Genomic DNA, 144179 nt, shown 5'->3' with positions numbered 1-144179 from the left:
ATTAACTGATACTAGTAGCATCTGTTTATTTAGCAGACACCCACAAAGTCTGTAGGTTCCTTTTCTGGCCTCCGCAAGCAGCAGTTCCCTGTGGAATGTTCTCCATATATGTCAGTCATGTACCCCCCTCCCACAATACATACATCTGACATTAATACACTGCTCGTATGTGGATGGCTCTTTAGTCTTGGCCCATAAAAGCTAATGGGATCTAGAACCGAGAAGTAGGAGCTTATACCCCTGAGAGAAGTATTTTGTTGCATAGACAAATCCTCAGAGTGCTAGAAGTATACCGGACATTTGTAAATGAAATCAATGTTCTTAAACTATTCCAAAATAAATTCAGTTTGAGACAAATTGGACACAAAAATGTTTTTTTTAATTAGAAATTTAACAGACATCTGTACATTCCAAAACATAACCCATTCATACATTCTGGCGATGAGCCCTGCATCAATATAAATTAGAAGCTTACGGCTTGAAGCAGGGGTGGTGGATTGTAAAAGGCCTGCAGGACCCATTTCACTACATCACAGGGCACATTGAGGGGCATATGTTAATGTAACACTTGTGGTCAGATGTCTAGAAGATAGAAAATCCAGATTAAAGTGTCAGGACTTGCATTAGGGCTAGAGTGCAAGCCCTGCAGAGGGGGCCGGCGTTCGGATCATCGTTTGGATGCCGAGCGGCTTTACCCAGACGAAGGAGAGGCAACATGATGCCCTATTCACATCTACCTAAATAGCCAGACAGGTTGGAAGTTACTGCAGATTAGGGAGGATGAATATTGGTTCAGATCACAGAAAAGCCATTAACTCCGTGAAGTATGAGAAACTGCCTCATGTCTCAACGATGTTCCCAGTGAACAGCCTGGCTGTATTGAGAATAGTGCTGAGCCCACATGGTGCCAGGCCCACTGTAAATGCTTTATGGCTGTGCAGATTCCCCCAAGGAAAGCCACCTTTAAAGCTTTATATAGAGTCCAATAAACTACTTTGGCCAGGCGGCCAGAACACTGAATCAATTTGATACTGCAATGAATGGTGATGCTGGCATCTGTTGGGTTAAACGGTGAGGCATTTGGCAAAGCTCATCAGGAGCTGTGATTGTGGTCAATGCACCTCACAAGCCCCTCGGGGTGGGTTACAGGAAAAGGGGGTGGTTTCAATGGACCACAGTTCTAAGTACTGCAGTGGGTACTCCTATTTACTGCACTGGGGACTGGCATGGGAGCAGGACAAGAGGTGTAGGTGACATGACTGAAGACGAGAGGGGTTAAGGAGAGAGGAGATGGGGAGGGGGATAGGGAAGAATGACAGGGCATCTTCCAATAAAGGGTAAAAACAAAAACTGTAAAAATATATATAAATTTAGAGTCTCATAGAGACAGAAAGGTCCCATTTCCCCTCTCCTATCAAAGACATGAACGCCCGAGGGAAGGGGAGAGCACTGGTAGGGAGGACAGACAGCCACAATCTTTAAAGCTCATCTTTCTGAGGTGTGTCGTCATCCTCCTCCTCTTCTTCTTCTTCCTTCTCTTCCTCCTTTTCATTGTCATCTTCATCATCGTCATCATCAGCTTCATCTTCCTGTGGCTCTTCCTCTTTCCTGTTCTTGTCATCCTCCTCCTGCTTCTTGCGATCTTCCTCGTCCTGCTGTTCCTTCATCTTCTTCTCTGCGTCCTGCCGGTTAGGAAGGGGGAATGCGTGAATGGAGTGACCAGACACTGTACAGGTTACGTAGCCTCACAACTTGCTGAATAACCAAAATCGAGGTTTCCGAAGCTATGCCCAAGACACTGCTCTATAATAACCTGACATTACACTGCACCCCCCCCCCCCCCCCCCCACCAACCACAAGACATTACAGACCTCCCTCACCTTTAGGACAGTATCCAATTGGGATCAGATGAAGGTCAACCTCAAGGCTGATTTGTGACATCACCAGCCCTGCCCTATGAATTAACTAAGCCACAGCATCTAAGAAGCCTACCCAGCTGCCAGTCATTGCTTAGAGAAAATACTCCCCCTTAATATGGAAGCCTACTGTAGGTGTGTGAGATCATGGAGTACATTTCACCAAGTATAAGCCCCTGCTGTTATTTCATGTATGACCTGTCTGACACTAATCTAAATCAATGGCTGCATATTGTGTAGAGGCTTCACTTGCCTTCTGAACTCAGCAGTGGCAATACATCCTAGCAACGTGGCATACTTTAAACTATGCCTTCTACTTACAGTGGGGGCACCTATCAATTCACTAGGAAACCAGGCCTAATAGCCTTAGTGGCGTCACTTGTTCGTAATAACTTGCTGTATACTTGTTCAGCCCACAAGACTGCTACCTACACTGTAGAGGCTGCCAGCAAGGGTTGGAAGGCATATCTGACTCCATAGTCCTCAAAATACTAATACAGGTATTCAGCCATCTGATCAAGTGACCAAACCACCCCCTGTAAGCTGCAAGCTGGGTACAATCAGTGTCTTGCTCAGCCCCTACCCTGGTCAGTACTGTATAAGCGTGATCCTACCTTCCTGGCACCCCATGTTTTATTCGCCTCCTCTTCTGCATATTTCTCATCGTCTGTAATTAAGAACTCATCGAAGATGGTTCCAGATTTCACCTGGAGGAATGGAAAGAACGTTTATTAAGGCCCTGTGTAAAGGCAGCCCCAAGCCAGGAGGACAAGTGGTCGCTAGCCCTGCACTTACCTGCCACAGGTCTAAACCTATCACACCAAAGTCATCATACGAGTACAGGTTGGGATCTGGGGTGTATTCTGGGTTATCGATCTCTGGGTGAACCCACCTTCCTTTGAAGTTAGGGTTATCGATCTGACGAGGTTTCCATTCTCCCTGTTGGAACAAAGGAACAAGATCAATATAAAGCAGGGTTGAAATTTAAAAAAAAAAAAAAAAACATTTGGTTTAAACAGTTTTGTTTAAACCAGTATTGCATTAATATTTTAATGAACAAATGGAATCCTGCATATTATATTAATACTGTGAAACACTGGAATCTCAGGGGGATTCCCTTATAATATGCTTTTTTTTTTTTTTAAGAAGCCTCAGCACCATGCCTGTAGTCACAATATAAAGAAAAAAAAACAAACAAACATTGTTTAAACAAGCCAACACTGATAAAGCTTATGAGCAATACAGAATACCAGCCCATCAGTCTTCATAGCCAGATGGACCCTGAGCATCTGGTCCCAGCACTATGTACAAGAAAGTACATCTGTTCTCTGGCACTGGTCCATGGATGGCCTGTTTGACTACAGAGTGGTAGCAATACTGTCACCAGCATGTACTGGGCACAATGACAGGAGAATGAACCATGTTTCTCCTGAACCTCTTCAGTAAGATCCCTTGTAACAAAGTGTAAAAATGGAAAGTCCAGGGACTATATGAATCTACATACTACCCTGGACCCATGTGCAAAACACATTTACAATCCTATCCATTCTGCACAACGGTTGCTCATAGATGCAAATAACTTAATTTAAGAAACTTAAGATATCCTACACAATTAATGAGATTCAAATCATTGCTAGCCCACACCATCCATCTGAAGTAACCAATACTGCTTGGGAACACATTGCTGTATTAAGACACCACTGTTAGACTCCATTTTGGCGGAGATTTTTATGTAAGGCTAATCAGTGTACAGGAGACACCAATTGTCCTAAACACAGCTTCTCTCCCCCCACATCTCACCTTGTACTCTGGGTTCTGGATGACTGGTGGCTCCCATTCTCCGTCCATCTCCTCATCCCAGTCTTCTGGCTTCACAGCATCTGGGTCAGGGATGTGCTCAGGTTTTTCCCAGTCCTGCAAGGAAGACGTCATATTAATATCTGCACTCCCAGGCAACCACTGACAGCCAGCAGGAGGCCACTGCTTCACAGTAAAGTTACAGGTCTTCAAGTATCAATTCAAGGGGAACCATTGGCCTATGAAATGGAGTTTGTGAGCTGAAGCAATTTTTATAATGCAGCCTATCGATGCACTAGGACCTAGAGACAGGTAAACTAAGCCTTCAGGATAGCTTCAACTCTGGGAAACTGGTACAGATTAGTGGGCACCTATAGGACCTGCTCTAAACACAATAGGTTTCATCATTGTAAAAGATTCTATACCTTCACTTCACAATACCAAACCTGTACATACATGTTGTATACAGTCACGTGACATTGTTCTGTTCCCACTTTAAACAGATGCATAAACCTCCCAACAATTATGTAATTTTCAGTTATGAACTGACCAGTGGCATTACCATATGATCCACCAGGGGGTGCCAAACTAAGCATGATCTATACAGTGGCTTTGGCCATTCTATAGCGTAGAAGCACCAGTCACAGTCGAAAGGGTGTGCGCGATGCACCGGGCAGGTGAATTAACTCTCCTTTGGAGAATCAAATCGTAATACATGCAGGTGGCATCTGGACCCGCTTCACCACAATAATGGGCGAAGCAGGTCCAGACAATTACTGATAGTTACCTGCATGATCATACATGCAGCCAGGCTCCACCTCTCACTTATATTCAGGTGTTATTTACGGAATCGGTATGAATTACCGCTGGAACCCTGGCCGGCGGTTCAAATCCTGACAGCACCTGGCCGACAGAGGAAGAAATACTGATCGTCCCTAGGTAAGTATTCACTAACCTAATCTACCCCCTAACCCTCCTTTAGGGTGCCTTACCCTAACCCCCCCCTTCCCCGCTGCCTAAACTTAAGTCCCCCAGGGGGGTTCCTAACCCTCCCTCCGCCTAGCCCAACCCTAAGTCCCCCCGGGGAGCCCCAACCCTAACCCTCCCCCCAGCGGCTGTCCGCTGCGGCACCCGGCATCCGCTCGATCGGGACCGGTCAAATGATAGGCGTCTAGATTTAGACGCCTGTCATTCGTCCCTAGTCAGGATAACAATGTCTGGAAGCCAGCGGTCGGCATTCCGTCCGCTGGCTTCCTAAACGTATACCGTTATTTACCAACATTTACACAGTATAGTCCTTTGGTGGTGGTTCTTACCATGTGCTGTAACCAAGCAGGGGGAACTATGACACTTCCTTACGCCAATCTCCTTACTACCGAGATTGGCAGAAGCCTCCATCTATAAGTGCCTGGCCTGTGCTAAGTACAGCAAACGGTAGATTGTGAAGACGTATTGTTACTGAGCAGGAAAGTCAGTTAAGATTTTTAGAAATGGAAAATCCCTTAAAGCATCTGCCAGCACAGCTAAAGCTGCTGCCCTCCACAGAGAGGACCCAGCTGACCGCAGAGGGTGCTCACCTCTGGTTTAGTGTCTTCTGGGTCATCTATCATGGCACGCTCATCCCAGTCGTCAGGTTTCTTGGCCTCGGGGTCTTTGATCTTCTTAGCGGGAAGGAAATCCCAGTCGTCCTCCAAGCTACCAGACTCTACCTTGCTGTTGTCAATCTTCACCTCATAGGTGTTATCGGGGCGCACAATCAGGGTGTACAGATGTGTGAACACATCGTCCTAAGGCAGGAGAGAAAGGTGCAGTGTAACCAGTTCAGTCGTTACCACGGGAAGTTGCACTATTATTCTTTTAGACAATTATATGGCATTCCAAGTCTCCTGAACACATTTTATTAAAGACCATAAGTGATGGAAGTGCTGACCAGATCTCCAGAGATCATAAATGGATGGATCTCACCGCTGGCTCCAAAGTTCTACATTTATTCCCTCCTTTACCCACAACCACCACGAATTTAGGGACAGGTCACTGATTACTGTTGAAGCATCAAACACCATGTGGTGCATGGACAGTTAATAGACAATATCTGCACAGGGCAGAACTATAACAAGCTACAAAGCCGCCATAATGCCCAAACACTACATAAGCCGTAGAATGTACAGGACCCCCCCCCCCCCCCCCCTTACAGTTGCCATGTTCCCCACTCACCTTGCAACGGATGTCCTTGTTGATCTGCAGGTTTTTGCCCTTGTAGTTGAAGATCACATGCACCTTCTTTGTCGGGGGACCACAGATATCAGGGCCTGGAGGAGATATAACAAATCCTTCAATGCCAATGGTACTAGATAAGGGGCTTGCAGCGTTATGGGTAGTTTAGTTGGCTGTCCCTCAAACATTCTAGTGCTCTACATACAAAGCCACACAACTAGGTTCTGGCACCCTTAATTTGTGCCACCATCTGGCTGATTCAGATGACCATCTGAAATACATACCAAACATGATGTTGTACTCGGAGTCGCCGTGCATGTCTGTCTGGTCCAGCTTGCTGGGGAAGAGCTTCACATATCCACCGCCACAGTCAATGTTCTGCTCGTGTTTCACAGCGAACTGGATTACTAGTGTTTTGTCCTTGTTGGAGAAACTGTTAAACTTGGCAGATTGGGCATAGAAGTGAGCGTCCTGGCTGGTCTGCAGACCTGAACGGGGAACAGAATAAGTTTATTAGGACCAGACACTGGCACTGTACTATACAGAGAGTGGCCAGTGTCACAGCCCAGATAGCCACATAGTGATAAGCCACTATGCAATCAATTTGTGTATGCCAAGGCTTAAACACCGCTATAATCTAGTATACACATGAACTGGCTGAAATCGGCCAGTTTGGATGAAGGGAAAACCTGCCTATGCCATGAGTTCCCTGTAAAAGTACAAGGACAAAAAAACTGGACAGACAAATCTATATACTGTTATTTATCCAGCAGACCATAGTATTCATTCTAGCACCCTGCACCTGACAACCCATGCAGTTCCTCTTTCCTGCCCGGGGTGTCGCTCTGCTCTGGTGCTTCTAGCACACTCGGGTCTATCTCGGCTGTTTGATGCATCAGCTGAGTGTGCTAGAAGCAAAGATTGGTTCATTGTGCCAATCAATGAATAGGGGGCAGCAGTAGTCTAATATAATATTACCGAGCTTATGATCATCTTTTCAGCTGACCTGCATGTTAAAATGATTGAGCACTTTGGATTGATGCAAAGTTGCACAAGGGCGCACACAATACAGCGCTGTATCCTTACAGCTCCCTGCAGTTGCTCTTCAGTCATTTACAGCAGCTTACAGTCACTGCCAGGGGATAAAACACAAAAACTCACCTTTGTCTTTTTCCGCATCTCCGTAAAACTTCCCGGCGCTGAGCATTAACTCCCCGTAGTCGGATTTGTGCTTTGACGACACCCAGCGCGGTTTCCAGCCATCTGAAAGGAACACAGCACATTAACTTTGCTCATTAAACATGCCCCATAGTCATGACGCACAGCGGATCAATTTACCAGGTAAAGCAATTCTACCGAGTGCTGGTAACCTAACACTGCCTTCAATGGAATAAATTATAGCAGGAGCTGAGCTGTCAGACAAGCGGAGAAAGCATAGTACAGGCAGATTAAAAGAACCCATAAAGGCAACTTGGGCTGTGGTATTAATCGGGAGAAAAACTCTGCATACCCCTGTGCAGATAGCCATGAATGCAAAATAAACATTCAGAGAAAAAGATTGCAAACACAGCACATGGCAGCTGCATGCACTTACACACTAGATATATATAATTACTGTTCTCTCCATGCTAGAAAGGCAATGCTCTGCTGCATCCCATGTGAGGGAGGAGGAAGTACAGCCGAACACTAAGCCCTCCCACTCCTGCTTCCAGAAGATTCAATGGTGATCCATACATCCGCATGATGGCCAGAGAAGGGAAGGGGGATGAGACAGGAAGAGATAACGAGAGGACTTGTGCATGCGGGGGGCGGAGTGTGGGTAGGGTTGATGGGTGACAATTTAGGTTTCACAATGACAGATGTCTTCAGGTTTCAGTGTCAAATTGTAGGAGCATGCAAATCATGATGCTATCACCAGCGGGGGATCCCTGCACTGCAATACAGCTTCCTGCTTCTAAACTGCAGACTGTAATTGGGAATAATGTAAACTAACATTCCATGTCTGCATCATACTACAATCTGCTGATGTACCTGAACAGAGAAAGGTCAGGGAGCATTTTAAAGAGCCGCAATACACAGGGGCTACCATACACAGTGCATGGCACATTAAGGTGGAAAATGACAGCTCATGACTAGACCTATAAAGGTTTCTCCCTTCAATGTGATTTGAAAGCTGCAAATGTAACTACACCCTCCTTGGGTTACCAGGTACAAGGGGGGGTCACAGAAGCCCATGCAGTGTGCGCAGAGAAACTGATGTTATACTGAGATGGGATGGCAGCAAGGAGGTCTGTGGGCTCTTCCATAAAGAAGCAAATGATGACAGGGAAGTACACACATTACTATTAGTTACCATGAATGCTGTATTATGGATTTAAAGCAAATAACTCAGCAATGCAACCTGTAACAAATTGGGGACCAAGATATAAAGGTGCCCAATACTGGGGAGGCAGGAATAATTTAACCTAAATAAAAGATCCAGGTACGACATAAATAAATAGCAAATATATATTAGGGAGCCCCATCCCCTACATAGGACACAGCTGCACAACTCAGGCTCCCTGCAACCTGCAATAACCCAATTCCCAGTGTGATAGATAAGTATACAGCAGGAGGAGGATATACGTGGAGGGTAAATGAGTCCTGAGGAGGGACAACACCTCACTAATTACCCACTACCAGCTCCTCCACTCTTCAGGGACATCTCCAAGTACCTGCACGCAGGCATTACATCTGCTAGGGAACTACAAGTCCCAGCATCACTATGGCATATCTGACACTGCATGCTGGGCCTTGTAGTGCATCACAGAATGCATAAGCCTGCATCATGGAATTACCACCCTTCCCTCTACTGTACCCACCCACCCCTCTCAGTGGGAGACCCCGGGCGTGCACACCCGCCGCCCCACACGGGCTGTAACACCCGCTCACCTCCGTCACTGAAGTCCTCCTGGAAGTAGACCTCGGGGTCGGCGGCGCACAGGGCAGCCAGCATAGGCAGGACGAGGAGGGCGAGTCGGGCCATGATGGTACCCTTAAGATCACTGTCACCGGCAGCGTCTAAGAATCACTGAGCGAACGGGTACAGCCGAGCGCCGCTCTTATATGCCCTCGCCGCGCCCTCCTCCCAGGCGCTCTCCCATTCGTTGCACCCGCATCCGGTATCCGCTTCTCATTGGGCGCGGTGTCCTGCCACTCAAGGCACACAGATGGCTGCTGCTGATTGGCCGTGGGCGCAGCCAATGACAGATCACCACGCAGGGGCCACCTACTAGTCGTCAGGTGGTTGGCTACAGGCGTGAAGGGAGGGGGGAGAAGGTGCAGGGGAAAAAAAAAAAGGAGATAGAGTGTCACGTGACCTTTTCTGGCTGTGGGAGTGGCTGGAGCAGCCTTGAGATTAGCATAAATGAATGGGCAACTTGCATATGAAACATCTAATTACAGAAAAACTACTGTGAGGGAATGTGAGGTTCTCTGGGTGGTGCCCAGCCTCCAGTGACATCACTGTGCCCCCAGCCTGCGCATTCCCTCATTATACTGTATATAATCCTAATATACATGATGGCTACCCTTCTTACCAGCTGTGTGCATTCATACACTTGCTGTACAGGTTCTACAACACACACATAGGAGAAGTTTCCCCAAGGACACACTATGAATACAATGTATTATTACTGAATTAGGGTCTGTGTGTGCAGCTGCAGGCATCAATGTTATTGCAAAATCACCAATTGTCATCAGTCATCTATATCCATTGATAAGAGTTGCACTGAACGGCAAACTGTCCGTGCACAGCCCACAAGAGGACACCAACCTTATATTATAGTGTCCCTAATGCATTATTATATGATGGGGGTGATAGATCCTCTCTGAGGTTATCTGTATTAGCTTAAAGGAGAACTACAGCATCACAATACCCCTTTCAGGCATATCGAAAATCATTCAGCCAAATTCCCGGGTAGCTGCGTATGTATGAAAGGTACCTACCCGGGAACACGTTCCCGGGTAGCCGACCCTTCAATCGACGCAACTTGCCAGTGCATATGGATTGATGCGTCCGTCTTTCAGTGACACGGGCATTACCAGGATGCAACCACGTGGAAGCACAGAACTGATCCATCCCATGGGAGTGTCGTGGGCATCTAAGCGGACGCAGAATGGATGTCCGTTTCAAAATCACGCCACTTGTGTGCAGACAGAAATACATCCTAACTTGTTGCCCTATAACATTGCATAGTTGCCTACCATCCCGACTTTCCAGGAATGGTTAAATTTTCAGTGATTTGGTCCTGGATTGTTTTTGGGAATCTCCTTATTTTTATATATTGACACATTTACGCAACTTTACCATGTGCACAGTGATTTCTTTGTTGAGCAGGATCCCCAACAGCACACAGTAGTGATATGAGGAGGGGAATAGAGGCAGCAGGAAGCCCCAGACAGAGTTATATAGTAGAAGGAGCAGGCTCCCCAACAGCACACAGTAGTGATATGAGGAGGGGAATAGAGGCAGCAGGAAGCCATTGACAGAGTTATATAGTAGAAGGAGCAGGATCCCCAGCAGCACACAGTAGTGATATGAGGAGGGGAATAGAGGCAGCAGGAAGCCCCAGACAGAGTTATATAGTAGAAGGAGCAGGATCCCCAACAGCACACAGTAGTGTTATGAGGGAAATAGAGGCAGCAGGAAGCCATTGACAGAGTTATATAGTAGAAGGAGCAGGATCCCCAGCAGCACACAGTAATGATATGAGGAGGGGAATAGAGGCAGCAGGAAGCCATTGACAGAGTTATATAGTAGAAGGAGCAGGATCCCCAGCAGCACAGAGTAGTGATATGAGGAGGGGAATAGAGGCAGCAGGAAGCTATTGACAGAGTTATATAGTAGAAGGAGCAGGGTCCCCAACAGTACAGAGTAGTGATATGAGGAGGGGAATAGAGGCAGTATGAAGTCACAGACTGAGAGTTATATAGTAGAAGGAGCAGGATCCCCAGCAGCACAGAGTAGTGATATGAGGAGGGGAATAGAGGCAGCAGGAAGCCATTGACAGAGTTATATAGTATGGGGAGCAGGATCTCCAACAGCACAGAGTAGTGATATGAGGAATAGAGGCAGAAGGAAGCCATTGACAGGGTTATATAGTAGTAGGAGCAGGATCCCCAACAGCACACAGTAGTGTGGGCCCCATTTACAAATGAAAAAAAAAACTTTAGCGCTCGCTAAAGGGGTTATTCCAGGTTTCTGTATTTAGTAAACAGCGGTAGTCTTTTAGATGGCGAGAGCGATGCAGACCCCATTGCCGGCAATGGAGACCCGTCGGTGCCTTTCCGGCTTCAGCGACGCCTTCCAGGCACTGCCGGGTCTCCGTGTCATGCACATGTGCATAACACTGGAGGCACGTCGCTGGCAGCGGAGGACCTTGCTGAGGACTTTGACTTTGCGGGACCTCGCTGGAGTGGTAAATATTACTAAATAGCCAGTGGAATTTTCATTTGTATCACAGTGATACTAAACGAAAATTCCCGCTGGTATTTCGTATCGTTTGTAAATGGGGCCCTGTGTTTGAAAAATGACAGTTAGGAGCTGACTAGTTGGTGCTATTTATCTACAATTTTATCTCCAAGCTTTATTAAATCTCCCCCTAAGAGTTATATAGTAGAAGGAACAGGATCCCCAACAGCATACAGTAGTGATATGCGGCAGCAGGAAGTCACAGACTAAGGCCCCCATTTACAATCCACCAGTCTCCGCAAAATTACTAATCGCATATGTACTAACATATGCGATTAGTATCGCAAAGGATAGCTCTTGTGATATGAGCTGCCCTTTTTGAAGCAGCCGACGCCGCGTGAGGGGGTCTCCGTGTGTCTCCGCCCCCTCCGACCCCCGGAGCTTCTTGCTGGTGACCTTTGCAGGAAGTGCCGGGCTCCTTCGCCCTACACCCGAAAGAAGAATAGGAGGAGAAGGAGGCGGAGGACTCAGGAGGAACACAGGCCAGCACGCAGGAGGCTGAGGTAAGTGGAGGGGCCTGCAGGGAGAGGTGCGGGGCAGCGAGGCGGCGACGAGCGGATGCGATAAGAAGCCCATAGGCTTCTATAGGGTAACCGTAGCGCCATAAAAACCTGGCGTTACTCTCCGCACCGAAAATAAGGCGGCCGGGGATTAGTACATATGAAAATGCGGTAAAAATACAGAAAATGGGGTTTTCACCGCATTTGTCCTTTAGTACATCCCGGCCTGAGTGTTATACAGCAGAAGGAGCAGGATCCCCCAACAGCACAGTTATGATGTGAGGAGTAGAATGGCGGCAACAGGCCACAGACTGAGGGGTACATTTACTAAAGTGCGTTTTTTTAGAAGTGGAGATGTTGCCCATAACAACCAATCAGATTCTACTTAACATTTATCTAGCACCATCTAGAAGATAATAGCTAAAATCTGATTGGTTGCTACGGGCAACATCTCCACTTCTAAAAACCTGAACTTTAGTAAATATATCCCTGAGAGTTATATAGCAGAAGTGTAAAATGTACCTCTTACATAACACTACACACAACATGTCTCATTGGGATGATTAATTTTAAGACAACTTCCTGTGTGCACAGTAACCAATGAAACTGCTATATAAGCAACTTGAATATTTACCTAGGTGCCAAAGTGAAAATATATAATTATATCTGGCATCTGGTGGACTGTCGCCAGTACATGTAAATACGGAAGCTGCCATATTTATGATGTAGTAATTGTCAGACGCACCTTAGACAGCATTGAAATTAAAATGAATGGAAAGAAATTCCATCTTTAAAGAAATATTTCAATATGCTTAAAAAGTCCAGCGACACTTGGTCGTAAATAAATATCTCTTTTCTCCTCATTGAGAGATATTCTCAGAAATTGTTTTGTTGTGGTTAAACAAAAAAAATACAGATTTTGTCTTGAATTGTTTTCACTCACTACAATATATAATTAACATCAAATTTAACACCATTTTTTTTTTATTATTATCCGCAGTGCGATGGAGGGAGAAGTAATATAAATCAACATTTGATTAAAATAATAACTTTGAAAATAAGGTGTAATTCATACTTGTCTACTCTCTCAAGACTGCCGGGAGCCTCCCAAAAATCAGGTGCTGCTGGCACCCCGCAAAGGTCCCCCGCAATGGACGTCGGCCCCCTGCGATCCCCCGCGCCGGCACTTGAAAGTGGGTGGTTCGGGGGGGGAATGACGCGTTTCATGCAGAAATTGCATCATCGTAGCCCCGTCTCCTGTTTTTCAATGCCGGTAATATCGACGCGATTGTGCCGGCACGCCCACGCTCCGCCCACTTAAGCCACCCCCACCCTCCCTGCCAGGATCTCGGTAAGTATGGTGTAATTAACAACAGCATTTTAATTTATCTTAGGTTTGCTTCCTGCTGACTTTCAATATACATTACAATGGGCGGGATGCATGATGCATCGCACTCGCGATGCATTCCGCTGGTCATCGCATGCATGCCGACGTTGGTAACGCCGGTATGCATGACGATTACCGCAAAGTACTGCTCTTTTGGTAAGAGCGGCCCTTTGCGATGGAGGGACTTCCAAGTCTATGACCCAGAAGCCCCTCCAGCATCCCTCTACGCATTGGATCCCTCTCTCAGCTCACTACCGATAGAAGCCCATAGGTTTCTATGGGTAACGCCATCAGAAAGATGGCGTTACCCACCACAACCAAGCTCCGGAGTGCATAGCACCCCGGGGCTTTGTGCATATGAGAAATGTAGTCAAACCCGCATTTTTCTCATTGATGCATCCTGCCCTTTATGTCTAAGGTGGAGATGTATCAAGCCGTGGAGAGAGATAAAGCAGAAACAATCAGCTTCTAAGTTAGCTGACATTTATCTAGCCAGTGGCGTCATAAGGGGGGTGCGAGTCACACCCGGATGTCACCCGCCGAGGGGTGACACCAAGATGCTGGCTCCCCCTCAGTGACAGGACCCGAGTGCTGCACTGTACCATTAAGTGCAGCACTCTGCTCCTGTCATAGAGAGGGAGCCGGCACTCCGCACCTCTGGCACCCCCCACCACCACAGTGATGATAACCACGGGCCGGGGTTCAGACCGGGGAGGTCACGCCCCGTTTGCGAGGCCATGCCCCCTAATCGCGATGCCACGCCACCTTTTCGGCGGTGCATAGCTGTACCGCGCACATGGCATTCCTCCCCGCACTAGGTGTCAACGCTGGGAGGGACGCCACTGTATCTGGCACAGTCTATGGAATGATAGAAGAAGATGATTGGTTGGGCAACTACTCCGCTTTATCTTTCTCCAAGGCTTGATAAATCTCCCCTTTGTGGAACTCAGATTTGGTAATTGTCGTGACACTGTTTTACATTTTACATTCCAATGGTGACGAGCTGTAAGTGCAGAGAAGTCAGGGGCAGATGATTGGGTGGTTTGTCTAAAAGGTATTTGAATGTTTAAGGTCCAAAGTGAACATTTTGCTTTGACTCCAGGGACACACGCCACCAGGTTCCGGTAGCATGGTACAATGGTGGCTACAGTAGCTGCATTGCAAAACAAAACTGCAGATTGTGTTGTAGAATTTCTAATTTGTTGAGGTGACTTTACAGGGAAGAGAGACGGAATGCATTTTATATGCAAGTAGTTAATTAAACCCCCGAGTCTGTTGGCCTGCCTCCGGACAATCAGGGGTTAAGGTTTTTAGGGGGAGATTTAATAAAGCTTGGAGAGAGATAAAATTGGAGATAAATAGCACCAACCAATCAGCTCCTGTCATTTTTCAAACAGAGCCTGTAACGTGACAGTTAGGAGCTGACTGGTTGGTGCTATTTATCTCCAATTTTATCTCTCTCCAAGCTTTATTAAATCTCCCCCTTATTTATTTATTTATTTCCAGTTATTTGTATAGCGCATACATATTCCGCAGCGCTTTGCAGAGAGAATATTTCCCCATTCACATCAGTCCCTGCCAGTGGCGTAAATTCATCCCAGATGCCTGGAGGCAAGGTATCATTTGGTGATCCCCCATCACAGCTGCAGACACTGTAATGTAGCAATTCACAATGCAGACAGGCTATAGATAGACGAAGGCAGCAGCTGATGGTCTGACATTGAGCTCTCCACTAGTGTATGGTGGCTTCTCAGGTACCGGGAAAAGGTGCCATGTATTGGGTGGCCATGACGGTACACTCCCTGTACATAGTTACAGCACTAAGTGGGGTGAATATGTTGTGGACCCCTTCAGTGCTGGCGTCCAGCGGCAGGCGCCTCCATTGTCTCTCATAGTGCTGCCCCTGGTCCCTGCCCCAGTGGAGCTTACACTCTATATTCCCTACCACATGCACACACACACACATGCACAGACTAGGGTTAATTTTTTTGAGAGCCAATTAACCTACCAGTATATTTTTGGAGTTTGGAAAGAAACCAGAGTACCCGGAGGAAACCCACGCAAGCACGGGGAGAATATACAAACTCCACACAGTTAGGGCCATGGTGGGAATTGAACCCATGACCTTATTGCTGTGAGGCAGCAACGCTAACCATTAGACTGACATGGGGAATCACTATAGATATCCCCGAATAGGCCTGCTGAAGGTATTTGGGGTACTTAAATGTTCTCCATAGGTTCTAATTAGCGCCTTTGCATAAGTGGTGAAGAATAGCATTTAGCATTTTTTTTGTGTGAAATTAACTAGTCCCAGCAAATTTGGGGTACCTGAAAATGGTGGGGGTAGCATATTTAAAAGTTGCAAAACTAAAGTTTACAAAATCGTGAAAAATCCACCTGCCGCAAGCACCTGCAATCAAAACAAACAGTTGGGTTATACTTGGCGACCCCCTTGGTGTCTATTTCGCTAGTTTTTAACTTTGTCCCCCAACTTTGTTTTTTTTTCACCCCCAAAATGAAAGAACTGTTTTGGGGTGTTCTAACTGTTCTTGAGTTTTTTATTTTTTTATTTTGACGCAGTTTACCTTTGGGGGACTGTCTTAAGGATGCAGGTGGTTCCCGCAACGTTGCACCCCAAAACCTCAATTATGCACTTTTTTCCGCCTGCTATTCATAAGCGAAACTTTTTCGCCTATTACATTACGTTGAGGCGGAGAGTCTTTGAAATTGAATACGGCGATACTTTTCCTCCTGGCGAAATGACGTCAACGGCAAAACTTTTTCGTCGATCTCGGCTTTTCGCTCCTAATTGAATACGGGCCTTAGTGAGATAATGTGGGATGGGGTTAGGTGGGTTTTCAGCCTGTTGATTTTTGTTGGGGGAGGGGTTTCAGGGCCATTTTGTAGAATTATTGCAGCATCCATTTTAGTGTGTTCTGGCTGTGAAATCGGTTCCTGACCGCCCTCCCTTGGGTTTTTTGGTTTTGTTGGTATCGGCTTTGTTGTGGCGGGAAAGAACAGTTGCAGTCGCCATCTGTCTTTTGCAGCATGAGGTGCTCTCCCTTCCAATACATGGCTTAGGCTGATTCTACCCTACTGAGGTTAGCGGCAACCGCCTAACCAGGTGGGCCTCACGTCGTGTCATTGGGGTGGGAGGTGGATACCTTGAGGGTGGTAATGGGCTGGCTGCTTGCCTCCCATTTGGAAGATCTGAGTGTGCAGATGGTGATATTGCTTAGTGGGGCCGCTCTTTCTGCGCCACCATACTGTGTCTATCCTACCTTTACTTAGTTAAAACCTAAATCATAGGCAAATGCAGGGGGGATTTCGGGTTGCCTGGAAACCCCCTCCTGAGCCCACACCATGACCACAATAGAAATAGTAATATAATAGAATTTTACCAGTGCTGCACGTTCTTCTCAGTATCACAAATGAAATAATTAGCACCACTTTTAACATGTGTCAGTCAGTAATAAATAAACCTATGCACCAACTAGGAGATCTGGAAAACATGCACTGTTATGGACCATCTATAGGCTTAATTATTAATACTGCTTAATAATACACTATCCAGTGTATATGAGACCAATTTGTACATATACAGTCAGGTGCATAAATATTAGGACATTGACAGAATTTTCATATTTTGGCCTCTATTCACCACCACATAGGCTTTGAAATTAAACAAACAAGATGTGCTTTAACTGCAGACTTTCAGATTTAATTTGAGGGTAATTACATCCAAATCAGGTGAACGGTGTAGGAATTACAACGATTTCTATATGTGCCTCCCACTTTTTAAGGGGACAAAAGTAATGGGACTATCAACTCAAAAGCTATTTCATGGACAGGTGTGGGCTATTCCCTCGTTATTTCATTATCAATTAAGCAGGTAAAATGTCTGGGGTTGATTCTAGGTGTGACATTTGCATTTGGAATCAGTTGCTGTCGACTCTCAATATGAGATCCAAAGAGCTGTCACTATCAGTGAAGCAAGCCATCATTAGGCTGAAAAATCAAAACAAACCCATCAGAGAGATAGCAAAAACATTAGGTGTGACCAAATCAACTGTTTGGAACATTCTTAAAAAGAAAGAACGCACCGGAGAGCTCAGCAACACCAAAAGACCCGGAAGACCACGGAAAACAACTGTGGTGGATGACAGAAGTATTATTTCCCTGGTGAAGAAAAACCCCTTCACAACAGTTGGCCAAATCAAGAACACTCTCCAGGAGGTAGGTGTATATGTGTCAAAGTCAACAATCAAGAGAAGATTTCACAAGAGTGAATATAGAGGGTTCACCACAATATGTAAATCATTGGTGAGCCTCAAAAACAGGAAGACCAGATTACAGTTTGCCAAACAACATCTAAAAAAGCCATTACAGTTCTGGAACCACATCCTATGGACAGATGAAACAAAGATCAACTTGTACCAGAGTGATGGGAAGAGAAGAGTATGGAGAAGGAAAGGAACTGCTCATGATCCAAAACATACCACCTCATCAGTGAAGCATGGCGGTGGTAGTGTCATGGCGTGGGCATGTATGGCTGCCAATGGAACTGGTTCCCTTGTATTTATTGATGATGTGACTGCTGACAAAAGCAGCAGAATGAATTTTGAAGTGTTTCAGGCAATATTATATGCTCATATTCAGTCAAATGCTTCAGAACTCATTGGACGGCACTTCACAGTGCAGATGGACAATGACCCGAAGCATCTGCAAAAGCAACCAAAGAGTTTTTTAAGGCTAAAAAGTGGAATGTTATGCAATGGCCAAGTCAATCCCCTGACCTGAATCTGATTGAACATGCATTTCACTTGATGAAGACAAAACTGAAGGGAAAATGCCCCAAGAACAAGCAGGAACTGAAGACATTTGCAGTAGAGGCCTGGCAGAGCATCACCAGGGATGAAACCCAGCGTCTGGTGATGTCTATGCGTTCCAGACTTCAGGCTGTAATTGCCTGCAAAGGATCTGCAACAAAGTATTAAAATGTGAATGTTAGATTTAGGATTTAGGATTGATTGCTTTTGAGTTGCTAGTCCCATTACTTTTGGCCCCTTAAAAAGTGGGAGGCACATATAGAAATCGTTGTAATTCCTACACCGTTCACCTGATTTGGATGTAATTCCCCTCAAATTAAATCTGAAAGTCTGCAGTTAAAGCACATCTTGTTTGTTTCATTTCAAAGCCATTGTGGTGGTGAATAGAGGCCAAAACATGAAAATTCTGTCAATGTCCCAATATTTATGCACCTGAGTGTATGTCCAAGGCAGTGCTAAGTTCTTCTGCTGCTCCCCCAGACTCCTGTACTTGCTCCCATGCTCTGGAATGGAGCCCACATCTGATATAAAATCATTCAGCTCAGGCAGGATGGCCCTACTGCTGCATTTTATGGCTAATTACTGTGATCGCTGGTCCTGTATATGCTGGAATTATGACACACAATATACTTTGTATGATGCAAGGCTGGATAAGTGCTAATTATGCCCTCTTCATGGACTGGCCACACTCACTGTAAAATCAAGCATTTGGAAACCACCCTCAAGAAATCCTGCGTTTGCCACTGTAAATAGTAGGTTAAATAGTTAAATAGTTTATAAATTCAATAAAGCTGACCTTTCTTTCCCCTTAAGTAGTCTCTGTGTGTTTATTTCATTATGGGTAACGTTTAAGATGTTTTAGGGGTCTATTTGCTAAGCAGTGTTAGGAGACAGAGTGAAAAGTGATAAGAAAGTGATAAGGTACCAGTTAATCAGCTCCCAACTGTCATTTTTCAAACAGCCTGTGAGTTGACAGTTGGGAGCTGATTGGCTGGCACCTTATCACTTTTCACTCTGTCTCTTAACACTGCTTAGTAAATAGACCACTTACTCATGTTGGTAGGAGGGAGCACATATCAGACGATGGGGACTTTAAGTAGTGCGATGTGCTTTCTGGCCTCGTGTACAAGTGTGGAGCAGGTCAAGTTTACAATACATTTTGGATGCCAGTTTGAATGCAAATTTAACAATAGTTGGGACTTGAGCCAAAGGTGCTGATTCTAAGTTAAGAGCAAGAGCAGGGCTATTTTTCAGCAGGAACAAGCAGGATCTCAGTTCCTGAACCTCTCATTAACTGTCTTGGGCCAAAATTAATTTTCCTCAATATAAGTATTATTTTAAAGTCCCTTTTGAGTGCCTTCTTTTCTAAATACTATATATATCTATATCTCATACATGCCTACTCTCCCGGTAATGGAGAAATCAGATGTGACCACACAAAGCATGTATTGCTGCATTCATTGTACAGTAAGTGGCTGCTGGACAATATTTAGCGGTCACTATCCTGTTTTGTGTCACAGACACTTATCCCTGTCACCTGCTCTCCAGGGCTATTTCCTGTCATCAATGATTTACGTCTCACTTGTGCCATATAAAATGTATTTGCAGTAAAGAGCAGCCGTGTATAGTATCTAGCACCAGGGATTAATATTATTTATTAAATTCTCTTGCCAGGACAGTGGCTCCAATAAGAGGCCACCCCAGCGAACAGAACAAAAGGAAAGTGGTAGCTTAGGCCATAACCCATACTTGCCTACACTCCCGGAATTCGCGGGAAGCTCACGATTTTTCAGGTAATCCCCCGCACCCCCGGAAGATTAGGCAGATCTCCCGCATCCCGCCCACTTTCTAGTGAAGTGGACAGGATGGGGAGATTTTGCCTGGAATTTTTGGGTTCGTAGGGAAGGGTGGGGCTAAATGGTGAAAATCACTTAATTTAGCCCCGCCCCTCCTTACGAACCACAGCCCCCTGAAGAGGAGAGCAGCAGGTCCTCTCTTGCTGCTCCCGGAAAGCTGCCCAGGAATGTCTGCAAGCATGATATATATATATATATATATTTTATATATATATATATATATATATATATACACACACACATATATAATGTGTGTGTGTGTATACACGCTGCTCCTCTATTTTACAAGCTGCCTGTTGGACACAGTTTTACCAAGGGTTGTATATATTGTCCTGGCGCTAGTCAAAATAAATGATATTACTATGGGGTATTTTACCACATAAACAATTATTAAATGACATGCAAATGATGGGCACAGGAAAACAACTAAAACAAATAATCATTGCATATGTCAATTAACAATTGCATGATTGCCTTGTTTTACTTGAGTATTGTTTTAGAGGTTTTGCTATGCAAAATTCAGCAATTGGAAACCCCCCTCACCCTCTAGAAATCCAGGGTTTGGCCCTGCGATGTCTCCTCTTACTGTATGTCCCAGCTGCTATCACCTCCTGACCAATGAGCCTCTTACCATGTTTCCAAAATGTCCTCCTTTTCGCCTCTGCATACGCCCTAAAGTCATTTCCTAGCACTTCAAAGCATACTTACTGACTTTGGGGCCTATTCATTAAACATTAAAATTCTCTGGAGATAATTAGCTTTAGAACGCTCATGTAGTTCTAGCTAATTATAGGTGGAATTCATCATTCCACCTCTCCATAAGTATCTATTCCGAAAAGCTGTCATTTTTGCGATGACAGCTTTTCGGGAAATAGATACTTTTCTCTGCCTACACTACCTTATCGCAGCTGTAATCGGTGCTGCGCATGCGCTGTTACATCTGTAAAACCAGCGCATGCGCAGCACTGCCTACAGATGCGTTAAGTTTCGTACCCCCCCGATCCCCCCCCCCCCCCGACTTACCTGTCCGCGCAACAGCCTCCGGCTCCGTCCTGCTGGTCTGTCATGTGGTTTCCCAGCAGACCACATGACAGATTAGAAAAAAAAAATAATTTGTTTTCTTTTTCTAAACTTTCTTGTGCTCTGCTGGGGAGCACACATGTCCGACCAGCCTCCGGAGCCTGAGGACGGAGCAGAGCGGCGGAGGGACTCGTCGGGGGACCTGCACACACGGATACAGGTAAGTGGATTCTGCTATTCGCCACCTCACAGTGGTGAATAGTAACTGCATCAAATTCCGAAAATTAATAATTTTCGGAATTTGATGAATACCACAATTTCCACATCCCCATACTAATGTTTGGGGAGTGTGGAAATTAACGCAGGGGAACTTAGCAACGAGATATCTGTGATATCTCCAGTGTTAAGTCTGTTCATGAATACCAAAATAACGTTATTTAAGGAAAATGTCCTTAAAAACGTTGTTTTAGTGTTGATGAATAGGCCCCTTTGTTTCATCCCTTCCGGGAGCAGCCTGGAGAGCTGCTGCAGGCCGTTTCTGGGCGGGGCCAGACTGGTGACATAATTAGGCCCCGTTCCTTTCTCGGAAAAGTCCTTGATTCACGCCGTTTGGCCAGCCCCCTCCTCGCGGACCCGCAAATTCCACATTAAAATCTCCCCATCCTGCTTACTTCACTAGGAACTTGGTAGGATGCGGGAGATCTGTATACACTTACAGGGGTGCGGGGGGCTACCCGAAAAATCTGGAGCCTCCTGCAACTTCCAGGAGTGTAGGCAAGTATGCTTCAAAGATGTGACTCCATGATGTGATGCTTTCAGCTGTTGGCGGTGAGTGGCGTCTGTTCTATAAAATTATAGGTAGAAGCTGATGACTTGCTATAGGCATATCTCCACTTGTCCATTCTTTAGAGGCTTTGATACATCTCCCCCTAAGTGCCCATACAAAGGCTGAAGGGACCACAGGAATCGGTATGATTTACCGCCGGACCCCTGTCCGACGGTTGGAATCCCGACACCAGGAGGCCGGCAGAGGAGGAAATCCTGATCGTCGAAGTTAAGTATTAGCTAACCTATTTCTAACCCCCTAACCCTAACCTTCCCCCCCAGTGCCTAACCCTAAACCCCCCTCTAAGTGCCTAAACCTAACCCCCCCTTCCCCGCTGCTTAAACCTAAGTCCCCAGGGGGGTGCCTAACCATAAGTCCCCCCCGGGGGTGCCTAACCATAACCCTCCCTCCCCCTAGCCTAACCCTAAGTCCCCCACAGGAGCCTGAAACCTAATCCACCCCCTCCCCCGTGGCTGTCTGCGCTCGGCACCCAGCATCACTTTGATCGGGATGCTGGGCGCGGGTCTCCTGGCATCGGTAAAATGACAGGAGTCTAGATTTAGACGCCTGTCATTTAACCCTTGCCGGGATAAAGCAGTCGGGAAGCCGGCTGGCGGGATTACGGCATGCGCATGGCATCTGTTCAAACCTCTGCTTATCTGCTACTCCCCCCTCCCCCGAGGGTCACTGCGGCCCACTGGTGGGACAGCGGGACAATCCCAGAAAAACGGGTCTGTTCCACTGAATGCGGGACAGTTGGGAGGTATGCCTCACGTGAACCTTTGAACCAGGTCCTTTTTTTTTACCGGATTAACCACCAGGCAACACCTGATACATCCGAGTCAGCTCTAAATAAGGGTGGTTTAATATGGAATAGCTGGCTTTCAGAATCACTAACCTATATCACATACATTGTCCTGGCAATATCCTAAACATATCGAATGGATGCCAGGGTGCCTCCTGCCAAGAACTGTCTGAGCAGCAGAATTAATTACATAAAGACAGGCGGCACAAACAGGATTAACTAATTAATCCTTCGTGATCTCATTCATAAGATAAAACACTGACAAGAAAATGATTTCTAATGGCTGTGATGTACTTCGGAGTTATAATAATGGATTGTTAGCTGAGAGTCCGCTGGGTGATTATTAGCGGAATCACTTATGTAAACAGGTATTACCTGGGGCTTTGTGTATTGGTAGCAACAAGGGGAAGCATCACTAGCTTATTTTATTCCTCTAATTACATGCCGTAGTAGCTTTAAAAGAAAACAAACTTCTTTGAAGATAGCAGCGTGAAAACATCCACAAAATGGATGTGAGGGAGCCTGGGAGGTGATTTTTACACTTAGGGGTATAGGGGTATATCTACTTTAACATTTATCTAGCACCTTCTAGAAGATAATAGCTAGAATCTGATTGGTTGCTATGGGCAACAACTCCACTTCTAAAAACCCGCACTTTAGTAAAGGGATGAGCGGGTTCGGATTTACTCGGTTTTACTCGGATCTCAGCATGGCATTTTATTGGCTATCGGCTATCACGTGTTTTGGATAGCCAATAAAATAAATCCGAACTAATCCGAATTTGTGGTAAAGTGGCGATAAGAACCGAGTAAATCCGAACCCGCTCACCCTATACCAGGGCCCTGTTTATCAATATTATTTTTACTAAAATAAATGTGAAAAAGGGTGTTTTAACACCCTTTCACATTATTTTAGTATCACAGAAAAACGGGACTGTCCCACTGATATATGATACAGGCTTGTAATGTATTCAAATATCGCATTGAGATATTGGTCGAATTTATCACAGCCAATCCGCATCTAAGATGCGTATTATGATAAATATGCCACAGAATGTTTTACTGCAAATTTCAAGTATGGTAGAGTCAGAAAATGCTGCTTATTAATCATGGTGTAAGATTCTTACTAATAAAAAATACATGTAAACAGTATGTAGATCCTATTCCTCATTGGCTGACCCAGCCAACATGTGGGATACTTATACTAGAGTAATAGTTTCCATTTTTTTCTAGGATTTCCAATGTATGTTATGTGTATGGTGGAAACAGATTAATGGGTCTATTTACTAAGCAGTGTTAGGAGACAGAGTGAAAAGTCATAAGAAAGTGATAAGGTGCCAGCCAATAAGCTCTCAACTGTCATTTTTCAAACACAGCCTGTGAGATGACAGTTGGGAGCTGATTGGCTGGCACCTTATCACTTTCTTATCACTTTTCACTCTCTCTCCTAACACTGCTTAGTAACTAGACCACTAATTCTTTATCTCAATGGCGGATTGCTGAAGCACCTTCCGCAATCGTCACATTATAATGCTGTGAGAGACCCTTTTATGCCAGAACAAATTCATATTCTCTTCCAATCTCTATTATAACTACACTCAAAATATACGCATACAGGTTGAGTCTCCCATATCCAAATATTCCGAAATACAGAATATTCCGAAATACAGATTTTTTTTGGCATGACTGAGATAATGAAATCTTTGTTTTTTGATGGTTCAATGTACACAAACTTTGTCTAAGGCACACATGATTAAAAATATTGTATAAAATTACCCTCAGGCTGTGTGAATAAGGTGTACATGAAACATAAATGAATTTCATTTCTGTACACAAACTTTGTTTGAAACACAAAATTATTGAATATATTGTATAAAATTACCTGCAGGCTGTGTGTATAAGGTGTGTATAACACATACATGCATTGTGTGTGTTTATTTGGGTCCTGTTCCCAAGATATTTCATTATGGTATGCAATTATTCCAAAATACGGAATATTCCGTTATCCAAAATACCCCTGGTCCCAAGCATTTTGGATATGGGAGACTCAACCTGTACTAGTAAATCTATTCATATTTAACAAACTACCCACGCCAGCTACAATCCTGATGTCCAGATCCTGCCCTTCTATAGGCACATGTGGAATATCGCTGTCTGTAAAATTGCTGAACTGTACAAAGCTGGGGGGGGAGGGGTTGGGGTGTTTTGGGGCAACTGGCAATAGGGTATAGTAGTGGCCACGTTTTGGGCATATTACTACTAGTAAGCAATAAGCATATGAATGGGCACCTAACTACTAATTACAGTCTGTGCATATGAGCATGGTATATTAGTACTACTGGCCAAATTGATAGACACATTTCTACTATTGCCTGTGCATACTGCTGGGTATATTAGTACATCTGTCATTATCACTGCTTCTACAGTATACTATTGGGATATTAATACTACTGTCCTGTACAAGGTTGGGGCTACAGTTCGCTTTGCTGGACCCCATATAGGCGACTCTGTAGTGTGTTGGACGCTATTAAGGCCACTCTATATATAAATGTGTCGGCCACTTTTGTAGATGCTGTATAGCGGGATGCATTGGCAGGGCAGATCACCTTCCAGGTGCCTTCAGCTTCTTTGGGGACAGTTTAGGGCCATCATAATATTCCAGGGTTATTCCGCGGTAACATACGTTCTCCTTATGTAGCTGCGGCAGGATATCCTGATTCAGCAAGAACACAGTTGCTAATGCGCTCGCAAATAGCCGATTGTTACAGTGACTACGCAGACCCATCGCAGAGAGATTGACAGGAAATGCCGTTTGTGGGTGGTAACTGGGGGGGTGGTCGGCCGAACGCAGGCGTGCCAGTGCGTTTGAATGCCGTTGCATGGGCGTGCATAAATTAGTCACTGCGATGCCCTACGCAGCCTGAGGCCTGATAGCGTGCATGGAGGTTAGCAATTTTTGAGTAAGGTCAGAGCTTGTGCAAGTGTGCGTGAGGCTGCGATGGTACTCGATTGTACCAATGGTTTTGCAGTCTTGCTAAACATTACGGATGTGTGTAAGGTAAAGTGGGCGTCTTTATGTAGTGCAGCAGCGATGAAATAGGAAACTATCGCAGTTGAACTGCGTGCATAATCGCTATTGAAGAACTATTGTGTTCCATAGTGAATCAGGCCCTTAGGACAGGACGTTCACCCTGGAATTGTATTGTTGGGGCTTCCGTACAGCTGCTTTAGTTCACTTCTAGGTTCAGAAATGTGTGGGTGAATTTCTTGTAATATCATAAGCGTCAATTCTGACACTAGACAAACTGCACAATCCTTATTTAATTGCAGCCACTTCCCCTGGAGAACCTATTAATCAATTTCAGGCCCCTGCAAGAAATAGTCTCATATCGGCAGCATTACATAAGCACCGCAGCAAAAGGAGACACTTGCGTAAATAGTAACCTGCTACTTACTAAGAGAAGCCGGAAACGTCGCTTACTAGAGTCATGACAACCTCGGGATAAAGCAAATATGAAATAAGCACAAAAGTCTGTGCATATTGATTCATTAATTCCAAATGGTTTTCTGACAGTTCCAACTAATCAATATTTTGCCATCTCGCTTGTGCAGCGAAATGTTTATTCTAAGTAAAGTGGCTGTGTCATAGCTATCATGTCAGTATTGTTGATATGAGCTGAATTTTGTCCATCGTTGTTGTTTTGCCTGCATTCAGAAAGCCATGTGGTGTGGACATTTAGGGCCTAATTCACACAGGGGCGCTTCTCTGGCGGGCCATGGCAGGCTACTTCCTTCCTTATGCTAATGTGAGAATCAGCCCATATATGCAGAAGGGTATGCACTCGGGATGCCGACCGTCAGCATCCAGACTGTCTAATCCCAGCAAGGGTCTAATGACAGGTGTCGAAATCCCGACGCCTGTCATTTTTCCTACGCCGAGAGCCCGGCGCTCGCCATCCCGATCGAAGGTAAGCTGGGCACCGAGCGCGGACAGCCGCGCGGGGGATGGAGGGTTAGGTTAGGGGCTCCCGGGGGGGGGGGGGACTTAGGGTTAGGCACCCCCCCAGGAGGGTTAGGGTTAGGCTAGGGGAAGGGAGGGTTAGGGTTAGGCACCCCCGGGGGGGAGGTTAGGATTAGGCACCCCCCCGGGAGACATAGGGTTAGGCTGCAGGGAAGGGGGGGTTAGGTTTAGGCACATAGAGGGAGGTTAGGGTTAGGCACTTGGGGGGGAGGTTAGGGTTAGGCACCGCTAAGGGAGGGTTAGAGGGGTTAGAAAGGTTAGCGATACTTACCTGAATTTACGATCGGGATTGTCACCCTTGCCGGGTGATAAATCATACCGATCCCATGCAGAAGGCCCGTACGTCTGCGTGTGGAAGCCTATTCTGCCCGCTGTTTGTATGTCCGCTGCCAAAGCCGTCATCAATTGTATTGGGATGGCTTTGCCGGGTGCACAATATCTGTCTGACCCAGGACAATGGGGTCTATTCATAAAGCAGTGGAAAGTCCTATTTAGCTGAAAACAGGACTTTTCACTGCTTTCGGCGAGGGGGTTACCGTGGAGAAGGTTCCTCCTTCCCCAGTGGCACCCCTGTTCCGTGGATGAATCGCATCACCATACTTTTGTATGGTGAGTGCAATTCATAAAGGAACGGAAACCTCAACTTTCCGTTCCTCTCCTGCGGTACAACTTTGCCATCTAAGGATGTCGTAAACTGTACCGCAAGCCGAACAGTGCAGGGAAGTAGCGTGCTCTCCTGCTGTCTGCCCGGCACCCGGCCATCCGCCCCCTTTTCCCATCATCGGTTGCAGCAGGTCAGACCTGACCCGCTGCTCTCGGACGCCGTCATATGCGCAGTGAGGAGCAGGCATATCGGGCTTCTGATAGGTCTGTATTCTCACTGCGCCCAGGGATCGCAGAGAGGCCGGACAGCACCCGAAAACAGGTAAGTACATGGATGGCTAACAAACATCACTATATATCTCATCGATGTGATACGATATATAGTGATGTTTATCTTGAGCCACTTCATGTTCTTTATGAATAGACCCCAATATCTGTCCGCACACTACGATCAAGCTCGGAGGCCGGCTTACAAGGTCATCGACGCTCTTATGAGACGGATCATGACTGTGCGTTCATATGGTCACCACCCAGTTACCATTTCACTGAAAGAGCAGGCCATCGATGGGCGGAGCAATCAGTACCCACGTGCAGAGTGCGTGTGCCTGGTCCGGTGTATGCGCAGTTAGCAGATGTCCGGGAGACCCGTTTGTATTTCCCCTTGTATCTGACTCAGAATCAGAACCTTATGACTTCTAGGAGTGGACAATAAATAAGCGGACCTCCAGCTGTTGCTGAATTACACATCCCAGCATGCCGTGCGACAGTTTTAGCATGGCCAAATAGCAAAAATGTGGCAGGGCATGCTGGGATGTGTAGTTCTACAACAGCTGGGGGGGCGCTTTTGGCCCACCCCCTAAGTCTTAGACAATGAGATGAGAATCACAGGAAAAGGGAGACATGATCTTAGGTAGTGGCCTTTATATATAAAGCAACAGCATGACTGACACACAAATGACACGGCGAGGCTACGTCATACAGACGCCATTCAGCGCCAGCTCTTCATCTGTAAATATTACCTGTTTTATTCACTTCTATACACATAACACCAACATACTACACAGCGTAATCAGCCAATGGCCGGTTCAAGGGTCACATGGGCCTGGGGCTGGAAAGGTTCAAGGCATACTTGCCAACATTGGAGAGTTCCTCCACGGGAGAAGCCCGGGGAGGAGAAGCAGGTGGGAGGTGTTGGAGAGGGGGCCGGATTGATTGAGTCATTAAGCCCCGCCCTTTGTGGAGAGTTACCACAGACGGCACATATTTTAATAAGGGGCGGGGCTAAAATAACGCGATTTTCACTATATACGGTGCAGTGTGTGCCATTGACACACCCACTTTACCTACTTTGTATGCATCCTTTCCTGGAGCAGCCTGCTTCGGGGGGGTGGGGCCGGATGGGTGACATTATTAGGCCCAAATGATTATGACGCAAATCGTGCCGTTTAGCCCCGCCCCCTCCTTGTGGTCCTGCAAATTCCCCATTAAATCTCTGGATCCTGCCCGCTTCACTAGGAAGTGGGCAGGATGTGTGAGATCTGCCTACACTTCCGGGGGTGCGGGGAGCTACCCGATAAATCGGGAGCCTCCCGCGACTTCCGGGAGTGTAGGCAAGTATGGGTTATGGCCTAAGCTACCACTTTCCTTTTGTTCTGTTCGCTGGGGTGGCCTCTTATTGGAGCCACTGTCCTGGCAAGAGAATTTAATAAATAATATTAATCCCTGGTGCTAGATACTATACACGGCTGCTCTTTACTGCAAATACATTTTATACGGCACAAGTGAGACGTAAATCATTGATGACAGGAAATAGCCCTGGAGAGCAGGTGACAGGGATAAGTGTCTGTGACACAAAACAGGATAGTGACCGCTAAATATTGTCCAGCAGCCACTTACTGTACAATGAATGCAGCAATACATGCTTTGTGTGGTCACATCTGATTTCTCCATTACCAAAGACCTCTAACAAGGACTTTCACTGGTTCCTGTGTATGTGGTAACCAATTACTGAAATGTTCCCTTTTTTTCCAGGTTGCTATATTTCCCTTTGTGCAGGGATATGGCTGTGTCTTTATCCTAATAACGTAGTCTGGATAATATGATGTGAAAAATTCCCACATGCTGTATGTTATTGCTAGTGATTAACACATGACTTTTTTTGTCTGCCTCATCTGGTACCTTTTGTTGGTGGAATATATAACCCGTGGAAGTTATTTCTCAAAATGTCTGCACCAACCCTGCAATATGCTCAATGTGGGCCTGATTCAGAGACGGACGCTATTTGCGCTCGCTCGTTCAGAAAAAGGGGCCGGCTATTTAAATTGAGCGCTCGCTCTTTGCGGTCTGTTGACGCCTCTATGTCTGAGCGAGTGAACGTTACATGCGCTCGCTATTTTGTATAGACGCCCCCTGGCCGCTCGCATCCTACGTCATCTCCGCTATTTATTAGATTAATCGAGTACATCGAAAGGCGCCTGAACTGCTCGCAGTGCTTGTGGTAGGATTTTCCTACCGCAATCCTGCGAACAGTTCAGGCTAAGAAACAACCAAGTGACGTGGTCGATGATGCTGCTTTGTTAATTATGCACACCCTTAAAACGCCCGTTTTGACCGTTTGGCACGCCTGCGTTCGGATCACCACTCCCCGTTTTCAAGCATCTTCCCCTGTTACCACCCACAAACGCCTCATCCTGTCACTCAAATTAGCAGGCACTCGCTATTTTGCGAGCGCTCGATTTCCGACCGCACTGACTGGTTGGCGCATGCGCATTACGACCCATACGCATGCGCAGATGTGCGAACATCGCTTGGAGCGAACGAGCGGCCGCTTACGAGCGGCTCTGAATCAGGCCCTGTGCTCTCTAGGTTTCGGTTGTTATTAATTATCTCTGTGTGGTTTTCTATTTTCTGTAATACCAAATCCTTGAACAATGTACCATTTTCTGATGTCTGTAAAGCGACTTTGAGTCCTGCGGGAGAAAAGCGCTATATAAATAAAATTGTTATTATTTTTTTGGTATCCTCTGTGTAGATGAATAGAAATTTTCCCCATTATCCTGCATGGCCAACAGTTTCTAAGCAGCGGGCATGGACAGGAGCCATTGCATCCAGGTAGAAGGGTCAGAGGCACTTTGCTTCTGATACCCCTTTTACACCAAAGCTAAAACCCGGGTTATTGCAGGGTTAACCCATGTTGCTGCTAGGTGTAAAAGGGGTAAGGGCATACTTGCCTATCTATTCTTTCCCGGGGAGAAGCAGGTGGGTTGTGACGGGGCGGGGCCTGATAATTCAACCAATTAAGCCCCACCCCTTCACAGTAAATTACTGCAATTGGAGCAAATTTACACAGGGGGCGTGGCTAAATGATGCAATTAATGAAGAATAGCATCATTAAGCCCCGCCCCCTACATGGGGACTCACGATCGCCGCGGAACTTCTCCCCACTTCACTAGGAAGTGGGCAGAATGTGGGAGAAATACCTACCCTTCCAGGGGTGTGGGGGGCTACCCAAAAATATGTATGAGTTAGCACTGGGTCAGCCGGGGCGTGAGGTCCAATCGGCGTCAGCGGAGGGAACATAGCAAAAGGGTCTTAGTTTTTGTTATAATAAAACCAAAAGGTGTCAGGTTGTGTGACTGCTTCCACCGCCCTAAAGGCTACAGATGTTTCTACTGTATACTTCTACACAGTATTTACCATTCCAGGCAGAGGCAACACTGTTCTGTCCTTAGCTGCTGCTTGGCAATGACTATACAGTATACATAATTTGCATTCCAACAAGGTAATTTCCTTGTTCCGTGATCTGGCAATCACTGTGCACACATGATGCTATATGCACACAACATACAGCTTAGCTACCTGCCCCGGGCTTATTCCTGGAGCATCTGTGTTCCTCTTCCTGTAAATGAAATAACTTTTCTAATTTATAATTTGCTATATCTATATAAATATATATATATTATATATATATACTGTATATTTATATTTACACACACATGCATACATATATATATATATACATACAGTATAACATACTGTACATACACACAGGGGCTGGCTGGCAACTTTTAGCCTGCGGGGCAAATGCATGCAGGCGGCCCTGGCAGAGGGGTAGCGTGTAGCCAGGGTGCCATAAGAACATGCGTGCTATGGCGCCCCCCCCTCAAGTGTTCCAGGGAGGAGGCGGGTCCATATGGGATTAATGTAAAGTAAAAATAAAGATTAGGAACAGCCCCGTCGTGGTGCCCATATGCAGTGCCCCCCTGTGCCCCAGGAGAGGATCTCCTTATGTAGGCCTCCAGTAGTGTCCCCAGTAGTGGTCCCCCCTGTGCAGTGCCCCTTGTGCCCCCAGTAGTAAGCCCCTTATATAGTGCCACCATTAGTGGTACCCCCTATGCAGTGCTCCTTATATAGTGCCCCCAGTAGCAGTCCACACCCCATGCAGTGCCCCCAATAGTGGCCCCAGTTGTAGTCTCCTCCCTATGCAGTACCCCCAGTATTTCCCTTTTTATAGAGCCCCCAGTAGTGGTCCCTCGATGCAGTGCACCCAGTGGTAGTCCCCTCCCCCCTATGTAGTGCCCCTAGTAGTAGTCCCCTCCCCCCTATGCAGTGCCCCTAGTAGTCTCCTCCCCTTGTAGTGCCCCTAGTAGTAGTAGCTCCCCCTTGTAGTGCCCCCAGTTGTAGACCCCCCCTTGAAGTGCCCCCAGTTATAATCCCCAGTAGTGGTCCCCCCTTGTAGTGCCCCCCACTGTAGTGCCCGCAGTAGTGGTCTCCCTCTTGTAGTGCCCCCAGTTGTAGTCCCTCCCTCTTGTAGTGCTCCCAGTCCAGTAGTGGTTCCCCTTTGTAGTGCCACCAGTAGTCCCCCCCCTTGTAGTGCCCCCAGTAGTAGTCCCCCCCCTGGTTCCCCCCTTGTAGTGCCCCCAGTAGTAGTAGTCCTCCCCTTGTATTGCCCCCATTAGTAGTAGTCCCCCCCTTGTAATGCCCCCATTAGTAGTAGTCCCCCCCCTTGCAGTGCTTCCAGTAGTGGTCTCCCCCTTGTAGTGCCAGCCTCCCCCCCAGTAGACACACGTAGTAAAAAAAAAAAAAAAAGCACTTACCTGAATCCCCGCTCCCGCCGTCGCCATCCGCTCCTCCATCTGTCTTCCCGGGCATTATGGGAGAGTAGTCATATGATGTCATGACGCCTCTCCCATTGCCCACTGCGGGAGCCGGAAGATGGAGCGGCTCCCGCAGTGGGTGCAGCAGCAGCTAATGAGAGTCTGACAGACTCTCATTGGCTGCTGATGAAAACAAACACACAGCTGCCGGAGCCGGCGGCTGTGTGTTTGTCACTTGTGTAGCGCTGACCGAACTCCGTCCGGTCAGCGCTACACACGCGGTGCAGTCTGTGTCACAGTGACACAGACTGCCCGCGGCCCGCATGACGCTGCGGCCCGGGGGGGCACATGGCACGCCAGCCCGCCACTGCATACACACAATATTGTGTAAATGCTTTAAGCAGGTGTGGAAAAATGCTGCAAAATAAGAATGTTTTAAAAAATAGAAGTGCTAATAGTTTATTTTTATCAATTAAAAAAAATGCAAAGTGAATGTACAGAAGATAAATCTAAATTAGATCGATATTTGGTGTGACCACCCTTTGCCTTCAACACAGCATCAATTCTTCTAGGTACACTTGCACACAGTTTTTGAAGGAATTAGGCAGGGAGGTTGTCTCAAACATCTTCTAGAACTAACTACAGATCTTCTGTGGATGTAGGCTTGCTCAAATCCTTCTGTCTCTCAGTGGCGTCCCTCCCCGTGGTGACACCCGGTGCGGGGAGGGATGCCTTGAGCGCGGCGGAGCGCCGCCAAAAAGGGGTGTGGCCTCAGTGGAGGAGGTGTGGCCTCAGGTAAAGGGGGCGTGGCTTCACGACCCGAACCCGCCGGTACTTCGTTATCAATGGGGGGTGCCGGAGGTGCGGGCAGTTCAGGCTAAATCTCGGTGACAGGAGCAGAGTGCTGCACGTGATGTTACAGTGCAGCACCTGCCTCCAGTCACTGAGGATGAGCCTGCACCTTGGTGTCACCCCTCGGGGGATGACACCCGGGTGCGGCCCGCACCCCCAGCACCCCACTTGTGACGCCACTACTGTCTCTTCTTGTAATCCCAGACAGACTCGGTGATGCGAACGATTCTAAAAAGAAATTGGTAAATGGTTTCCAGGCTCTGATTTTCAATGAATGTTGATTTGAATATAGGACTGAATACACATAATATTATTTATTAACATTTATACCTCTTTCATACATCTTTTCCATTAGAGTGCCCGGTTGCATCCCGGAATTATGTTCACACGCCCATCTCGGGCGTGACCCAGCTGAGATCACATACAGACAGGCGGCCCAACCCAGCACTAATGCCGGGTCGATGATGCCATTGGCATCACTCCTGGAGCCGATGCTTGGAGATGAGTTCACCTTCAAGCGCCGGCTCTTCCTATGCAGGGAATAGGACCCGGGTCGCACCCGGATTACACGTTCACACTGCTTCACGAGCAGGGTTGAACATGCGTTCAACCCTTCTCGTGACCAGGGTTGAAATGCTGAGTCACTCTACATGGCTTATTGCAACCCTGCAAGTTCACATACAATAAACCAGGTTATTGCTGCTAGTGGAAAAGTTGTATCAGACTAGGAGCTAAAACCCAGGTTATTACCGAGTTAACCCGGTTTGCTGCTAGATGTGAAAGGCCTGGGTTATATTACCGGGTCGAATGACCTGGCAATTCAACCCGGGTAGCTTGCAGGGTTTAACGCGGGAATGACCCGTGTAACCCTGCAGTATAAACGAGTAAGCTGGGTCATCCGACCTGGGTCCCGCTTACAACATGTAGAGTTCCGGATTTTTCGGCGCTTGGAGATGTTGTTATCTCCAGTCACCGGCAGACCATTTTCACTGCACCCGGGTGCAATGTGAACGGAGCCGACCCGGGAATAACCCGGGCTGGCACCACGGTATGAAGGGGGTATATCTCGGGTTCTGACCTTTATTGGAAACTTGGGCTCGATTCAGACCCGCTCGCTAGCTACATTCGCACGCAGCCAAAGTATGCAAATCCCGCGATCGCACGGCAAGGCATTAGCACACCCACTATGTTTTGGCGTGCAATCGCGGTGTGTATTTAGACGCCCACCAGCCTGTCTTAAGACACTCACTTTCCCATGTCATCTCCTGGAAGTGTATGCAACAATCGGTAACATTGAGTACCATCGGAAGCAAACGCAACACTTGTGGTTGACCATACCCTACCGAAAGCACTGCGAGTGCTTCCGTGTGTAATTCAGCCATGTGACGTGTACTATGATGCTGCAGCTTTCATTATCTATTTATTTATTAACAATTTCTTATATAGCGCAGCATATTCCGATGCGCTTTACAATTGGAAACATTGATAGAACAAAACAGGGTAATAACAGACAGACATAGAGATAAGAGGGCCCTGCTCGCAAGCTTACAATCTATAGGGAGATAGGCATTGATACACAAGGATAGGTGCTATATGTTGCAATTTGGTCCGGCCAGAATGCAGAGTTTCTTGGTGGGCTGCATGATCCAGTCACACAGGAATGTTGGCCAAATGTCAGGAGTATGTGAAAGAAAGACAATATGTGTGGTTATGTGTGCACTGTGAGAGGGGATGTAATAAGACATGGAAGCTATGAAGGTTTTGTGGTCAGTTCTGGAATCTGATAAGCTTGTCTGGAGAGGTGAGTTTTCAGGGAACGCTTGAAGGATTGAAGACTAGAGGTAAGTCTTATTGTGCGTGGTAAGGCATTCCACAGAGTGGGTGTATCTTAATTATGCACACCTCTGAAACAGCGATAAGACGCTCAGACACGCCTGCGTTCGCACCACAACACCTCCATTTTCGTCGACCATCCCGTCACCTCCCATAAATGGCTCGTCCTGTCACTCATTCTAGCGAGCTGGCTATGCGCAGCTGATGTTGCTAATTGGTTGACCTGCTGAGTTCTGCATAAGTCATTCTCAGTAAGAGAATTACAGACCAGACTTATCACTGAGGACAATCTAACCTTTCACAACAGACTAATGTAATCTTCAGTGTTCGTTTTTTTGTATTCTCAGGGTTTTGTAAAGAAAGACTGTATTGTCATTTATCAGATGTGTGGTCTATTTATTAAGTAGTGTTAGGAGACAAAGTGAAATGAGATAAGGTACCAGCCAATCAGCTCCTAACTGCCATCTCACAGGCTGTGTTTGAAAAATGACAGTTGGGAGCTGATTGGCTGGTACCTTATCTCCTTTCACTTTGTCTCTTAACACTGCTTAGTAAATAGACCCTACAGTAAGTTAAGTAAATGGAACCTCAACCTATAAAGAAGTGCATGTTATTTACATCCTGCATGTTCCGCATTTGCATAAACGCGCTCTTACTGTGCTCAGCCTATGACAGAAAGCCCCATCCCTCTCCAGGCGCAGGTGAACATGAGTGGCAGAACTGCACAAGACTACATAGGCACTTATACGTGCGTTCCCTTTCTGAGCATGTGCATAGCAAAATCACACTACGCAATCTGGTGTAGAACACACTCAGGGCTTTATTTAAGAAGTGGCGGTTTTTAAAGCTGCTCTTTTTGCGGAGTCAGCTTTTCGCAATTGTGATACTTTTCCCCTGCAGCTGAAGTGTCCATAAGGACTTCCTCTAACTGCGCATACATCATTGTCACCACGCCCCAGCCGACTCTGCTGCTGTCTGTAACCACAGACCACTGTCGCCTCTTCCCCCACGTCACTCTCTGTCTGCCCTGCCGCCGATGTCTATCCCAGGATCCTATCCGCCGGTGTCTCCCCCCCTTGCATTCTCTTACCTAACTTGTCTCCTCGCAGCAGCACCGTGGATCCTGGACATAGCCTGGGCCAGTGGAGCAACTGGGGTGAGCCAGAGGCAGTGTGGGGGACAATGGGCTGCGGTGCCGCCAGAGCTCTGCAGATGCAGCAGCCTGTGAAGATTATTGGAGAACATGATAAATGGCCCTGACAATTTATACAAAAGTATGTGAAAGTTTTAATATTTACCTGCCTTTGTATAAATGAAGTGATGATGAATAGATCCCTCAGTGTAAAAGTGCACCGTGCTGTGCAATGAATGTTAGTGGTTCTTTAAATCTCCATCTCCAAACCCCCGTGAAGCGGTGGCTTGCTTAGTAAATTAGGCTCTCTGCGTCAGTCAGCTCCTCTGCCTTTTAGGTTCATTTGCAACATGATGCACCAATGTCATCATTGTCCTATCTTAGCGGTCAAGTGTGCAAATCACACCCATGTGCCTAATTTGCAAATATAATCCCTTTCCTATGTACACTTTGCCAGATAGTGTGACAGAGACAACATGCCTGAGGTGTGTGGGAGTTTGCAGGGTTCTGGCTGGAGAGGATCTATGCCAGGTTTTTCTTTGGCCCAGGGTTGAGAAGCAGCTGATTGCAGACACCTGTCAGCTGTGGGCCTGATTCATCATGGATCGCAACTGCAACCGCAAATCGGTCGACGGTGCGTACGCCGCATACATCACAGTGCGCGTGCGTGAGTTAGCCCTGTGATCGCCTATGCAGATACAAAGCCATCGCAGAGTGAGTGACGTCAGCGTTTGGCGGGTGGTGACAGAGGAGTGGTCGGAGAAACGCAGACGCGTCTGTCCATTTGAACGCCGTTACTTGGGCGTGCATAAATTAGCCACTGTGACGGCATATGCAGCTTGTGTACTCACTGCTTGCAACGAGGTTAGCAATTTCTGAGTAAGGTCAGACCTGTTGTAGTTGTGCGTGAAGGGCCGATATTACTCGATGGTACCGATGTATATGCAGGATTGCAAGGTATTACGGATGTGCGAAAGCAGTAGTGAGCGTCTCTATGCTGGCTTTGGGTATCGCTATATTAGCTTTGCGATTGCAGTCATTAGCATATTTTCGCAGCAGACCTGCATGCATAATCGCAGCTGCGATCGCAATAGCGATCCTTAGTGAATCAGGTCCTGTGTCAGGTACAGTGAACAGTGCTCCTGATGGTGGACAAGCTGCCCAGGTGATAGGCCAGGGGGTGGCTACTGTTAGGGGTCCTGGACCTTAGGGTCTGCTGAAGAACTTGTATTTGCTGTATGTGAAGAGTCTGTGAACACTGGGCCTAATTCAGACCCGCTCGCGAGCGCTGAGCGCTCGCAAGCGGGTCGATGTTGGCCAAGTGCGCATACGCACGACGGAGGCGGCTCCGTCGTGCACATGCGCGAGACCCGAATAACGACGGCCAAGCCATCATTATGGGTCTCGCACCAAAGGGGGCGTGCTGTCGATGGTGAGTGACAGCACGCCCCCTTTGGTGGGCGTTCCCATGGGGCCAGCCGTACTGACATCACAAGTGATGTCAGTGGGAGTGCTTTTTGCCCCCCTCCGCCGCGGCTGACGCTGTGTGTGTACGGGCAATCTACAGACCGCCCGTACACACTTGCCGATGGACAGATATGTCTGCAGACATATCTGTCCATCGGCTGTGCAGCACAGCCAATGCGATATGTCTGTGAACGACGGCGTTCACAGACATATCGTCTGTACACACTGGCTGTCGGGGGCACGATATATTGGCCCATCAATTGATTGCCCAATATATCGGCCAGTGTGTACCCACCATAACACAACTGCAGAACTTCTACAGTCAGGAGGCTGGGCGTATTTAGGGGTGAACTGTAGACGATGCCCAAGCTGTGCTGCAGAAATGGCATTGGAATGGTGGCAGTGACTCCCTAAACTTCCCTAAATTCACCCCTAAAGTGCCCATTTAAGTTGACAGCCCCATAGGGGTAATTATCGAAATAAGTGATTTTTGGGCTACCATAAGTGTGGCTGGTGTGCTCACTGCATCGCGGACATGGCCCCTAATTGAATTGACCCCTATGTCTTCTGTGAAAGAAGTAACGTCATCGATTTGTACTAAGTAGTGAGCGGAGCATTTTGTGCTGCTAACGTCAAACTGCTGGCGCTGACTAGGTGGCGGTGCCGTAACGACCGTAGATGGAAGACTGCATGTGTCCGCCTAGCTAAAGATGGAGACAATACACTCAATGAGAGAGCATCCATGAACAAGACTGTACATAGGAGATGGGTTATATTAGCTAAATGGGCCCCGTGGATGCATCTTGCACATTTAAATAATAAAAAACAAACAAAACATAAAATACAGTATTTTATTACAATAATGACCAGGTTTAGTTGGTAGGCAGGTGAAAAGCATGGTAGGCAACAAGTATGGCGTAATGACGATCGGTGGTCTATCTGGCACTGTTACCCAACAGAAGCCTCTTTCCTCAATAACCACTTTAACTGCTGCCATTGTGTAACCACAAGCATGGGGTCTGCCAGAGACAGATGCTGGGGCCGACCAGGAAACTGCTGGGGGTGATAGCAGGCATGTCATTCTCATTAACACAGTAACCACTGTCTCACTTACATGAAAGAGGAACTAAATGCAAGAAACCCTACACCCAGCCCAGGCATGGACACATACACTGTGACACAACGTGGAAACTGCCACAAGAGACAGGGACTTTCTCACCAGGCACCCAGAGGGGTATAATGGATAGGACAGAGTTATCTCCTCGCTAAATTCCATGGGGCAATGCAATGCACCCCCTACTGCAATGCAAGTCACTAGTCACAGATTACTGTATACAGGACGTAGAACTCGTTATGCACTAAGACTAGGGATGTCAGAGACCAAGATAAGAATATCTACCACATCAACTGTCAATACAATCTACACCACTCATTACCTATACATTTTATATATACAGTTTTATTGTCACGCCTGTGAAAAGTCCAGTTTGAGTGCTAAAAGGGATCACTCTTCGGTCATGTCTGCTCGCCAGCTCGGGTAGGGGGGGCTGCAAGTACAAATGTCAGTGCCAGCGGCTGTGTGCGCCCAAATGGAGCAACAACTGAATTGTGCTGCCCCCTGTATAGTGTTGCCTTCTTGTTTAGTGTTGCCTTCTTGTATAGTGATGTCCCCTGTATAGTATTGCCTCCTTGTATAGTGCTGTCTCCTGTATAGTGTTTCCTCCTTGTATAGTGCTGTCCCCTGTATAGTGTTGTTCACCTAATAGACCTGTCCTCTGTATAATGCTGTCTCCTGTATAGTATTGTTCACCTAATAGACCTGTCCCCTGTATAGTGTTGCCTCCTTGTATAGTGCTGTCTCCTGTATAGTGTTGCCTCCTTGTATAGTGTTGTTCACCTAATAGACCTGTTCTCTGTATAGCGTTGCCTCCCTGTATAATGCTGTCCCCTGTATCGTGCTGTGCACCTAATAGACCTGTTCTCTGTATGGAATCGGTATTCGGTATGTAATGCCGACAGCGGCAGCCCAATACCCTGACAGCTAAAGGTAAGTACCCTAACCTCTCTCCCCCCCCCCCTAACCCTCCCTTAGTGGCGCCTAACCCTAACATCCCCCACTAGTGCCTAACCCTATCATCCCCCCATTAGCGCATAACCCCCCTCCTAGTGGTACCTAACGCTAACCCCCCCTTTCCCAACCTCCCGGGGGGGGGGGGTGCCTAACCCTAAGTTCTCCCAGGGGTCCCTAAAGCGAACCCTCCCCCACCGCAGCTACACGCTAAGACACCCGGCTTACCTTCGTTCAGTAAGCCGGGTGTCAGGATTTAGTAGTGGGGCTAATGATAGGCATCAGGATTTCAACGCCTATCTTTAGTCCCATGTCGGGATGTGGGTGTCGGGATATCCCATCCGCCGGTATCCTGACCACATCCCCTCTGTATAGTATTACCTCCCTGTATAGTGCTGTCCCCTGTATTGTGCTGTCCACCTAATAGACCGTTACCTGTCCGTGCATGCCCGAATGGAGCCGTAATTGAATTGCTCCGTCGGGCTCCATCTAATGGCCGCCGGCACGAAACACACTTGAATTCCCCCCCATAGAAGTGAGGAGCAGCGTTAGCCTGAACATTGTTGTTGTCAAGAAAAGTCTCGTTTGAGCGCTCAAACAGTTCACTTTTCGCTGCTGTGTGATGGGCTGCGGTGGGTCCAAACAGGCTGCTGCCACCGCTAAGCTGCAACAGTCTCCTCTGCCTGCTGTGCGGGGGGGTGGGGGGGGGAGCGATCACACGGATTGCTAACCCACCTCCACATGGTTCTTCCCCTGGCTGCTCCGATAATATTTTCCCCATATTTTTTTTTATAGGGCGCGTGGTCACGCCTCCACAATTAGGCCATGCCCCTACAGTACCTGGGCCAGGCCGGCTCTCTACGACCCTGCTGGTACTTTGTTTCATTCAGCTCCACCAGAAAAAAAGCACTGTATTGAGAAATACTGTGCCACGGAGACTGCACACCGGCCCCCCTCATCTATCCACCCCTGTGTTTATCTGTCTCTTTCTATAGATCAATAAAGTGAAGAGACAGGCGCCTCCTCGGTGTAGTATTTTTTCAAAAATGAAGTATCCGATTGGTGATAATCTTAGTGTAATATAGGACCTTGTACCAAATTGTGAAATAAATTCTGCTTATCTGCGATTCTTTAAGGTTGTCGGAATTCCCTCTTGCTTTGATGTCATCTCAAACAAACAAAAATGGCAGCTGCTCAATCAATCTAGCAGTACTAATCAGGTGCATGAAAGGGAGGGGTCATACTAAGTAGCAAAAGGAGGGGGATTTAACCCCCTATTGTACCTCAGCACACTGAATAATACCTGCAACAATATATGAAGACTATATGGTCATAGAAATTCAGAGATATTAGTTGCATGCATTTGCAAATACATGGGAGGCTGCTGGGCCACGTCACGGCTTCTCTGTTACCAGCAGTCCCTAACACTAAGGGGTTCACGTCCGGGGCGCAGGACCCCCCCAGGGCATCACACGAAAATGGAAAAAGAGTGACAGTGCAGTGTAAAGTATAGTTGTGTGTGAGTAATCATTAAGTGTGGAATGAGAGGTTAAAATATATGTGAAAAAATACATGAATAATAAACAAACATAAAAGGTGATGTGAAAAGCAACTATGTGTATTAAGTGGTGATGCCCTGAGGAGGCCCAGCCAGACCAGTCCCGGGGGCCCTACGCCCAAACGCTCACCCGTACTGTCACTCTTTTTCCATTTTCGTGTGATGCCCTGGGGGGGTCCTGGGCTGGACGTTTTTTGGGGTGCACTGCGCCCCGGACGTGAACCCCTTAGTGTTAGGGACTGCTGGTAGCAGAGAAGCCGTGACGTGGCCCAGCAGCCTCCCATGTATTTGCAAATGCATGCAACTAATATCTCTGAATTTCTATGACCATATAGTCTTCATATATTGTTGCAGGTATTATTCAGTGTGCTGAGGTACAATAGGGGGTTAAATCCCTCTCCTTTTGCTACTTTGATGTCATCTCCTCAGGCTTTACATAGAGGCTGACAGTGCACTGACAATCGGGAGATAATCGCCTCTGAGCATTCCATTAGGGAAGCATTAAACAGTCCAAAGATCAGATGGAGGCACCTGCGGGACTTGAGTAAATGTAAATTATATTTTTTCTTCCATAAACTAGAATGATGACTCTGTAATGGGCAGCATCCCTTTACCACTAAAATCCAGGTATGGTTCATTAACAAAATAATTATATATAATTTCACTTATTTGAGTCCTGTGAGTGCCTCCGGCCTGTCTATGGCCTTTGTAAACAAGAAAAATATTTAAGCTCTGTGCTGCCACCTGTTGGCACAGACACAAATAAAGTGAGCGCTAGGGAATGTCCCATTGTCATTGCATGTACTGTACTTCTAAATAAAAGGCTACATTCTGTATTTGAGCATTTGCATGAGTGCAATTTATAGGGGAACAACAAGAGCATGTTAATGGATCCGGCTAATGACACCGAGATGCAGAATATGGACCTGGCTTAGAGTTACAGGTAAGTTCATTTTGCGAACATATCTTCTGTTTGCTCGCACAGTACAAGCTCCCTAGCCGAGCATGTGAACCTTTGAGAAACTACGGGCAATTTGGGGTCGGACAGATCTTAGCCGCACTGGCACTTGCAGCTGAGCTGATGTAACAGGGTTACAAGTGGGTGTTCGCACATAGACTGAATCATGAACATGTAGGCGGAAATGCGGATCTCCTGCACCAGGTATAGAGTTGGCGCTAGTTTATAGTGATGTCGGCCCACTCCCTGCTTAGTCCACGTCAGTCTGGCTTTCGTCCTCTCCACTCTACAGAAACTGCCCTCACTAAAGTCAGTAAAGACCTTCTTGCTGCCAAATCCAATGGCCACTAATCTCTGCTCGTTCTACTTGACTTCTTGAACCACCCTCTTCTCCTACAAATCCTTCACTCGCTTCAAGGACCTCTCCTGATGGCCCCAACTTTCTGACCGCTGTGTCTGTTCTCAGGACCAGCACCCAAGCAGTTGGTGTCTGCAAAGGTTCTATGTTTTATCCTCTACTATTCTCCATCAGGCAACTCCATTCATTCCTATAAGAGTGGAGTGTCGGGAAGAGTTATGCGATGTGTGACATTTTTTTTTTTGCCAAGTGCTAGGATGAGTACCTGGACCGAAGAGGACCTTTCCCATATGAATTTGTTGGTAATAAATGGGTAAAAGGGGTTAGGGGTAGTTTTTCTTTGTAATAAAAAAAAAAATCTTGGTTAAAAAGAAAACCTTTATCAATTTAGACTCCGAGCCCTGTTGTTTTTGACATTTTTTTGGGGTCACAAACTTTTATTGAAAATTATACCAATAGAAATACAATTGTCCATACAAATAGGACCAGTGAGAACAGAAGCAACAACACAGCCATTAAGACAAACAAATAATATAATAAAAAAGATGATTGTATGTAAATAACAAAATCAGGCATACATAAAACATTGGAAACATATGCATGTATATAGATATACACTAACACAAATAAAAAAAAAAAATAATAAAAAAAATAAAAAGAAATGGACAGAAACACGAGCAAGGAAAAATGGGTAGAGAGGGGAAAACAAAGAGGCTGGAAGTGAGGTGGGTGTGGGTAACAAAATGTATATATAAGAGAGAGAAAGAGAAAAAAAGGGGTTGATGAAGCCAGCCACTATGCTAGACTAGGGAGAGGAATACTTTGAAAGAGATACCAAGCCGTCCAAATATCATGAAACCTGACCACTGTGCTATTCTGAAGACTAGTTATATATTCCATTTTGGAAATATACCAAATCCTGTTAACTCCTGAGGAGAGGGCGGAGAAGGCTGCTTCCAGGCCTTATAAATTTGGCATTTAGCTGCACAAGAAATATGTAGGATAAATTTGTTGACCTGTTTAGATGACTGGCAGATTGGGACACACAAGAGCAGCGGGGCCGGAGAGAGGGGAGGGTGTGAGAGCACAATTGAGGATATGAGCTATATAACCATATCCCAAAAGGGTGCAATCATTGTGCAGGCCCACCAAACATGGAAAAAGGTGCCATTCTGGCCGCAATGACGCCAGCACAACTGGGAGTCACTGAGAAACATTCGGTGTAAGCGGCCTGGGACCAGAAACCAGCGGGAGTACGCCTTATATGAAGTCTCTTTGATGGAAACACTAATGGAACTTGAATTTTTTTTTTTTTTTTACCGATGCACTACAGGTGCCAGCAGGCTATTGCTACTAAAGCTGGTTATACCCGGAGCAAGTGCACATTTATTTTTGCAGGCCCGGATCCCTGTGGAAACCAATCCTGTTGCCAACTGGCCTAGGGCTGGTGGAATCATGACACAAGGACACCCCCCACACACTGCAGGTCTCCTCTCTATGGTTCCACTAGCTCTGGCTGGTCAAGCCTAGCGCCGGTAATGGAAAAAGCATTGGGTGGGGGGGGGGGGGGGGTGCATGATCTTTGTCCTCCAGATCTTTCCAGGCCAGCCTAGACAGCAGGCTCTGCACATTTTTAACCTTTAATTTATAGAATTATTTCCAGCAGATTCACTGGAATACCTGTGGCTCCCCGTTACCTCCCCCAAGCGCTCTCTGACTGTCAATCACACTGCGAGTACAGTCTCTGCGAGTGACTACGGTAACGTACCTTGATACAGGCAAAGCGCAACTTAGACGCATGCGCAGCTTGCCGATTATCGCTCAACCACGTAAACATCGGTATAGCGTACAACTTTGAATCAAGCCCTTTGTTCGCATAGTATCGCAGTGCAGATTTAGATGAACGGTAGTAGAAACGTAAGGGGGCGTTCATGGAGAGTGGCTGGGAGGTATCGGGAGGGGCTAAAAAGACGGACAGAGATGTTGCCTCTTGTGGGAGGTTCGCTGATTGCGGTCGCGGACAAAGACGCTGAACCACTCACATAGGAGGCCATACTCAGGTGGGGATGCTCACTGCCATAGGGCTGTTGTGGCCGATGGTGGCGTCTAAAAACCCACCAACCGGCATTTCAGCCCTGCTCACTAAATGATGGTGATGGTGATTTTTGTACTTACTGTAAAATCCTTTTCTCCGGTTCCATGGGGGACACTGGAGCACTGGGGTGTAGATAGTGATATGAGGTGTGTGGCATTTACAAACTAAAACAGTCTAGAACCTGGTGCCTCTCGCTCTCAAAGCCACAGAAGACAGAGCAAAACTCTGGGCCTGATTCAGACCCGCTCACGAGCGCTGAGCGCTCGCAAGCGGGTCGATGTTGGCCCAGTGCGCATGCGCACGAGGGAGCCGGCTCCGGCGTGCGCATGCGCGAGACCCGGATAGCGACGCCCAAGCCGTCGCTCCGGGTCTCGCTACAAAGGGGGCGTGCTGTCGATGGTGAGTGACAGCACTCCCCCTTTGGTGGGCGTGCCGGGGGCGTGGCTGCCCAGACAGAGGCGTTCCCATGGGAAGCCCGATGGTTGCGATGGTCTTGAATTAATAATCTTAGGAAAGATTGCGGAGTCTCCCAAATGGGAATGTGTAGATAGGCATCCTTAATGTCCATGACCACCAAGCATTCCCCCAGCTCCATGCTCAAAATAAATCGACCTCAAAGACTCGATTTTGAATCTCTGTACCATGAAATGGATATTCAGAGATTTCAAGTTGAGAAAGGGCTGGAATGATCCATCTGGCTTCTGAACTATGAAGCCTGCTTCCCCTTGGTCCACTGGAACAGGGATCATGACCCTGGACTGCAGACCTGTAGTTAAAAACCTATGAGGAGGAAGACCCAAAAAGGTCCATCTTACAGCCCATTGAGACAATGTCCAGAACCCAAATGTTCCAGTACTCAAGCATGGATATCCTTAAAACCTGGACTGTAATGGCAGAGTTAGGGAAACCCTGCACTAGGGTTTATTTTTTGTCAAAATCTAATTAGTATGCGTTTGGATTGTGGGAGAAAATGCACTCAAACATGGATAAAACATGCAAACTCCACACAGATAGCCAATGTTTTATAATAGAGAGGAGGTTGACAGAGCCAGAGATAAAATAGTCCTGAATGAAGGGCAGCTTGTTTCAGACTGATCTAGATTTCCAGAGGGCACAGGATATAGGGAAGTGCAGGTGCAGAGATGTGATGGGAATGGAGTTTGGCTGGGAAGATGGAGATGTGAGAGACAGCAAGTAGTGTGTCTGTTGAGGGGGGAGAGGTATAGGAACTGGGGAAGGATTCATAGTAAAAGGGCTAAGGAGTATGGTGATGGAGAGGGTGAGGAGGAGCATCGGCGTGACCAATCAAGGGAGTGGGCAGTCAGTGGGGGTTGATGGGAGAGTAAAATGTTAAGTGCACGGGGGTGGGAGCGAGAACATGTCGGCATGGCAGGAGCTTCAGATCTCTTCCTGTATGAGATTGAATAGCAATATATAATACAGCAGCGGGCCAGCAGCAATACAATGCAGAGCAATCTAGCAATTAATTACAAAAATATCAGTATAGTTAAATAAGTAGTAGCAAAAAGAAAGGTAGAGGACAAAATGACCACCATAAGATGTACGAAAAGGTGATGAAATGCAGAGGTCAAAAGCTATACCAATGATGGCATGCACCTAACACATGATGGAGCGATACATACAGATAGTAATAATAAATAATAAAAGCTATAGATAATAATGGTAAAGAAATATATATATATATATATATATATATATATAAACAAAGGGGTACAAATCAATATGTAAATAATGGAAATTAGGTTGGGTGGTGTCAGGGCTATGGTGTCAAAAGTATATTCAGATATTTTTGGAACATCAACCTTACTCTCTATTACCCATTTGAAACTGAAAAGAATATAGTTTGCTTCCATAGCATGTCCATTTTTATCAGAGCAGGCTACAGCCACCTGTGTGCCTCACATGCCCCCAGATGGTCCCTAACATGCCCCCTTCCACAGCAGCTAGTTACCCACATGACCAACAGTGACATGGCTTTCTGCCCCCGACTCTACAACAAATTATTACCCACACACCCCCAGCTTCTCCCTGACATGCCTGTGTGCCCCGCAGCTTCTCCCCTCAGTCTCTCATATTGTGCAGCCAAAAGCACCACCATGCAGCAGCGCCTGTGTGTGTCACATGACCGGGGTCAGGTGTAGCATGAGCGGTCACATGACCTGGGTGTAACTTTAGCAGTCACGTGTCCTGTGAGTGAGCGTGACGTCAGAGGGCGCAGTGACGGAAGCAGGGAATTGGCCGCTCTGGCAACATCCCTGTGTGTCGGGTAAAGTTCCGGTTGTCGGTAGCAAAAGCAGGGAAGCAGCAGCCGGGGACGTAATAGTCAGGTAACTGCGTGCGTGTAAGAGGAGGTGTCTGCCATGGTGTATCCTCTCTGTATCCGGGCCAGCCATTTCCCCTTACCCTGTACTGTACAGCTAACTGTTCCCCTGCTATGGAACTACAAGTCTAAGCATGACCTACCCACTTGCAGAGAACCAGATCTTCCAACTTAAAATAAAAAACATCCTTTTTGCTGTAAGGGCACGTTGGGACTTGTAGTCCTCCAGCACCATCAACACCCCACATTGCATCCAAGTCTGATTATCCCAGCGCCATTCAGGATTTGGTCATAATAACTGGACCAGCGCGACTCTGTCGGGCACTTGTGTAGCCAGATTGGGCATAGGATGTAACAATCCGCCCATCTATGGTCAGGTTACAGTAATGCAGATGCTTTGCTGGATTATTTCGTTTTATAGCTGTAATATATAAGCTCAGCTGGTAAAGTGCTGCAGTTAGAATTTGTGCCATATATATTATGATTACTGCCAGGGCTGACCCCAGCCATTCTTGCGCCCTAGGAAGACATCTAATATTGGTTTATGTTCTAAATCATCATAAATGGTAACTTGCGTCCCATCGTTACTTTTATAATTACCTGATAAACCTAAGGGGGGGGGAATTCTCTGTGACGCCCAGCGCCTCCTGTGTTGCCGCCTCTTCCATCCTTCGCTCCCTCCCCCTGAGCTTAAATATGTACTATAGCGCTGGGAGGGGGGTGAGCATTTCCTGCACCCTCCGGAAACAGTAGCGCTCCGGGCGATGGACCGGCTTGCCCGTGCCTGGAGCCGCTACTGCATACATTCCAGTACATGAATTGTTTCTATAACACAATTTTTTTTCTCTGGTGTCCAAGTCTTCAATACTTTGCTGGCAGAAAATATACACCAGAAAAAATGTCACTACAGTAAACCGTTCCTTCTGTTATTTTTGAAAACTCATCTTAATGCACGAGACTCAGAGTGGGTGATTCAATTGTTTTTTGGCTGGCTTTGTTTTTTTTTGTTTGGGGGGGGCGCAGTTCTATTCGATTGCTACGTTTTGGTGCGATAGCTGCCTGCATTTCTGCTCTCCCCCTCAGGAGCAGAAATGTGCAATAAACATGTGGTTAGGGCGTCCAAACTACAGGGGGTAAATTTACTAAGATTCGAGTTTGGTCAAGATTGAATTCTGGGCTGAGCTTTGGGCATTTTTATTCAACTCGCAAATTTACTAGAGATAAACTCGGGTGAGTTTGGGAGAGATTTCTCTCTCTTCACTGTAAAACTTGGATGAGATTGCAAACTCGAATAAACTCACCATCGGCCATGAAAAAGATACATCTCGGGAATTTACTAAAAAAACGAGATTACAATATCGGGTGTAATTGTTGCAAACTCGCAGCTAATTAGAAGTTTCAAATAAACCACCTCCTGAGCTGCGAGTTTGGCAGGAACATACACAGATCAGTGAGATTTGTGTATGTTTCTGCATTGAATCACTATTGTAATGGTTAATGTTAAAAAAAATTATGTAGGGTCCCCCCCCCCCAAAAAGAAAAGATATAACCAGCCCCAGACTGCTCAGCCAGTCCTGGTTCCTTAAATTACGGGGGAAAACCATGTAGGATTCCCCCCTAATTTAGGAACCAGCACCTGGCTGCAGGGCCAGTCCTGGTCTTAAATATAAGGGGAAAAAAGCGCAGGGGTCCCCCAATAGTTAAAACCAGCACCGGACCTAAACTGACTGGGGTGTAATGCCACAGCCAGGGGACCTTATTACCAGGTCTCCCCGGCCAAAGCATTAACACCCCAAGCCAGGTATCTCAGGGGAGATGGGGACCCCCTCTCCTGAAACCCCAGGCTTCGGCTGAAGTACGGGTGCCGGCCACCTGCTGGCACCTGTAGTTCCACTCGGAGAAATCTCGATCTGCTTTACCATCGGAAAACTCTCAGCTAAACTCACTTCTTAGTAAATTTGTGAGTTTCAGGAGCCTCAAATCACCCGAGTTTCAGCAATGCTAATCGGGTTTAAAAAAAAACTTGATTAGACTCGAATCTTAGTAAATGTACCCCCAGGACTTTAGACTGGTCTAGCCATTTTACATGGCTAAACCCAGTCTAATAGGATGCGATGACCACGACCATTAATGGACGCCTACAACAATTGAATTGCAACACTGTCGCTACCCATAGAACAATTGAATCGCCCCCAAAGAGTCACTGTAAGAAGAAGCACACTGTGACTGGTCGGTGAGTCACTGTGCTCTTCCTATATATATATATTATAAAATATTGATACTTGCCTATCAAAATTCTTTCTTGAGATATATAATTTTAAGACCTATTACTTTCCGTGCATCCAGAAGATGTGATGCAATTTACTAAGAATCACCAAGTCACTATGCTATAGTGGTTTCACTAGTTCCTAGCAGGGTTGCATAATATTGGATTAAAAAAAAAAAACTTATTAATTTGATTTAAGTCAGATTTTTTTTTGGATAGGATTTTTTATTAAAATTTTTTTAAGTAAACGGTTTAAATTTTTATACGTTTATTTAAAAAAAAAAATCTTAATTAAAAAATCCTATATAAATCAAATAAATCCATTTTTTTATTTTATTTTTTTTTAAATCCAATTTTATGCAACCCTGGTTCCTAGTGATTTGTCTCTCTGTAAAGCAAGCCATAGACTGCACGACGGGCCGAGTGACGGCATGATTATCGGTGGACATCCATAAACTACAGGAGTCTTCATTCAACAGCGTGACGATGGCTGAATCATAGTTGGGAGGATTGGACAGGTTTGATATCCAAACGATCCAGATTGTTTTTCAGCCGTTTTCAGGATGTGAACAATGAACGATAATCATTCAGAACAGTTGTTCAGTGTATGACGAGCTTTAGATACTAAATTAATGTGAAAAGGTAAAAACTAAATAGACCATTGTTTTGCTTTACAGACGGATTTTCAATAACCTCCAGCAATCATGCCGAGGACCATGGTCTACAAGAGGAAATACTCTGCTTTGTCCAACCAAGAGGTTTTACTCCTACTGCAAAACCCGATGGATGAAATGATCTCTACGCTGCCGGCCCTCAGTCCCAAACATGGTGATATCTACCTGTACTCCTACAAAGGGAGGCCGGATGCCAGAAAACAGTGGAGAGCAGACAAGATTCGATGGGCGCACATGGGGGTCCACTCTCTCCCTAAAAAAGATCCCAAAATCGTTAAGACCTATCATCAGAAAATACTCAGCGGGAAGCGTGAAAAGTTCTTCCGCTATGGATATGAAAGCACGGACAAAAGGGTTTGCCTGGTAGTCGTGCATTACTTGGGTGCAGACAGCGAAAGAGAGGGAGCACGTGATACCTTGGAAAGTTTTCCGCAGTGTAGCGATGATCGCACCCTACCAACATCGCTGGAAAATGTCGATGTACGGCTTGTAAATGACCCAGGAGCCAGCTGTAAAGAGGAGCCTGAAGAGATGTCCGATTTCCTGGTCAACGTGCAACTCCCTGAGAGTGTCGGTCAAATTGCACATAAGCTGAGTATTGAAAAGGCCAAAAAGAAACTTATTCGTGACGATGTTTATGGGGTATATGAATTGCGCTTTGCCCTCGACAACTTCATACGCAATTTTACTCTCCTGCCGGAATTAATCATTGTCGTTGCGCTTCCGAAAATTGTAGATCTATATAATGAGGTCTGCAGCCTCAACCACCATCAGCTGCTTTCCTATGACACCACATTCACACTGGGAGATTACTACGTGTCCCCTATTGTTTTCAAATGTCCGTGGTTCAAAGGGCAGCCATCCATTCCGCTCGCCGCCATGATTTACGACAACACGTCTGTCGAGGTCCACAAAACCTTTTTCAACGTTATGAATGACCTCACCGATCACTTTAACAGCTCCGACATTCGACTTGTGACCAACCGTGAGAGGGCGGTCTCGGATGCCCTTGACAGTGTGGTCCCGAACGTTACACATGTCCTCCCTTGGGATCACATTTTGAAGGATGTGGAAAGTTGGGTGTCAAGTCATAAATCTAGGGCTGATAAAATGGATTATGTTACCCATGTCCGTCACCTTTTGGAAACCGAAACTGAAAACCTTTTCCACAAGCTTTACGAAGGCTACAGACAAGAATGGAGCGAGCCTTTTGTCTTGTATTTTGAAGAGAATATTATATCCGACATCATTCATAAGAGTGGCCGATGGTTACTAACCGAACTGAGGATCTATACGTCAGGCAGCGGCGTGGTCACAAATGTTTCCGAAAGCATGAATGCTGTACTGAAGAAGTTAACGGCATGGAATGAAGTCAATCTGGAACAGATGGTCCTTGCGCTGTATTTCTTGCAGACGTTTTACCTGAAGGAAATCCTTAGAGGGCGCTGTGGTACAGGAAACTACCACTTGAGGAAACCTTATGGACATCTGGCAATGGACAGTGCAGATATTGCTTTCACGGATGACTACTTCTACCTGCCTCCAGATGACATCATTGCTTTTCTAGAGAACAAATCCTGGAATCAAAAACAAAATGTAGATGGTTGAACAAGAGACAGCAGTTTGCAGAGCACAGGTGGCCTTGGTAGTAATGTTCTAGTTAGGTGATATAAGGCCACGTCCATGTGTAGATTTGCCTAGCATGTGCTTGCTGCAGGCAAACTGCATTCGATTGGGCCCGATGTGGACCACACAATCAGATGGAACGCTAGGATGACTCCAGGGCCAAAAGATTTCTTATCTCCCTCCGGCAAAGTGCAGGTCCTTAGGAGAAGGGTCCTACTGAAGTACTACCCAGTGGTGGGGCTGTTTAAAAGGATGGGTTGTCTGAAAGTAAGCAATCCGCTTAAAGTGGGGGCTGTTATCTGCTGGCTTCGTGAGCAGCCATTCGATATTCATGAGAATGTAACCAGTGCCTCCGGGACTGGCTGCCCTTTATATAAGCAATAGGTCCACTACAAGACAAGGAAGAGGAGGAAAATGTGATATTACTGCAGTGAATGCAGCACTGACAAACCAACATTTATTAATACAGCCTTATGTTTAATGGGGCACGACAATTGGTATAAAAAAAATATAGATTTTTCTTTTTTTAATCTAAACTTGTTTTTGTATGTAAATATATAAAGGTAGCGTCCTGTATTCATACAAAAATAAAAAAATATATATATTATTTATTTATTTTGAAAGCACAGCAGCCAGGTCTCACTTTATGGTATCTCATTTCCTGAGTATCCAGAATAATAGTTCCCAATGTTCTTATTCTCCTTTATTTATATTACACCTTACAATGTACATAGACAGAAACAGTATGAACAAAACAAGAACAAAGTCACTTACAGTACAGAACACTACAGGACATGGTCTATAGACATTGCTGTAACAGCAGCACTAAGGAGCTCATTCAGACCCGCTCGCTACATGCTATCGCTCGCTCCCAGCGTATGCAAATGTAACGCACGCCCAGCAAGGCAGGGCATTAGCACGCCCACTGCGTCTTGGCGTGCGATCACTTTGTGTATGCAGACGCCCACCAGCTATTCATAAGACGCCCACTTGCGCACGTCATCTCCTGGAAGTACATGAAAACATTGGCACATCGAGCACCATCGGATGCGATCGCAGCGCTTGAGGTTGACTATACCCTGCCGCAAGCACTGCGATCACTTCAGTGTGAAATACAACCAGGTGACGTGTACTGTGACGCTGCCTGTTAATTATGCACGCCTCTGAAACGGCATTGAAACACTCAGGAACGCCTGCGTTCATACCTCCACTCCCCCGTTTCTAGTGGCCTGCCCCTGTTACCACCCACAGACGGCCTCTCCTGTCACTCATTCAACTGGGCTGTCTGTGCTGGGTGAGCATCTTTCGTAGTGCTTCGCGCACATACGCATACGCAGATTGCAAATATCAGCCAGCTACGAGTGATCGCATCCTAGCGAACCAGCTCCTAAGACCCAAGGGAAAGGTGTCGCTGTAGACAGTGGGGAGATGATGGTGTAAGTGAGGGAAGAGGGCCCTGCTCGTGAGAGCTTACAGATTGAGGGGAAAAAGGTGGATCTGTCTCTATTGAGCTGTTAGCAGCCTTTAGATAAAGCCATGTAACATGCTTCTCCACATCGGGGCAATGAACCAATAATTGGTTTTGTCGATATACATGAGCACGTTGGCTTAAAACTAAGATTGGCCAAACTAGCAGAAGGGTGAGACGTGAGCAAAAGCATAGTATCACTGATACATGGAGCATCTCTGTAGTAACAAGGCGAGGGAGCTATACACATTCAGGGGTCCAGAGAATAAGGTTTCAGTGCATCATAATCTGCAGCCGCACGGAGGAGACTTAGCATTAGGAAGGGTATTATGCAGTCTTGGCTGCCATGTAATACTTAAGCATCTTAGGAAGAGAAAGTACAATTGTAATGCATAAAGTTATAGGTATATGTGATTACAGTATAAGCCATGCGCATATTGTAGAAGCCTCAGTTTATGAATTTTAAATGATCAATAACTATGCAATTGTGGATCCCTTTCCGGACTGACTTCTCCCTACCCACTCCCACCTCAGCGCCTCACTGCTACAGGGAGCAAATACTGTGCACCTTGAGACCCGGTTAGTACTGTCTCGTGGTCAGTAAAGGATCCAGGCCGCAGCGTTAGTATGTATTCCTGATTTGTACTCTCCATTCTTCATACCTATGCTGGGAACACACTATGAGATATATCGTTCCTACAGCCGATGAAAGATATATCAATAAGTGTGTCGGCTCGTGTGTGCAAACAATACGTATATCTGTGAACGAAGTCATTCACAGATATATTGTGCACATCTGCCAGTGCGCGCGGATGACCCACCGACCCGTTACACTGGCCGCAGGAACAGTCTACACTGACATCACAACTGGGCAGGCAAATTTTAATGCCCGCCCAGTTGTGATGCCTGGCCAGACGTATAGAGCGGTCGATTGGTAAGTGTGTAAGCTTACCAAATTTGGCCGCTCGGTGTGTGTGCCGGCCGCTAGGTCGCTCAGGTGTGTACCCAGCATTAGTGTAAAGATGGAAATGGTCTGATAATGCATAGACATTCCATAACTTATAATGTGTGGAAGAGACTCCTCATCTACTTATCAACCAAGAAGAGATACAAAAAGGAAAGATGGAGAATAGAAGAAGATGCACCTCACAAAATGTCAGCAAGACCCTCATTAAGTAGCAAATGAATAAAACAGAGGGGCTTACACAGCCTCCAGTATTACATCTACCAATTTGCTGACTACAGCAAGTTCTGGTACATAAAATGACGTGTCCTTTCTTGGGTACCAGTCACCTCTTATGTATCTTATGGGTGATATTTGGGGTTGTGTATAACACAAAAGGTGGGAACACTCTTTAAATGCCAGACCCTCCCCTTTGTGACGTTGACAAACCTAGCACTGACTGAGGGTACTGCACCCTGTCCTATGTCATAAGTCCTCCTGACCTCCTCCACTGCTCTACCTTTAATCTGCAAGCAAAGATCCTGATAAACTCCAGCCGAGGACCTACCCACCCCACACACACACTCTCACCTATCAATGTCTGCAATGCTACAGGACGAGAGTGCACACATCATAATAAACAGAACAATCACCAATACACCACTTCTATTCTACCAAATGAGGAAAGTGTATAATGTAAAGCCTCAGCTCATGTCTGTGTGGAATACACAGTCTCAATAAATAGTCCCTGCATGGCCAGGGTGACCACTCCAGCTGTGCTTAATGGGAAATAGAAACATGTTATTACTACACCTGAAAGTGAAACTAAAGTATAAATAGTATCACTTGTCTGTGCAGACACAGCTGCTGAAATGTAATACATAATTGAATATAATTAATAATTACATCTAGTGCAGTGTTAATAGACAAAAAATAATAATAGAGGTATCAGGCATACATTGTAAAGATTTGATTGGTTGGAATGAAAATCTGGTAAGGTATGAAAGCAAATGACAATCAGCAATTTGCTCCCAAACGCCGGAAAATGGACAAAAACTGTTGTTTGAACAAATAGTTTAGATCAAACATTTAACAAACTTGTCTGACGACCATTTTCATCTGTTTTCTGGCATTTAGGAGCAAATTGCTGATCATCAGTTACTCCCATACGTTACCAGATTTTCATTCCAACCAATCAACTAGTTGGCTGGTTGGACAAAATCTTGACATGTGTATGCAGCTTTAGCCTCAAAACCCTGTGTTTACATATAATAATATAGGTAAGCTGGAAATGTATCACACATGATGATAACATTATTTGCGTTACATTGTTGTATATCCTGTGCAATACTATAGCTGCATACACACACAACGATTTAGTTAATGAACGATTTTAGTAAACGTTTTTCTCCCTTGAAAAAATGAACTAAAATCGTTTACTAAAGTTGTTCATTTACTATGCTCATTTAAATGTAATGAACGATTTTTTAGAACTACAAACGATTTTTGCATATTCCCTTACTGAAAATCGTTGAGTTGACAAGTCTGACTAAACTACAAACATGAACGCGCATGAACGAAAATCGTTCATCGTTTGACTCAGAAAGTGAACGATTTTTACAAACTATTATCGTTAAACGATATCGTTTCACGATAATCGATCAAAAAATCGACGTGTGTGTATGCAGCTTTACACTTTCCTTACCATGTCATTATTTTCCATACCATGCTATCACTTTCCTTACCATATTATTGAGTCCCAGAGATTGCTCCGTTGTACAGTACTTATATACATGACAATCAGCGCAGACCTTCCTCAGCGTTATCAGCTCTTGAATTATAATTGCTACTGATAACTTCATAAAAGCTTCTAGAAGGTCACTGTTTAACAGACACATTATACATTGTTAAAAAAAAAAATCATATTGTTTTATGGGGCAAGGAGGAGGAAAATCACCCTAACTCAGGCCAAACAAGTGGGGTGTCATGCTATCTGCAATTTTATCACTAAACGGAACATCACATTTATTTTGTTTCAGAGATGTACAAAAAATGTACTATGGGGCATATTCAATTAGGTGCGAAAAGTCCCGTACTTTTTGCATGACGCACTTTTCGCCGACTTCGCGTGTTTTAGCCTCGGAAACTTTTCGTGCGCGCCCCCGCTATTCGCTGTATTCAATTCAAAGGATGCAAAAACGTGTCATGGCGAAACTCAAACAGGCGAAAAGTGCTGCCAGTTTTGGGGAAATAAACCTGATACTCCCCAAAAGATGCACTAACATTGGGAATGTGTATATATGTCCCCAATTAGCCCCCCTGGAGCTATTTGGGGTACTTAAGTGCTTTCAATTGCCTCTATATAGCGTATTTGGATAAGTGGTGAAGAATAGCATTTAGCAGGTTTTTTTGGAGAAAATAACTAGTTCCAGCAAATCTGGGGCACATGAAAATGGGTATAAACCGCAAAAGTGAAGTGTTAAAAAGCGTTAAAAACACACCTACAGCAAGCACCTGCAATAAAAAAACACCCCCCCATACTTGCAGACCCCCCCTCAAGTCTATTTCGCTAGTTTTTAAGTTTGTACCCCAACTATGAACTTTTTTCGACTCCTGTTTTGATGCAGTTATCCTTTGGAAGTCTGTCCAAAGGGTGCAGAGTGGTTTCCGCACCTTTGCACCCCAAAACCGCCATTATGCACTTTTGTCTGCCAGGTATTCATAGGTGAAACTTTTTCGCCTATTACATTGAATTGACGCGAAAAGTCTTTGCAATTGATTACGGCGGAATTACGTCATCCGTGTTACTTTTTCGCAGATTACGGCTTTTTTACGCCGATGATTGAAAATGGAGGCATTTACAGCCCTGAGTCAGTGCATTTTAGTGCCTATTCCTAAAATGTGTATGTACACCTAGGCGCCAGCAGGGGGAGCTGTGAGTTCATACAGTGGAAAGTATGGAGATAATATGCAACTTACTGGAGGAGCAAGATGTCCGACGTTACGTTCACGTATCACCAAGAAATGCAGAGTTCATGAGTACTAAGATGGCCGACGTAATTGCGTGCAATGCATTCGTCTTGGTCACGATGTGAGCCCGACACGTGCGTGACGTCAGTGGCTCCGTACGGCGAAGTTGAAGGACGGTGGGCTCTTGTACGCATGCTCAGAGAGCAGCCCGGAGCGTGGCGGAGTGCGACGCATGCGCAGAGAGTAGACAAGAAGCATGTGGTGGCCGGCCGGCGCATGCGCAGACTGGAGAGCAGAGCAGCAGACCCGGCAACATGGCGGATAATAACACGCTGTCAGAGTCTCTGCTCCAGAGGCTGCAGCAGGATGGGGAGTGCGGGGGCCTTGATAGCCTGGAGCTGGCTGGTGCGCTGGGTGTGGACCACCAGCAGGTGGTGGGGGCAGTGAAGAGCCTGCAGTCCCTGGGAGAGGTGAGACAATCAGAGTGGCAGTGGCTGATGCAATAGCACAGTACCTATAGGAATCCTGTGGGTCTCTTGTAATTGTGGGACTACATGTCCCAGCGTGTCCCTCCAGCCATCAGGCAAGCAGAGCATGGGCTGTCCTTCCCAAATTAGATTATTTGCTCCTTAATGTATTTATTGTTAGTAAGTTACCAAGTTGTATACTGTGAGCTGCCCTGTGTACATGTCACTGATACAGGCGCAGGGAAAAGCAATTGGTCATTGGGATTTCCTTCTCTCCAAGGAAAAACTGTGCAGTCTCTAGAAATGGACAATAGGGGTACTCATTATTTGTTCGCCACTGAAAAAACCATGGTGTCCGCCCACTTGCCATTTGGTTATATTTGAGGGTGGCTTCTCCTGAATAGAGTGCAGCCGGGGTGTTGTGACGACTCCTCCGATTTTAAAAAAGTAGGTCTGTATACACGTAGCATAATATCACTAATACTGGGCCAGACTGTATCTGTTTATCTTTTGGTGGTAAAGGAGGGGGAGGGGAATGGGTGTGACCACCTGTCATTCCGGGCATAAGGTTGTTTTGAGGAAGCTCCCTGATTTCTGAGGATAATAGAATCCCCAGAATGACAAGTATCTATATTTAACTTTTAGTTTAGAGGTGCTGTTAAGTTACTGTATCCCGCTGTGCAAAAAATATAGAAACTATACTAACAAGTAACTTGACATAAGTACAATACAGTAAATCAAGGGTGGGGAACCTTTTTTCTGCAGAGGGCCATTTTGATATAATATTCGTGGGCCGGTGCAGGCCACGCCCCCTACATGTGATGTCACACAGGGTGGGGCCACAATTGCCGGTGATTACAGCAATCCCCGGAGAATCCTGAGTATGCTTCGGGGTGCTGTAAGGACAGCGGTGTGAGCATCTGAAACATCCTAAGAACGCCCCAGGTGGCACTGCTGCATAGATTATGGCTGTAGGGTGCCATTGTAGGCACACTGCTAGGCAGATAAGACTAGCAGAAAAAAGCTCAGAGGGCCAGACCAAAAGGTTCTGGGGGCCTTATACGGCCCCCGGGCCTGAGGTTCCCCATCCCTGCAGTAAATCAACATATCTAGGAACAAAACCCAGCATAATTTGAGAGACTAGGTAGGACGAGGAGACAGTGATCATAGCGAAACTCACTATCTTGTAGTGCTGGTAAGTTTGCTGAAGTGGCGGCAGTTTCACACTCGATGAGCCTGTACACAGGGTTAGGACAAGCATACGGTATCAGAGTTGCTAAATGGACTCGGAGACAAAAGACAAGGAGTATGGATGGCATGGCTAGTGCTAAGGAGTGAACAAGAGGAAAGAGGGCTCTGCCCATGAGAGCTCACGTACTAAGGGAAAACGTGATTTGGGCAGATGAGCAGGTCAATGGTGGAGATTGAGGAGGGCTGGTAGGTTTTCATGTGTTTTGAGTGCGCATTTGGTCCACGGTACTGCATCACAAATACATTTAAGGTGATAATAGATGTGGGGCCACAGAGGGCACTCGCAGGATTTATAGTATTGCCTGACAGGGCTCAGCAGCAACATTTTGGAGTTCTCTTGAAAAAAGAAGCCTGATACTCTGAAACTTTATATAATGTGTGTGTGTGTGTGTTCTGTACGTCCCAGAGCTTTCTTAAACTTAACATGTCCAAGACTGAGCTGATCGTCTTCCCACCCTCTCGCATAAACTCACCTCCCATAATTTCATTATCTATTGATGGCACTACTATCTGCCCTATCCCCAAAGTGTGCTGTCTTGGAGTTATCCTTGACTCCTGCCTCACATCCAGTATGCCTCGCAGTCCTGCCATCTTCATCTTAGAAATATTTCCAGGATCAGACCCATTCTCACCACGGAGGCAACTAAGACCCTCATCCAGTCACTGGTCATCTCCAGATTGAACTACCGTAACCTCCTCCTACCTGGCCTCCCTGACTCCCACCTCTCTCTACTCCAATCTGTCTTCAGTGCTACTGCTTGAATCATCTTCCTCTCCAAACGCACTACATATGCATTCCCTCTCCTACAAGGCCTACACTGGCTCCTCTTCAGAACCTAATTCAAACATCTCACACTCACAAAGCCCTCATCAAATCTACCATTTACATCTTTGACCTCAACTCCCATCACACTCCTGCCCGCCCATGTCGCTTCTCTTGTCCACTGATTACTTACTCCCACACTCATCTGCAAGAATTTGCCTGTGCTGCACCTTACCTCTGGAATTCTCTCCACCTCCTCTAATCTTCAAATGGGCTCTTAAGACCGAGATTCTTCATAACTTTCCAGCTCTCATCCTAACCCACTACTTCTTGCTCCTTCCTTACTATCTACTCCATCTGTGTCACCACTGTCTGTCTGTCCCTCCCATTTAGAATGTAAGCTCTCATGACAAGGGCCCTCTTCCCTCATATGCTGCTCGTCCCTTACTTATCATTTACTACAAACTCCCCACAATGCCACCTAACACTTGGTTGCTGACGCCCTACTGTCATGCAGCAATCTTTATAAACCATGTCCTTGTCCTGCATTGTTTTGTACTATCAACTTTTTTTTTCTTGTTTGCTCATTTATATATGTACTTTGTAAGGCACTGCACAACCCTTTTGGCACCATATAAATGAAGGATGATAATTTATTGCACAGTTAAGACGTTTGTGCAGTGCGCGCTCACCTTGAAGACCTCAAATATATCCTAGAGCGCAGCATTAGATGGTGCTCCTCACCTGCTGTGGTCTTTGTCTTTCCAGATCATCGAGGCAGAGCAGCGATCCAGCAAGAGATGGGAACTGAGCCCAGAAGGGCAGGAGATTGCCCAGGAGGGGAGCCAAGAAGCCAGGGTATTTTACAGCTTGCCCAAGGAGGGCCTGGCACAGGTCGAGCTCATGGTGAGTCCATCTTCCCTGCTATGTCACTCTGGCATATTCTGTTTTGGTTATTTTTTAAATTGATGCTTTGCCCATACACTTTGGAAGCCATGATTTTATGGGCTGAGCCAACTGCAGCTATACCTTATTAATTAGGAACTAGTGCTGGAGATATCACCAGTAAGCTCATTTCCTTTCCTTTAGTTGGCTGATTCAGGCAGTAAAACATCTCCCTCCAGCACATATCAGACTGGTTTTACAATGGGACCAGGATTGGTCACCTACCATTTGTCTTACTGGTCTCCAGACTTGACATCTTTGTACGAGGGTGAGTCAAAAATTATCCACACTGGCTGTAGAATTTACTTTAACCAACTTTCCGAAAAGACAAACACATTATTTTTCGATCTCTCCCTGCTTTTCAATACCCTTTGTCCATCTGTCAACAAGCTTTCGTATTCTCTCATTAAAAAATGTTTTAGGCTGAGCTGCGAGTCACAAATGCACCGCTGTCTTCACCTCTTCACCAGGCGTGAAGCTCCGTCCTCCTAGGGCTTCTTTCAGGGGACCAAACAGGTGATAGTCCGATGGAGCAAGATCATTTCACGTGCACGCTCGATGTTCTCCTCAGACGTGGACATGTATCCGGCTCCTTCTTCATGGCTGACACTCGTGCAACCTTCCTTCTTTGAACTTCTCTATCTATTAAGCACACACATTCGCGACAAAACACTGTCTCCATACTGTGCACAAAGCGTTGATAAATATCGGCACCAGTCACACCCTCAGACCACTTAAAACGAATCACTGCACATTGCTTTACTTTCATGCAAAGTGGGGCAGCCATTTTTTCTTGCACTGCAGTCACAAATGAACTGACTTAACACTTTCAAACCTGCGCAGCAGTGACTGGGAGACAGCGACCTAGTAGGAAAACGTTGATAAGACAGAGCAGCTAACAGAATTTTTAGTATAACTGGATTGCGGATCATATTTGATTCACCCTCTTATGTGTTAAATACCCTGTCTCACTGGCCTGTTTGTCATTCGGCTATTACGTGTGTTTTATTAAGAATTTTTCGTCTGCTCAGAGATGTGCTTATTGCAAGTTGCTGTAACCAATTGAAATCCTATTTACCTAATGTGTTTTTTGTGAATCGGTTCTAAAAATATTCTTCATGTACGTCCAAAGTAATACATTTATTTCCTAAATCAAAAAATGGCTCTGGCAATATTATTTGCACGTGCTGTGTCCTACTCTTCGTGAAATACAATTGATAAAGGATTATTGTGTATGGAGAATTGTGTTGCTAATTGTTAGTTGTGCTCTGTTTATATTTTAGTTACTGTATTGTAATGTTCTGTGTACCCTCTATTGTCCTACTGTTGGCGTATGTACGGTGCTGTGGACCACTTGTGGCGCTCTATAAATAAAATGTAAATTTAATATCCCATATCGGGCTATTGTGCTGGTCCTGTTTTAATAAGATATTTAAACTTTTTAGTGTGTATCCGGTATAAGATTATATGTCCAATCTGGCTGGTTGGTACGAAAACCTGGTAATGTACAGGAGCAAATTATGATCGACCACCTGTTCCCGAAGTGGACAAAACCGGTCATTTGGACAAATTGGTTGACTATTTTTGTCTGTTTTCCATTGATTAGGAAGAAATGGTCGATTGTCATTTGCTCCCAATACATTACCAGATTATCGTTCCAACCAGCCAGATTGGATAGGTAATCTTATACCAGAAACGCACTATAAAATATATTGCACAATGTCGTTCCAACGTGGATCGGAACGATATATCATGCGGATCGTATAGTGTTTACGCTCCTATTGGGCATGCAGGGTGGTGGTTCATTGCATCGTTCCATCTGCTGTGCTGCACGGCAGACGGGACGATGCAATAATGATGCCATGCTGTTAAATGCAACGTGGAATGATATATTGCGCGGTTGTGCACCAGCTCATATAGTGTCTACGGCACGTGTAATATATTGTTCCATCGCGTCGTGCCGTCGCTGGGTACACACATCAGGTAGTGTGTACCCAGCCTAAAGTTGGCCATACACTAGACCGACTTACATCCAACCAGCCAACTAGTTGATTGGTTGGAATGAAAATCTGGTAAGGTATGAGAGCAAATGACAATCAGCAATTTGCTCCCAAACGCCGGAAAATGGACAAAAACTGTTGTTTGTTAAATGTTTGACCTAAACAATTTATTCAAACTTGTCTGAACGACCATTTTCATCTGTTTTCTGGCATTTAGGAGCAAATTGCTGATCATCAGTTACTCCCATACCTTACCAGATTTTCATTCCAACCAATCAACTAGTTGGATGGTTGGATGAAAGTTGGTCTAGTGTGTGGCCAGCTTTAGTGTGTGCCTAGCATTACTCTTACCTAGGAATATTCCAATTGAGATTAAATAATGTTTCTAATACGATGTAATAGACCAGTGGTTCTCCTCTAGATCTCTGTAATCATGCACAGGTGAGTTAATTTGTTTTTCTAATCCCACCTTGATTTGAGGAACACTGTAATAGACTGATTTTGGGCATTTTTACATTATCGAATGAATGTTACTCTTGCAGTATTGGTTTATTTGCTGCTTGTGTATATTGAACCATGATATGCGCAGCTCTAAGGGTCCCTTTACCAACAAGTGTTATCATATGCAACGAGTGAGCATCTGTTTGAAAAATGACAGTTGGGAGCTGATTGGCTGGACAACCATTTATCTTACACAACGAGTTTTAAAACTCGTTGCGTATGACAAAACTCATTGATATATGGGCCCCTTAGTATCCTTGACTCTTTTTTTTTTTTTTTTGGTGATATATATTTCTTTTGTTATACTGACAGAAAGTACCTGTAGCGAAGATCGGTTTCAGTAAAGCCATGTCTAATCGATGGATCCGGCTGGATAAAACGGCAGAAGGGGGTCCGCGGGTTTTCCGAGCAGTAAGTGGTAACTCCCTAACTATGTCTCGCGCATACATGTATTGATAACGTTCATATATGTTACCCAGTGTTCCTGGCTTCTGGTCATCACTTAACGATCTGTGTACATTCAGAAACATCTTGTGTAGCTATATCACCCCCTAACCCCCCCCCCCCCCAATTCCATCCCTTACAACTTTGCATTCCTTTTCTTCTCCATTCTTTCTCCTGTTTTGGTCACTATATCACCAGCTGCTATACGGTTTGGTCCTTGGGACCGTCCTATTGTTACTTTAGCTTGTTAAAGTCACTTTTCTCTGTCTAGTTCATACTTTCACTAAATGGCCCTATTGTAAAGTTAATGTGGTGCAATAAACAGCAAAGGTGTGACTCCCATCTACACTCAGCGGCAGGGGATGGCCGCGTAGCTGTGTGACGTCCTGGTGATAATGTACAGTGTTTGCTGATTGGCCAGCTGCTGTGATTAGTCCATTGTGCATGATGGAAACACCGCACAGAGAAGTGCATTAATCTCTACACCCCGAGCGTAGAGACTGTTACAGGCGCTGGAAGTGGGCTTACTCAGGGTTTGTGCTTCCTTCCATGGGACACGGCAGAAAGACCACCCTTACCTCACCCAGGTGCCGCCGATCTGGTGGCTTGGAGCAGAGCTGGTGAAAGGAGTAAATGTCGCTGCACATGTGTCAGTGTGTTTTGGTTCTGTTACCTTTTTAACTTTCATATACACTTTCCCTGCGCAGGTAGATTCAGTGCAGGACGCCGTTAAGGAAAAGCTACAGCTGGCCCTGCAGGGAAAGGGCGACGCTTTAAACGACAAGGACAAGAACGAGCTGAAAAAGCGAAAGCTTCTAAATGAAGTGTAAGTGCTTATTATGTATAAACTGATTGCTGACGTCCTCCATTCCAATCCGTGAGTTCTGGTCACTTCAATGTTCATTAGGAAACTTGTACATCATGATAATTCATTTATTATAGAAATTATTTTATTATGGATATGAGACGTTGGGGTATATTTACTAAGGTGCGGGTTTTTAGAAGTGGTTTTGTTGCCCATAGCAACCAATTAGATTCTAGCTATTATCTTCTAGAAAGTGCTAGGTAAATGTTAAGTAGAATCTGATTGGTTGCTATGGGCAACAAAACCACTTCTAAAAACCTGCACCTTAGTAAATATACCCCGTTGTCTTGTATTTCTGTGGCCTGTATAAGAGCACTAGAGCGGTGTTGTTTTATATGGTTAGAGAACTCCTCCCTGACATTTCCCATAGGGATAGAGGGCATTTTACCGGAGATTACTCCTAGTACGCACCGGGGGATAACCTAATATATCATCCATGGTGCCCCTGCGCTATGCACAGTACAGCAAGGAAAGGGTTGGATGTTACAGCCCTTTAAGAATAAATTGCCAGCTCCTTGTTCACCTCTCTGCTCTGCTTTGCATGGTGTTAAGCTGTGTTGACATACAGTAGCTATAAGACTTTTTTACTCTCAATTTTTTTTTTTTTTAGTTTTCTTCCATAGCTATTTCCTTACATCATGGAATAGAAAACAAATTTGTTTGGAAATTCTTACATCTAATCAACATAAAATAATCAACTGAACTCATGTTTTTCTTTAATGCTAAGTAAGAAAAAAAAAAAAAAAAAAAAATCTGACTGATTACCTAATTATTCACCCCCATCCTGCTTTCCCACTACTTGGCGAAGTCTCCTGCTGGTTTAGACGTCTGGACACTGCAGTTACCCCCTATTTTGCGATATTGCGCAAGCACCAGGAAACGTGGAATAATTTCTACAGCGTCATACTCCCACCACTGCGCTTAACTGTAGGGTCAGATTTATTGGGACAGTGCGTAGTGTATGGTTTGCGTCAAACATAGTTCCCAGCATTGAGGCCAGAAAGTCTCTTGGTCAGCCAGGGAATACGGGTTTTGTCGCAATAGGGCCTCATTGTGGTCACACAAACAACTGCACTTTTGCTGTTTGCTTGGACAATCTGTTCTAGATAAATGTACAGTTGTGCCATAAAATCTTAATTTCTATATGATTGCCGGTACAGGAAAACCCTTTCTGAGTTGTGTTTTTTTTTTTTTTTTAAAGCTGGGAGGCCACTTGGATTTGGCCGCCAAGATGTGACGTCCGTCCCTGCAGCGAGTGTACTGGTGGTTGGTGGACCTTCCGTACACACAGCCAGATGCGCCGATTTATCTGCCATCGGCTGTGAACAATGTCGTTCGGCTATATCAAGGGTCCTCACCCGCCGACGCGCGCACAATATATCGGCCGTTCGATTGAACGTCCGACATATATCGTCCATTGTGTAGCCAGCATTACGTACGTCTGCAAGCATCTACCTTACATCAGTCATAGTTTAAAAATGAACACCTACGTTGAAGTAGTTGAATATTCACCGATCAGCCATAACAATAAAGCCAATGACAGGTGTAGAGAATTTAAATTAATTCTCTCATTACAATGGGCACCTGTCATGGGGTGGCATATATTAGGCAGCAGTACCTATGAAAAGTGGTCCAAGTAAGGACAACGGGTGAATTTGCGTCATTGACTCATTGATGTGTGTGGGGAGTGGAGGTTAGCCTGTCTGAGCCTGTCCCACAGATGATCTACTGTATCACAAATTGCTTAGGGATATCCTAAGCACTGGTGATGTACACAAAAATATGGTTTGGAGGTAGGTTATTCCAAAATATATTATGAAAGTATATATATACATAGATATAGAGAGAGAGAGAGGTGCACCCTTGAGTTATATTGAACATGTTCAATGAAGGAGAAAGAAAAGTACTCTTTATTTTTATGGGGCACTCAACCTACCTATTCAGGATAAAACTTAGCTTTTAATAGTATGCCACTAAAAGAATAGTGATATAAATATTTCTACTTCAGGGTCCACAGGGTTGACCTTGGGGTATAGCTGGATCTGGATCCACGGGCACCACGCAGTTAAAGCTTTCACTGCTCCCAGGATGCACTTGGGTCTGTCCTCCTCTATACCCCGCCCCTGAGCCACAAGCACCTCTGTTTTAGTTGGTGCCCGGCAGGAGTCAGGTCACCCTGTCGCAGTGGGGCTGCGGGAGCAGCCCCTAAGCTTTATTTTAAAGAGAGAATTTTTTATTGTTTTCTTCTTTTTTTACACTATTAGAGCGGCAGCATCAGACTGTCCTTTAGGATGTCCAGGCTGCCGCTCCTTCTCCCCGCTGGCGCCGCGACGCCAGTACAGATCTGGGGATCGCGACGGGACCCCAGAGTCTGTACTAGCCGGGCTCTGGGGACTCCCTGTGACTACTGCCGGACGCGACTGGGATCAGGTAAGCTGCGGGTCGCCGCGTGCGGCGGCCCGCGGATACTTCAATGCAGTCAGGAGCCTCCGGTCTCTGGGGACAGACCGGAGGCGCTAGCAGCGGCGGCGGGCTCCCCATCTAAGTAGAGGAATACCCCGCGTGTCCGCTAGACCACCAGGGTAACAGGCTAGAAGCGGGACTGGCAACCCGGGGGTTAATTGCTAGCCAGGGGAGGCAGCCTTCCCTGTCTAGCGGCTCCCCCCCTCAGCTCAGCGCGCCTTTCAACTAGCAGTCTGGCGTCGCTGAGCTGCTCTTATCTCTCGGCCACTCCTCCTCTGAGGTCTCCGGCGGCCATCTTCTCTGGCAGGCATCGCAGACTCCCAGGCGGTATCAAGTGGACCGGTCCCCCTGTGTACCTCTCCCCTGCTAAAGGACAGTGTAAACAGCGCTATAGCCCTCCCAGACACTGGATCTGGGCGGTTGATTGTAGTGGAAGGTGCAGTGAGTACTAACTTTTCTGCATTGTATGTGACTATTGCTAGTGCTGACTGTCTGACGTATTCTTCATTACTGTCAGCTTATACCTATCCCTTCCCTTCTCCTACGGCCCGGCAGGTGTGTGGGGGAAGGGCGTTTTCTGATACCCTCACTTATATAAATCACGTATTTGTGGGGTCAGTCACATACTGTTGTGTGCTACACAGTACCATATCTGGGCTGTTGTCGCATACTGGTGAGTGCGAGGGTGTTAAGACCGTAATTCCTCTGGTGATACGTATTTCTCGTGTATTTACTGTATCATGTCTGATGAGGAGACTGAGCGCTCTGTGGCTCCTGTGCTATTTTCCTGCAGACGCTGTGCTGCTGGAGTTGATGGGGAGGACTTATCTCAGGATGGTCTATGGGCGGTGCCAGCTGGTTCCGGGCCCCTCCAACCCCCTTGTGTCACAGGACCCTCCTTGGGCGATGTTTTCACAGGAGCTGGCGTTTATTGCGACCGGTTATTGGTCCCTTCTAGGGCGTTACCCCAGCCCACCATCCCCCATTCCCCGGGTATTCTGCAAATATTGCAGTTTCCCCCGGGGCCCAGACTGTGGGTCCTTATTCGGGACTGCCTGTGTATGTGCAGTCTCCTCCAGTGACGCGACAGTCTGTGGTGCCTTTGCAGAGTTTTGCTCCGACGGCTCCTCCACCTTGGGTGGATGTTCTCTCCTGCTCTGTACAGAGTCTGGCGGCCTCATCTTCGGCGTTTCAGTCGATGTTGCAACGTGATGTGCCACCAAGGGCGCCCAAACGTCCTGTTGTGAGTTCACTAGCTGAGCAGTTGTCGGACTCGGAAGTGTCCTCAGATGATGGAGAAATCCATGAGGACTCTGACTCTGATGCCATGGGGCAGGAGGTGGAAGCTAAGTCCTCCATTAATGTTCCAGCCTTAGTTAGGGCGGTGCGGGCCATCCTACATGTAGAGGATGATGCGCCGGCTCCTAGGTCGAAGTTTCCTAATTTTAAAAAAGCCAAGGTAACTTTGAATGTGTTTCCCCTGTCTGATCAATTAACTGATCATATGGCGGCGTCCTGGCAATTACCCAGTAAGAGGTTCCATGCACAGAAGAGGTTGGCGTCCAATTATCCTTTTCCTGAAGCTCATTGCAGGAAATGGGAGACTCCGCCAGCGGTGGATTCCCACGTCACCCGCTAGATCAAAAGCGCGACGCTACCATTGCCATCTATCTCCTCTTTGAAGGATCCCACGGACAGGAAGGTGGAGACTTGTTTAAAGTCCGTTTACTCTCTTTCCGGGGCGGTGGCTCGCCCGTCCATGGCTATCTCCTGGGTGGCTAAAGCCATTGAGGCCTGGGCCAATGCCTTGGAGGATACCTTTGCTGACGATGCTCTGGATATCCAGAGAGCGTTAGTGGGACAGATGCGGGATGCAGTTTCCTATATCGGGGAAGCGTCTTTGGATGCCAGCCTGCTCACTTCTAGGGTGTCGGCTGCAGCGGTGTCTGCTCGGCGATCCCTGTGGCTGAGGTCCTGGAGGGCTGATGCAGACTCTAAAAAGGGTCTGGAGGCCTTGCCTTTTAATGGAGAGTTACTATTTGGTCCGGATTTGGACAAAATAGTGGATACTTTGGCTAAGTCTAAGTCGGCTTTCCTCCCTTCGGCCTCTGCGCTGGCTAAAGTGAGGATCTCTGTCTTTCGGTACTTTCGGGTTCAGGGTAAGGCCAAGGGTCAGTCCTTCCCGAGACATTCGGCGTCCAAGGCTGCACCCAAGCCCAAGAAGCAGGCATGGAGTGCTCGGCGCCCTTCTTCCAAGCAGGAGGATAAACCTGCTGCCTGATGGGACGGGCCTCTCTCTGGGGGACCCCAGAGTGGGAGACCGACTTCTCCAATTCGCCCAGTGTTGGCACAATACCACCACGGATGCCTGGGTTCGAGAAGTAGTCTCTCAGGGGTACGCCCTGTCTTTTCGGTTCAGGCCGCCCCGCCAGTTTTTCTGTACGAGTCCTTCTCTGGACAAGACCAAAGCTGTCCAGATTCAGGTAGCTATAGAATCCTTGCTACAAGCAGGGGTCATTGGCCCTCATTCAGAGCCGTACGCTCTGAGCAGAGCGCACGCTCTGAATGAGGGCCGGCCTCCATGAAAATGGAGCGTCCTCCTGGACGCTCGTATAGCTGTGGGTTACCACCCACAGGCTATACGAGCGTGCAGTTTGATGGTCTTGACCATCGCGACCATCGAAACTGCGAGCCGGAGCCTGCGGTTAAGGTTTTCAACCACAAGCTCCGGAGTGATTTTGGCTCTATCAGAGCCAAAATCACTCCCACTGACATCACTAGTGATGTCAGTGGGCCGGCTTCTGACGGGAGGCGTTCAGTCAACATCGACAGCACGCCCCCTTTGAAGAGACACTACGAGCGAAGGGAAATCCTTCGCTCGTCGCGTCTGGCGCATGCGCACGACGGAGCTCCCTCCGTCGTGCGTATTCTCAGTCCAGAACATCGACCCACTTGCGAGCGGACAGCCGCTCGCGAGTGGGTCTGAATCAGGCCCATTGTTCCCGTTCCGCAGTCTCAGCGCGGGACCGGGGTGCTATTCTACTCTGTTTCTGGTGCAGAAACCCAATGGTTCTCATCGCCCTATCCTGAATTTGAAGTCTCTGAACAGATACCTCAGAGTTCCCAAGTTCAGGATGGAAACGTAACGTTCCATCATTTTGGCAATGGAACCCGGGGATTACATGGTCTCCCTCGATATCCAGGACGCCTATCTCCATGTGCCCATAGCACAGTCACATCAGCGGTATCTGAGGTTTGCTATCCTGAACCTTTCGGGCATTGCTTTTCGGCCTTTCCACGGCTCCGAGGGTGTTCACCAAGGTGATGGCAGTTATGGCTGCCCACCTTCGGGGTCAGGGTATACGGCTTTTGCCGTACCTGGACGATCTTCTGCTGCTGGCAAGCTCCCCGGAGGTGCTTCTTCGACATCTCCACCTGACCATTGCTTGTCTTCAAGCACACGGGTGGTTGATAAATTGGAAGAAGTCCTCTCTGATCCCATCACAACGGATGGTCCATCTGGGAGCACTTCTGGATTCTTGTCAACAAAAGATTTTCTTGACTCCGGAAAAGGTGTCCTCCCTACAACTGAGGATACACAGTGGCCTGAGCAGTGGCAGAGTGTCGGTCCATTCAGCAATGAGAGTCCTGGGGTCCATGGTGTCGGCATTCGACATGGTGGAATTTGCCCAGTTCCATTCCAGGCCCCTGCAGGGGCAGATTCTATCGGAGTGGAACGGGTTACCTCACCGGATCCGATCCCAGATGCTGGTTTTGTCCCCGGAAGTGCTCCGGTCGCTGGCGTGGTGGCTTCAGTCAGCTCATCTCGTCCAGGGTCGCCCCTTTTGGATCCCGGACTGGGTTCTGCTTACGACAGATGCCAGTCTCCGGGGCTGGGGGGCAGTGACCGGCTCGTTGTCTCTTCAGGGCCGTTGGTCGGCGGAGGAAGCCGCCTTTCCATAAACGTTCTAGAGCTGCGGGCGGTGTACCGTGCTCTACTGTCGTCAGGCACCGTTCTTCACGGAAGAGCAGTTCAGGTGCAATCGGACAACGCTACCACGGTAGCGTACATAAATCACCAGGGAGGGACTCGCAGTCGAGCTGCGATGTCGGAGGTGTCTCAGATCCTGGCTTGGGCAGAGTGCCACCTTCCGGCAATCTCTGCAGTCTTCATTCCGGGAGTCCTCAACTGGGAGGCAGACTTCCTCAGCTGTCACGACGTGCATCCCGGGGAATGGTCGCTTCACCCAGAGGTGTTTCAACTTCTCCTGGACAAATGGGGACTGCCGGAGTTGGACCTGATGGCCTCCCGTCACAACTGCAAGTTGCCCGTGTACGGCTCAAGGACAAGTGATGCAGGCGCAAGCCTAGTGGACGCACTGTCGGTGACATGGACGTTTCACCTAGCGTACCTGTTCCCTCCGATCTCCCTGCTACCTCGGGTTCTCAGAAAAATCAAACAGGACGGGGGCTCCTTTCTGCTGGTGGCTCCAGCATGGCCTAGACGTCCTTGGTACTCCGATCTCAGAAGCTTGTCCGTAGACGTTCCGTTCCTTCTGCCTCAGCGTCGGGACCTGCTGTCTCAGGGGCCCTGCCTTTACCCGGATCTGGGTCGGCTGTCCTTGACGGCGTGGCTCTTGAGACAGCCATCTTAAGGTCCCGGGGTTTTTCAACATCTGTCATCGGTACCATGCTGAGGGCACGCAAGCCGACCTCTGCACGGATTTACCACAGAGTGTGGCACACTTACTTTCAGTGGTGTGAGTCCAGAAACTTTGATCCTCAGGTGTTCAGGGTTTCTAGAATTTTGGCATTTCTACAGTCCTGGGCTTACGTCTTGCTTCCCTGAAGGTTCACGTATCGGCTCTGTCTGTTTGGTTCCAACGACGGATCGCTACCTTGCCTGATGTGCACACCTTTTTCTAAGGTGTGCTTAGGATTCAGCCTCCCTTTGTGCCTCCAGTGGCTCCATGGGACTTGGCGGTGGTTCTTCGGGTCCTGCAGGGACCTCCCTTTGAGCCTCTTGAGTCCGTTGACCTCAAGTGGTTAACACTGAAAACTGTGTTTCTCCTGGCTATTGCTTCAGCCAGGAGGGTATCCGAGTTGGGGGTACTTTCCTGTAGTCCCCCCTTCCTGATTTTTCACCAGGAGAGGGCAGTGCTGCGTACTCGTCCTGAGTGTTTGCCTAAAGTAGTCTCTTAAGTTCCACATCAATCAGGAACTTGTGGTACCAGCTTTTCAATCTCCTGATCTTACGGCTGGTGAGGCTTCGTTGGACGTTGTCCGTGCTCTGAGTTTATGTTGATCGGACTGCTTCTGTAAGAAAGTCCGATTCCTTGTTTGTCCTCTTTGGTTTTCATAAGAGGGGTTAGCCTGCCAACAAACAAACGTTAGCCCGTTGGCTTTGTTCTGTTATTAGGGAGGCTTATATACAGGAACGTTTACCTGTTCCGGCCTCTGTTAAGGCTCATTCCACTCGGTCTGTGGGTCCTTCTTGGGCTGCTAGACGTGGTGCATCCGCTGTTCAGCTGTGCAAGGCAGCCACTTGGTCTTCCATTCAGACATTTTTGAGGTTCTATGCGTTTGACACCTTTGCCTCTCAGGATGCATCCTTTGGGCGCAGGATTCTCCTTTCTGCTCAGGAGCGTCCCCGCCCTTAGTTGAACTGGACATCCCCAAGGTCAACCCTGTGGACCCCCTATGGACCCTGAAGTAGAAAACAAGAGATATGGTAAGAACTTACCTTTGTTATCTCTGTTTCTACGAAGTCCAGAGGGTCCACAGGGCGCCCGCCCTGACTCACCTGGCTTCTAATGGGCTGTGTGGCTGGTCACCGGTTTTCCGTCTCCCATTTCTGTGAGTATGGTTTCTTGTGTGTTCCAGTCTTCCTTCTCTCTGTTTAGTCTCCTCCTCCGGCCTTGGCTGCTTACCAACTGAGGTGCTTGTGGCTCGGGGGCGGGGTATAGAGGAGGACGGACCCAAGTGCATCCTGGGAGCAGTGAAAGCTTTAACTGCGTGGTGCCCGTGATCCAGATCCAGCTATACCCCAAGGTCAACCCTGTGGACCCTATGGACTTCGTGGAAACAAAGATAACAAAGGTAAGTTCTTACCATATCTCTTGTTTTTTGCATATAATATCAACAAAACATCTGCACATAAAACAAATAACAAACATAAATCTGGCCGCAGTTGGGTCCAGTTGGTAGAAAACTGACCGTCTTGAATTAAGGAGATCAATAATGTATTCTCCTCCTCTTCCTCCTCTTCCTCCTCTTCTTCTTCTTCTTCCTCCTCTTCCAAGAAAAATAAGTGATGGTCTCTCCACAGATGTATGGCAGAAATGGCTGCTGCAGGGTATCTTACTCATGCATAGGACACCCAGTGAGCAGATCCCTGATGACTTGGCCTCCAAATTCCCCAGATCTCAGTCTGATTGAGCATCTGAGGGATGTGCTGGAAACACAAATACGAGCCATGGAGGCCCCGCCGCACAACTTACAGAACTTGAAGAATGTGCTGCTAACGTCTAGGTGCCAGATACCATAGGACACCTTAAGACATCTTGTTGAGTCCATGCCAGAGCAGTTTTGGTGACACGAGGGGGACCTACAAAAAATTAGGCAGGTGGCTTTAATGTTATGGCTGAATGGTGTAGTTTCTGCATTCTCTATTTTGTACACCAGGGGGCAGCGTGAATCTGTTCTGCTTTAACCTGTATAAAACTAACCTCCCTTAATATCCTTATAATAATAAAGGTGCATACACAGTAAACTATATGCTAACTATGCCATATTGTGAGCGATTTCCCTTGAACTCTCCCCGGCACTCCAGGTCATGATATGGTGCTAAAAAGTGTCCAATCTGACTAAAGATCTATCGTGCACAGACTCTATCTATTGCACAAAATCGTGTATGAGATTGGCAAATCTTACCTGCAGTAGGCAAGATCTGAAGACTCGATGTACGCGCATCGTGAGTGGACATATTTTACACGATTTGTCGTTCTGTTGCATCAAAATAGGGCGAATCGTGTAAAATATCGGCTAGTGTGTACGCACCATAGCCACCACACTCTCAATCGGCAAATTTCCTGTATCAGATCTGAAAAAAAGATCATTTTAAAACCGCAACAAGTTATGACTGAAGCTAAAATAATTTTTGAGGTTTGAATTATTGATACTAACTTCTAATGTTTTCAAACCTTGTTTTGAGTTTGAGAGATATTTGACAAATATTAAACCTAATGAGACAATGTAATTTCTGTTCATTATTAATGTGGTTACATGAATTCCTGCTTATTTTCTGTGACATGGCATCTGCCTCCCCCCTTCCCACCCCAAGGCAGGGTCTCGTCTGTTCAGAGATGCTAATTATAATTTTATTTATTTATTAGGACGATTAAAACATACTGGGTAACGAAGGGCAGTGACTTCAGCACCAGTATTACCAAGCAGGAGACTGACCTTACGCCAGAAATGATCGCCAGGTAATCATCTGGCAATTCGGTGCTAATTGTAATAGGATGAGATTTGGCAAAAGATGCATTTCCTTTACTGATTAAAGCGCAATTATTTATTTTATAAAGGCAAGGCTAATGCTGCCCATCCACTTAACGATGCGGGGGACGACGGCACGATTACGATGCTGTCGTCTCCCGCGGGGTGAACTGCATACACTGAACGTTCAGTGTATGCAGATCAATCATCCCTGAACATGGCAACCTGACGGCGGTTGCCAGGTTGACCGTCATGTTCGGGCGATGATTGATGTTTAAAACAACCAGCGGGCGCGCGCATTGCTGGTCGTTTTTAATCTTTTACTGCCCGATTTGCGGGCGATTACCAAGCGATGGAGCGATAACGACCGTCGTTATCGCTCCATCGCTAGGAATAATCGCCTAGTGGATGGGCAGCTTTAGTGGTTTTGCATTTAAAAAACATTGCCTCTTTATATCCTGCATCAACTAAAAAAATCCCTGCACTTCTGCCCTATAGTATTACAACCTACTATGAATCGCTGTCAACCTTTTAGTTACATTGATATTTCGTATGTACTACTCTGCTCCTTTCATTCATTTGTCTTTTGTCCGACTCTCATTCCTCTAACTCTCCCAGCGGTTCCTGGAAAAATAAGAATTTCAAGGCCTACAATTTCAATGCTTTGGGCGTGATGCCGGAGTGTGGGCACCTGCACCCGCTGCTGAAAGTCCGCACGCAGTTCCGACAGATATTCCTGGAAATGGGGTGAGCAGTCAACCGTGTCTCTGATTACTTTATTAAAGCTACACAGGTGTCCGTACCATATTGTGTGGCTGAAAATGATCTTCCTCTATTGTCTAATGTGGGAAGCACTGACGCTGGGATATAAGGGAGGGGCCGAGGAGTAGGCACTAAAAATAATTGACTGACTGACAAACTCCCCCCTCCCTTATATACCCTCCCCTTTCTCTAGCTCTCCAGTTATTTTTTTAGTACCAGCAGGAGCAGGCACAAAGAAGTATAGGGCTTTGTTTGTTTCTAGCGTAAATTTTTTTACCCTAAAGGAATCTTAAAGCCTTATGGGATCAAGGCTGGAGTAGTGAGAATTAGGAGCAGTACTGGTAGCCAGTATCTGCTCACCCACTGCTGCATCCCAATCCCGGCAGAGGGTCCACCAGGCACCCATGGGTGTGCTTGGATCCTAGGATATTAATAATAGTCCCCCATAGGAGCCGTTTTCCCGGAGGCTGCAGCTGTGACCGGCTGCCACAGTTTACTTGGAGAGTAATGCAACCTAAGTGCACGGGCAGGGTCTGGTTCGCTCTATGTGAGCTCCGGGTTTCCCTAAAGGGGGCACAGGAGGCACTGTAATGGCCTGGAGAATTTAAAAGAAAACAATTAAACAAAAACATGTGCTTACCTGGATAACAGACACCGTTCTTCCAGGTCAAGTGATTTTCTGCTGTTTCCTGGAGGACTGATTGGAAAAGTGAAGACACCTGCTGCTCCTTGCTGCTGCTCAGGAGTCTGGGGGCTGGGGAGTGTGGTATAGCACAAACCGAAAAGTGAAATTGTTTTTATTTTTGCATTTAAAATTGTTAGAGTAGTTAGGTTATTTTTTGTTTGTTTTTCTTTGTTTCATTAGATTAGTTGATTATGTTAATTTCTTTTTGTTTTTTATGTCTGCAAAGGTGGACCAACCTCCCAAGCAATAAGCAGGGTGCTGTAATACATTATACATGTTCTAAATGTGCTGCCAAGCTCCCTCAGGGGAGTAGGATGCAGGGAGCCCTGTGTGCAGACTGTGAGGTTGAAGCGCCTGTGCTATGCTCATTTATGGACGCTCCGTCAGGGAGGTGTTACCGCTATGGGCAATGGTTCTGGCTCAGTCCATTGCAGATCTGGCTAAGAATCTACGAGAGGTTCGTGGCCAGGCTAATGTTAGTGCATCAGCCTCTATACATATGCAGCAGGTTTCACCATCTCCGTTTCCTTCCCCCTGTGTTAGCTAGCACCCCAGTGCATATAGATATATCTATTCAGATGGATAGACCATTCTAGTTGGGAAAACAGTTCTCCCGTTAGTTTAGGTGTTACTGAGCTTATCCAGGCCATTCGCCAGCCTTTGAAAATGGAAGACGAGGGGCCTTATGATGAAGCGGCTTCTGCAGCGTTCTTTAAGACAGGAATTTATTTTTTACAATAATTCCCTATAAGACGACTTGCTAATAAAGGCATCTTCAGAGGAACGCTTGCAGGTTGTCATGACAACTCTGGAACTTCACGCCTGGGTTCTTAATCTATCCAAATTGGTTCCAACACAGAAGTTGGTCTTTTTGGGCCTTCTGTTCGACTCTGTCTCAACAGGTTTTTAGCACAAGATCAGGGAGTTGCGGTCCCTGGTGCACATTCTTTTGTCTCTACACAGGGTGTCCATGCTATGCTGCATGCAGCTATTGGGGAAGATGGTGGCCGCTTTCTAATCTGTTCCATTTGCACGCTTCCATTCCAGGCCCCATGAGCATTTCATTCTTCAGCGCTGGAAGAGGTGGGATCCCTGTCTAGATCGACAGTTTGTTTTTTTTCCCCTGTCTATTCAAGTGCGCCACTTCCTGGGTTGGTGGCTCTGCACTCGCAACCTGTCCAGAGGTTGCCAATTCTCTCCCTGGGAATGGACGCTAGTAACTACAGAAGCCAGTCTCCAGGGATCGGGTGCAGTAGTTCTAAGGTCCCCCATTCCAGGAAGAGAAGATGTCAATCAGTGTGCTAGAGCTGCGAGCAGTCTTTTGTGTTCTGGTTCAGGCACAGGATCTTCTAAGAGACAGACCCTTACAGATACAGTCGGACAATGCAACGGCATTGGCATATATTTAACAGACTGGGAGGAACCAGGAGTCCTTTAGCTATGGCAGAGACCACCAAGATTATGATGTGGGCTGAGAGATTTGTTACAGCCATATCGGCCATTTTTATCCCAGGGGTGAACAACTGGGAAGCAGACTTTTCTCAGTTGGCCCAGGGTTTCACCCAGGGGAATGGTCCCTGCATCAGGACATATTCAACAATATTGTGGAGGAATGGGGTCTGCCAGAGATGGATCTCATGTCTTCCAGGTTGAACAGGAAGATTCCGAGTTACAGGGTGCTGTCCAGAGACCAACAAGCAACTCTGGTGGATGCCCTAACAGCCAAGTGGTCCTTCCGCTTGGGGTATTTTTTTCCACCAATTACCATGCTCCTGCATGTAATCAAGAGGATCAAGCGAGAAAAAGTTCATGTCCTAATAGCGCCAGACAGGCCACGGAGGTCGTAGTACTTGGATCTTCTGTCTTTGTTGACCAACCAACCGTGGAGACTTCCACTAAGAGAAGATCTACTGTCACAAGGTCCATTCCTCCCACCAATTTACCTCAATTGGCTTTAACGGCGTGGCACTTGAGACCAGTCTTTTGAGGTCCAAGGGGTTTTCTTCAGCCGTTATCCAGACTATGTTACAGGCTCGTAAGTCATCCACTTCTATGATTTATTATAGGGTGTGGAAAGTTTACCTCCGATGGTGTGAAGCTTGGAAGGTTTCTGCCGCTTTTTACTTTCTTTTTTACAAGATGGATTGTCCAAAGGCCTTTGCCTATCTTCCTTGAAGGGTCAGGTGTCAGAGACATCTAGCGTCCATACCAGACGTCAGATCTTTCATTCAAGTCGTATTGAATGGCCAGCCACCTTATGTTTCACCAGTCCCACCTTGGGACCTTTAATTTAGTTTTGGCTGCTCTTCAGCGGGCTCCTTTTGAGCTACTTGAGAATGTGGAATTAAGGTGGTTAACTTGGAAAGTAGCTTTTCTTTTGGCAATCGCCTCAGCTCGCAGAGTTTTGGAGTTGGCGGGTTTGTCAGCTAGCTTCCCCACTTTGATTTTTCATAAGGACTGAGTGGCTCTCCGCACTCGGCCATCCTTTATTCCTAAGGTGATTTCAAGATTTCACCTAAATCAGGAGATTGTGGTTCCAGTATTGCACCCACCTGATCCAGAGAGTCCTGTCCGGTTTCTGCATGTGGTACGAGCACTCAGAATATATGTGGATAGGTCTTCTGCCTTGCGTAAGACAGACAGCCTGTACGTACTTTATGGCGTCCATAAAAGAGGCTGGCCAGCTTCCAAGCAGTCTATTGCTCGTTGGGTTACTTCCACTATCAAGCAGGTCTATATAGCCTTGGGCGAGTCAGTACCTGATCCCATTCGCGCACATTCGACTCCGGCTGTGACTGCTTCTTGGGTAGCTCGGCAGGGTGCCTCGATTGAGCAGTTGTGCAGGGCGACCACCTGGTCCTCAGTGCACACATTTACCAAATTTTACCAGTTCCACACATTTGTGGCTAAAGATGCGAGTTTTGCTCACAAGGTTTTGCGTATCGCATTGCATGTGCGTAATCCCCCTCCATCTTAAAGCTTGCTTGGAGACGTCCCAGCGTCAGTGCTTCCCAGATTGGAACGAAAGAGGAAACAAGATTCTGGGTTACTCACCGTAGAATCAATTCCTCTGAGTCCATCTGGGAATCACTGAGTGATGTGTGTGTGATGGATTCTTATGTTCATCTCTTATTCTTCTCCTTTTAGCTTTGCTAGTCAGATAACTGGAGAGCTAGAGAAAGGGGAGGGTATATAAGGGAGGGGGAGTTTCAGTCAGTCAATATTTAGTGCCTACTCCTCTGACCCTCCCTCATATCCCAGCGTCAGTGATTCCCAGATGGACTCGGAGGAATTGATTCTACAGTGAGTAACCAGAATCTTGTTTTATCATGCATTAGTTTGGGGGGACACACACACGATGAGTATACACCCTGCCTCTTTGATAATGAGGGGGCGGGTAGATTTGTTCTACAAACTGAATTTAGAATTACTAACCTGACTTTGTTTTTTTAATCGAATTTCAGTCCTTTACTAACCGGTTCTATAGAGAAGAGAAGGAAGACCCTTGATTTTTAGCACAGGCCGAGGTGAATTCATCCCCCTATGTTGCTGGGGGATAAATAACTCCTCGGCCCTGCAAATCATTAGCTTGTGGTTCAGAACTGGTTCTTCCAGTCTGTACTGCTCCTGTTTGAGCTGACTGTAGGTGGTTGGGTCATGGTGCTATAATGACATTGCTTCCTGGGGCTAATACTAACGACCTTCGAACATTTCAGTTTGACCCTTTCCCTTTCAAAGCTCTACAGTTTTTTTGTTTTTTAATCAAGTATTATTTTTATTGATTTTCCAAATTTCCCTAAAAAAAAAACAAAAAAAAAAACAGTTAAATACAAGTCACCAAAACAGACCAGCATAACAATAGAAAGGTGTCAACAAACGTTAGTCTAAGAAAATTCTGACCATAAAGCGTAAAACAAAATCTGAAATCTGACGAGAGCCCTTGTGTAACACATGATACATGACAAATCCTGGTGGTGGTTATAAACCCTTCACGTGTTCTTTCTTTGGTACAATCTGATTTCCTTCTGGGGATGTGGAGATTATACCCATAGTCATGTGCACCCCATTTTAATGTGAAGTACAAGAACTTTGTCTGTGAATAGAGGCTGCATTGTAATATCTGATCAGATTCACAGAGATGCCAACGAATAACTTCATTGAGAGCTCGTTCTGGAACTTTGACGCGTTGTTCCAACCCCAGCAGCATCCGGCCAGAGATCAGCATGACACCTTCTTCCTGCAGGGTCAGTGTCCGTGTGCTCTGCCCCTCAGTCTCTCCTTGTATAGTATACGTGTAACTGTTACTGATCGCTTCCTTCAGATCCAGCCACAGCATCAGAATTTCCAATGGATTATCTAGAGCGGGTGAAGAAAGTTCATTCTGAGGGAGGATATGGCTCGCAAGGGTGAGAGATCTGTGTGTCACCTTCTATTGGGTGGGATCAATTTCCTAACAGTTCATTCTTCTATGCACGTTCTTCCCTACTTATAGCTCACTACTGTCACCCTGGGAGGGGCTTCCTCCTGTCTGTGTCACCCTGTGGTGGGAGGGACATACTCCATGTCACATAGCTCCCTCCTGTCTGTGTCACCCTGTGGTGGGAGGGACAGACCCCATGTCACATAGCTCCCTCCTGTCTGTGTCACCCTGTGGTGGGAGGGACAGCCTACATGTCACATAGCTCCCTCCTGTCTGTGTCACCCTGTGGTAGGAGGGACAGACCCCATGTCACATAGCTCCCTCCTGTCTGTGTCACCCTGTGGTGGGAGGGACAGCCTACATGTCACATAGCTCCCTCCTGTCTGTGTCACCCTGTGGTAGGAGGGACAGCCTACATGTCACATAGCTCCCTCCTGTCTGTGTCACCCTGTGGTAGGAGGGACAGCCTACATGTCACATAGCTCCCTCCTGTCTGTGTCACCCTGTGGTAGGAGGGACAGCCTACATGTCACATAGCTCCCTCCTGTCTGTGTCACCCTGTGGTGAGAGGGACAGACCCCATGTCACATAGCTCCCTCCTGTCTGTGTCACCCTGTGGTGGGAGGGACAGCCTACATGTCACATAGCTCCCTCCTGTCTGTGTCACCCTGTGGTAGGAGGGACAGACCCCATGTCACATAGCTCCCTCCTGTCTGTGTCACCCTGTGGTGGGAGGGACAGCCTACATGTCACATAGCTCCCTCCTGTCTGTGTCACCCTGTGGTAGGAGGGACAGCCTACATGTCACATAGCTCCCTCCTGTGTCTGTCACCCTGTGGTAGGAGGGACAGCCTACATGTCACATAGCTCCCTCCTGTCTGTGTCACCCTGTGGTAGGAGGGACAGCCTACATGTCACATAGCTCCCTCCTGTCTGTGTCACCCTGTGGTGAGAGGGACAGACCCCATGTCACATAGCTCCCTCCTGTCTGTGTCACCCTGTGGTGGGAGGGACAGCCTACATGTCACATAGCTCCCTCCTGTCTGTGTCACCCTGTGGTAGGAGGGACAGACCCCATGTCACATAGCTCCCTCCTGTCTGTGTCACCCTGTGGTGGGAGGGACAGCCTACATGTCACATAGCTCCCTCCTGTCTGTGTCACCCTGTGGTGGGAGGGGCTCCCTCCTGTATGTATCACCCTGTGGTGGGAGGGACAGACTCCATGTCACATAGCTCCCTGCAGCTGTCACCTATATTCCTCTAAATATCTTCTTATATCTCTTGGTTCTCTGCTTATTTAAACTTCTGCAGTTATAAGTATGACTGGAGTATCAATGAGGCCAAGAAGAACATTCTGCGGACACACACCACGGCAGTCAGTGCTCGGATGCTGTACAAACTCGCTCAGCAGGTGGGTGAGCGCTGTACATAGTGTTTTGTGCTCCCCTATAACCTCCTGCTCACTTGTTGTTTTTTTTTTTTTTTCTCTTTTTTTGGGGGGGCGTAGATTTAATGTATCTTTCTAATCTTATCCTGCAGGAGGTGTTCACGCCGGCTAAGTATTTCTCCATCGACCGTGTATTTAGGAATGAGACTCTGGACGCGACCCATCTAGCAGAGTTCCAACAGATAGAAGGCGTAGTGGCGGACTATGACCTGACTCTAGGAGACCTCATGGGCGTTCTGAAGGAGTTCTTTAATAAACTGGGTATGTGGCGTAGAAGACGCAGGAGCGTTACCGGTACAGGAAAGGAGATAGACGGTATCTCTTGTGGTCTGAGTCAATATCGTATAGAAAACCTTTTTATAGCTCAATATGTATTTATGGTTTCCCAGTGAAGTCATCTAGGTTACATGGGTTCTTTTTCCCAGGGAGTGCGCTCGGAGGGTATGGTAACCCAAAGTCTGGATACATGGTTCCTGGACCCAGGGAGTGCCCTCAGAGGGTATGGTAACCCAAATTCTGGATACAAAAAACATATATATAATGGGAGAGGAGTGCAGCACCCTCCCTAGTTGTAGTTGTTTTAGATCCAATTGCACAAGGCATACAGTTTCTTAAAATTGTTTGTCTTATCATTGCACACACCCTGAATATAGACTGTCCATCATTTGCCATCCCTGATGCATTGGGGCGCAACATGTGGAGTACTGATGCATTTTCCTGGTACTAGGTGGCAACAAAGAAAAGGATATGTAGTTATCATGTTTACATTTAGAATGTTGAAATGTTCAGAATACCAATATATTTACCATGTCAATACTGACAGAATGTTGACTGGTGGAGTAAGGGCTTGGGCCTGCGGTTGGAGTAAGGGCTTGGGCCTGCGGTTGGAGTAAGGGCTTGGGCCTGCGGTTGGAGTAAGGGCTTGGGCCTGCGGTTGGAGTAAGGGCTTGGGCCTGCGGTTGGGTTTAGGCTAAAATCGCATTGTTGACATTTTGACTTTCGACATTTTGTTAATGTGGCCATGTTATACCACACCCCCCCCAAAAAAAAAGACTGTCCCTCTAGCCAGCCCGTATTAGTCTGATTTAAGTGTTCTGCGATGCATTCACCGGATGTTAACTACAGCTTAAGCAGAGATCTGTTGAGAACTGTGCGGAATACTTTGTCCATAGACCTTCACAACTGACTAGCCTATACAGAGCGTGCTATAGTCAGTATTTACTAACAACATTTCTGTAATTAAAGGGAAATTATTCCTTTTTGTATTCAGATGTGAATTCTCCAGTCTGGGAGTGCAGTGCACAAAGGGTAGATGTATAACCACCAGCGAGTACATAGCATTAATGGTCAGGAGGCACATAGATCACACTGCTCTTGTCATTGGGACATAATGCTGCCGTTTGGCCGAGCCATCTAACATTCATATTAAAGCCTAATCTCGCTTTTCTTTCAGGAATCACTAAACTGCGTTTCAAGCCTGCGTATAATCCTTACACAGAGCCGAGCATGGAGGTGTTCAGTTACCACGAAGGTCAGCAGTCACAAAACACTCTATCCTTTTGCCAAACACTGCATACAGACCCATACATGCGTAATGCGGAGAAAGGTTTGCAGGATTGCACTGTGAAATACAGAGAACAATAATGCGTTACCATGAAGACTTACTGAGAAGGAACGTAGATATTGTAACCACAAATTAGGAATCTTTAGTGAAGAGGAATCCCGTCCTGCAGAGCTCACAGAGGGTGTACATTATATAACGCCCATCTGTGTCTCATCCCGTACTTATAGAATAACAGAACTGTTGTGTATTTCCATTATGTACTGAGGCAATACCCACTCTCTGGCCCCACTCGCTGCTAATAGTGTGTTTAAAAACACTTGCATAATACAAAGCAGCTTAATGTAAACGACAGCCTGAAATCCCGGGATCCCTCTCCCAATAAACACAGCAGTATGGGGCTTGCAGTAGTAAATCCTCAATTTGATTTCTAAGAAGACGACTTGATCTGAGAAGCAGGTTCCACACTAAGCCAAGAAAACCAATGAGCCCCCAGTACAGCACAAGGATGATGCATGTTGTTATTAAAAGGTCTCGGTGTAAGGTGTTAACTTTGTGCCACCTGCAGGGTTGAAAAAATGGGTGGAAGTCGGGAATTCAGGAGTCTTTCGGCCAGAAATGCTGCTGCCCATGGGCCTTCCGGAAGGTGTGTCCGTCATCGCGTGGGGTCTCTCGCTGGAGAGGTGAGCTGCAGGCTGTTAATAGAGTGTTTTAATTTCAAATTAAAATGAATAATTTTCACTTTCCAAAATATGGAATCGGAACGATCCCTGGAGCTGATGATCACTGTAACAACAACAAGATCCCTTGGAAAGTGGCTGGCGTGAAAGAAAGGAGCACTGGACTGAGCAGGTGTCACATGCTGGCCTTGGGGAGGGGGGGGGGGGGGTCTCGTGAAGGAGTGGGGACTGAACTAAGCAGATCCCTTATAAGAGGGTTGACATGTGAAGGAGGGGCACTGGATTGAGCACAGCCCTGGGGGGCTGGCATGTGAGGGAGAGGAGAGGAGACTGAGCAGATCCCCTGGGGGGTGGGTCTGACGTGAAGAAGAGGTGAAGACTGGGCTGAGCAGATACCCTAGTGGAGGTGGGGAGCTGACGTGCTGGAGTGAGCAAATCCCCTCGGATGGTGAGGTGGGGGAGGACTGTTGTGTGCATTAGAGGGTGGAGCAAGCTATGTAGAGCCCCAGGGGAGTTGACATGTGAGGGGGAGAGGGGACTGCAAAGAGCAATTCCCCTTGGGGAGGAAGGTTTGAAGGAGAGAGAATAACAGGCTGAGCAATTCCTCTGGGGGTGTGACGTGCAGTGTATTGCGGGCTGAGCAGTTCTCCTGCACTGAGTTGTGAAAGAGAGTGGAGTGGACTGAGCAGTTCCCCTTGGAATGGGCCCAAATTGCAAAAGAAAGAAGGTGGGGGGTGCGGTGTGTGGTTTGTGTAATGTCATAGAAAAGCAATTGCTTACATCACCGATCATGTCCTGCACTGGAGGGGTTGGATTTAAAAAGGTCACCAGAAGTAGACTGTAATATGCAATTTGGTCCCCAAGTGATGCCGGAACCCTGACAGCCAATGAGATGTCTGGCTTTTGTCAGCAGTGAACAGTCCATTCCATTTGTACATCTATTGACATCACATGTATATTGAGCAATATAATCCACCTTAGCTGCTGCCTATATTATGCTTATTCACGTGTAATGAATTTAATGTTCCTCGCTGTGAGCGCTGGCAACAACAGACAGATGGGTGGATTAGTCTGTGACTGTTTGCACCCTGAGCAGCCCGGCTAGTGATTAGCTGGCCCAGTGTTGAGCTCAGCAATGTGATCCCTTTAGTGTGACCCTGTCCTGTCTTCAGCCATAGGCTCTGGTGCTGGGCACATAATACAGAACTGATTGTTTTTGCATAATTAATGTACAGTAAGAGGGTAATCGGCGCTGTCAGTAAGAGTTTTATGAGAAATGTTATTAATGGACTTTAGCACATAACCAAAGTCTGCTGCAAATGTGATGGGCCTCCTGGAGAACCAATCTGCCTACAGACTAGGTGGCGCTAGAGCCTGTACCTACGTTTCTAGCCATGGCGGGGACCCTCCTTTTACCTGTATCACAACCTTCTGGAAGATGTATCAAACCTTCAAATGAGAAGATAAATTACCCATAGCAACCAATCAGCTTCTACCTATCATTTTATAGAATGTACTGATAAATGCTAGCTGAAAGCTGATTGGTTGCTGTGGTTAACTTCTCTACTATTTAGACTGTTTAATATATTTCGCCCATAGTCCTCCTTCACCTTGTAACCCCTCTGCTGCAGCCTTGTTTAGGAGGTGAGGTGCCGCATTGTCTCAGTGACTGTGGTCTGCACTGTTGCTTGTTGTTCCCATCCAGTTCTTGCGCCGTAGTTGTGATTCCTTCCCCCCCCCCCCATCCCATGTGGGTTCCCCAGTATAGCACATGAAGAATGTAGGATTTTTGTATTTGTCGATTAAATCCTTTTTTCATATATTATTTGTAGTGGAGCACCCGTTTTGGTCAATCAGATTTTTCTATTCGGCTTATTATGTCATTGTCCATAATCCTCTCCTTCTAAAGCTGCGGACACACCTATAGATATATCTGTCCAATCTGTCTGGTGGGATGGGAACTCTGGTAATGTATGGGAGCAAATAACAATAGAAATTTGTTACCAAACACTGGAAAATGGACCAGATTTTCCTTCCCACCAGACAGATTGAACAGATATATCTGTAGGTGTGTACGCACCAAAAGAAGCAAATAATTTAGCCTGCGCGTTGCGGATTTCACTTTAAATCTCGCGGCTACATGACGGAAATCTTGCCACTGCTGGCATCTGTGACCCTATGTTTCTGTGTTACACAATGAATTGCAGAAGAAAAGGATTTAACAGAGGAACAGAAATATTGTTTCCACATTTAAACAGATTTGTATCAACTCCTCCTGTGTATCCACAAACGAGAACAGAAAAAGCTTCCAATGACCTAGATTTTGTCTTCCTTCCAGGCCGACGATGATAAAGTATGGCATTAATAACATCCGGGAGCTGGTGGGACATAAAGTCAACCTGCAGATGGTTTATGACAGTCCTATATGCCGTCTGGACTCGTAACAACCAGCAAAGCTGCGAGGAGGCTGCAATGAGATTTGGACAAACACAGTAACTGTACACCTGAGGTTCAAGGAGCGATGTTACGATTTGGCTTGTACAAGTGCTAAGAAGATCTGTAATTACTCAGTACTACATTTGTAGCTTGAATACAAACTTTTTGTACTTTTTCCTATCCACATTGGTGACGCACAGGGCGCTCCAGGCATTTACACTGTGAAACATCTGTTTGTGCAAACTGGATTCTAAACCCGTATTTGTATCCACATCTCTTTCTATGAGAGTGTAAAGACGTACGTCTAAATTCTTTATGAATCTCAATTTTAAGAGTCTGCTCCTGGAAATAATACATTTTTAAATATGGCTGGTAATGTCAAAGTGTGGTGCACAGAATATTTATAATTATATACGCACTATATACTGTGCACGTCCTGTATCATTGACTTTTTCTTCCCAATGGCTGAACGGTAGGTCTGAAATGTTGAAGTTCCCTAGAGGAGAGGGAGAGGGGTATAAAAGGGAATGTTGCAAATGTCAGTATAACTTTACAGCCACTCCATCACTGTGCTGACTAATGGAAATAAATAACTGTTTGCCAGTACATGTATGTTTTTTCATACATAGCAATGCATGTGCGGGCACGATGGTAGGAAACATGGTGAAAGTACTGAAAACGGGACTAGGTGGGAAATTAGACTACACCAGACATTCCCAGACTCAGCCATTTCAGTCCAGGTTTTAAGAATATCCATGCTCGAGTCCAGATGGTTAAAGCAAAGTGACTGAGGTACTAATTAAGACACCTGTGCTCAAGCATGGATCTCATTAAAATATGGACTGTAATGGTGGAGTTTGGGAACTTCTGGAGTACATGATTCATAACCTGCAGAGATGGGATACAGTAAGACAAGGTTTCCCAAACTCTGTCCTCAAGGCACCCTAACAGTCCAGGTTTTAAGGATATCCATCTTAAGCACAGATTGTATAATCAAACTGACTGAGGTAATAATTAAGTCATCTGTACTTAAGCATGTGTATCCTTAAAACCTGGACTGTTAGGTTGCCGTGGAGGACGAGTTTGGGAACTTCTGTACTTGTCTGTCTGTTACTACCCAGACTGGTTCTGTTAATGTTAATTCCATTTGTAAAGTGCAACGGAATATGCTGCGCTGTATTAAGTAAGAAACTGTTAATAATAATAAGCACCACCAATAACCACCATCTAAACTAAACAAATGCATTTTCAGTAATTAAATGGATTCTTTGAATGCGATGATTTCCTCCCACACCAAAGACATACTGTTAGGGCCGGACAACCCTATTCATTAAATGCTTTGCCATTGTTTGTCGGCTAAACATTACTTTCCACTTAAAATAATTTAACAATTTATTGACTTTTATAAAATGTGATAAAAGCAGCTGTAAGCAAGTGAACGAAAAGAAAGTACGTCACCAACTTAAGGTTGATTACGGCAGTGCTTCATCGGGTCACCATTCTGCAGTGGGCTGCTTAGACAGCCCAAATAGCAGAAAAACAAATAAAAATAAAACTGAGTGGACATCTGCGCTCCCGCTCCGTTAACCCTCTAGACGCCGCGACTCTAGCTGCGGCTGGGGATTTCAGTGGGTATCTTGGGGACCTTGCTAGCCGGCCCCAGACACAAGAGGACAGGTAAGGCAGGTCATAGCTCTGGTCTCAGGGGACAGACCGGAGGTGCCGAGAGTGAACACAGGCTTTGTCCACAGTGATCCACTAGACCACCAGGGTACATATGGATTGGGAATTCAGCGTTCCGGTGGTTAATCAGCATGGAGAGGTCAGCCTTCCCCCATTAAAGTGGCGCCTCAGCTCAGGGCGCCATTCCTGTCTGCCCACCGTACCCTGCGGCTTCGCTCATGGAAAGCCGATGCGGATTCTAAGAAGGGCTTAGAAGTATTGCCCTACAACGGATAAATCTTGTTTAAGCCAGACCTTGACAAGACTGTAACCACATTGGCGGCATCAAAAACTGCATTTCTGCCTTTAGCGTCTACTACTACAAAGCCTCGGTCTACATCTTTTAGGTCCTTTTTGTCCTCAAGCAAAACCTAAAGGTCAGTCCTTCCCTAGGCAGTTGGCTTCCACTAGGGCCGCTAAGCCCAGGACCAAGCAGGCCTGGACCACCAGACACCCTGCTTCAAAATCCGAGGACAAGCCCACAGCCCTACAGGACGGGCCTCCCTCTGGGGAACCCCAGAGTAGGAGGCAGACTTCTTCAGTTGCCCAGTGCTGATGTCAAACCATCACAGACAGTTTGGTAAGATAAGTGGTCTCTCACGGGTACGCCCTCTCATTTCTAAGACTACCACCCCACCAATTTTTCTACACATGCACTCTTTCAGACCCAAACAAGGCCCTGCAAATCGAGAGAGTCATACAGTCCTTGCTGCAAGCAGGGGTAATTGTGCCAGTCTGCATCTCAGCAAGGGACCGGTTATTATTCTACTCTTTCTGGTTCAGAAGCTGAATGGGTCTCATTGGCCTATCCTCAACCTCAAGTCCCTGAACAAATTCCTCAGGGTACCCAGGTTCAGGATGGAAACCCTATACTCTATCATCCTAGCTATGGAGCATGGGGACTTTATGGTATCTCTGGATATTCAGGACGCTTGCCTCCACGATCGCCGAGTGTCAGTCCACTCAGCAATGCAGGTTCTGGGACCATGGTATCCACCTTCGACATGGTGGAGTATGCTCAGTTTCACTCCAGGCCTCTGCAAAGGCTAATCCTCTCCAGGTGGAACGGGTTGCACCATCGGATCAGGGCTCAGACGATGGTGCTCTCTCATGAGGTTCGTCTGTCCCTATCTTGGTGGCTACAGACATCTCATCTAACCAAGGGTCGCCCCTTTTGGATCCCGGACTGGGTACGCCGAACAACGGACGGCAGTCTCTGGGGCTGGGGCGTAGTGACCGGTCAACACTCCTTCCAGGGCCGTTGGACATCGGTCATATTAACCCTGCCAATCTACATTGGAACTTCGAGCTGTATACTGGCCCAGGACATACTTCAAGGTACAGGTACAGTCCGACAATGCGACAACAGTGGCTTACATCAACCATCAAGGAGGCACTCGATGTCGTGCAGCTATGACAGAAGTGTCACGCATTCTGACATGGGCCAAGGGTCACCTCCCGGCCATCTCTGCGGTGTTCTTTCAGGGAGTACGCAATTGGGAAGAAGCCTTACTTGCATACCAGGGAAAGATCTCTTCACCCAGAGGTTTTTCAACTCCTAGTGAACAGATGGGACCTATCAGAGGTGGACCTCATGGCCTCCTGACACTATACCAAACTGGCGGTGTATGAGTCAAGAGCAAGGGATGCCGAGGCAACCTTAGTAGATGCATTGTCAGTGAAGTGTACCTTCCAGTTTGCAAACCATTTCACTCCAGTCTCCCTTCTTCCTCAAGTTCTTTGGAAGTTCAAACAAGACGGAGGCACTGTCCTGCTTGTGGCTCCAGCTTGGCCTAGACGTCATTGGTACTCAGATCTTCTTCAAAGTCTCTCCATCGACACTCTGTTCCTGCTGCCTCAACGTCCGGACCTGTTGTCTCAGAGTCCTTGCCTTTATCCGGGCCTGGGTCATCTGTCTTTGACAGAGTGTGGCATACATATTTCCATTGGTGTCGTACCAGAAGATATGAACCTCAAGTGTTTAGGATGTCCAGAGCCCTGGCTTTCTTTCAAGCTGGATTGGACCTTGGACTCCGCCTTGCCTTGCTGAAAGTGCATGTCTCTGCTCTATCCATTTGGTTCCAGTGTAGACTTGCTCCACATCCGGATGTCCACACCTTCCTCCAGGGTGTCTTCCGTATACAACCTCCCCTTTTGTCCCTCCAGTGGCTCCATGGGATTTGTCAGTAATTCTCTGTGCCGATCAGGGTACTCCGTTTGAACCCCTGGAATCGGATCTCAAGTGGCTCACGGCTATGGTGTCTGCCAGAAGGGTGTCAGATTTAGGGGCGCTCTCCTGTCGCTCCCCATTTCTGATATTCCATCAGGACAGGGCTGTGCTTTGGAACTCGCCCTGGTTTCCTTCCAAAAGTTACTAGTTTCCACATTAATGAGGGAATTGTAGTCCCAGCCTTTCAATCACCAGACTTATCGGAAGGTGAGGCTTCCTTGGATGTGATCTGTGCCCTCAGGATATATGTGGACCATACCAGTTCTCTTCGGAAATCAGACTCCTTATTTGTGCTCTGGATTTCACAAGAAGGGCCAGCCAACAAACAGACTTTGGCTAGATGGCTTTGCATGACTATCTCACAGGCATACACACAGGCAGTCCTTCCTGTACTGGCTACTGTAACTGCTCATTCTACTCGCTCTGCGGGTCCCTCGTGGGCAGTTGACCGTGGCGCCTCAGCTGAACAGCTTTGTAAGGCGGCCACGTGGTCCTCTGTCCATACCTTTTCTGAGGTTCTATGCCTTCGATACATTTGCCTCTCAGGATGCTTCTGTTGGACGCTGGATTCTCCTCTCAGTGCAGGAGCATCCCCACCCTTGAATAACTGCTATGGGACATCCCCAAGGTCTCCCTGTGGAGCCCCATGGAGCCTGAAGAAGAAAATTACAGTTATGGTAAAACTTACCTTTTGTTAACTCTTTCTTCGAAGTCCGCAGGGCACCCACCCTGACGCACACGGCTTCACATGGGCTATGTTTCTCGTCACCGGTTTCCTGTCTCCCTCTACGTGAGCATGTGATTCTTGTGGGTACCAGTCTTCCTTTTCTCTTCTCCGGCCTTTGGCTTGTCATGAACTGAGGTGCCTTGGGGGCAGGGTATAGGAGAGGGACCGATGCATCCTGGGAGCTGAAAGTTTTAACTGCGTGGTGCCCGGTCCTCAACCACCACCTACACCCCAAGGTCTCCCTGTGGACCCTATGGACTTTGAAGAAAGAGAGTTAACACAGGTACATTTTACCATAACTCTCATTTTTAGATTTAGACGCTGTAGCACACAGCTGTACAAAGGTCGCACATCAAATTAATCAGGGTTAGCTTGCAATGTAATTTTGTCACTTGTATTTTAAATATGCAAATAAGATGCACATTTTAGTGAAAAAGACCCTCGACACAGGACCTGGCATGCCAAGAGGGGCTATTTGGCATCAATGAAGCGACAGTAAGAAAAGACACATCTGCAAAAACAGCATATTCATATACCAACAATGAAGTTGACAAATTTTGTGAAATGTAGACCAAAAGCACACGCATGCTCGTGTAACCGGCAATTTGCAGTCATGTGCGCATAGTCTATCGCAGTGATTCCCAACCTCGGTCCTCAAGGCACACTAACCGTGCAGGTTTTAGTGATCTCCATGTTTGAGTACAGATGGTAAAATCAAAATAACAAGCACTAATTAAGACATCTGTGCACAATTATGGCGATCCTTAAAACCTGGACTGTTAGTGTACCTTGAGGACTATGGTTGGGAACCCCTGGTCTATCGGATCTCTAGGATCGATGGCAAGTAGGCTGTATGCTTATGAATATTCGATTTGGCCCAAAAACTTGACTGACTCCACTGTAAATGAAAAATAAAAAATAAAATTTGTATCACGTAATAAAGAAAATGTAATTAAAAACATGCCACTGAAAGAAGGGGATGAAGATTTGTGTATTAATGCAAATAACAAATAACTCAATGGGAATGGAAACTAAAGAGAGATTTGCCTCAGTGACCATGATTGAGCTTTGCTTACTAGCCTATAATCAGTCCAAACAGGACTAATGGAGGAATCAGTATGAAAGCATGTCCGGCGGTTCGAATCCCGACGCTGGAACACCGGCAGTGAAGATCCCAACAGGTATTTTTTATATTAACTAACCTAACCCCTAACCTTCCCTTAGGGGTGCCTAACCCTAACCCCCCTTCCACTAAAACCTAAGTCTCCTGGGGGGGGGAGTTGCTTAACCTTTACCTCCCCCCTGGGGGTGCCTAACCCTAAGTCCCCCACGGGAGCTCCTAACCCTCCCCCCTCGTGGCTGTCCGCGTCCGGCTTACCTTCGATTGGTATGCCGGGTGTCGGTCTCCCGGCGTAGGTAAAATGACACCTGTCATTAGACCCCTGCCGGGATTAGACAGTCTGGAAGCCGGCAGTTTGCATGTAGACTGTCTGCTTCCTGATTGCATCCCCTAATGGAACACACTGCAAAAACCTCTAGGCCGAGATGGACTGGTTCTGTAAGGCTGTTGTATGGTTTCTGGGAAGATTCGTTAATAAACCCAGGTAGCCACAACGTCCGTAAGCAACTGTAGGAAATACAATTGTCAGCAAATCTCACAGTGATACATTTTTATTTCACATCCCAAGAATATAAATAAAAAAAAGTTAGTGGATAAAAACACTTGAAGTCTCCAAAATGTATCTGAAAGTGTCACTCCCCAGTCCGCAGGAGGTCCCTCACTGGTTTAGGAACCAGAAGCAAATGGCACCTTTGTCAAAAATACTGAAATAATTATAAGTCCCATAAAGAAGAGGTCGGCTCAGAGGCGACATGCGCTCCCTGTAGGACTGCATTTTAGGCAGGTGCCGTCTGAATGAGGTGCGGACTGAGAGGAAACATGAAATAGCATATTTGCATCTTTCCAATATGCAATAACTAATTGCAACGTGCCAATGTCTTTTTTTTGTTATCCGCTCCGGTGTCCGCATTGTAGCCAAGGCTAAGTTTTATTTTACTGTTCGGTTTCTGCTGGTACAAGTCAATGGCTTCCACTTGCTTTACATGTTATACTTAAAGTAGCGTTGCTACTTAGATCAAGCTGCTCTCAGCCCAAAGCTGCAGAATGTATAACGGCATCCAGGTAATGTGCCTGTCCCTCATTGGCTGTAAGGAGAATATAGTAATATAGTATACAACACCCTGTAAGTGTTTTAGCTCTAGGGTTTAAACAGTTAGTAGGGACGCTTTCCGCTGACCACTGTCTGTGCTGTATGATGCTGGCATGTGCTGAGTCTTGTTGGCGTCACCCATGATTACACACGCCTCAGGCTGAGCGGGCAAACAGTAAATATTCCCCTTATCCGCGTTTACAGGTAGTAGAGACTTCTTTGCAAACTTCAGTTCCTGCGCTGTTTGATGCTTGCCCTCCATCTGCGGGCCTAGGATGCAGTCTGAGAGAGGAGACAGAGCTGGAGATGAGATGTTCAGCAATGATCGGCCTGGTGCATTTGTCATCATATAATAAACCGTAATACTTTCATAGGTTCTTTAGCAAGTGTAAAAAAAAAAAACAATCTTACCACACAAACCCAGATTATACAGGAATTTCCCTGCATTTTGTACTTGACTTTGAACATGCATATCACTACTGTACAAGCTTGATTCAGAGATGGCTGCAGATCACACAGCAACGCAGCGGCTGTGTGATAATATGGTGATGCCGCAGGAGGCGTCTTGTGTAAACAGACATCTCCTGCCAGCTTCTCTGATCTGCTGCATCCGAGGATTCAGCATTGGATCATCTGCACTAACGTCAGTCATGGCAGCACAGACGGTGTAATGGTTAGCATTACTGACCGAGGTTGTGGGTTCACTTTACACTACGGCCCTGACTGTGTGGAGTTTGTATATTCTCCATGTGCTTGCGTGGGTTTCCTTCGGGTGCTCCGGTTTCCTCCCACACTCCAAAAATATACTGGTAGGTTAATTGGCTCCCAAAAAAATTACCCCTAGTGTGTATGTGTGTGATAGGGAATATGGATTGTAAGCTCGACAGGGACTGAATGGCCAAATATTCTCTAAAGCGAATAAACCTGTCTGTTTGATGATGGTCTCTCATGCAGACTATATAAGCACGCCAGTTTTAATACTTAGGGGCCTATTCATCAAGGTAAATGGGTCTTTTAAGTAACACACCCATTCACCAACACTGGCGATATCACTGATCTCAGGCGCACAGTACAATCCCAATGTGGGACCTCTCCATACGCTAGCTAGGGAATGATAATGTATCACTGCGGGTACTAATGTCCCATGGAGTCCCGCTCCTTCCTAGTTGGATGAGATCAGGAATGTGAAACGCGATCCATCTGGATCCCCCCCGGCCCTCGTAGTGAGTATGCGCTGAACTACAGTCACGCACAGTAACACTTCCGGGTCAAAACCCGGCAGTGTAAAACTTTCAGCGCTACTAATTAGCGGCAAAAGTGTGTATGATAGCGATCGGAAGACTGATGTTATTCGGAGCAGCGGTTCCGGCACTGGAGAAATACTGATTTAAACCAGTAGATTTAGATGTGCCGTCGCAAATTTTGGCGAGCTGTTTCCTTAATTTACGTAGGACCATTGTCTTGTATTACTGAATAGGCCCCATAGAAATTAGGCACATGTGCTTAGCCAGCAATGTACATCTAGTAACAATCTTTCTGAAACATACCTATAAGGAAGTGATTCATTTAGCTGCAATGTGCCCTCAGGGCCTCTTGCGTTATGGTGCGTACACACGGTACGATTAAAATGGACGATATGAGAGATAAAGATATATCAAGCATATCGTTATCATATCGAGCATTTTTTGGTGCCAAATGACCTGCGATTCGTGGGCAAGTATGGTCGATATCGACCGTCGCCCGTGCATGCTAGCCAACCTGGTCAATATCAACCAGGTTACTATAGGGACCCACGATCATTGATTGCGTATCACTATAGTCGTTGGTGAGCTGGTGGCGTGCTGGATGATCGATATCGATCGTCCAGCACACCTGGGAGATCGCACAATGCTATCGTTTTCGTTGTCGATCATCCCGTCTGTGTGCACCATAACACTACACTGTTTATACAGACAGGAAGACCTTGCTCGGTTTTGCTCGCACCCCATCCCGTAAATACCCCCTATGTGCAGAACCTCGGTGGCTAATTGGATTCCCGATTAAAGTTTACAAACTATGGCTGGAGAAACCTGCAATTTGGGGGATGATAAAACTTCAGTCAAAGCCGGAATAAGAACAGGGCGGCAGGGGTGGTTGCCCAATGGTCCCAACACACAGGTACATCATCATCGTGGGGGGGGCACATTTGTCGTGCTGGAAGTATTTACACAATATACTTTTTAATAACATCACCAGCATATCTTACTGTCAATTTTACTGGTAGGGGCCCCCACACACCTTAATCTGTCCTGCTCAGGGTGCTGTGAACATTTGCTATTTGTGATTCTGTATGGCGCACCTGTACCTGCAATGTCGTGGGCTAAGTCTTTGATAAGATGTCCGATAATGGCATAAGTAGCGCCCACCACAACCAGTGCCGCCATGAGCAGGTAGACGACCGCTTTGGGGAGCGGGATGAGCTCCGTATCCATAGGCTTGTAGTCCGTGTAGGAGGGAATGGAGACGGAGTGCTGGTACACAGACTGTGGCTGAGACCGGATGACTGTTAAATTAAGCACTTGCAAGCCGGGCATTCCTTCCATTTCCTAATGCAAAAAATAAAAGTATAGTTGTATAATGTTTTCAGAGTTTTGTGTTTATATTGCATTAAATCAACTGTAAATGCATTAGGCTACATCTGTGCTCTACCAAATGCTTCATATCCCCCTACCGAATGTTTAATATTCAATTAGAGTGTAAGCTCTGTAGAACACAGACTGGTTTTTGGTAATGCACTAACCTTTTGTATATTACAACGTAAACTCTGCAGGTTTCCTGAGTCCACACATATTACATAATATGTGAGGTTGAAAAACAAAAAAAGTGAATCAAGTTCAGTCTTCATAAATCCTAGTTGTGGTGATGAGGAGGAAGGGAAGTAACCCATTCCCCAGTATGACAGATGCCATCTAACCTCGCAGAATGGGGAAAAAGAACTTCCCCATCTCAAAGCAAACAAAAAATGGCAATTGGATATATTTCCTGACTCAATTACCCCCCTATTATCTTCTACTAATTATAGCTACATATATTATTTTTATATTTCATTCCTTAATCCCCCACAGCGGTATGTGGTCAGGAAATTATGGCATGGGACTAATGATGGGTGTTGAAATCCTGACGCCTATTATCGCCACGCAAGCCGGGGGCGGATAGCCGCGCGGGGGGGGGGTGTTAGGTTTAAGGGCTCCCGGGAGGACTAGGGGTTAGGCACACACCCCCAGGAGGGTTAGGCTAGGGGAAGGGGGGTTAGGCACCCCCCCGGGAGGGTTAGGTTTAGGGTGTGGGGAGGGGGGGGTTAGGAATAGCTTAAATACTTACCCTGTCGGAATCTTCATTTTCCTGCCTTCCGGCATCGGTATTACATCTATCGGGCTTTAGTCTGGCGGTATGTCATACCGATTCCCACTACAGCATATGGTAGGGAATTCCACATCTCATTGCGGAACCCCTCCCCCCGCTTTACAATGCTGGGAATCACGGCTTTGTACAGCGTGGGGGAGGGGCTACACAGACACAATGATGATACCACTCACCTCGTGTCTCTCATCTGGCTTCCCCTCTCAGATAGAGCAGCTTTAATGTTGGCAAGTATGTCTATGAGGTGCCCAAAACTGGACCCCATCTTTAAAATGTGATCTAACTAGTGAATGATACACTGGTAATACTATGTCAGCATCACATACATCTGTCCCCTCTCTTTATGCATCCGGGGATTTGTTCGCTTTTGAAGCCACTTCCCATAATTCTGCGCTAATACTTAGCATTCTATTAACTGGTAGGTTTTTTTTATCTAGTTTTTCCAAATTTTACTCCATAAAATCGCTATTGTGACCGCAGCTCCGGAATCGCACGCAGGTCTGCTGCGAAAAATATGCTAATGATTGCAATCGCAATGCCAGCATAGAGACGCCAACTGCCGCTATCTCACATCCGTAATACCTTGCAAACCTCCATAAACATCGGTAACATCGAGTACCATCGGTCCCTCACGCAGAATTACAACAGCCCTTACCTTACTTAGAAATTGCTAACCTCGTAGCACGCAGTGCTAAAGCTGCGTTTGCAATCGCACTGGCTAATTTATGCACGCCCATGCAATGGCGTTCAAACGGACTGACACGCCTGCGTTTCTCCGACCACTCCCCCGTGTGTCACCCCCAAACGCTCACTGCCTGTCAATCACTCTACAAATGGCTCCCTGTGGTCTGTGGGAACACAATGCGATCGAAGTGGTGCCTTCGCGCATGAACAATCGCCCATCTGGGTATGCTTTACCAATAACGATCCCTAATTAATCAGGCCCTATGTTTGTAATATTACACTTATGTACATTTCATGTAAGATAGGTAAGTCAAACCATAAAACTCTGTTATGAAAATAGTATACAAACTACCAGGGGCTTGTAAGATTAGTAAACACTTACCCAGTTTAAAGGCTACGAGGAGTACAGAGGATTAATATCAATCCAAAATGGAGATGAGATGGAGGTGAATGCTAATTATAGGGGAGAGAATGATGAAATGAGTCTGACGGAAGTCTCAAAGACTTCCGTCAGACTCATATAACAAGTTTAGGAAAGGGGGCTTGTGTCATACTTGCCAACATTCCGCCGCCCCCCCCCCTCCTCCTCGACCCTCCTTTATCGGAATGTTGGCAAGTATGACACAAGCCCCCTTTCCCTTTCCTATTTTTCCTAGACTTGACTGTCTTCCTACAACATAAATTCTAGTTGACTTATGCTGTTTGGATGGCGCCTGCCATTTATTACCATACATTTTATATTTTTGCTGCAATTTTTCAGTACCTTCTTATTTCTACATCAGGGTCCACGGGGTATCCACAGGATACCTTGGGGTATAGGTGATGACGTCAGGCCCCTGAGCCAGGGCATCTCAGTTTCGTTTGGTGCCCGGCCGGAGTCGGATGCACCTGTTTAGAGGTGGGCTAGAATTAGCCCCTGAAGTTTCTTTAATGCAGCTGTGGCTGCACATCTGGAAGTACAGCATGGACAGTCAGTGCTGACGTCCATGCTGTCTTCCCTACACCCCCACCGGTACCAGAACGCCGGTACCGATCCAGGGATGCTGGTAAGCATCTGGGGTCACAGCTAGCGGTGACCCCAGATGTTTGGGGCCATGGCCGGATCCAAGGGGGCAGCAGGTAAGCAGCGGGGTCCCGCGGTGGGACCCTGCTGAAACATGGTCCAGAGTCCCCAGGCAGAGGGCTCCCTGGGGACTGGCTGCAGCATGGAGCCAGGTACCTAACCTGCGCTTCCACTACACCCCTGGGACAGCGGACTGCGGCTGAGCGGTAGCGCTGCGGCGTCCCAGGGGTTAATTGCATGCCAGGGGAGCACGCCTTCCTTGTACACAGCCGGCGCCACCCCCGCTGCACACAGCCCTTTCTGCACTGTGCTGACTGGCCCTGTGGCAGCGCTCCTCCCCCAGGCCGGCCTCCTCTATGCTCCTCGGTGGCCATCTTTACAGGACGCATGGTGAACACTGCTGGAAGCTTGGGAGCGGTGGCATCGCGGTCTGGGTCCCCCGGCATACCTCTCCTCCGTTTGGTTCAGGTCTGTGTATGTAGCGCTGTGTCCTACCAGGCTCCTTCGGGGCTGGGGAGCTGTCACGGGTCCACACTTGTTCCAGGGCAGATGGACTCAGGCGGAAAAGGAGCTTCCGATAAACATCTTGGAACTCCGTGCCGTTTTCAATGCTCTCCAGCAGGCACAGCGGGTTCTCCAAAGTCACCCCGTGCAGGTCCAGTCGGACAACGCCACCACTGTGGCCTACATAAATCGGCAAGGAGGAACCCGAAGTCGGGCGGCACTCGTAGAGGTGTCCCGCATCCTGGTCTGGGCGGAGCGCAATCTCCCAGCCATATCAGTAGTATTCATCCCGGAAGTTCTCAACTGGGAGGCGGACTTTCTCAGTCACCAGGACGTTCATCCGGGGGAATGGTCTTTGAACCAGGACGTCTTTCAACTTCTGGTGGACAGGTGGGATCTTCCAGAGATCGACCTCATGGCGTCACGGCACAACAACAAGTTGCCGGTGTACGGGTCTCTCACAAGAGACGAAAAGGCGTCTCTGGTGGATGCGCTGTCCGTCCAGTGGACGTTCCGGTTTGCTTATCTCTTTCCTCAATTTTCCCTTCTTCCACGGGTAATCCGGAAAATCAAACAGGAAGGAGGGACGCTCCTGTTGATGGCTCCCGCGTGGCCCAGGCGGCACTGGTTCTCAGACCTTCAGGGTCTGTCCGTGGACAGTCCTCTGCGGTTGCCGCTACGACCGGATCTTCTGTCACAGGGTGCTTGTCTTCACCCGGACCTGACTTGGCTGTCTTTGACAGCGTGGCTGTTGAGACGGCCATGTTAAGGTCCAGGGGTTTTTCCAGCTCTGTAGTACGGGCTATGCTAAGAGCTTGGAAGCCTTCTTCTGCAAGAATATACCATCATGTGTGGCATACATTCTTCCAGTGGTGTCAGCCGAGAGGTTATGCACCTCGGGAGTTCCGTCTGTTTAGAGTGTTGGCTTTTCTACAGGCGGGACTAGACCATGGGCTTCGCCTTGCTTCTCTGAAGGTACAGGTGTCTGCCCTGTCCGTCTGGTTCTATCGTAGGATTGCTGCAATCCCTGATGTGCGCACCTTTATGCAAGGTGTTCTCCGAATTCAGCCACCTTTTGTTCCACCGGTGGCGCCTTGGGATTTAGCTGTGGTCCTGAGGGCTCTCCAGGGACCGCCGTTTGAACCACTGGGCTCAGTGGACCTTAAATGGCTGACAGCTAAAACAATTTTCCGTGTTTCTGACTTAGGGGCTCTCTCTTGTAGACCCCCTTTTCTGATTTTTCATAGGAACAGGGCGGTACTGCGCACTCGTCCTGGTTTCCTTCCCAAAGTTGTTTCGAGTTTCCACATCAACGAGGAAATCGTTGTGCTGGCTTTTAACTCACCTGACCTTTCCGTAGGTGAGGCCACTTTGGATGTTGTGTGGGCCTTAAGGATTTATGTTGACCACACTTCTTCGTTTAGGAAGTCGGACGCATTGTTTGTCCTCTATGGCTTCCGTAAAAAGGGTTGGCCTGCTTCAAAGCAGACTTTGGCAGGCTGGATTTGTATGGCCATTTCAGAAGCATATCTTCATGAAGGCCTTCCAGTTCCTTCCTCTGTGAGGGCTCATTCCACTAGGTCTGTGGGTCCTTCGTGGGCAGCTCGATGTGGTGCCTCGGCAGTCCAGATATGCAAGGCTGCCACGTGGTCCTCTGTCCATACCTTTGTGAGGTATTATGCGTTTGACACCTTGGCCTCTCAGGATGCTTACTTCGGGCGACGGATTCTCCATTCAGCACAGGAGCGTCCCCGCCCTTGAAGGATACTGCTTTGGGACATCCCCAAGGTATCCTGTGGATACCCTATGGACCCTGATGTAGAAAATATGAGATATGGTAAGAACTTACCTTTGTTATCTCTATTTCTACGAAGTCCATAGGGTTCCACAGGACTCCCGCCCTGTCGCACCTGTGCTGCAGATGGGCTTTGCTCTGGTCACCGGTTTTTCCGTCTCCCTCTGGTGAGAATGTGATTCTTGTGTGTGTCCAGATCTTTTTTCTCTCTCTTCCTTCTCCTCCGGCCTATGGCTTGGTACGTAACTGAGATGCCTTGGCGGGGTATAAGAGGGGGACCCTAGTGCATCCTGGAGGCTGAAACTTAACTCTATGGTGCCCGATGCCTGAATACCCCAAGGTATCCTGTGGAACTCTATGGACTTCGTAGAAATAGAGATAACAAAGGTAAGTTCTTACCATATCTCATATTTTTACTTTATAACCCTTACATGTCTCCCGCTTTCTGTGATGAAGCCCTGTTCTCTGTCTACACTGTATTGTGTACACTGCTCATATCACCACCCTCCCCGAGTTTAAAAACACCTCCAGATGTCTGACCATATTCTCCCCAGAAATGCTGACTCCCCCCATTGATGTAGAGACTTGCAGCCAAGAGAGAAATTGTCCCAATTCTCCAAAACCATCTTTCCCTCAATAACACCTTGGTCACTTATTCACTTCCCTAAGCCCCCGCTGTCTTTCAATGTGTAGGACATGGCACAGGTATTATTTAAAGAATACCTTGGAGGGCCTTGCTCTCAGTTTACAACACTGGGTCCCACAGCCCAAAATTGCTTGCATAACCACCTGAAATTTCAGATGGGCCCACCAATGCAGGTCTAGCCGGCGTGTGGCCTACACATGGAAGTTCCATTTGGACTTTCACTTTCGGGATGATGCAGAATCGTTTTGGATGATCGTCTACATCACAGGTTCTCAAACTCAAACCCAAACAGTGCATGTTTTTCATGTCTCCACACTGAATCAAGTGAAATAATTAGCTCCACCTGTGGACCTCTTAAAATGTGTAATTGAGTGATGATTACATCTGTGCACCTGCTGGGTGACCTGCAAAACGTGAACTGTGTGGGGTCCTGAGGACCGAGTTTGAGAACCACTGGTCTACATCTGGTATGCAGTCGGGAAGCCGGCGGACCTAATCCCGACAGCCGGCTTCCCGACTGTCATATCCCAGCAAGGGTCTAAAGACAGGCGTCGATATGCCGACACCTGTCATTAGACATACGCCGGGAGCCCGACGCCCGGCATCCCGGTCGAAGGGACGCCTAGTGCGGATAGCCGCCGGGGGGGAGGGTTAGGTTTAGGTTCCCTGGGGGGACTTAGGCTTAGGCACCCCCCCGGGAGGTTAGGTTTAGGCTAGGGGAAGGGGGGGTTAGGGGGTAGAAATAGGTTAGTATATACTTACCTTTGACGATCAGGATTTCCTCCTCTGCCGGGATGCCGCTGTCGTGATTCCAACTGCCGGGCATGGGTCAGGTGGTAAATAATACCGATTCCCTACATCTAACTCTGTAATTGATACCAATATGTACTGTGACGACTGGGTCATCCCCAGCCCTTTACAACAATCAATTGACCTGATTCACTATATGCCAAACCTGGGGACCAAGGAGAACTCAAGCTGTTCATCATTTACCATCCAGGCAGCAGGCTACCCTATCTCTCCTCCAATAATCAAATCCCCTACCACCGGCACCTCTCTGCCCTTCACTACACTCCTGTTCCTATCTCATAATTCCCCTGGTTGCTAGTAGAAGCCTCTTTTCCCAGCAGTGCTACTCCGACACTGCCATTACCCAATATCAGCCTATTTGCCAATTATTATATACATATGATTATAGGGGTGCATCAGATCTGGACTAACTTCCACCTTCCCCTTCTTTGCCCCAACTGAAGATATGCAAACTTTGTGCACCTGCCTCCTGGGGTATAAACACAACAGCTCACTAAGACTTGGGGTTCTAGCTAATAAGGGGTTGAGAACCACCGCATTACAGTGTAAGATCTGTGAACTCCCCTCTTGTCAGTGGATCTGTCTATATAAATGTACATTTATTACAATTAAAAGAAAGAAGTAATACTCACTGTTTTACGTTTACCAAGAAGAACACGGTGCCCCAGAAAACAATTGCAGACCGGCCCAACGTTTGAATGGTCTCTTGTCAGTGCTGGCAGCGTAGCTTACACTAGCAGATAACCAGGGCTTTCTAATTAATGGGAGCGACTGGTAAATCCTTCCTACAAGTCAGAGCTATAGCTGTGACATAACTCAGGATTACAGGAATAAGACCCTACGGAGAATTACCAACTGTCGTTTTGGCTTAAAACCCTATGTAACCTTATAATATGGTTTCCTTTTTCACCTTTATATTGTGAGTTTCATGTTTATCCTTTATCCCTACCCTTTTCCTTTCCTGATTCATTTTATGTCATCATGTCCAATAAACGGGAATCCTTTAGTCAAGATTGTTTTGTACATATAGGATGATTGTCTTGTGATGACTGTGATTCCCCTGCGACTGGACCCGCCAATGTACCACCACAATTTTGAAAGGAAATAATACATTTTAAAATCCACACCTACATTTCTGTTAGTTGGCAACATCATAAAAAGATTTTCAAGGGACACTTTGCTGCTGAGTAAATGTATCTAAGCACATCAGGGGTAAAGGCCCCCATAAATCAGCAATTGATTGCAGCAATCGTGCAATTTGCAATCGATTGTGTATAAAATCTTTCCCTTTTTCAATCGATTGCAGAATTGCCACAATCGATTGAAAAAGTGAAAGATTTTTACACACAATCGATTGCAAATTGCACGATTGCTGCAATCAATTGCTGATGTATGGGGGCCTTAACACTGTCTCTGCAGACGTTGGAGCACTACATTACCCATAATGTTGTGTTTACAGAACATCATTTTAATGAACTTTTTCAAATGTACGTATGTACTCCACTACAATAAGTCTAAAACCAAGAAAAATAAGAATTGCGTACAATATGCAGGTTATTAACATTTACTTATATAGCGCTAGCATATTTCATTGTGCTGTACAATTGGGAAGAAAACAATAATAAAACAAGACTATAATAACAAGCAGACACAGAGGTAACAGGGCCCTGCTGGCAAGCTTAGAATTATTAGTGGAGTGTGCCTGGGAACGTCACCTATTTGCAGAGCAGCCTGGGAAGGACACCGGGGTCCGTAACTTGTAAATCAGTGGCGTCCCTCCCCGCGGTGACACCCGATGCGGAGAGGGATGCCATTTGCGCGGCGCAGCCGCTCGAAGACAAAAGGGGGCGTGGCCTCGGGGTAGAGGCATGGTCTCTGGGAAAGGGCGTGGCCTCGCGGCCCGAACCTCCCCGGCCCGTGATTATCAATGGAGTGGTGGGGGGTGCTGGAGGTGTGGGTAGTGCCGGCTCCCTCACTGTGACAGAAGCCGAATGCTGCACTTTATGCTACAGTGCAGCACCCGGCTCCTGTCACTGAGGGGGAGCCTGCACCTTGGTGCCACCCCTCGGCGGGTGACACCCAGGTGCAGCCCGCACCCCCCTTGTGAAGCCACTGATGTAAGTATATGTATATAACCACGGTCAGTACACTAGGAGTACACTGGGCCCTGGGTGTACAGGATGTTAAGTGAGTTGCGCAGCAGAGATGCTGGTGGCTGTTAGTCCACATATGATACAGCTAAACCAGGTTTCAGGTTTATTTAATCAGGTAGAACAACAAGGTGAAATAGTGACACGGATGAACAGGAACAATAACAATGCTGGAGTAGCCTGGAGAATAAGTGTATTGCTGGGTGTTGTAGTGCGTCATACAGCTAGTAACATTAGCAGCATACTTGTCTACTGTATCGGAACAGCCGGGAGGCTCCTTAAAATCGTGTGGAGCCGCCCGCATACCACCGCACTCCCTCACATACCCCCCCACAGAAGATGGGTACGATAACACAATTTGTGCTGAATCATGTCCTCGTGGCCCCGCCCCCTGCTTCTCAATGCTGGTAATATCGGCATTGTGCAGCGGGGGCACGATGACACTATCGGATGGCCACGCCCCCCCTTGGGCCGACCTAGCTGCCCTCTCCCAGAGAGGGCAGCCAGAATGTTGGCAAGTATGACTAGCTGTAGTATAGGGTACTTACAGAACTGTGTAGGGCTCTGTAAGTGACTCTTATGACTGGGAGTCTCAGATGGCACGTCCAGTCACTTGGAACACTGAGGAGGAAAGACGAACTGTAGCATATGTCGGAGGTCAGGCCTCCTGCTGAGCCACGGCAGGTTCTAAAGACCATTGACTCTGCTGCTCTATGGTTATGAGGCAGCGCAAAGGGATGGCTACAGGATGCCGGCGCTCGGGATCCCGACGTTCAGAATCCCAACGCCAGCATCCCAACAAGGTTAGCATACTGACTTTTGTCGGTCAGTATTCTAACCCTCCCCCTCTCTTTAAACGGTGCCTCCCCTGTCATACTCCTGAGATCAGGGGCGTTTCTAGAGAGGAGGGGGCTCGTGTGAAGGCTCCATCACGGGCCCCCTCCTCTCAGTCCGGAGGCCAACAGCGCAGTGAGGGCAGCGCCTCACTGATAGACTCTGGGCACTAGAGTGTGCCCAGAGTCTATATCGCATGCGCAGATCACTGGGAAAATGGCCGCAGCTGACATTTTCCCTGTACTTCGCACGCGCAAAATGACGGGAAAATGGCCCCGGATGCCATTTTCCAGATGTTTTGCAGTGCTGACACCAGCACCGACATGAGACTACGGAGAGGTATGTATAATATGAGTGTGGTGCGGGTCCCCTCTGGACCCAGGGGCATGTGTGCACCACACACACTGCTCCCATTATAAATATGCCACTGCCTGAGATTTTATACAAAAATTATTATAATACAAAGAAGATATTTATAACTTATAAACATCTTCTTTGTTTATTGTAATCATTGTTATAGTTAACACTAACCAGCTTTGTGGAGCTCCCTGGGACTGCAGAGAGACAAGAGATGAGGCAGCAACAGCTCAGCCTCGCTTCTGTATAGTCAAGACACTGCTTGCAGAGCCACACCACGGGCAGTAAGCTGCAAATAAAGAGAGCAAATTGAGGCATGCCTCTAAGTATGGGAGGAGTGCCTTGAGCAATGATTGACACCTTGGATGTGTCAATGGACACAGAAGCTTGGTGTAGTGAGGGGAGAGTTACAGTGAGTAGGCGGTGAGACAAGCTCGCAGCACTCAGACCCATCTCCATGCGTGCCTTCCCAGCCATTGACCTCACCGCACTTCACTGAAAACCAGTGAGTGTCCCTGGAAATTAGGAAGAGTTGGCAGCTATGTGGCATACTAGAAATAGAAAGTCCTTTATGTTTCAGGTTCTACCAAGTGAAAGTCAGTGCCACTTAATTGAAATGATGGTAATTAGGAATACATCAACTTGTATTTGGCATGTGGAAAGATTGCATACATCTGTTACACATATCGTAGGAGTGCCAGGTTGGAGTTAGATAATCACAACCACTCTGTATGCAAAACAAAGGTCATTTGATCATATGAGCTAATTTAACCATCGCGGCCCCGTCCCTGCTTTACAATAGCGGTAATCATGGTATTGTACTATAAGGCAAGTGTGACATCACGCCCCCTTCCTGCCCACTTGATAGCACCATGTTCCCCACATTGCCGGAAAGTCATCAACATTGTCATCAACATTGCCGGAAAGTCATCAACTATAAGTAAATGTTAATGAATAAAACAAATAAGTACTGAGTCTGACCCCATGTGAGTGAGAGGAGGTGAAAATGAGAATAATGATGATGAAAGTGGGTTAATGATAGGGGATGAGATACTAATTAATGGATAAATGTTTCCTAAAGAACAGTTCTTGGGCGCACACTCTAGAGATATAAGCTGCACTCACTACAGTTATGCTTCATTGTGGGTTCCAAAAAAAAGCGTACCTCGCGAACATTTTAAAAAAGCAAAATAGGGCACAAATATGCCCCTGACACGAGCCACCCAAACCATGATCTGTTCCATTAAAACCACGCCTACACCATCGTGGCGCTCCAGCCCTGTACTGGTCCACGAACTAAAACGTCCCACCAAAACAAGGACTGTTGGCAGGTAAAGGGCATTTTAAATATGGGGGAAATGGATATTGGGAAAACCCTAAGCACTGGTGCCAACGATATTTATAATGATGGAAGCAGGCAGACAAGACTCCAAAATTGTGTTGTAAAAGTATCACTTAGGGGGGTGAAGACATACCCAAATATAGATAAACAAAGGAGGCGCACCCTTGAGAGTATAATACAGTAAAAAAGGGAAGAAGAAAGTACTCTCTTGTGTTAGGGGCACAAATACTGTAAGCTTAACGGTAAAACGTAACTTTTATTATTAAATTATCACATTAAAGGACTAACATGACTAGATAACATAAATAACATAATAGCGCCTCATATCAAATATGTATGAGGAGGGTAAACATAATCCTCCTAAAACGTCCAGCCAAAACAAGGACTGTTGGCAGGTAAAGGGCATTACAAGGCTGCAAAATAATAAAATTACTATTAGGAGCTACAGATTTGTGAGAACTAAGTAAGAAATAAAAGAAAAGGAGGGCCCCTAAAAGCCATTATTATTATTATCTTTTATTTATTGGGTGCAACAATCATCATCTTCCCCCTACACTGTCCTGCATTGCATTGTTCCTTTGGGTTTTTGATAGGCCATACTGTATTAGTCACGTGACTGCACGGCACTCCTATATCATAGCAGCATTAGCCTCTGTTTCCCATTTACGTGTCACGTGACGCGGCGCCACGTCCGCAGGAGCAGCCCTGATTCACTGGGACAGCCCACCTTTTATATTCTTCATACGGCCACGCCTCTCCATCCTCTCAGCCAATCCGAGTATAGTATTTAGTTACCACGCCCACTTTCCTGGCTGCTTGCGTCGTTTCGCCTGCTGGGCAGCCTCTGAGGAGAAGCGGCGTCCTCACATCTCACCTCACGGGAGTCTCCTCCTTATTGTCGCAACGAGTACGCAAAAGATGCCCACTGCTTTCTTGCAGGCTTACCTTACCTAATGTCACTGTAGCTTAGAAAGTATATATATGATTTTATACATACAGTAGCTTGCAAAGTATTTTTTTATATATATATATATATATATATATATATATACACAGTAGCTTATAAAGTATATATGATTTTATATATACAGTAGCTTATAAAGTGTATGTGTATATAGTATATATATGATTTTATATATACAGTAGCTTATAAGGTGTATATATATATATATGATTTTATATATACAGTAGCTTATAAGGTGTATATATATATATATGATTTTATATATACAGTAGCTTATAAAGTGTGTATATATATATATGATTTTATATATACAGTAGCTTATAAAGTGTGTATATATATATATATATGATTTTATATATACAGTAGCTTATAAAGTGTGTATATATATATATATATATATGATTTTATATATACAGTAGCTTATAAAGTATATATAGATATATATATATATATATAAAACATAGGAATGCACATTCATTCTTTATAACTAACTGACCCCCTTTTGTGGTAACCAGATGTATTATGAATCTTATTGTACATGACAGTGATAGAAAACCATAAACGTGTAATACATCTTTTTACTAATCAGTGTCACAAAATTATTAACATTTTGTTATTTGCATATTTGGATTTGGGTGTCTGTGTTGTGCAATTACATTGGGTCTCTACAAGAGCCCTGCACAGCTGTCACGTCTCTTCTATTCACCTTACATGGTCACTGAGCGGTCATTGCTAATAGATAATACAGCTACCTATTATATGCAGCGCAGCCAAAACTGCCTCACCGCTAAGGGTGTAACAAGGGGAAGGCAGCAACTGGCAATGGTGGCCATCGGAAGGGCGCCATCGCATGGTTGCGAGACTGCCACCATCGCAACATTGGCCCAGAAAAAGCTAAGCACCCCCAGAGAACTTGCAATCAAGTTTACCTGATGGAACACCTGCTGCCTTTGGCAAAATAGGGGGATGCCAGTCCTTTGAAATAAAACATACCAGAGGAATTATGCCAGGCGCTGGTGTGACACTTTAAGGGCTATATTTACTAAAGTGCGGATTTTTAGACGTGGAGATGTTGCCCACAGCAACCAATCGGATTCTACTTAACATTTTTCTAGCACCTAGAAACAATAGCTAGGATGTGATTGGTTGTTATAGGCAACATCTCCACTTCTAAAAACCTCCACTTTAGTAAATATACCCTTCAGAGTATGAAAGTATTTTTAATTGGCTACCAGTGTGATTCACAGTATCTGTTTTTCTTGTTTTTTTTGTTCCTGAATATTTTAACAACTGCTTAGTGCTTATAATATAGCAGACATTGTATATTGTGCCATAGCTGTGACATGGTATGGTAAATGTGGGGCATGATGTGTAATTACAAACTATGCCCAGGGCACAAAAAATCATCTCCAGTCATAAAGGTAATAAATGCAACTCTCCCATGCAGAGGTATTTATTATAGCCATAAAGCAGTACAAATATTCACTTAGCTGTTACATGGGTATGCAGTCGGGAAGCCGGTGGACCTTATCCCGACAGCCGGTTCCCCGACTGTCATATGACGAGCTCGGATAGCCGCGGGGGGGGGGGGGGGGGGGGTTAGGCACCCCTAAGGAAGGGTTAGGTTTAGGCTAGGGGAAGGGAGGGGTTAGCATTCGGCACCCCCGGGGGGGACTTAGGGTTAGGCACCCCCCCCGGGGGACTTGGTTTAGGCTGCGGGGAAGGGGGGGTTAGGTTTAGGCACTTAGAGGGGGATTAGGGTTAGGCACTGGGGGGGGGAAGGTTAGGGTTAGGCACCCCTAAGGAAGGGTTAGGGGGTAGAAGTAGGTTAGTATATACTTACCTTTGACGATTGGGATTTCGTCCTCTGCCAGGATGCCGCTGTCGGGATTCCAACCGCCGGGCATGGGTCCTGCGGTAAATCATACCGATTCCGTTACATGTTGTGTACACCAAAAATACTACTGTATACCTTCCTTAAAAATATATTACACAGTTTTGCTGCAGGCTTCCAGCCTGTATTGTTAATGTTTGGTGACTCTCGTAGACACATAAGGTATAGGTTTCTATAGACACAGATATGTGCACATTCCTACTATTTAGTTACACTTTTTATTTTCTATTTTTACCAGAGCGTTATTTATAAATGGCTGACTCTGAGGTGGACCAAAGAGAGGTGCGTGAGGAACTGGTGAATCCCAGTGATGGCAAACCTGACCGGCTAGGCCCATCTTCCACCCAGATTTTCTCTCGGTGAGACCCCAGACAAATCTGGAAGAAGACTATTCAGAAACATTTTTTTGCTCTTAGAAATATATTGCCTCAATGCTCTGGTTTATGCCACGTTCCTATTTACTACTAAGCTTTATTCTTTGTCTGTTCTGAGCCGATGCTGATTGGAAAGGATTACTGACCCAGCATTTTATTGCTTTCAATTATGTAATGTTGAAGTTCATAGGGCTACCCCATCGAAATGTTGGCCAGCTAATTTTGAAGTCCCTGTCTAAATTAATATATAAATATGATTATAGTCCCTTAATACATTTGGCATTACATTGTTTCCTTAAAATTTTAATCTTAAAATATATATATTTTTTTAACTTAATTATTAGAATTAACCTGGTTCTAAAACTCTAGTAACTTGAACCCGGCATACGAAGGCAGGACTGGCTCTAGGGCCGTTCGACACTTGTGGCCGAAGAGAGGTGCCACCGCACAGAGGCGCACTTGTCCCAACCGTCCTGATTTCAGATTTTAGGGCACTGTTCCACCTGCGGGCCGAAGTGTCCCGTGGGTGGTCGGGCGGGTGGAGACACTTAGGCACCGCCGCAGCTCTGCTAAGCAGAGAGCAGTGGTGCTAGTGAAGATGAAAGGATGTGCGCGCGGCGTCCATTCAGTGAAGGGAGACGGGGGGCAGCCCAGCTGCTGACGGAATGTTGGGTTTACCCCCAGCATGACATATAATGGGAGGTGTGTCATAAAGGGCATGCCCCCCCAAATGGTGTTATCTAGGGGACGTGGTTTATGGTAATTAGGCCACGCCCTCTTTTCCAAAGCCTGGGGATGGGGGCACCAAACAATGATCGCACAGGGCGCTACTCCACTTGGAGACGGCCATGTACAATGGGTTACCCCAGCTATGTTCCCAGACTGCAGCTATATTTACTCTGTGCCAGAGCTGTAGGGTTCTCCACCTTCCCCAGGCTATCACTTGTCTGTCTTCTTTGTGCCATTTGGAGCCGTTGGCTTGCCCCAGCTCTCACTGTGCATGAAATAGACATGCCGAATCGGCGCCGTTAACACCGGAGCTGGGTCTGCAGTGACCCGGCTCTTCAGGCGTAGAAGTGGACGCTAGTAGATGACGTTATCTCCAAGTGCCACTGAAGCCGGCCTGTCGGCCGGCATGTGGCACGCTCAGGTCATCGTGACCCGGATCGCTCTGTTTACACTGCAGGGTTTCACAGGTCATTCCCGTATTAAACCCTGAAAATTGCCTGGGTTGGATTGCCGGGTCACTCGACCTGGGAATCCAACCCTGTCCCCTTTTACACCAAGGAGCTACCCGGGTTAGCCCTGCAATAACCTGGGCTTCAGCTCTGGTGTAAATGGGGTATAAGTGGGATTCTTGGTAAAATTGGCCAGTTTGGAAGATATGACCAGAGAATATTTGTGAACCCTTTATTTTAATTTCCTGAGTTTCAAGCTGGGTACACACTATACAATATATCGGCCGATCTTGTGATCTACGACAGATCGCAACGACCATCATATAGTGTGTTTGGAAATCCACCCAATTCATTGTTTGATAAATTGGTTGGTTACATCGTTCTATCTGATATTCTACACATCAAATGGGATGATGCCACAGACAACGCAGTTCTCTTACATGATTAACGTAACGATATATATATCACACCGTCGTATGGCGGATCGTGTAGCGTGTACGGCAATGCAATTTATCGTTACATAGTTGGGTCACACCATTGATCAGGTGTGTACCCAGCTTCAGTCCTCTACAAACAAGTCAATTTGACCCATTTAACCAGGAAATATTTGGCTGCTGCCATTTTTAGTACCAAATTTTTCGTCTGAATTCACCTGGGACCTATTAATTGAGGAAACCTTTTCCATCAGTAATTTAATTGAGCCCAGGTTAATTCTGTTAGAGAGTGCTAAACGAGGATCAGATGGCTGAAACGGGTCAGATTGATGTCAGACCAAGGGGCATATTCAGTTAAGTGCGAAAAGTCCCGTACTTTTCGTATGCTGGACTTTTCGCCGTCATCGCTGGTTTTCCAATGCGGAAAAATATCGCGGCCGTCCCCTCTTATCCCTGTATTCAATTAAAATCGGCGAAAACGGGACCCGGCAAATTCGGACCTGGCAAAAAGTCCTGTCAGATTTGGGGAAATCAGCCTGATACCCACTAAAAGATGCACTGACATTGGGGATCAGTATAGATACCCCCAAATAGGCCTGCTGAAGGTATTTGGGGTACTTAAAAGATCTCAATAGCTGCTAATTAGCGTCTTTGCAAAAGTGGTGAAGAATAGTATTGTAGCAATTTTTTTGGCAGAAAATAAGTTGTTCCAGCAAATTTGGGGTACACGAAAGTGAGTACAAGCATATATTAAAGTTGCTAAAGTAAAGATTTTTTTAAAAAAAGTAAAAAATCCACCTGCCGCAAGCACCTGCAATTTTTAAAACACCTGGGGCATACTTAGGGGCACCCCTGGAGTATATTTCGTTAGTTTTTAAGTTTGTCCCCCAACTTTGTATTTTTTCACCCCTTTTTCAAAGTCATTTTTTTGGGGTGTTCTTAAGTATTTTTTAAACTTTTTTGACACAGTTTACCTTTGGGGGGCTGTCCCAAGGGTGCAGGGTGGTTCCCGCAAGTTTGCACCCCAAAACCCCAATTCTACACTTTTTTTCGACAGCTTTCATAGGCGAATCTTTTTCGCCTATTCCAATGTATTGACTTTCCGCACCGGCGAAAGGGCTTTGGAGTTGAATATGGGGATAAGTTTTCGCCTGGTGAAATGACGTCACCGGCGATACTTTTCCGCAGAAGCTGACTTTTCGCACCTAATTGAATATGCCCCCAAGATGTGGACATTTCCTTCCTATAGAAATTACATGCCAGTATATAACAAGAACCTTATTAAAATGCACATTGCTATTATTTGTGTAGTAGGAGGTGATTGGGTGAAATTCTGATGTCAAAATAAACTTTATTCGTAGATCATAATACAAGAGCACCGGTGATCAGTCCCCGCCCCCAGGGCCGTAGCTAGGGTAGTGCGGCCAGTGCCATCGCACAGGGCACCACAGGTCAGGGGGCGCTGTTTGGGCCTGTCAAATTTCTGTTTATTATCATTCTTACTTATAGCTTCCTCTTATTTCACCCCCAGCATCTTCTGGCCTCCCCTATCTCTTCCCTGGCCCTTTCCCAAGAGGCCAAGGCCCTTTTTTGGGTGCATCATGTCCCTTTGAAAAATGAGGGGGGCACCAATGCTCTTTCTGGCACAGGGCACCAAAATGTCTAGTTACGGCTCTGCCCGCCCCAGTAATATTATTAGCTTTTATTTATAAGTTGCCACAAGGGTTCTGTAGAGCTGTAGAAGGTGAATAAAACTGACAATAAGGTACGTAAGTACAGAAGAATACAAACAAGCAATCAATTTCACATAGAGATGTCATTACATTGTGCACTTAGCACAGTTATGTGGGGAACATGAAGGAGAGAGGGCCCTACTCACACAAGCTAACAATCTACAGTACAATCTCTATCACAGACAGACAAGCACAGGTCAGCTAAGCGACAGGCTTCCAAATCCTGCATGGCAACCTACCCATCTGTGAGCCTGTAGATGGGAGCCTGTCTTCTGGGATCAGTGGTGAAGATGCCTGGTTGAAAGGAATCTTAGATCGGGAATATACTGTAGAACTACCTGGCCATTTATTTCTACTTCAGGGTCCATAGGGGGTCCACAGGGTTGACCTTGGGGTATAGCTGGATCTGGATCCATGGGCACCACGCAGTTAAAGCTTTAGCTGCTCCCAGGATGCACTTGGGTCCGTCCTCCTCTATACCCCGGCCACAGCACCTCAGTTTGAGTTGGTGCCCGGCCGGAGTAGGGTCACCTGCGCAGGGGGGCTGCAGGAGCAGCCCCCAAAAGCTTTCTATTTAAAAAAAAAAAAAAAAGAGCCTGTTAGATTTTTATTTTAAAACAGAGGCTCTAGTGTGGCAGCGACGGGCTGTCTATGCAGACGCCCACGCTGCCGCTCTCCTTCCCCGCTGGCGCCGTGACGCCAGTACTGCACTGGGGATCGCGGCGGGAGGCCAGAGTCCGTACTAGCCGGACTCTGGGTCCCTCCCTGGACTGCTGCCGGAGTCGCCGGGGACAAGGTAAGCCGCGAGTCGCCGATTAGCGGCGGCTCGCGGGTTTTGCCTGCACATGCAGTCCTTTGCCCCCGGTCCTAGGGGACAGACCGGGGGCCGCTAGCGGTGGCGGCGGGCTCCCCCTCTGAGGAGGAATAACCCGTGGGACCACTAGACCACCAGGGATATATGGCAAGCGGGATGCCGGCAAGCCCTGGGGTTAAGATGCTAGCCAGGGGAGGAAGCCTTCCCTGTCAGCGGCTCCTCCCCTCAGCTCAGCGCGCCTTTCAGCACGGAGTCTGGCGTCGCTGAGCTGCAGCTACTCGGCCACTCCTCCTCTGAGGTCTCCAGCGGCCATTTTCTCACAGTGGCAGCGCAGATCTTCGGGGAGCACGCGGACCGGTCCCCCTGTGTACCTCTCCCCTGATTATGGACAGCGTACACAGCACTATAGCCCTCCCAGACACTGAATCTGGGCAGGTTGATTGTAGTGGAAAGGTGCAGTGAGTATATCTTCCTGCATGGTATGTGACTTTTGCTAGTGCTGCCTGTCTGTGCTTATTTTCTACTTACTGTCAGCTTATACCTATCCCTTTACTTCTCCTACAAGCCCTACAGGTGTGTGGGGGAGGGGCGTTTCTACTGACCTCACTTATATAGATCACGTATTTGTGAGGTCCGTCACATACAGTTGTGTGCTACTCAGTGCCATATTGTGGGCTGTTGTTCAGCACACCGGTGAGTGCGTTTTACTTCTACCCTGGTGCCAGATATATAATATATTCTGTCATGTCAGACGAGGAGGTTGAGCGCTCAGTGGCTCCGGTGTTGGCCTCCTGCGGACGCTGTTCTGCAGGAGTAGATAGGGAGGATTTGTCACAGGATGGCCTGTGTAGTCGATGCCAGGTGGCTCCTGGCCCATCCAGACCTTCTCTGGCGCAGGAACCACCGTGGGCGATGTTTTCTCAAGTGCTGGTGTCTATTGCGGACCGTCTGTCGGTCCCGACTGCTCTCCCTACTAGGTCGTTGTCCCAGCCGACCATCCCCCATTCCCCGGGTGTCCCGCAGTTATTGCGGAGTCCTCCTGGGTCTCAGTCGGTGGGTCCCTATGCGGGGTTGCCTATGTATATGCAGGCTTCCCATGTGCCGCAGCAGCCTGTGGTACCTTTTCAGGCCCCTATGGTGACTCCTCCACCCTGGGTGGATGTGCTCTCCAACTCTGTGCAAAATTTGGCGGCCGCTTCCTCGGCTTTTCAGTCAATGTTGCAGACTGACATGCCTTCTAGGATTTCAAAACGCCCACTCATGACACGGGCTGCTCAGGTATCAGAGGGTTCCTCAGATGATGGGGAGGTCCCTGATGACACTGACTCGGACGCCTCGGTCCAGGAAATGGATACCAAGTTGTCCATTAATGTGCGAGCACTAGTTAGGGCGGTGCGAGCTATTCTTCTTATAGAGGATGAGGCACCGGTTCCTAAGTCGAAGTTTCCTAGTTTCAAAAAAACTAAGGTGGCTTCTGCGGTGTTTCCCCTGTCGGATCAGTTGACGGATCATATGGCGGTAGCTTGGCAGGCGCCCAGTAAGAGATTCCTTCCTCAGAAGCGGTTGGCTTCTAATTACCCCTTCCCTGAGGCACATTGTAAAAAATGGGAAACTCCACCGGCGGTGGATTCCCATGTCACCCGTTTAACTCGGGGCGCCACCTTACCATTACCGTCGATATCCTCGTTGAAGGATCCCACGGACAGGAAGGTTGAGACTTGCTTAAAGTCTATTTACTCCCTCTCCGGGGCGGTGGCCCGACCGTCCATGGCCATCTCCTGGGTGGCCAAGGCCATTGAGGGGTGGGCCAATGCATTGGAAGATACCTTCCCGGACGACGCTCCGGATGTCCAGCGGGCGTTGTTGGGACAAATGAGGGACGCTGCTTCTTACATTGGAGAAGCTTCTTTAGATGCTAGTCTGCTGACCTCGCGGGTATCGGCTGCAGCGGTGTCTGCCCGCCGATCCTTATGGTTGCGGTCCTGGAGAGCGGACTCTGATTCAAAGAAAGGTCTGGAGGCCTTACCTTTCAATGGGGAATTACTATTTGGTCCGGACTTGGACAAAATAGTGGACACCCTGGCTAAATCCAAGTCGGCCTTCCTCCCTTCGGCGGCACTGCTTGCTAAGGTTCGGAGTTCGGCTTTTCGTTCCTTTCGGGTTCAGGGTAAGGCGAAAGGTCAGTCCTTCCCGAGACAGTCTGCGAGTAAGACGGCCTCTAAACCCAAGAAGCAAGCCTGGAGTGCTCGGCGCCCTTCTTCCAAGCAGGAAGATAAACCTGCGGCCTGATGGGACGGGCCTCCCTCTGGGGGACCTCAGAGTGGGAGGCCGACTTCTTCTATTTGCCCAGTGCTGGCACAATACCACCACGGATGCCTGGGTTCGAGAAGTGGTCTCCCAGGGGTACGCCCTGTCTTTTCGGCACAGACCACCCCACCAGTTTTTCTGCACAAGTCCTTCTCAGGACAAGACCAAGGCGTTACAGGTTCAGGAGGCTATAGAGTCCTTGCTGAAAGCAGGGGTCATTGTTCCCGTTCCTCTATCACAACGAGGGACGGGGTATTATTCGTCTCTGTTTCTGGTGCAGAAACCCAATGGTTCTCATCGCCCTATCCTCAACTTGAAGTCTCTGAACAAATTCCTCAGAGTTCCCAAGTTCAGGATGGAAACGTTACGTTCCATCATTCTGGCGATGGAACCGGGGGATTACATGGTGTCCCTGGACATCCAGGACGCCTACCTCCATATTCCGATAGCATCTTCACACCAGCGGTATCTGAGGTTCGCTATCCTTCAACACCACTATCAGTTCCGGGCGCTACCCTTTGGTCTCTCCACGGCACCGAGGGTGTTCACGAAGATTATGGCGGTCATGGCCGCACATCTTCGGAACCAGAATGTACGGCTGCTGCCGTACCTGGACGACCTCCTGTTGCTGGCGAGCTCCCCGGAGGTACTGCTTCAACATCTCCACCTGACGATCGCTTGCCTGCAAGCACACGGGTGGTTGATAAATTGGAAAAAGTCCTCCCTGATTCCATCACAGCGGATGGTTCATTTGGGAGCCCTGCTGGATTCGCGTCAGCAAAGGATCTTCCTGACTCCGGAGAAGGTCGCCTCCCTACAGCTGCGGATACGCAGTTGCCTGAGCCGTTGCCGCCTGTCGGTCCATTCGGCTATGAGAGTTCTGGGGTCCATGGTGTCGACATTCGACATGGTGGAATTTGCCCAGTTCCATTCCCGGCCCCTGCAGGGGCTGATTCTATCAGAATGGAACGGGTTACCTCACCGGATCCGCTCTCAGGTGCTGGTGTTGTCTCCGGACGTTCGGCTATCTTTGGCTTGGTGGCTTCAGACAGCTCATCTGGTCGAGGGGCGCCCATTTTGGATCCCGGACTGGGTCCTGCTCACGACGGATGCCAGTCTCCGGGGTTGGGGGGCAGTGACCGGCTGTTTGTCGCTTCAGGGTCATTGGTCAGCGGAAGAAGCACTTCTCCCCATCAACATCCTGGAACTGCGGGCAGTATTCAGGGCCCTGCAGTCGTCCGGCCCCGCTCTTCACGGAAGGGCGGTACAGGTGCAGTCCGACAACGCCACCACGGTGGCGTATATCAATCACCAAGGTGGAACTCGCAGTCAGGCAGCGATGTCGGAGGTGTCTCGTATCCTGACTTGGGCGGAGGGTCACATTCCAGCGATCTCGGCGGTCTTCATCCCCGGAGTCCTCAATTGGGAGGCGGACTTCCTCAGCCGTCACGACGTGCATCCCGGGGAATGGTCGCTTCACCCAGAGGTGTTTCAGCTACTCGTGGACAGGTGGGGACTGCCGGAGCTGGACTTGATGGCCTCCCGTCACAATCACAAGTTGCCCGTTTACGGGTCAAGGACAAGAGACGCAGGTGCAAGTCTGTTGGACGCGCTGTCGGTGAAATGGACGTTTCACCTGGCGTATCTGTTTCCTCCGATATCCCTGCTTCCTCGGGTTCTGCGGAAATTCAAGCAGGACGGCGGCATGCTCGTGCTGGTAGCTCCGGCGTGGCCCAGACGTCCTTGGTACTCCGATCTCAGGAGCCTCTCCATCGACGCTCCGTACCTTCTTCCTCAGCGTCGGGACCTGTTGTCTCAGGGGCCCTGCCTTTACCCAGATCTGGGTCGGCTGTCTTTGACGGCGTGGCTCTTGAGACAGCCGTCTTGAGGTCTCGGGGCTTCTCCAGTTTGGTTATTGGTACCATGCTCAGGGCACGCAAGCCTGCTTCAGCACGGATTTATCACAGAGTGTGGCACACTTACTTTCAGTGGTGTGAGTCCAGACATTATGATCCTCAGGTGTTCCGAGTTTCTAGGATCTTGGAATTTCTTCAGTCAGGATTGGATCTCGGCTTACGCCTTGCATCTCTGAAGGTTCATGTGTCCGCCTTGTCCGTGTGGTTTCAACGGCGGATTGCAATACTACCAGACGTTCACACCTTTTTCCAAGGTGTTCTCAGGATCCAGCCTCCCTTTGTGGCTCCTTGGGACTTGGCGGTGGTGCTACGGGTCCTGCAGGGTCCTCCGTTTGAGCCTCTTGAGGCGGTGGAGCTCAAGTGGCTGACATTTAAGACGGTTTTTCTCCTGGCAATTGCTTCGGCCAGGAGGGTGTCTGAATTGGGGGCGCTTTCCTGTCGCCCTCCTTTCCTGATTTTTCACCAGGACAGAGCGGTGCTCCGCACTCGTCCTGAGTTTTTGCCCAAAGTGGTCTCGAAGTTCCATATTAATCAGGAACTTGTTGTGCCAGTTTTTCAGTCCCCTGATCTTTCAGCTGGTGAGACTTCCTTAGATGTGGTCCGGGCGCTTAGAATTTATGTAGACCGGACGGCTTCGGTTAGGAAGTCTGATTCCTTGTTTATCCTCTTTGGTTTTCACAAGAGGGGTTGGCCTGCCAACAAACAAACATTAGCCCGTTGGCTTCGTTCCGTTATTTGTGAGGCTTATGCACAGGAGGGCTTACCTGTGCCAGCCTCTGTTAAGGCTCATTCCACTCGTTCTGTGGGTCCCTCTTGGGCTGCTAGACGTGGCGCTTCTGCTGTTCAGCTGTATAAGGCGGCCACTTGGTCTTCAATTCAAACGTTTTTGAGGTTCTTTGCGTTTGACACCTTTGCCTCTCAGGATGCATCCTTTGGGCGCCGGGTACTCCTTTCAGCACAGGAGCGTCCCCGCCCTTAGTTGTACTGCTTTGGGACATCCCCAAGGTCAACCCTGTGGACCCCCTATGGACCCTGAAGTAGAAAACAAGAGATATGGTAAGAACTTACCTTTGTTATCTCTGTTTCTACGAAGTCCATAGGGTCCACAGGGCGCCCGCCCTGACGCACCTGGCTTCAAATGGGCTGTGTGGCTGGTCACCGGTTTTCCGTCTCCCATTTCTGTGAGTATGGTTTCTTGTGTGTTCCAGTCTTCCTTCTCTCTGTTTAGTCTCCTCCTCCGGCCTTGGCTGCTTACCAACTGAGGTGCTGTGGCCGGGGGCGGGGTATAGAGGAGGACGGACCCAAGTGCATCCTGGGAGCAGCTAAAGCTTTAACTGCGTGGTGCCCATGGATCCAGATCCAGCTATACCCCAAGGTCAACCCTGTGGACCCTATGGACTTCGTAGAAACAGAGATAACAAAGGTAAGTTCTTACCATATCTCTTGTTTTTTCATCACCAAGTCACCCTTCTTAGCAGGAAGCCACTTACCTGGCTAATATTATTTAAAAAAAAATGCTCAGAAAGTGTCAGATATTTTACGAATTGAATTAGGTCAAGGAATCTATTTAAAATTTATCCAAAACATAGAAAAATAAAATAAATAATTTTTCGCATTCATTCATATTGGGGGACACTGCCTCTATACCCTGGGGGTATAGAGGGCCTGATTCATGTCAGGGAAAGCCCAGCCTGGGATAACCCTCCATTCAGCCTGCAGTGGTGGTGTCCTTGTTCAACTTAAATCAGAGTCTTGCACCCCGTGACTTTGGGCAATAGTCAGTGTCTCAGGGTTCCTAGGAGATTTGTTAATAGGTTTTTGGAGTTTCGTAAAACGGATGATCTTTTCCTGTAAGGAAGTTGATCTGTGTCTAAGCAAACTATTGTTATTGCACCTACAAACCTCACTATTCCTCCTTATATATCCAGCCTCATTGCCTCACACGCTAGCTCCCACCTGCTCCGCTCTACAAATGATTGCTGCCTCATCTCCTCCCTGATCCCCACTTCCACTCTCGCATTGAGGATTTCTCCCGAGCTGCTCCTACCCTCTAGAATGCTCTCCCTCGTTCCATTAGACATTCATTCAATGCCTTTGATAAATTGGATGAATTGCTGAAATTTGAGTTATTGACTTTATCATTAATGAGCTCATGCCCACCAGCCACCCAGGATCTCACATTGTCCATACCACAGGCGGACCTTTAGCTTGCGGCTCCCAGATTACATCCAAGCAGTGCACCCTGCTTTCTCCATACAACACAGGAAGAGTCAGTGCACAGAATTCATTTACACCGCTGGGGGGCTGGGACACTAGTGCAGCTGGGTCCTGCCAATCTCAGGACTTCTAGTTTAATGGAGTAGAAACTTGCTTAATATTTTCCAAACAGATTGAATACAACTTGTTGGTGCCGTTGTGGAGCCGCTTAATGTATGCCTACTAAATACAAGTGTTTGAATGATTAGTATATGGACAAGATCCAGGACTGAGATAAACTGAGTAACAACAGTTAATTACTATTTTGTTACTTATTCTCTGATGTTATTTTCTCTCAATAGAGTGTTCAGTAGTGCTTTGGAGCCGTTGGGACGCGTGTCCTGGCTTCCTCTGCGCATGCATGTTAAGAGAGGAGACAGACCTTACAGAATTATTATATACCGTAGTTATAAAACTCCAGCCCTGCTGATCTTAGATCTTTGTGCAGACGTTTACCGGCCCTCCTCCTAACTCCGCCCTCTTATCCCCATTCTGTACACCCATATCCCCTATAGATTGTAAGCTCATATGAGCAAGACCCTCTCCCCTATGTCATCTATACATAACTAGGCTAACTGTAATTATGGATCTATGTGAATTTATATATTATGCGTTCGTATGTACTTATCTCTCCTGTTGTCAGTTTTATTCTCCTGTTCCTGAAATGTTCGGCACATATTACCAGATAGTTGAGCACCGCCCTGTGGAGCATTTTGGTGCCTTGGCTGAGTGTATGTTGGGCCATCGCCTGGTCCTTTGTACAAAGTGTTACAGACTCAATGTTTTTGCATCCAAAGATGCTCCCACCACTTCAGAGCGTACCCACCTGAAGGGGCAGCTTTGGGATGTCACCCAAGTTTTTAGTGTCCCCCAAGAGAATGGTAGAGGAAAAAAGGATCTTTATATTTCCTTTTCTTTGAAGCTATTAAGGGACATTAGGCACTCGCTCTCTACGCTTTATTTCCCCATTACAAAGTTTCTTAAAAGGTGCCCACACACATAGCGACATTTTACACGATTTGGCCGATTTCAACGAATCGGGTAAAAAAAGTACAAATCGTGAGTTTATACTCACGAGCACGATGCGCGTCCCCGCTCGTCGTATATCGCATCTTCTAATCTGCCGTGCTGTAGGGCAGATTAGCCAATCTGTGATACAATGCACTGGCTGCAAGATAGATCGTTAGTCAGATTGGACATTTTTAACTCCAAATCGTGATCACGACGGCAAAGGAGCTCCCATGAAAGTTCATGAGGAAATTGGCAATAAAATTGTATCGTGAGGACATCGGTATGTGTGTGGGCACCCTTATCCTCTCTGATCTGTTGTTCTGTGGGGCTTGGTTACAAAAATAACTTGCCTGAGACTCTGTATACCCAAAACTCCTAGATGAACATGTATATCAAGGTTCTGGTGCCCCCTATGCATTTACAGATATGAATTACAGAAATGTATTCAAATCCTTTTTTTTTTTTTTTTTTTTAACACCAATATTAAATATAATTTTCATATATTGCTCAATGCCCAATATTATAGTGTGCTAAGTTGCATTGCATATATCAGATTTTCCCATTGGTCTTGCAGTCCATCAAGTCCCTCTAACTCTGCATCAGAGGCAGCGGCCACCAATGGCATTCCTGAAGGGAAATCTTCCAACTATTTTGCAGCATTAGAAGCCAGCGTGGAGAGTCTACAGAGCCACGCACAATGCCTGATTGATAAAATCAATGAGAGGCGCAGCAAGGACCAAGCAATAATGAAATCATTTAACACAAATCTCACCACCAAGGTAACGGATTTATTAGCTTTCACTGTATAAGTTTGTGTGTGTGTTGCCTCTCTATACTAAACACTGTTCACTGTCAGCAGACTGCCACCCCAGGCTCAGGCCTATGCCGCCTCCCCACAAATATGGGCTTGTGCGAATATTAGATGCGTTTGTATTGAGGTGTCGTTCCAACAACGCTGCAACATCAGCCTCATATTGCAGCGTGCTGGGCCCAAAGCCAACCACTCTGCCCGATAATAATCTGATTTACATTGATTGGGTCGCTATCGGGCAACTGTGTAAATTAGGTTGGAAAATGACCACTATCACCTGCGTATGCATTAATCTTCCAAGCTCACCAGTAAGTCCCACGTACGCCAGAAACACAGGGCCAAATTGGACAATTATCTGTATGTTGCCAGCCTAAAGCCTGTAAACCAGTGCAGAGGCTGTATCAGACACTTAAACACAAACCAATTCTGTACTTTTGCCAGCTGGGTTTATAAATGAAGATTTCTGGATGCAGCCATACATCAAAGACTAGCTATGTGTATAGATCATGATAGCTATTTATTACAATACTATAGTCATACCTGCAGAGACGGTCATGTTAGGCCAGATGTCACCCGCATCTATTAGTGCACAAGACTAATCAGGACTCGGCAGAGGTTGACTGCGATCTGCCAGTGTGTTCCACTCTAGGCAGCACAAGGTAGTGTGATTGGAAAAGTTATATTCCTACATTTCTTTTATATAAAATAAAAACATGGTTCTACAGTACAAGTAACATGCGTCTCCAAATCAGACAAATGATTTCAAAATCCATCCTTCTCCCTAGCGCACACTTCTATACTCCTCACAAGAGCCCCGCAGACGTTACATCACAAAACCATTATAGCTTCCACTCCGTACAGAGAGTTGGCAGATGCTCCCAGCAATGCTTCGTTGTCCCTTTGTAATGAAATGATGAGAACATTAAAGCAATAGATTTTATTTTTTTCATTCGGCATCCTGTGATAATTCAGCATAAAATTGTCTGTTGACGGGTGTAGGTGCTTTTTTGGGCACATATACGAGTTTAGAGATTAGGGGGGGTTTATTTTCCCCAACATATTTATGCAATCAGCTTTGAGCACATTATTGTAACTGCGTTTAATCCCCCCGTGTGTGCGGCTACCTGGAGCAATTAGTCTGAAAGCTGTACAGAACATCCTCTGCCTTCATTTACAGCGCGTGGAAGAGAGAGATGCTGCTACCCAGCTGTTACAGGAGAAAAAACAAAACAAAAGCGCGTTACAGTCCAACAACATGATTTGCATTTCAATGTTATATTTCCTGGCATTTACTCCTGCAGCACGTCTGCATGTTAATGTTCTCATTTGGCAAAAAGAGGAACGGGCAAAAGCCACCTTCTCATCTCTGGCACAAAGTGACACTTTTCATATGTAGCTGTGATGTCGGAGACGACGTTTTGTTTATTATTCATATACTTTTGAAAATGTTCAGTTAGTCAAGGACAGCAAACGGCATTTGACGGCTGCTGCGAGGGTTCTGTATATCCTGTGAGCCATCTCCTTTTTCTGTGCCAGGTGGCGGAGGTGACGCAGTGTCTCGAAGACAGAATGTACCAGCTGTACGAGCAGAACAACACTCTGCTGCAGGTCAGGCTGCAAGAGCTCACCGGGCTCATAGATAGGATTGGGCAGCTGCAGGCTGAACTGAAGAAAGTCTGCCAGACTGTAGTTACCATCTACAAAGACATGTGTTTGCAACCCGAAATCTGAAAAGCGGGGTCAGCAGGGACCTCGTACTCTGCAGGCTTTCCAGAAGGCACATTATCCCCGTCAGGAGCATCCAGCAGCAGAAGTGAGCCTATTAGTCACTGGAAGAACCGCTAAATAGAATCTAGCTCTGAGTTGTTTATTAAGAGAACAGTTATACAATGGTTTGACATGTAAGTGACCTAAAGTACAGAGACGGCATTTGATTTGTTCAGTGTTAACTTGTTATACAGAGAGATATATTGTTGTGTAGTAATAAGAAATGTATTTACTTAAATAGAAAGAAAAGGTTTTTTTTTTTATAAACTTTTATTTGAAGGATCACACATTGTACATCATTTAAATGCTTTCTCGTGTGTTTTGCCCATTTCTGAGCCTTTGAAAACAAACTAAAAACAATCCTGTAATGATGCATATTGGCTTCTGCATTATAAACTCTAAATCAAAGCTGCTGCTGCTGCTGCTGCTGCTGTTGTTTGTGGCAGGACGGTAATTTAAAGAGCAGTACTATTAAAATATTCATATACGTACAAATATAGCAGCGTGACTAGACACCGGGCGTCCTTTACGAGTTCAAAATGGCTGAAGCGCAGCGTAATTCCTCTTTTTGGTGACATGATGCGCCTTGATTTGTGAAGCTGCATCTAGATTTCCCAGAACAAGGTGGTGGCGTTCTCAGAGGGGCAAGTTTGCTTCGGCCGATGCGAGTAGTTGGGCAGAGTGAGGGCATTCATTGATAAATATGGAATAGGCACAACAATCGGCCTGGGGGTGTACGCTGTGCGCCTGATCAGATTGCTCCGCCTCTCCATGCGCCTAAGTGCTATTCTAGTTTGCAGAGGAGACTCCCGAGAGCCGTGAGTGAGCCTGGGCCGGGCCTTATAGACAGAGCGGCACAAAACACTCTGCACATCCACTACGCTTCGTTACGGAGGCCCAGAGGTTTAGGTGTTTCATCTCTTCATTTAAATAATGATGTTTGAGGATACAATAGTAAACTGGTTATAATCCAGCAGATGTGACATTACCAAGTCACTTTTATTTATGTTACAAATTTAGGGCCTGATTGTGATGTGGACGATATCGCACAGCAGCGGGGAAGCGGTATTGCAGAGCCACAGACACCTCCTGCAAGCATCTGCGAGCCGAGTGCAGCGTCTGTAGACGCTGCTTCTGATCCCCGTCGCGACCATTGTACAAGTCCGAATCAGGCCCTTAGATTGCAGTAACACATTACATGTGGTGTACAGTAACCGTTTAGGGTTCATTCAATTAAAATAAAAATGGCATATCTGTAAAACGTGCAGCGACAAGTGATGTCCGAGACATCTGTAGAGACATCCGTTGCACGGCCTGTAGTACACACTTATGTCAATTCTATTTTATTATGTGAAATACTTTTAGTGTTGCCTAAAATAGAGGAGGCTTAGCTGACAGGGAATTCAGTTTCATATAGGAAGTACTAAAGTGTGGTCAGTTACCCAGCACAGGGAGAGGAAGGGACAGGTTTCAGCTTACCAGGTGGAATTACCGGGTGACTGCAGGGAACATCTGGATGTCGCTGCTTCTAAATGCGTCTTATCCAACGCAAGATAATAAAAGATAATGTAACTATTCAAAGAAAAGTGATCTTAGTCCCCCCCAGAAATATCTATTGTACAACACTGCTGGAGAATCCCAGAGCTGTGTATGGAGGGTCATTAGTACATTCGGTAACCACTGCAGCACCGCATTGTAAGTGGACGGGGTCTGGAGCAGAATAGTTATTTGCCAACAGTGAAAGCCTGGAGTCCTGTGATCGCTCGTCCAAGGATTAATGCGTGCACGTCATGTGTACCTGCATGCAGAGAGACAATGTATATTTACACACAGTCCTTTCCTTATCTACAGCAATAAATAAACCTTGTAAACTGTTCTGCTTACCTTCATACGTGTTGACGGCTTCCAGGTTCATGACATGTCTGATGATATGGTATTCGTCAGAGATTCCATTACCTCCCAGCATATCCCGGGCCTGACGGGCAATGTCAAGAGCTTTCCCACATGAATTTCTCTTCAGCATAGAGATCATCTCTGGAGTAGCTCTGCAAAATACAGTTTTCAATGCAAATTATCATTTTTTTTGTCAAGGTTACTGGTCCAGAATACACAACGCCACTTATAAACTGAACATTGGCAAATGCTAATAATCAAACCATCGATTGTACATTCCACAGTGGAGCCTTGATTTGCACACTACACTGTACTCAGGCCCTCATTCAGACCCACTCGCGAGCGGCTGTCCGCTCGCAAGTGGGTCGATGGTCTGCACTGCGCATGACGGAGGGAGCTCCGTCGTGCGCATGCGCGAGACGCGACGAGCGAAGGACTTTCCTTCGCTCGTAGTGTCTCATCAAAGGGGGCGCGCTGTCGATGTTGACTGACAGCATGCCCCCTTTGGTGGGCGTGCCTGCCAGACGGAGGCGTTCCCAAGGGAACGCCTACCGTCAGAAGCCGGCCCCACTGACATCACTAGTGATGTCAGTGGGAGTGATTATGGCTCTGATAGAGCCAAAATCACTCCTGGCCTTGCGGTTGAAAAACTCAACCGCAGGCTTCTCGCAGTGGCGATGGTCGCGATGGTCAAGACCATCGCGACCATCATTCTGCACGCTCGTATATGCTGTGGGTGGTGACCCACAGCTATACGAGCGTCCAGGAGGACGCTCCATAGTAATGGAGGTGGGCCCTGATTCAGAGCGAGCGCTCTGGTCAGAGCGTCCGGCTCTGAATCAGGGCCTCAGTGGCTTCTTCCAGGCTGCAATTACAACATAAAGCATCGCAACAGTGGAGGACTGTGCTATGGACAATACGGACGGTGCTGCCACAACAAGACCTGGCTCCGGGACACTAACAGTTCTCCAGAGACAGACAAGTGGATCGGCATTCTATTCCGCTGGTGCACTTTCACAAAATAGGGCCTAATTAAGAGATGTACTGTACACAAATACGAAATTTAGACTACAAATGTACCCTATAAATGCAATCCCTAATTTTAACAAGAAAATAGCTAAAATCATCATTCCAAATGGTTCTGTAAACTTTACATATACAACCTAGGAATAAAGGAAAATGATCCCCCTTGAAAAGTGCTCTCGAGGTCTCAAAATTAAATAACCTTTAATGAAAATAACCCAGACGTGAAGTGATAACAGCTGGAGGGCATCTGCCATGTTGGCCAGGAGGATAGTCTGTTTGACATGAAAGGAAAGCGTATATTTGGAATGTAAAGTGAAGTGAATCCTCTGTTACTACGGATTAATGTGTTATGGTGCAGTGGCACGTACCTGTCCTCGTCTTTCAGACGTCCGAGTTGCAGACACGCCTGGAGACCGATGGTAATCTCCGTCAGCATGTCTGCCATCTTCTTCTGTATCAGCTGGTTCCTGGCGAGCGGCACTCCAAACTGAATCCTGCAAAACCAGACAACAGACTAGTATTCCTAATATCTGTGCATCCTGCTGACCTGACCGCCTACATCTCCCCATGTCTGTGCCATCTTGTGCAGGGGATTGATGTGCTCTGGATCATAGGTAAATACTGGATTCCTAACGTGATAAATGGTGACGTCTGTGCTACGTCTAGCTTATCAATAAGAGACTTTATCAGGTCAGTGCTGAGACCTAGTAATTACATACCTATCTAATGTATACTGTCGTGCTGCATGGAAACAGAACTCTGCAGCACCCAGAGCACCCCAGGAAATTCCATAGCGGGCATTATTCAGACAGCCAAAGGGTCCCTGCAAAACAAATGTGACATAACCATTATAAGAGGTAGTATGCAATGAGAGAGTAACATGGTGTAATAGGAGGTGGTGAGATATAGGGAGAGGTTATATGGAGTAATAGGAGGAGATATAGGGAGAGGTTATATGGAGTAATAGGAGGTGATATAGGGAGAGGTTATATGGAGTAATAGGAGGAGTTATAGGGAGAGGTTATATGGAGTAATAGGAGGAGATATAGGGAGAGGTTATATGGAGTAATAGGAGGAGATATAGGGAGAGGTTATATGGAGTAATAGGAGGATATATAGGGAGAGGTTATATGGAGTAATGGGCGGATATATAGGGAGAGGTTATATGGAGTAGTAGGAGGAGATATAGGGAGAGGTTATATGGAGTAATAGGAGATATAGGGAGAGGATATATGGAGTAATAGGAGGAGATATAGGGAGAGGTTATAGGGAGTAATAGGAGGAGATATAGGGAGAGGTTATATGGAGTAATAGGAGGAGACATAGGGAGAGGTTACATGGAGTAATAGGAGGAGACATAGGGAGAGGTTACATGGAGTAATAGGAGGAGATATAGGGAGAGGTTATATGTAATAATATGAGGAATTGTATTTAATTATTTATTTATTACCAGTTATTTATATAGTGCACACATATTCCACAGCGCTTAACAGAGAATATTTGGCCATTCACATCAGTCCCTGCCCCAGTGGAGCTTACAATCTATATTCACTCACTCACACACACAATATTTTTGGAGTGTGGGAGGAAATCGTACCCGGAGGAAACCCGGGCAAGGGAGAATATACAAACTCCACACAGTTGGGTCCGTAGTGGGAATAGCCCTCAGTGCTGTGAGGCAGTAATGCTAACCATTACACCGTCTGTGCTGCCCGGATTACAGGACTGATTTACTTTGAACTTATATATGAAGTGTAGAATTTTATACAGATATAATAATAATAATCTCACCGCCATTCCTGACACATGGGGAAGAAGGTTTTCCTCTGGAATTTCCACGTCTTCCATTAGGATCATTCCGGTGGCAGATGCCCGTAGAGCGAACTTTCCCTCTATTTTGGGGGTTGATAGACCCTTGGTTCCTTTCTCTATCAAAAAGCCTCGGACTCTGCCATCTTCACATACCGCCCAAACTATACAAAGGTCGGCGATGGGCGAGTTGGTGATCCTATAAGTAAGTGAAACAATGTGCGATTTAACCACGATTAATTTACATAGGACTTCAAACGCTCATTATAACTATAGATGGCAGCATGGTTACTACTGGTTAAATAAATCACATGATCTGTCCGCAAAGTGGAGTTTCTTTCAACTCTGTATCAAGCCCTATACGTCTGTCATTAATAATGGCCATAGGACAGTTTCTATTTGTCTAAACTAATTAAATTGGCTAGCCGATCCTGCATGGATGATCATCGCACCAAGTTTTGGATCCATTGAGTGTGTAGGTTTTGCTGGTTGGGTTGTGTCGTGCTCTGGTTTCCATTCCAGCAGGGTCACTGCCGTGGTTTGGTTCTGTCAGACCGAAACATCCCAGCAACTCTCCTCGTGCTGCAGTGAGAAGGCCACTCATTAATACAGCAACAATGCCAGCTACTTACTGATATTCAATGCTATATCATGACAGGTACCAGCAGGACATACACAGCTACACGGGTGACAACTTAGTACAAACACTATACACCATCAGAGGTACACACAGTACACATACTACTACACGGGTGACAGGTATACTCACTACAGCCACAACTACACCCCTGAGAGGTATACACAGTACAGATACCACTACACAGGCGACAGGTATACTCACTACAGCCACAACTGCACCCCTGAGAGGTATACACAGTACAGATACCACTACACAGGTGACAGGTACACTCACTACAGCCACAACTACACCCCTGAGAGGTATACACAGCACAGATACCACTACACAGGTGACAGGTATACTCACTACAGCCACAACTACACCAATGAGAGGTATACACAGTACAGATACCACTACACAGGTGACAGGTACACTCATAAGCCACAACTACACCCATGAGAGGTATACACAGTACAGATACCACTACACAGGTGACGGTGACAGGTACACTCACTACAGCCACAACTACACCCCTTAGAGGTATACACAGTACAGATACCACAACACAGGCGACAGGTATACTCACTACAGCCACAACTACACCCCTGAGAGGTATACACAGTACAGATACCACTACACAGGTGACAGGTACACTCACTACAGCCACAACTACACCCCTGAGAGGTATACACAGCACAGATACCACTACACAGGTGACAGGTATACTCACTACAGCCACAACTACACCAATGAGAGGTATACACAGTACAGATACCACTACACAGGTGACAGGTACACTCATAAGCCACAACTACACCCATGAGAGGTATACACAGTACAGATACCACTACACAGGTGACGGTGACAGGTACACTCACTACAGCCACAACTACACCCCTTAGAGGTATACACAGTACAGATATCACTACACAGGTGGCAGGTAGACTCACTACAGCCACAAATACACCCCTTAGAGGTACACACAGTACAGATACCACTACACAGGTGACAGGTATACTCACTACAGCCACAACTATACCCTTTAGAGGTACACACAGTACAGATACCACTACACAGGTGACAGATACACTCACTACAGCCACAACTACACCCCTGAGAGGTATACACAGCACAGATACCACTACACAGGTGACAGGTATACTCACTACAGCCACAACTACACCAATGAGAGGTACACACAGTACAGATACCACTACACAGGTGACAGGTACACTCATAAGCCACAACTACACCCATGAGGTATACACAGTACAGATACCACAACACAGGCGACAGGTATACTCACTACAGCCACAACTACACCCCTGAGAGGTATACACAGTACAGATACCACTACACAGGTGACAGGTATACTCACTACAGCCACAACTACACCAATGAGAGGTATACACAGTACAGATACCACTACACAGGTGACAGGTATACTCACTACAGCCACAACTACACCCCTGAGAGGTATACACAGTACAGATACCACTACACAAGTGACACTATTGCACCATGACAACTATTTACAAAAGTGCAGACATTACTACACCATGACATGTATATATTGTAACATGATAAAGACTATCACACCTTGACACTTTTATACAGTACACATACAGACACAAATACATAGTTATGAAAATACACAATACTGACACTGCTAAATTTTATTAATTATACACAGTGCTGACACTACTACACCATAACATGTATAAATGGTACAGACAATACAATACCCTGACATGTATACACAGTACAGACAATATTCACATGTAACAAGTATACACAGTACAGATACTACTATACCATGACACATGTACACAGTACAAACACAACTACACTGTGACCTGTATACACAACAGTACAGACACCGCTACACTGTGACCTGTATACACGGTACAGACACCACTACACTGTTACCTGTATACACAGTACAGACACCTTACCCTGTGACCTGTATACACAGTACAGACACCATTACACCGTGACCTGTATACACAGTACAGACACCTTACCCTGTGACCTGTATACACAGTACAGACACCATTACACCGTGACCTGTATACACAGTACAGACACCTTACCCTGTGACCTGTATACACAGTACAGACACCTTACCCTGTGACCTGTATACACAGTACAGACACCACTACACCGTGACCTGTATACACAGTACAGGCACCGCTACACCGTGACCTGTATACACAGTACAGGCACCGCTACACCGTGACCTGTATACACAGTACAGACACCGCTACACTGTGACCTGTATACACGGTACAGACACCACTACACTGTTACCTGTATACACAGTACAGACACCTTACCCTGTGACCTGTATACACAGTACAGACACCATTACACCGTGACCTGTATACACAGTACAGACACCTTACCCTGTGACCTGTATACACAGTACAGACACCTTACCCTGTGACCTGTATACACAGTACAGACACCACTACACCGTGACCTGTATACACAGTACAGGCACCGCTACACCGTGACCTGTATACACAGTACAGGCACCGCTACACTGTGACCTGTATACACAGTACAGACACCGCTACACTGTGACCTGTATACACAGTACAGACACCGCTACACTGTGACCTGTATACACAGTACAGACACCGCTACACTGTGACCTGTATACACAGTACAGACACCGCTACACTGTGACCTGTATACACAGTACAGACACCGCTACACTGTGACCTGTATACACAGTACAGACACCGCTACACTGTGACCTGTATACACAGTACAGACACCGCTACACCGTGACCTGTATACACAGTACAGACACCACTACACCGTGACCTGTATACACAGTACAGACACCACTACACCGTGACCTGTATACACAGTACAGACACCACTACACTGTGACCTGTATACACAGTACAGACACCACTACACTGTGACCAGTATACACAGTACAGACATCGCGACCTGTATACACAGTACATACACCACTATACTGTGACCTGTATACACAGTACAGACACCACTATACTGTGACCTGTATACACAGTACAGACACCACTATACTGTGACCTGTATACACAGTACAGGCACTGCTACACTGGGACACATATGCAGAGTACAGACACTACTACACTGCATACACCATATGGGAACAGCACTATGTACAGACAGGTGACCTTACCTAATCTGGGCAGGTATTTTTGCTTTTGTTCCTCTGTCCCATAGGCATATATTGGATGCATTACCAGTGAGGACTGCACACTCATCACGGAGCGATAGCTGCTGTCCACCCTCTCCACCTCTCTCGCTAGCAGCCCGTACGCCACATAGGATGTCCCGGCACAGCCGTAACCTGGAGATTTAATTTCAATTAGTTTGTTTCTTCTTTGTAGAGCAGTGGTCAGGTAACAGGGGTAAATGACCCCACATGGGGTAATAATGAAATTCCTGGGGGTAATGGACGGAAGCCGGGCATGCATATGACTCATTCTATAATATAGAATGATTCATATGCATGCCCGGCTGTGCCGTAGGTAGGCTCTAAGCCGGACACCCGCTGAGATGTTATTACCAGCGGGCGCCCGGCTCCTTCCCTGCAGCGCCACGTTAGCCGGAGGCTGGAGTTCTCTTCTGAACTCCAGCTTCCGGCTCTCTCCATGCGCACTATGGGAGAGACGTCATGACGTCTCTCCCATAGTTCCGAGGAGCAGCCGGGCGAACAGGACGGTGGCGGATGCAGGAGCGGGGATTAAGTTGTTTTTTTTTGTACAAGCGGCACTACAGGGGCATTATATGGGGGCACTACTACAGGGGCATAACTATGGGGGCACTACTACAGGGGCATAACTATGGGGGCGCTACTACAGGGGCATTATATGGGGGCACTACTAAAGGGACATAGCTATGGGGGCACTACTATGCGATTTCCTTCCTTTCAAATCAAGGGGGTAACGTAGGCGTATCTAAATATATTTTGGGGTAAAAGGTAAAAAAGTTCCCTGACCCCCTGTTGTAGAGTGATTTGGACAACAGTCTCTCTTTAGCTAAGTCCCATATCTTTATTAAACTTCATATGATAATTCACTACCTATAGTGTTGGGTTACCTTTAATTGTAGATCCCAGTACACCAAGTTCTCCCATCTCCGATATTATCGCCCTGTCAAATACTAAAAACAAAAATGACAGCAGTGATGATGGCAAAGGATCCAGTTTGACATTCATTAATGGGGAGAGAAAGGTACAGAACAGGGGGGTGTCCAAGCATGAACCACACTTCAGTACAAGGGTAGTAGGTACATCTCACGGTGAGAGCGTATCTAACCTTCCTGGCGATTAGCCATGGTAATCCGCGGCATCAGCCTCTCCTGGCAGTAGGATCGGAAGCTGTCTCGTATCATGACCTCATCCTCCGTCAACTGGGCATCAAAACAAAGAGCATCTCGCCAGTCAAACTGCACCCGGGCTGATGAAACAAATCATGCTTATACAAACACATATGCAGTAGTCACATATGTAAAGACATGATGCGAGCCTGGCGTAAAACCACAGAATTACTAAACAAGTTGAAGCATGTAATGTCCGTAACTACAATAAGGGGTATATTTACTAAAGTGCATGTTTTTAGAATTGGAGATGTTACCCATAGCAACCAATCAGATTCTACTTATTTATCTGGCACCTTCTAGAAGATGCAAAAAAATATGGTAGTTGCTCAAATCAGCTTAATTGCATACCACAGGTGCTTGTAAAGGGCGGGGTTTACACTGAATACAGAAAAAAAGGATTTGCCCCCCAGCACACTGCAGCAAAAACAATACTTAAATCCTACATGATAATAGAGATTTAGAGGTATTAGTTACATACATTTGCAAATATATGAATAAGCACCAGGCCATTCGTCAAGGCTCCTCTATACTGGAGTCCCTAACATTAAGGGGTTCACGTCCGAGAAGCAAGGCACCCCAAAAAAAATTCCAGCCAAGGACCATCCCCAGGGCATCACACGAAAAAGGGAAAAAAGGTGATAGTGAAGTGTAAAGAAAAGATGTGTAAGGTTAAATCAATAAGTGTTAATGAAATGAGAGAATTAAAATGACATAACTAATATACAAACAAATAGAAAAGTGATAAAAATATTCTATGTGAATTAAGTGGTGATGACATGAGAAAGGTCCAGCCAGAACCCCCACGGGGGCCCCACTCCCAAACGCTCACCCCAAAATAATTATTGCTACATAGTGGTAGCACCCACTCTGGGTCATATAATTACAATTGGTGTACTGCATGATAACAGCACATATATAAGCTGAGAGCTAACTTACCTTGGAGGTACCCCAAAAAACCTCCACATGGCACTATAAGGATCAGCACCTCCTCCTAATGCTGACTCCATTCATGCCTCTCCAAACTGCAAAAAAATATGGTAGTTGCTCAAATCAGCTTAATTGCATACCACAGGTGCTTGTAAAGGGCGGTGTTTACACTGAACACAGAAAAAAAGGATTCTCGGACGTGAACCCCTTAATGTTAGGGATACGAGATTTGCCCCAAGTTACGCCAACTTATTCATGAGTTGGTGGGAAGACCTCAACATTTGGGGTCGACCAGATCTTGGGCAAATCTCGTACTCTGGAAAAAGATACATCGATGATGTGTTCTTTATCAGGCGAGAAGATGAGCAATCATTGCTCGATTTCCTAACCTCAATTAACAACAATGACAATCACCTATGCTTCACTTCCAACTATAGTAGGACACAGGTCACATTTCTAGATCTCAACATCTTCATAGAAAAAGGAATTGTACACACAAATACATTCAGAAAAACAGTGGATGTTAATAGTTTCATCTTGTCTAGCAGCTGGCACCATCCACGCTGGCTAGAAACGATACCAAAGGGACAGTTCCTCAGATTAAGGAGGAATTGTTCAAAACTACAAGACTTCCAGATACAAGGACAGGAATTATCTACTCAATTTTTGGAAAAACAATATGACAAACATAAAGTAGAACAAGCATTTAAGGAAGTAGAACAATTAGAAAGGAACGACCTACTTGAGTACAAACAGAAGGACAACCAGAATGACACAGGTACCCCTTTGTTCATTACACAATATTCTAGACAAGCGAAACAAATACAAGAAATCATAAAGAAACGATGGCCAATCCTACTTGGGGATGACAACCTTGCAGACATTTTACCATCAAAACCTAAAATTGTGTACAGGAAAGCACCTGATTTAAAATACAAACTAGTACACAACGATATTCCACCGAGACAACTTATACAAACCACCATTGGCAATAACACACCCCAAGTAGGGTTCTTTTACTGTGGTGGATGCATAGGATGCAAGAATATGGGACAAAGAACAACAAAACCTACTACCACATTCAAATCTAGTAGCACCGGAAAGGAATACCCAATAACTAAAAGAATCACATGCCACAGCAAAGAGGTAATATACCTAGTAGAGTGTGGATGCGGTAAGCAATATATTGGGAGGACTACAAGATTGTTGAGAACACGGATAAATGAACATATTAGAAATATCAGAAAAGAGGGTGTGGATCATAATCTCTCGAACCATTTCAAACTCTGTCACAATAGTGACCCCAAAACACTCAGATTCCTAGGAATCGAAGAAGTCATACCCAATTGGAGAGGGGGTAATTATGAAAATAAAATTAATACAAGGGAACTTAAATGGATGTACGAACTTAACACATTCGCACCACAAGGACATAACATGGATAACGAAATAAAATCAATAATTTGTAATAAGTGAAATGAGATCCACTATAATTCCATGCCTTTCACCAGGATCCACTATGATCATTATGATCTTTACACATAACATCCTCCACTCTTATGAGGTATAGGACCAAAACATGAGTTTCACCAATATCAATACACTACATAGGAGTGTGACTTCATTCCGCAGGAGTGTGACTCCTATGCCACCATGTGTGTATATAGATTTAGGCTGTTGTACATACACATGTTTATATGCTATATACATGTACGTCTATACACATGTATATATTCTCAGTTCCATATATATCTATATTGGCGCCCAATGTAATAGGTATATAGAAGCATTATTTACATCATAAATATGAACACTTATGTGAACAGCAACATATGGATGGAAAATCAGTTTCCAGTTGGTATTATGTTTCAAGATTTTTCCATTTTAATTTAATTTTTACTCATATTACTCCAATTTTATATATTCATTTCTATTAATTCTGTATCAATTTCTATATGTCTATTAGCACTATTTTTTTTTGTATGAATTAATTATCCTATCATAAACATATTTATTTATTCACACATTTTGCTGAACAACTAATGGACTTAGCTATTCACTTAGCCATTTATACCTGCAACCATAGATATACTAATTACATCCAGCTTAAGATCTAACCACATGTATCATCTTGTTCTAATGACACAATTGTAGTTAGCTTATGGACCAATCAGGACATGCTTGATTAACACGAGACCAATCCAATCAGAAGATCCTTCCTATATTATGCTGTAGTGAACATACCCCCACATTGACAGACAACTCCTTGAAAAAGGCCATTGGGCTGAAACGCGTTGGAGGACAAAAATCAACCATAAGACCATTACAATTATTCTTCATTTGGAGATCTTTATGAGAACTACTGCTGTGTTTGCTAAACTGAACAAGCCGTGACTCAGAACAACCCCCACGTGACCATACCCGGAAGCGGAGGATAAACACACAGAGGAGAAGGGCCTGACACGTGACCAGACCAGGAGACCAGGCAGAAAGAAGGGAGACAAGCACCGCATACCAGCATAGCCGGCAAGAGGAAGGAGCGGACAGCGGCGATACCGAGGAAGGTAAGTCTCTGGTGTGGCAGGGGTGTGTGGTTACTGGCTACCCAGAGCCTGACTATAGCATCCCCCACACCACGGTAGCAGCTGACCCAGACTGCGGCTTCGGCAGACGCCTGGGAACAGGCGCCCCGCCGGCACCTGCACGGGAGTTAGCAGCAACCGCTCAGAGTTAACCCCCTGGCTGCCGATCTTTCCGTACTCCCTTCCTCAGGAAGCTTCACCCAGGCACCTCATCTAGCGCTTCAACATACTGCACCATATAATAAGCGGGACGCCGCTACAACCCTATTTCCAAAGACTTATTTGTCCAAATCCTCACTTCACTAACGATATTACTTGGACCCATTTTGAGCTCTGACATTCAGCCATCTGCAAACACAGCAGTTTATCTTATTTATTTATGATCTCCTTTACATGTTCATTTTAATTGACCATGCAATTCGATTAATGTTTATTACCTTTTCTACCTATATATCTGTATTTGTTATAATCAGTAACTTATACTTTATCACCTTATCTACTTAATTATTTGTCTTTGTTACAATTAGTGACTTATATATGTATTGTGTATGCCCCCTGTTTTTTGCATTAAAACCCCTCTTTTTTTATAAACATACCGACTCTCACGGTTTATATACCAGTTCACATGAGACCACTTCCCTAGCCTAGATTAAGGTTGAGCTGAGCGCAGTACGTATATCTATTTATCCATTTGCCTATTTACAGTGTCAGCTGTACCACTTACTGCAGCTCGCCACAACAATACCCATTCTCAGTGCGCAGATATCCTGCCTCTTCTTCTCTTAATGTTAGGGATGCCAGTATAGAGGAGCCTTGACGATTGGCCTGGCGCTTATTCATATATTTGCAAATGTATGTAACTAATACCTCTAAATCTCTATTATCATGTAGGATTTAAGTATTGTTTTTGCTGCAGTGTGCTGGGGGGCAAATCCTTTTTTTCTACCTTCTAGAAGATAATAGCTAGAATCTGATTGGTTGCTATGGGCAACATCTCCACTTCTGAAAACTCTCACTTTAGTAAATATACCCCTAAGCGTCTGGTCTTTGTTTTAGGGTTTGGTGACAAATGGATAAAGGTGGATGGAACAGTCATTTCATTGCTTATTAACCACAAGACCCGGGCAATGTATTTGTACACCGGTGAGTGCTTCTAGCTGCCTAGTACTGGCCCAAGGTGCTGGCTGCAGTTAACGCAATGTTTGTCTGTATATAAGACATGACAGACTATACGGCTGCAATGACATTTAGGACACTATGGGGGGTATTCAATTAGGCTGCGAAAAGTCTGAATTTTCGCCTATTTCAATTATCCCCGTATTCAATTTCAAAGACTTTTCGCAGGTTCGAAAAGTCTTTGAAAAAAAACGGGGAAAACTTTTCACCATGTTTTAAATGGCGAAAAAAAGAGCAGAATTGGGGTGTAGGGGTGCAGGCTTAAAAAAAAATAGCCTGCACCCCTGGGAATGTCATTAAAAAGTAAACTGTGTCAAAAAAAATTAAAAAAAAATAAAAAAAATCAAGACACCCCAAAAAAATTGACATTAAATTTGGGGTAATAAAAAAAATAAATTGGGGAACAGTGTTTAAAAATAGACAAATAGGTTCAGGGGTGTTCTACAAGTATGCGGCAGGTGTTTTCTACAATAGGCTATTAGCGGCAGGTGCATTTTAGCAGAATTTTAAATAATAAAGTTTAGGGACTTAAAAATATGCTAGTACCCATTTTTAAAGTACCCCAAATTTGATGTGACCACTTAAAAAAATGAAAAAATAAACCTAAGTGCTCTTCTGTATCACTTGTTCTAATGTCGGGGAAAAAAACCTGCCGCGGCTATTTAAAAATGCAGAACACATTCTGCAGGGCTAAACGGGGGTACCCAGAGTGAACCCCCATGTCTGGACATCTTTAGGGGGGTCCTAGGAACAAAACCCGCAAATTCCCAAATTTTTAGCGATACTTACCTTTTTGCAGACTCCCGTTTTCGCTGCTTCCTAATTGAATACGGGGATAAAGCGGGGGCGCGCCCGATACGTTATCCCCAGAAAAGCTCCGATGTGGACTTTTCGCTCCCTAACTGAATACGGGCCTATGTGGCACTACGCAAATCATTCACAGACCTAATGACTCAGGCCACAGACCTAATGACTCAGGCCACAGACCTAATGACTCAGGCCACAGACCTAATGACTCAGGCCACAGACCTAATGACTCAGGCCACAGACCTAATGACTCAGTTTAGTGATTTGCTTTATCATCAAAGTATTAATGTCAGTTTCAAAACTCTTACGTTTCCCATGGGCTGTTGGTCAGGCCCTAAAACCCTCCCACTCATTAAACATGTTTATAGTCTGGAAGATTTTTTATTATTTTCTAAATATGAAGAAGTGATCTGAACAGATTTTCATTATATAGTTGCCATAATAAATCACCGACTAATACAAACAAATAAAATAAATAAAACAATATAGACTATGATACTTACACTTTGCATTTCTCTGTTCTTTTTGTGCACTTACTCCTGTAATATTGAACACAAGTGATACAGATAAAATAAGTTGTCATTCTGTTTTTTCCCCCCTTTCCGGTCATTTCGCAGAAATAATGCAACACTTAAAAGAATCAGAAAGAAGTTACAGGGAAGTGGATGTTAACACCTAACCCCAGCCCCCCCCCCCCCCAGCCTAATGGACTTACAGCAACTGGTCATTTCCACCAGAAGATACAGTGATCCAAATAATTTCCATTATAGAACATTCACACCACCTTGTGGCAAAATCAAGTGTTACAAGCAAGCCACACTTCAACAAATACTAGATAGGTTTATAAACCTTTGTACAACAGCTGCTACCTGGGGCGTAATACCCCCATGTACTCCTTTTGTGGCAGCCAGGAGAAGGAGCTGTCAGCGTGGTATGGCCCAACCCGTCAGGTGTTTAAGCACTTTGGATGAGGATGTACAGTGCATGTGTGTGTAATGAATCATCTCCAATTCCTGTTTCTTCAGGTGCCTCATTCACAACTTACATATCGTGCGCAAGGTCAAATATCTTACCCAGTTGTCACTGGCAACGTTCTCCTTTTACACCTCCAGCGCTGGTGATGAGTGGGCTAAAGACTGGTAATGGTGTGCATCTGAGGGGGGAACTCACACTGTCAGGGTAAATGGGGTAACGCGAGTGCCTAACCAGTCGGGTGGGTTAGAGTGTGTAAAATCTCTACTAATTGTGCATTTTACCTGCACATGGGAGGCAACAATTTTGTGTGCTGAGACAATATTCATGACTTTGTAAGTCAATTCATTAAAGACATGTGAAGTCACTGAGGCACGAAGCACCAGCTCCTAGAGCAGGGGTGGGGAACCTTTTTTCTGCCGTGGGCCATTTTGATATAGAACATTATTCACGGGCTCGGTGCAGGCCACGCCCCCTCCTTGCGCTTTCACAAGGGGGCGGGGCCACAATCGCCGGTGATTACAGCAATGCCCAGAGCATCCTGAGGATGCTCCAGAGAGCTGTAAGGGCAGCAGTGTGACCGTCTGAAGCTTCCTAAGGATGCCCCAGGCGGCACTGCTGCATAGATTCGGGCTGCAGGGTGCCATTCTAGGCACCCTGCTAGCCAGATGAGGCTAGCAGAAAAAAGCTCAGAGGGCCAGACCAAATGATTCCGCAGGTCATATACGGCCCCCGTGCCTGAGGTTCTCCATCCCTGTCCTAGAGAATAAGTAGGTGGAGAAAACATAGTGGCCAAGACATAAAATAGCCTCATAATCTCTGTCTCAATCGTGTGCAGCTGACAGCTTTGTTCTGGAATAATAGGAAGACTGACTTAACTTTATGGCAAGTGGTTGACATTAACTCCAGGTATCTCCCTATCTCTCTGGTGTGACTGACGGATGCGTATATGGTCACTGCAGTATCTCCTGCTATGGATAAGTGTGTAAGGAGCCGAACCGGAGATCCCCTACCTGACTGCGCGGCTGCCGTGCCCTGTGACCTCACTGCGCTGATGCAGATACCGCGCCTCACAGCTCCCAGCAGGCACAAGGACCTCCCTGTCAGCAACATTATGACGACACTGTACAAAACAAAATGTTCATCGAATGTTTATAAGGTACACATGCATCAGAATGTATGGCTGTAGTTCATACTATACAAGTATGCAGCACGCCACTAAGCTAACTGCAATGCAGCATGTGTATTGTACACTCAGTGGCCACTTTACTAGATAAAAGCTCCAAGTACAGGTAGGAACCCCTCTGTCATAGTACAGCCTGAATCCTCTGTGCCATGGATACAATAAGACTCAGGAAACATTCCTTAGGGCAGAGAGTCCCGGGCATCCCGCAGAGTTTTCAAAAATTCCAGAAGGAACGGTTTACTGTAGTGATATTTTTTCTGGCGTATATTTTCTACCGACAAAGTATTTAAGACATGGAAACCAGAAAAAAAAATATTGTGGTATAGAAATAGTTCACGTACTAGAATGTATGTAAACGTCCCGTGCGTCACACAGAGAATCACCCTCAAATTTGTCAGACCAGGCAACACTCCTCGCTAGAACCAGTCTCGCCGTTCCCCTCTGACATTCCGCAGTAACAAGGTGTTTTTGTCCACAGAGACTAAATTATATCTGCCGCTTAACTTCCCAAGTGAGGAACAATATTAAATAATATTATGACTGCAGCCTTAAATACCAAAGTGGGAATTATACCATACCCACAAGCAACAATGAAGAACATAAGTAATCAGGGCGCTGTCATAATTATGTACTTCATTATTTAATCATAGCAAACATATATAATAAAATGTGAACTACAATAAAATACAATGCAATAAAAAGCACAAATCAATGAACTGCTTCCCTATTGACATATAATATGGAGTTAGCGGAAAAATATTTTTGTCCACAGAACTGCCGCTCACTGGATGTTTTTCTCACCATTCCCTGTACACTATACCGAGACTGGCACTAACAATCGTTCCACGTACAAGGTCTCTTAGTGGTGTTTTAGCCAAACTTCAACTAAACCTCTTGCATATAAGCAATGAGATGCAGCCACATTATTGCCCGATTAGATAGATGTTCCTAATAAAAGTAGTATATGTACTCAGGTTTACATGTCTTTGACCCTGTATTCCTACACATATATTACAGCATAAGGTCCTCTAGATAGCATTGCCTATTTGTTCCTATACATATTTACTAGCTTATGTAAGTTTCCATTTTCTATAAAACAAATAAATACACCCTGCTGTCACATTGACTGCAAAGGTCCCTTTAAAACAAGTGACTAAAAAGCTCCGCCAATCAGATGATTTATAATGGCCTCACCCCCTCCTTCAGCCAATGAGCTCGGACAGGTAATAAACACTACTGGGAACAGCTGAAGGACTGGGAACGTCAGGCATCAGTAAAGACAGCAACTGAAAAGATTCATTTTACACTTGTCACATGAATAACATAAGACTGTCTCAGGTTTCATGTCTAATCAGAACTAGACGACTCTTCCAAAAGTGACTTTTACTTTGTTAGCAAATGTTTTTTTATTAAAATGAAGTTGGCACAAAAGAGAGAACCAGGAGTAGATCATTATCTCACGGGGACAGAGGTTACTGACAGTCTGAGATTACTGTAGTACACCGCCACCAAACTTTATCCAACCTTTGATCTCTCAGACTCATACAAATAACCTGCAGCTTGCAGAATGCAGTAAGACTGACCAAGTGCAAAGGTCTGTTCAGTGGTGTTGTAAAGTGAGAGTAGGCAGCTAGGGGAACTCCCTCTGCAGTGAAACTACAAATCCCAGCATGCTCTTACATACTTTTGCTGTAAAGGCATGCTGGAATGGGTAGTTCTGCTGCTACAAGTTGCCTACCCGTTATAAAGCATGCAATAGTCCTACAGAACTTTATACATGTGTATGGTGATAACTGAAGACTCTAAACTTTATGATGACATATTTATGTATAATAACTACTTTACATTATTTATTATTGTTCTACTTGCTCCTTAAATCTGACAATACCAATACAGCAAATAAATTCCAATATGTTTATGATTATTAAATAAGTGTATTTGGAGATGCCATATTTGCTGCGGGTTTCTCTATAACATAACAATACATAGTAGACATAACATAGGACATAGGTAGGCAACCTCCCCCAATGGCAATTGGTGCTGTTGAATTTCATGTCCTGCAAGTGCATGCTGAGACTTGCAGTTCCACAACTGCAGGAGTACTACTTATCCGATATGGCAGCCTATACCAGCTGTACGGAATGTATGAGGTGCCAGCTGTGGGCACACAGTACTTTGATACGCATTTTGCATGCACTATAACTAGTATAACCGAGTGAGAACATGCCAGCCTTTCCTGTGCAGCCCCTGTGCCCTACACCCACAATGCCATCATACTGTGGTGAGCTGGTCACAGGCAGCACTACACTATACACTATACTTATCGCAGGACAGCTCTCACCTTGCCAAGATCCTCTCTCCCTGATGCTTTATGATTATGAAACAAGCAACACACTGGCGCCCCCAAGTGCCGAAGCCGTGCGTCGCGCTTTACCGACGTCACTGGTCGACTGAGGACGCCATGTTGAGTGCGGCGCGTAGTGAGTATAGGTCTGAGTATAGTTACTCTTCACAACATTACGTATTAGTATTTATTGGACAGAAGTTGCAATGCATTTAATATTCTGATCATGAGATAGCTATCTTTCCATGTGGGTATGACGCCTCTGTATAGTAAAATAAGTTGTAAAGTTTCCATGGTTGCCAACTTGCCCTAATCTTCAGACATCAGTCCCAGGTTTTAAAGA

General features: G+C 46.4%; 6 protein-coding genes across 6 annotated transcripts; 3 read left to right on the top strand and 3 right to left on the bottom strand.

The window, feature by feature from the left end:
* Positions 1-357: 357 nt before the first annotated feature.
* CALR (calreticulin) lies at positions 358-9020 on the bottom strand. Its single transcript, XM_088462159.1, has 9 exons — positions 8859-9020; positions 7089-7190; positions 6212-6415; positions 5928-6022; positions 5291-5500; positions 3717-3830; positions 2712-2855; positions 2531-2623; positions 358-1682 (listed from the first exon to the last, which is right to left on the bottom strand). Exons 1-9 carry the CDS (start codon positions 8950-8952, stop codon positions 1479-1481), a joined length of 1260 nt encoding a protein of 419 aa, XP_088318285.1. The 5' UTR covers positions 8953-9020; the 3' UTR covers positions 358-1478.
* Positions 9021-46870: 37850 nt separating this feature from the next.
* LOC148453419 (uncharacterized) lies at positions 46871-52458 on the top strand. The gene is made up of 2 exons (XM_088462169.1): positions 46871-47050; positions 49987-52458. Exon 2 carries the CDS (start codon positions 50014-50016, stop codon positions 51589-51591), a length of 1578 nt encoding a protein of 525 aa, XP_088318295.1. The 5' UTR covers positions 46871-47050; positions 49987-50013; the 3' UTR covers positions 51592-52458.
* Positions 52459-57216: 4758 nt separating this feature from the next.
* On the top strand, positions 57217-86783 carry FARSA (phenylalanyl-tRNA synthetase subunit alpha). Its single transcript, XM_088462163.1, has 13 exons — positions 57217-57460; positions 60240-60377; positions 63230-63328; positions 64069-64187; positions 74084-74176; positions 74805-74933; positions 79762-79877; positions 79955-80039; positions 81365-81464; positions 81593-81761; positions 82954-83031; positions 83630-83744; positions 86080-86783. Exons 1-13 carry the CDS (start codon positions 57305-57307, stop codon positions 86183-86185), a joined length of 1503 nt encoding a protein of 500 aa, XP_088318289.1. The 5' UTR covers positions 57217-57304; the 3' UTR covers positions 86186-86783.
* Positions 86784-93057: 6274 nt separating this feature from the next.
* LOC148453417 (uncharacterized) lies at positions 93058-102647 on the bottom strand. The gene is made up of 3 exons (XM_088462194.1): positions 102600-102647; positions 95411-95651; positions 93058-93348 (listed from the first exon to the last, which is right to left on the bottom strand). Exons 2-3 carry the CDS (start codon positions 95646-95648, stop codon positions 93122-93124), a joined length of 465 nt encoding a protein of 154 aa, XP_088318320.1. The 5' UTR covers positions 95649-95651; positions 102600-102647; the 3' UTR covers positions 93058-93121.
* Positions 102648-109760: 7113 nt separating this feature from the next.
* SYCE2 (synaptonemal complex central element protein 2) lies at positions 109761-124264 on the top strand. Its single transcript, XM_088462206.1, has 3 exons — positions 109761-109867; positions 122106-122310; positions 123879-124264. Exons 1-3 carry the CDS (start codon positions 109761-109763, stop codon positions 124071-124073), a joined length of 507 nt encoding a protein of 168 aa, XP_088318332.1. The 3' UTR covers positions 124074-124264.
* Positions 123265-143885, bottom strand: GCDH (glutaryl-CoA dehydrogenase). Its single transcript, XM_088462205.1, has 12 exons — positions 143834-143885; positions 141320-141429; positions 139838-139873; positions 133779-133919; positions 133561-133623; positions 132638-132808; positions 129290-129419; positions 128820-129036; positions 127748-127851; positions 127397-127522; positions 125994-126154; positions 123265-125907 (listed from the first exon to the last, which is right to left on the bottom strand). Exons 2-12 carry the CDS (start codon positions 141417-141419, stop codon positions 125834-125836), a joined length of 1323 nt encoding a protein of 440 aa, XP_088318331.1. The 5' UTR covers positions 141420-141429; positions 143834-143885; the 3' UTR covers positions 123265-125833.
* Between the last annotated feature and the right edge of the window lie 294 nt (positions 143886-144179).

The sequence above is a fragment of the Taudactylus pleione genome, unplaced genomic scaffold, assembly GCF_031769625.1.
Source record: "Taudactylus pleione unplaced genomic scaffold, aTauple2 ptg001161l, whole genome shotgun sequence".
Taxonomy (NCBI): domain Eukaryota; kingdom Metazoa; phylum Chordata; class Amphibia; order Anura; family Myobatrachidae; genus Taudactylus; species Taudactylus pleione.
Note: the sequence above shows the minus strand (reverse complement) of the source record. Positions and strands in the feature narration are given on the sequence as shown.

Coding starts and splice junctions, on each gene's coding strand:
- SYCE2 (XM_088462206.1), top strand. CDS start 109,761: ATGGCTGACTCTGAGGTGGACCAAAGAGAGGTGCGTGAGGAACTGGTG. Junction 109,868..122,105: donor TCCACCCAGATTTTCTCTCG/GTGAGACCCCAG, acceptor TTGGTCTTGCAG/TCCATCAAGTCCCTCTAACT. Junction 122,311..123,878: donor ACACAAATCTCACCACCAAG/GTAACGGATTTA, acceptor TTTCTGTGCCAG/GTGGCGGAGGTGACGCAGTG.
- CALR (XM_088462159.1), bottom strand. CDS start 8,952: ATGGCCCGACTCGCCCTCCTCGTCCTGCCTATGCTGGCTGCCCTGTGC. Junction 5,501..5,927: donor ACAAGGACATCCGTTGCAAG/GTGAGTGGGGAA, acceptor CTCCTGCCTTAG/GACGATGTGTTCACACATCT. Junction 2,856..3,716: donor TCCAGAACCCAGAGTACAAG/GTGAGATGTGGG, acceptor TTGTTCCAACAG/GGAGAATGGAAACCTCGTCA.
- GCDH (XM_088462205.1), bottom strand. CDS start 141,419: ATGTTGCTGACAGGGAGGTCCTTGTGCCTGCTGGGAGCTGTGAGGCGC. Junction 133,920..139,837: donor AGAACAGAGAAATGCAAAGT/GTAAGTATCATA, acceptor TTGTTTCATCAG/CCCGGGTGCAGTTTGACTGG. Junction 125,908..125,993: donor AGCCGTCAACACGTATGAAG/GTAAGCAGAACA, acceptor CTCTGCATGCAG/GTACACATGACGTGCACGCA.
- FARSA (XM_088462163.1), top strand. CDS start 57,305: ATGGCGGATAATAACACGCTGTCAGAGTCTCTGCTCCAGAGGCTGCAG. Junction 79,878..79,954: donor TGACACCTTCTTCCTGCAGG/GTCAGTGTCCGT, acceptor CGCTTCCTTCAG/ATCCAGCCACAGCATCAGAA. Junction 83,032..83,629: donor GGTGTTCAGTTACCACGAAG/GTCAGCAGTCAC, acceptor TGCCACCTGCAG/GGTTGAAAAAATGGGTGGAA.
- LOC148453417 (XM_088462194.1), bottom strand. CDS start 95,648: ATGGAAGGAATGCCCGGCTTGCAAGTGCTTAATTTAACAGTCATCCGG. Junction 93,349..95,410: donor CTTAGCCCACGACATTGCAG/GTACAGGTGCGC, acceptor CTCCTCTCTCAG/ACTGCATCCTAGGCCCGCAG.
- LOC148453419 (XM_088462169.1), top strand. CDS start 50,014: ATGCCGAGGACCATGGTCTACAAGAGGAAATACTCTGCTTTGTCCAAC.